Genomic DNA, 144,179 nt, shown 5'->3' with positions numbered 1-144,179 from the left:
ACACTTTTCACAAATCAAAGAAAACCTAAATATGTTTTGTCCATAAAATTTGAAACATTTTGTGTAACCAAACTGAAATCATTTTAAATTGAAGGCTTCAAGCATAACCTCACTTCACTCTCTCTCATGTTTTATCATAATGTTCCCAAAATGACCAGTAGAGGGCACCAGAATATTTAGCTCTTATTTATCACCTCAAGCCTGGGTGCATGTTGGGTCACAGATTTCATCATAGCACAAAAATATAACATGACTAAAGAATGATAAAGTCAGTATTATAGTACAAAACTGAACCGAGACAGAGTGTTGTGTCATGACTTTAAATATCTGACTGATGTGTAGTACTAGTCGGTGCTGCTGTTAATTTACTGCATAGTACTGTGTTCTATTCGTCTGTCATTCAATGTTATATGAGATACTTAAATGGTTTCCTGTGGAAATAAGCTTAGTCTTTCTAGGATCTCCCTTTAGTAGACCTTGTACCAGTGAACTGTACCGTCATGAAACTGTACCTTTTCCTATGCAAACTCCTAATAAAGTCTTCAATCAATCAATGTTAGCCTACTGCTGGGGGGAAATCTCGCTCTTAGGGGCCTTTTCCACCGGCAAAGAACCGGTTCTAGAACCAGTGCCGGTTCAACTTTCTTGGAACCTTGGTTCGTTCTTGTGAACCGGCTTGCGTTTCCACCAGATTGAACAATGATTGAACCAGAGGAACCAAAGATTTTGTAGTTCCCCTTCGGGAACCAACTCCGGTTCTCGGTGGAAAAGCTCACCTATGGTTCATACCATAGGCGCTATTAGGCGGGAGAAAGAACCAGAACCGGTTCTTTGCTGGTGGAAAAAGGCCCCTTAGAGCCTTCAGTTGCCTCATTGCTTGGTGGGTAAAATTGTTGAATGTTGGACTGAGTGCAGTGGAAGCTTTTTTTCCTATAATATCCACAATAATATTCAACGGCAGGGAGTGGCATTATCAGGTGTTTGGTAATTTTGTCTGCCAGTTTTGGAGATTGAGCATTCCATAAGTCTGCTGAGCTGGAAGGAAGACAAGTGGCCACATTCCAACAGTGGAATGTACCCTGGGGCTGGGAGGAGTCCAATCTCTAACTTACCCAGGAAGTTTATCGGCAGGTGTATTAGCTCATATGTGCCTAAAACTATGAACTAATCATCTGAATGTTTTTGGCCCTCTGGTTCTAGACAAACAGTCTCTTTTAATCAAAACTGCTTGGCCGGAGTCAGTAAAACCATAGCTCAAAGCAGGGTTGTACTTTCTACCTTCTCCAAGACAATAACGTACTCCTGGCAGGTGGCCTGCTTGGAGAACAATCCCCCACATAAGTGCACATAAGATGTTGTAAAGACACTGTTGAATTATTTAACATAGTTTAGGAGTGAATGGATCTCTAAATAAGCCTGCCCGCAGCCCCTAATGTACTGCTGTTGAAATAAGGCTTATTATTGAGCCGTCATATAGTGACCTTTGACTTTTCTCTATAATGTTTAATTGTGTTTCTGTTTATGTACATTGTGGCTTGTATATGCAATGAATGTAGGCTATAGTTGTAGATTTGTGTGGCTTTCTTGGAAAGGCTGTAGCTCTACCAATAGAGAATAAAAACAAGAAAAACATAATATAGGTGAATGAACAGTTGTGCTTAAATGGAGAAAGACAAATGCCTCCTGCTGACATTTAGACAACATTTGCACATTTTACAATGCACAGTGACTTGAAGCCTCAGCGAGCAACTATACCATCCTGTTTTGTAGCGGCTCTGTGGGTCCACGGTAGTTTTTAGATCGAGATTCAGATATCTTGTAAGAAAACTCTGGAAGTTTCAGTTCCCAGTGAGTGGACACAGTGAGTCTGTGTTCTTTTCATGGCGGGGGTGGGGGGTGAATAAAGGAAGGCCCTTTCTCTCTGATGACTCCAGGTGCCTAGCAACCTGTCTGCCCTTCACATTCCCCAGTATCGGTCACGTGACCGGTGTTGGGGGGGGGGGGGGTCGTTTGACTGAGCCAGCAGAGCGTGATGAGGCTGACCCACTGAATTTCTATCTTTTTTATTTTTTTCACAAACAACATTTTGGTATTTGACAGTGGTGGTTAATTAAGCTTCATCATGGCCTTGGCCTTAAAATGCATGTTTAAGAGGCTGTTTTATGCTAAGAACTTTTATTTAAACAATTTTAAAAACTTGTCCTTAAGTCTTAATAATTTATGAAACATATGCATGTTTACTGTCCTGAAATTAACCATATGCATCCCCTAATCCAGGCATGTCATAATCATACTAGCAGAACATTCAGTGAAACTAGGCAAGGATTTGTCAAAAGCGGCAGATCTACAAGCTGAGGCCTATAATGCATTGCAGTGTGACACACTGTGAGCTTGTGCAGTAGTTGCAGTATACTATTTACATTATTTTACAGACAACAATTTAGGGATTAAGTAGTTAATATGTTACATTTTAACCCCTGGACATTACAACTAAAATAAAGTTCAAACCATTTAGTCTAGCAAACAAAAAAGCTTTAAAGGAGCTATAGTCAACTTTTTCATTGTAGGGCCGACACTTTGTTTACATCCTAGTCTATAAACTAGAACGTAAACAAAGTGTCGGTCTGACAATGACCAAAATGATTATTTTATCATTATTTTACGCTTTTTGTGGTCATTTTTGAATAGAAACACATATATGAAGCTTACTTTTTTATAAAATACTTTCGAAACATTATTTTTATTTTAGCATCAGTTTTTCAAGAAAAAGTTGACTATAGCTCCTTTAATTTCATTGTTTACAATGTAGGCTATATATGGTTCAGGCAATATTGTTAGTTGTTATCACAGCTTCAGCTTGTTCACAAAACATGATTCACACGTTAACCTCAACTGAATGGTTGACTCCTCAACATGTCAGGCTGTTGATAGACTATGCACTGGAAATGACCACAAGCCTAAGCTTGTGGTTTATGAGGCATATGAAGCCTTCTCCGGTCTGAATCTGAACTCCTTGTGATGTATGCAAGTAGTAATTAATGATTCACTCAGAAACCAAACCTACTCATACTTGGTATGCAAACACTAGTGAGACAGAAAATACAGAGAATTTCCACACGAATAAAATACGAGTTACAGAAGTGCTACTTATCCAACACTTCTCAAACTTCACAATCTCAAACTTTTTTCTTCTATATTTTGATGTGTTCCATGCGAAGCACCTTCCACTCACTGTTCCCCAAATGTGCCGTACAAATAACGTTAGACTTGACCTGACTGCTACACTGATGACCATGCTTGTTGACTGCTCAGACTCTGTGGAAATGACTAGTCTTTCTGACTTCACAGGCTGAGCACAAAGCCCTTAAATGTGTCATGGTCTGTACATGTTGTTGTTTAATAATCATCAAGGGTCCAGTTTATGTTAGGTATGTTATGTATGTTTATGAGAGCGTGCACTTGCAAACCAGCCACAGGACAAAACGAAGCACAGTATAAAAACTAATAGAGTCTGCACACCGTTAGACTTACCACTATACATTGTACAAATATAGTACATAGTACAACCTACCGGTATATAGGGATGCTGATGAAGATCCTTAGGTGATCAATGTTGATCTTGCAATAAATGTACTGGGAGTGGAAACAAATCTAACAGTGTCAGTGTGGCCTCTATAATTCTTTATACAATTGAACATGTTATGATAGGCTCCAGTATTCCAAGCAAAACACCATTAGTTTATAAAAGTATTATAGTTAATTCAAGACAGTTCATAAAGGTGTGATGAGATGGTAAACATGGTTTGCCTGGTGGCTCAGTAGTGCACTGACTATGCTCCTTATGAGCCGCGAGGACCCCAGTTCAACCCCAACTCCTGTCATGCTTTGTACAACACACTCTCTCTGCTATAGATTTCCAATCTCTATGCACTCTTAATAATAGGAAAGAAATATATTAAAGAAGAATACAGAAAATAAATAGTAAACACTTTATTCTCTTATTCAAATTAAACAAAAAGGCAACCATCAAAAGTCTTTGTGATTTTCATTGATTTTCATTACAGCTTTTGGAAAGTTTTGGAAAGTACAGTACAGGCTGCTGCAAACATTTAAATCATTCTGACTTGAACTATGTTTCAACTCATGGAGGAGGCTTTATGAACTGTCAAGACTTTTACGTGGTTACTGTTTTATCGCCACCATAAATCTTAAGATAGTGTTGTTTTTATACCAAATGAAGAATACTCTGAGTCCATCCCAAGCTCCATATATAAACAAATAAAAGGACAATTGTATATTTAACAGTAGAAAGGGTTATAGAGCATTGCAAATAGCTGGTTTGGAATGCCAGACAACTACAATGTACCCTTATAGACCATTATTATATCAAGTACAGTCAATACATATGTACAGTTACTTTCTTGTGATGTCATGATTCTTCATACTAGGACAGCTTCTTTTTCAGCAGTGATGCGTAACATCATACTCTGACGTCATAGTATTCTGACGTCATACTCTGATGTCATAGTACTGACATCACAGACTGGCCTGGACACGGAACACCATGTATGGGCATAAAGATCTGCCCAACTGGCACTCCAACATGGAACACCATATATGGGCATAACGACGGGCACTCCAACATTACTTCTGACACTCCTACATTAAATCCCTCAGATACTGTGCCCCCCCCCCCCCACCCCCCTCCTGGGCACAAGACTAATTTGAAGTAATTTACATACAGTAATAACCTTTTAAGGAACTGATATTGTTTTCTAAACATGGACTAGTACAGTGTTTCTCAATCTTTTTTGGCTAGAGTACCCCCTTTCGCAGATTTTTTAATCCAAGTACCCCCTTTACCCGACAACAACATTTTCCCAACTGCAATTAAAACCATAACTAGCGGTATATAACGGTATAACCCCCCTTTTCAAGAATCTAACATCACAAAAAGGGAGTGAGAGTTTCAACACTGTGGCCATAACATCTTAGTCGGGAGTTAGACATGACAAAAAAAAACACAACAAGCAACCAGGTCTATAAAAATAAGCCAAAAATAAGCAACTACGGCTTGTGAAATATGAAAGAATTGTGGTGTTTCTCTGGAGGAGAGTTTTGCAAAATACAAAAATTTTCTGAATAGGGAAGAACAGAGAAACATAGCCCACAAGTGCAGATTCAAGTGCAGATAAACAGCTACTTTCATAACTTTTGTCTCGTCAATGGTTAAGAATCCAGACACAATTGCAGATAAACAATTTCTTTCACAATTTTTGTCTCACAAACATTCAGCTATCAGACACATTAACATTTACACCCTTCCTGTCAATTTGTCTGCAGTTTTGTAATGCTAAGCCTCTCTTCTAACTTGAATCTCACACCTGCCTTAAATACAATTTGTACTTTGCCTAATTTGACACTGACTACTGACAAACTACTATTAGTCCCATTTAAGCTAACTGTTCTGTCATGCTGATCTCACTCTGCTCATTGATACTTTTAGTATAACATGTGAGTACTTTTTCCACCACTGATTTCACACGTGTTACCGTGTTCACTTTCAACATCACTGCAAATGAAACGGCAGCTTTTAATCTATGCATAAGGATAACAACTTTTAACAGCGAAGCACCCGCGAAATTCTAGTAAATTACATTCAAACAACATTCAAACACATACCAGTTGCCTGGTAGCCTAATATGTAATTTGGGTTGGCAACTATCAGGCTCACAACAAGTTTCTCCAAGTGTCATCATTAAACATAACAGTAAAAGTTTTTTCTCCTTCTAATTCAATTGTAGTTAATTATTTAACTATGAATAATAGTATCATGGTTTATACTTCTATTTTTCTTTTTGGGGGCCATTATCTTGAGTACCCCTTGCAGTACCTCCGCGTACCCCTAGGGGTACACGTACCCCCATTTGAGAAACACTGGACTAGTATGTCTATATCTGAAGTTGTCCATCATATGCTGCCCTACCTTTAAACAAAGTACCAATTCTGTGTCTTTCTCAAAGACATTTCAACGAGACATGCTTCTGGTGCACCTGGGAACGCCACCGAGTCCGTCTCCGTATAACAAGGGCCTTAAGTTCTGACCCAAACTGAAAGGTACTGTAAACAACAACCAGGCTCAAGAGAATGGATAGAGGGATTTTGACATTCATTACAATCTGTGAGCAAGTTTTCAAGTTTCATAACATATACATAAATATATAGGCTACATTATATTTACTGGATAGACTATTTAAATACATGCGGCCAACTGACTACTGCTACTGAATCCAAAAATAAATGGCTGCTTTGAAAAAATGAGAAAGCTGTCACAAACTAAGTGATAAAAGGCACACACATCCTATCCTGTTGGCCGAGGTACTAGATCAAAAATTCATAATAATAATAATATCCGCACACCCATCGTGTTTTCTTTTATTGGTAACGTGGTTACATACAATATACAAAAGCATATTATTTTGTCCAGCATTTATACAACAGACATTAGGAATATACAAAGGGACTTACAGTAGGCTGTATTAGCCATCATACAGTTAGCTAAAGAGGCGCCTCTTGTCTACTCTAAGGAAAGTACAAAAAATTAAAAAGGGACAAGAGATACCCCAGGCCTATGGCAAGGAGAGACTCCACAACAATTCAGAGAGCAGAGGTGGGTCTCATCACACACTGAATGTATGCCGTCTGTGTCTGCACTATTCTCAGTAAGGTCTGATGAAGAGCCTCCCGGCTTGAAATGTTACTGATAAATAAATACAACACGATGGGAGCATTAAAATGTAATGTAAAATACTACTACGGGTAATAATAATAATAATAATAATATAAATAATTCCTAATGCACTTTTATTGTCATAAAATGCCTACTGGCCTTTTTAGTGTCGGGAGCACGGCTCATAAGTATCTGGATGGAAATCTAATCTGTAGTTACTACAGTATAAGAGAAATGCCTAATCATGACCACATGTTACGCAGTTTGACAGCCTTTATTAGAAGTGATACCGATATGGGGAGGAAGAGACAACAGTTGGCTGGTAAGGCGATATAGTCCAAAGGGACCTCTCCCATATTTACTATAAGATGCTCATCAATATTTCAAGTTGCTGCCTTTGTTAAGGTGTGACTGGATGCGTCTCAGGCACAAGACTGTGAGGCCTATGCCCTATGACTAAGTTTTACTTCATTGTACGACCGACCGTGTTGCTAGCCAAAAATAACACATTTTCAACTGACATTTTCAGGGAGCGACACGGTTGTACAAACAGGCCTAAGTTAGGTTTTGGTCACACTCAGTGACAAGACAAGCCATTAGATATGGTTGACCTCTTATTATTCTCTCTAGATTTAAGTTGTATTTAATTCTTAAATACATTTTCTATCTCACAAATCCTGTAACTTCCCTCAAAGTAACCGGCTTAATATCCTGTCCCCTGTTTCTCTGCTGACATATCACCTCTGCCTGAGAAGTGATCCTGTGTGGCTAATAGTTTAGAGCATGTGTGGTTAAGTTGCCAGTTGACGGTAACATAGTACCCAGGATTGCATATCTGGCTGGCTTCTCTTACAAAGACACGGTTCCTGGTCTCCTTATTTTTGTCACCTTTCAAAGTGTTGCTGGCAAAAGGATGCTGGGTAAAGTCTGACTGGATCAATAAGGTGACAAAGGAAAGACAAAACAGTGTTTTTTTAACCAACAGAAGAAGTGAGGCGAACAAAAGGGTTCTAAAAAACAACCATCTTTATTTCTCTTTATTAAAAAATAATAATAATAAAAAGCAAAATGCAATTAGTTCATCAGTATATACACAGTATTGTCCCATTATGTTTGGACACAGGTGCTTCTGTACTGTCTCAGTGCATACAAGGAAGGGCTCTACCTGCCCCCCCTCCAACTAGACTATTGATATCAAGTTGACTAAACCAGGTAATTATCCATCTGGACTGTTGACAGGTGGTTATTCATATCTCGATTATAATATTTATACAATGTGGATACAGAAAAAGGCTCAAAAGTATATCTTCATTTATGTTCTCACGATCTGAGATGTCAGATATTTGTTCATATGTTGCCATGATTCCTAAAGTTTGCTGATCAGGTGACATAAATGGTAGAGATGGCAGTTTCTGTAAATTAATACATGGTAAACATTATAAAAAAGTAAACTGAAGCAAATCTGTTTTTGTTGTATATAATTGTTTGAATATAGTCTTGTCAATATTAGTTATTAAAAAGGCACAACATAAAAAAGGAAAACCATAATAAATGACCTTTGCATGCTGTTACTCTGTGAAAAGCATAGAAGGTGCTACAAAGATACTTAACAGGAAAGACAAAATCATACATCCTTCATTTTGGAGTCTCTTTGGGCAAAGCTTCACTGAGCCCTTTCTTCGACACACGGTGCTTTCTGGTGTAGAGAGCAGTATTGGGATTCAAAATAGTCTTCATTTTGTACACTTTGCTCATACATAGTCTTTACGCTCAAATCCCGGACCCCCTGCAGAGCGTGGAACAGAGTATGCCATCCGTGAGGGATTGTACCTCTTTTCCCGTGGTGGACAGGAGCAACAGAGGATCCCACCTCCCAGAATCAGGAGGCCAGCTGCGCCCCAGCCGATGTACAGGGCGGCCCCCAGCTCCCTCCTCTGAGCATCCGTCAGTAGAGGGTTGTAGAAATCCCTGATGATGGTGTTGGCTGACCAGGAGACGGGAATGAGCTGCATGACCCCAGAAATGATGAAGAACACCCCAGAGATGATCATCACCTTTGATTTGGAAGCCTCGTCCTCGATGCAGTTGGTGCACTTAGCCCCGGCGATGGCGATCAGCACTGCCAGGATGGCCAATAGGATGGAGATGACAGTGAGGGCCCGAGCTGCCTGGAGGTCCTGGGAGAGGGCCAGCATGGAGTCATAGACCTTACACTGCATCTGACCCGTACTTTGGACCACGCATGTCATCCACAGGCCCTCCCAGATGATCTGGGCCGTCACGATGTTGCTGCCAATGAAAGCTGTGACCCGCCACATGGGTAGAGCACAGCCCACGATGGCAATGATCCATCCCAGGATACACAGGGAGAGCCCTATCAACTCCAACCCGATGGACATGCTTTGTGATGCTTCTGTTTCTCCTGCTGCTGTTGAATGTCGGTCACACCCGAGAGAGGATCAGAGAGAAGGCCTGTGGGGAATGACACGACTGGAGAGGAGAGCCAGCTAGCAATTAAGTTAATTTTGGCCTGTGCATCTGTGAGCGAGTGATGATCTGGTATACCTCCGCTCCACAAGTAACCTTTATAAGGCAGATCAGGTGGAGGGGAGGAGTCCTTGGAGGAGCTGACATCACCAAGGGGAGGAAGGACCTGGGTACTCTCAGCTCTCTACTATCAGCTTACATGACTGCCCTCATAATGGTACCCGCTACAAAAGAGGCCTTTTACAGTTGAACAGACATGCAAGTGTGGTTGTAAAGAATGCACAAAATACAATGGCAAATACAGTAACTATAATGTACATTCTGTATTTGACTAGAGTAGAGTAGAGTAGAGTGTAATTCATAAACAATATTCAATTAAATGAAAGCAAATGATGGCATCATGTCTGATACATGATATTATTATGCGTGATGTATGAGATTGTACATTAATATTTTAATATTTTGTTTCATTTTGTAGAAATAAAACTTGAATTGTAAATATTTTCCTTGAATATGAATTGAATATTAATAAAACCCCCAGAAAGACATAAAGAGAAGGCTGAAACCTCTTTTTATCAGCTTGTCCACAACCTTCTCTTGATCAGGTTAAGCTTATTTTATGCTTCACGGCAGCATTGCTTGCCAAAAACAACTGTTTTCCGCAAGCAACACCATAGTACTACAGAGTATAGATTAAGCTTGGGTCCAATCCAATTCTAGAGAGCAATTTAGGAGAAGAAAAAATGAAAAGCAGTAATGAGCTCTCTTCCTCTCTTTGTTTGATGCACTCTAACGGTTCTGTCTGTCTGTCTGTCTGTCTGTCTGTCTGTCTGTCTGTCTGTCTGTCTGTCTGTCTGTCTGTCTGTCTGTCTGTCTGTCTGTCTGTCTGTCTGGAATGCCCTTGAGATTCCTCTGCGTAGGATGATCTCCCTAGATATGCCCCAGAAATTGGGATAATAGATCCCTCGCCCCCCTTAACATTCCGTGAGCCAGTGTTGACAAGCCACCCTGGCCTCCACCTCTAGAATGAACCAGTTTATTGTTTCGGAATGAGGGGAGTCTACTGGGATGGTTAAACATTAGGGAGCTGACAAAGTAACGGCTCTAGTTATTGTTTAGCCGATAATATATGTGTGGCGGCAAACATGCCTGTACTGATAAGCCACTGCAAAAAAGTTAACTTATCATATTCAATGCTCATGGTGTTTTCATTACTTTATAAACTATAAAGGCAACAATCAAACAAGGTATCCAATTACTTATGTAACTACCACTGAATTACATTGAATTAAATTGATCTATTTAGTAAAAATATTGCCATGATTCAATTATAATTCATTTAATTCAAATACTAATTCACAATCGTGTAAATAAAATTTCAGGGTCATTGTGCATTAATAAAGACAAATAAAAAATAAAAAAGCAACACAATACTTTATTGTAAGAGTTACAAACACTAAACTAAACAACTGGTTCTATTTCCTGACAAAATGTTTGTATGTCTATTTAGGCAAAATACATCACCAAATCTCAGCCAGTCAGCTATAGTAAAAAAGAGTTATACTTAAAATAAATCAACTGTTTGGAAATGATTATCAAACAGTTCAAACAGTCACAACAGTTATTTTGATTAGTTTCAGTGCTTCAAACATCCTCAACATAACACACTGAATATTGGAAGTCCACTTCGATGTGGTCCCTGTCCAACAGGAAATAATGAAGACATTTTGCTTGGAGGTCTGTCTTGTAGATCAGAAAGTGTTTTCCTCATCTCAACATAATCATAGTCAAACATGGATCGTAAAATGTTTCTCTTTGAGCTGTCCTTAATCCCTCTGTGGGAAACACTTGAGAGGACAGCAGGTGTGGAGTCAGACATAGTCCCTCTTATCATAGCCACTGGGAACAACAGACCTGGCTTGGGAGTACACCATCCTTGAAGGGGGGCCATATCTTTTTTCAGGTTGCGGGGGGCAGCTGTAGCAGAGTATGCACCCTCCTATGAGCAGAAAGGCAGCTGCTGCCCAGCCCAGGTACAGAGCTGCTCCAATCTCCCTCTTCTGAGCCTCTGGAGTGAGTGGGCTGTAGAACTCCATGATGATGCTGTGGGCCGACCACGACACCGGGATCAGCTGGGTCAAAGAGGCCAGGATGAAAGCCACCCCTGCGGCTATCATCACCCGCGCCTTGGATGCCTCTTCCTCCACACAGTTGGTGCACTTAGCCCCCATCACAGCCACCATTACCCCGACAATGCCTACCACGATTGAGATGACGGTGAGGGCCCGGGCTGCCTGGAGGTCAGCGCTCAGAGCCAGCATGGAGTCATAGACTTTGCACTGCATCTGGCCTGTACTCTGGACCACGCAGCTCATCCAGATGCCCTCCCAGATGGTCTGGGCTGTGACAATGTTCACCCCAATAAAAGCGGACACTCTCCACATGGGCAAGGCGCAGGACACGATGCCGGAAATCCATCCGAAGACAGCCAGAATGACCCCAAGTATCTCCAGTCCAGCAGCGGGCATTTTTAAGCTTGTTTCTGTACGGGTGCACGGGGGTCCTATACTCGCACAAACGTGAATTCACTGTGCTGTGGAATTCCCACAGCCGGGGATATGTTCACAGCAGCAGAAGGTGGAGTCACCTGGGGATTGGTCAGGGAGTTTCAAATCCAAATAAAACCCCAGCCTGTCAAACGACCGTAGCTTAATCATTCAACCACCATGGGCCCCAGTAGCACTCCCAACTGTTTGGGTTAGGTAGTATAATTATGTTGAGCCGGTTTTAGTCCACATGCTTAGTTTGGATACATCAATCCATTTTAGACCTGCTGTATTCTGAATGTCCTGTCACAATGACACAATAGGGACTGAATTTGTCCTATCACAATGACACAATAAGTACTGAATGAAACAATAGGGACTGTGGTTGAAAATGAGCCAAGATGGTAGAACTGGCACTATTACAGAAATGTTTGTTAAAGTGTAACTTGAAACTGTGTAAATAAAAGGAAAATGAGATGTCCAAATATAATTCTGGTAGAGAAAGATGCCTGCAACAAAGCAGAAAGCCCGCAACACTCCAATTTAGAAAAAGTATTTTCGGTGCACGGCTCAAAAGAACATGAATCAATGAAGAAGTTGCCAGCACTCAAAGAATCTCCTTTTAAAATGTTTTATTTACCTCACTGGACAATGAAAAACGGACGTGTTTCGACCTTGTAGGTCTTCGTCAGCGTTATCAAATATAATTCTGGAAATATGATATTCAGATTTACCTTTTTTACCCTAACCCTAACTAAATCTGAGGTTTTAACTATATACCCTAGCATTCCTATTCTGGATATCTAAATAGATTATCTGTAAGCTTGTCGTGCATAGCGACGTGTTGAGAGCTTGTAGACCCTGTTATGTTTAATGGCTATATTGATACTGTGTATCGATTCGCGTGATTTCGGACAAAATCTGTAGTGTACTGTCCAAAAATGTATTTTGCACAAATCGGCCTCCTGGTGGCGCTATAACAGGCCCATGTGGAATATTTGGTGTAGAGGTTCTGCTCTAGCACCCAGACCCAGTAAGTGCACAGTTTTGCTGGTGCCAGAGATTAGCTGTTCACAGACGGACTGACGGATGGACGGGATGCAAAACATAGTCTCAGAAAACAACAACCGAAAACTCCCTCAATTCAAGAATTGGGAGTTTGTGTCTAAGTTAGCCTCCATCTGTTTGACTAAATGCTCAGCCTTACTGATAACCCTGGGAAGGGACTGACTTGGACCACATGCTTTTAACTATACAATACAAACACTACTGCTAGCCACTTTTCAAATAAAACTCTGTGCATACATGTCAGTTCATGAAATATCTGTGCTGAGATGTTTGCTAACTTCTTATTTCTTCTTGTAGGTCAGAACCTGTTACAAATTGGGTTTTTCATACGGCTGACTTTGTGTGTCTGTCATGATGAAGTGACATACTGTTAAGATGTGTGCGTGTCACTTCCAGGAAGAAAAGTAAATATAACTTCTGTCTGTCACTTCTTTCTCATGACTCAAAAGACTGAAAAAGCCCCCAAAACAAACATGATCTATCATTGTATTGAGAGAGCCAGGGTTCCTGTAATGATTCCATTGATCAAACACACAGAGCAAAGAAAATAGATAAAAGGAGAGAGAGAGTGGGTCACAAATGTCTGGGATTGACACAGTGAGAGGGAGTTGTCTTATCAGTGTCCTTGCTCTGAAGGTGACGCTGCATCAGGGTTTCTCCCTCATTTCAACCCTTTAGCACATGCCACAGGAGAATCTTAAAACCATAAAATGTATGCTTTGTGTCACCAAATAAAGTCTATTATACTTTGTCACTGTGCAACAAAGTATAATAGGCTTTATTTTGCATTCAATGCATCATCCCAACAAAGATAACCATGACGTGTGATAAAATATTACCTCTGCTTGAGAGAAAGATTGGTAATATGTTAGTCCATGTAAGTCCTTACTAATAGTTTTGCTAGCACTAACAGTGTTTGGAAAGCCCTTTTTCTGAATGGAGCCTCATGTTACTGAATTAAGATGAACCCATCGACCTTCGCCTCTGACTGTATATTAACCAGCCTACATACATACTGTACATACACGCCCAGATTTCAACATTTTCAATATTCTTTATTTGATATAGACATAACTTGGGATGGGCAAGAATGTGTATTATGTAATATGTAAATCCATCCAGTCAGTGTGGGTGCTCTAATACATAGTGCTTTGTTTTCAATGCTCAATGGACTGTTGTTCGGACAGATAACGTAAGACTCCCTGGACAGGTGGGTTCAACAACAAAACACCTGGGGCAGAAAGGGTCAGGACCTTTATTGACTACCCTTTATTTTGCACAAAAGGAAAATAATAAGTTCTGTTATGTTCTGTTCTGTTCATGTATTCTTTATTGGAAAGGTAAATGTAGGTCCAAAGAAAGTGTCCCTAGGTGTAGAGGCCTATCATGTTCAACACTTCTCAAGCTCCTAAAATCTGGACCGGAGGAATTGCTGTTGCGGTCATGCTCAAACATTCAAAGTATTTTATTTTATTTTATTTTAAAATTATTATATTATTATATTATTATATCAATTTATATTGTTCCTTTTTCACTGAACTCTTCCTTTTTTAGCCACTTCCTTTTCCAATGATATTTTATGATTTCAACCTATTCCCAAAACTGAGAAGAACTTTAACACCACTGAATGTCTGGGCAAGAATGTCAACATAGTAGCAAAAGCGACTGATCAATGGTGCCTTTGTGAAAGTAGCTAGAAGACTCTGTTATTAGTATCAGTATGAATTACTTCCCCTCAGAGTAGCATCATTCTTTATCGCCGACTCAGTTTCATTCAGCTGGAGAGGATACAATAGAACAGAAGGTATTCCTGTGAAACAAGCTGACCATTACTGCCCGCTTATTTGAAATAAAACCCCTAATTGTGTGGGTTGTGTAATTCTTACAGTACAGTAGCCTCGGTAACCAGGCTTTTTGTTTCAAAATAATGTTACATCAACTTATACTTCCTACATGGACCGATTTGTCCACAACTGAGTCAGCAATGGCATTTCCCATCACAATAACGTCACTGTCCGGCAGAAATCTCGTATCTCCAAGTTTGAAATTAGCAAAACTTGCATAAATTAAAGCCCTTCCTCATCACATAAGACTTTTGCACAAAACTAGTGAAAATAGCAGATCTACTTTCGGCTATTTTCACTAGTTAAATTTTTTTCTTTTTTAATTATTATTGTTATTATTTTTAATGATGAATAAAAATGGGTTTGGACAGGTTTTTCACCCGACAACAGCGATAAGCAGTTGCTGATTCACCAGTTAAAGTCTAAACTCATCTGACCCCTTAACAATTTTAGTCTAGTAATTGCTTTGTTTCAATAAAGTAAATGTACATACTCTACATTAAATATAGCGTAGTAACTATCTTTCATAAATCAATCAAGGAGACTGCGGAAAGGTTTTATTTGGTATCTTGTAGGATTTGCTTCAATCACAAATAATTTTAATACAAAAACTCAGTTCTCTTCAAAATGTCATACAATAAAGGAAAATATCGAAGTAAAACTATTCTGATTTCAATCAAATACAGACATGTCTTCTCTAAAATTAGACCCATTAGTACTGCTTCACACGGTCACACCACTGAAGACAAAAGACACCACAAACCGAAAAATACATCTCCAAACCCATGGTGCTGTTGTAACCTCCACATCATTCATTATTCAACCACTGACCAATCAGAAGAAAAGTTTGATAACACTGATTACCGCATCACTTCCACATCTGAACCCATCATGTGTCACATGGTCACACATAGTCTCTCCTGGTGTATCCATTGACCGACATGGTTTTGACGGCTGAATAGTCCACCCTGGGAGGCACGGAGCTGCTCCTGCTCGCCACCGCAGCTGTTCTGGGGGGGCAGGAGCAACAGAGCAGTGCTCCTCCTAGGATGAGCAGGCAGGAAGCAGCCCAGCCAAAGTACAGTGAATTACCAAACTCCCTTTTCCCCGTCTCCTCCAGCAGTGGGTCGTAGAAGTCCAGGACGATGGCGTTGGCCGTCCAGGACACAGCTATCAGCAACAGTAACCCTGCGACCACAAAGGTCACCCCAGCGGCAAGCACAATCCGTGGCTTACTGCTCACGTCTGGGCTGCAGTTGGTGCACTTGGCACCGGCCACCGAAAGGCCGATGCCCACCACACACAGCACCATGGAGACAATGACCAAAGCACGGGCTGCCTGCAGGTCGATGGGCAATCCCAGCATTGAGTCGTGCACCTTGCAGTGCATCTGGCCTGTGCTCTGCACCGAGCAGTCCATCCACAAGCCCTCCCAGATCACCTGGGAAATGACAATGTTCTGGCCGATGTAGGCGGCCACTCGCCACATGGGCAGGCCGCAGGCAACCATCACCCCTAGCCACCCGGCCACGGCGAGGATCATCCCCAGGATCTCCAAGCCCGCTGAGTACATGGCTGGAGCCCAGTCGGAGCTGGAGCAGGATGAAGCTGAAGATGGTGCTGGAGCTGGGGCTGGACAAGACTGTCTGCCCCGGCACTGTGAGATAGAAGCCCTCTGTGTGCTGGCTCAACCCTCTTAAGATGAAGGCGATATCGGATCTCGCTGGCTCCAAGTCCTGGATAAGGCTTTTAGTGAGAGAGAAAGAGAGAGGGAGAAACAGATTCTAGCTTCTTTATACTGCTAAGAAGACTGAAGGTGGAGTCAGCTTAAGGTGGCATCATGTTTACTTTCAAAAACTGTACTTGCCTTTAGAGACATGTCAATGTTTTAACAGCACTCTGAACGACAGCAGCTAGTGTCAAGCGACACTCACAGGAAATACGTCTTCCTTTGTTAACATTTTCACATTTAGCTTTTTTGTTCATATATTTAAGCAAAGCCCTGTAAAAAACTTGGAAGACCAGAAATGTTTGTGGTCAGAGACAGATGTGTCCAATCCAAACCACATGCACACACAGATTGACACTTCGATACGAGAATGTTGAGCGTTAAAACAACCCCTTAAAATCTGTTTTGAGTACAAGCCTGACATAAGCATACCAGCACACCTTTAAAACCTTTACTATTTGAGAGAGAAAAAACATATCTGTACATGTAATGTTAACCTTGGTGGAAAAATGCTGAATCACCTTCTGAATGAGATCTCCAGGTAAGTTAAAGGCGAACAATGACAGGCCTTGTTTTCTGTGTTAGTCAGGTACATAATCCCTCCTGGGAGGAAAAATCCCAATGAGCCAAAGCAGGCTCTGAGGATGCTGGTTGTCTTATCCTTTAAAAATAAAGAATATATTCAATTAAACTAATTGAAGAATTACATTATACTGCTAGACTGGCAATGCATGCACCAACAGGTGTAGTAATAACTATTGTTTTAAATTCTGTTAAATTCAATTTGACTTAATTTGACTCCTGGTAACAGAGAGTGATGCTGTATAATAAGCAGAGTATATGTCTCATTGTCTCAATACAAAACATTGAATCAGGTTCAATTGCTTTGCATGGGATCAACCTCTGTTCTGACAAGCATTCCCTTTGGGATTTCGCACAAAATCTGGACAGCAGAATGCAAATAAGTCAACAACCTTGCATAGAGAATAGTAATATTCTGTTGTTGGCTGACAACTTGTACTCACACACACATCATGAATAAACTGGCTGACTAGCCAACTATCACATACTATATAATCGCAATGGGAGGTAAATTCCAATAGAAAGGAGGTTTTCCTTTTTACATAGAGTTTTGTATTGTGTTATTTTTAGACAGGAAGCACAGAGAGTGATAGAGAGTAGGAGTAACATGCAGCAATTGGTTCGGTAGTAGGGTTGGAATCGAACCGGGGACTCACTGCCAGGCATTTGAGCCTACAGTATGTGGTACGCACCCTAGCCACTCGGCTATCAGGTTTCCCAGACAACAGCCTTTTTGGCAGTGATGTTAAGATTGGTTAGCGAGTTATCTGTGTCATTAAAGGTCATCATTCATTAACAAGGTTCATTTGGGGTCAGTGGTTAGGGTAAAGATCAATGCTATCTCTACCGCCCTCTGGCAGGGAAATCAACATCCATTCCAGATACAAAAAAAGAGCTTGTAAAAGAATGAGGACATTTTAATGAAATAAATAAAATAATTAGAAATTAAAAGTGTACCCTACTGGCAAAATATGGTATTGTAGGTATTAGTATTACATTACCAGTATATCTACTATGAAGATAGGAAATTGGATGCAGAATTTGATACAGAGGGTGCACTTCCAAAGAAATCTGTGATTGTCGGGTCAGCATGTTAATGAATGAATGAATGAATTCTCCTGCTGTGTATCTCATTCTCCAGGTATCCCTGATTGATTAACTGATAGCTCCTGTGACAGTTGTCAAGGACCTCTGACATATAGTACATCTTTCTCTTTGTCAGTATCTTATTTGTGTTTGTTTGATAGATTTGGCTTGTATACAAGAACATACATGTGAGTGACCATTTCAAATATATAAACGCTCAAACACTCAAAATAACTCACATTATTGGCAACTTATGATGAACTGCGTAAAGATGGCATGGTTTTGACATCCAAACATCAGTAGAGGCTCACAATCTCTGTTGCACTATGTAGTGGAAGAAATATGTAACAAAAAAAGGCAAATGTGTTCACTTCCGGCAGAAAGCGTGAAAATTTGCACCTAGGGGTATTTTTGTGCGCTGAATTCAAAAATTGACGGTCCCAAGCACTTTTCCCATGGGATCTGGTGGCTCTCATTCACTTACCATACTAGGGAAAAAAGACCCCCCAAAAAATCTTCTTCAAGTAGCATGTGAGGGGTCAAACTAGGTGTTTTTCGGGATTCTGAATCCATTGCAAGCATTTGTTTTGCACAGAAAACATTCCTTTCCGAGAAATGGACACAACAAAACTTTGAAAAGTGATGACTCATCACTAAACCATAGTTTGTGGGGTCCATTTCTTCCCCAAGGAATGTTTTTTGTGCAAAACAAATGCTTGGAATGGATTCAGAATCATGAAAACCCCCTAGATAGACCCCTCACATGCTACTTAAAGAAGATTTTTGGGGGGTCTTTTTTTCCTAACCCTAACCCTATGTTAAGTGAATGAGAGAAAAGTGAATTTGAGAAAAGTGCTTGGGACCGTCAATTTTTGAATTCAGCGCACAAAAATACCCCTAGGTGCAAATTTTCACGCTTTCTGCCGGAAGTGAACACCTTTTTCACATATTTCTCCCACTAATGCTGGGCAGTGGGCACAGAACACCACCATAGCCTATTCTGATCTAGCTTTGCACACTTTTACATCCAGAGGGAGCCATTGCTGCATGCTGAGTTTTTGGTTTGCTTTGTGCATAGTCTTGTACTGTGTAAACTAATACAGTATGTGTGTCTCGCTGTTTGTCTGTCTGTCTCTGTCTGTCTGTCTGCCTGCCTGTCTGTCTGTCTGTGATTGATTGATTGATTGATTGATTGATTGATTGAAGACTTTATTAGAAGTGGCGTAGCAGGAGAACACATTGACCCTTTTTTTTTGCCAAATCTGGGTTGGATGTGATCTCTGGAGCTCTCTCTGGTGTTGACTGTCTGTCTGTCTGTCTGTCTGTCTGTCTGTCTGTCTGTCTGTCTGTCTGTCTGTCTGTCTGCCTGCCTGCCTGCCTGCCTGCCTGCCTGCTTGAAGTTGCATTCATATGGTCATTGTCAGTTTAGTTCATTTCAACTTTAAACAATCTCTGGAGACCATAAGTAGCCTGACATGACCCTTTCAACAATTTGGCTGTTGGTATTTCTAGAAGCCCAGAGATAAGTGCAGACAAATGTAAATCAATTGTTAATCATAGGCATATTACATTTTGACCGTTATTCAATGGAATTTATCCACCCCCAGTGGGCTGTAACCTCGTACCAGTCGAGGACAGCTAAGGGTGTGTTTCCCCAATGCTCTCATTTCTTCTCTTCCATGTCTTGAACACACACACCACAGAGCATCTCTGAGCTAATGTTTTGAATCAAAACAACTGAGGTCATTGGTTCAGAGTTAGACAGCCTTTGTGTTAGATTTCAAGTGAAGACTATTGAACAATGCCTCCTTGTGGTAGAAGATGGAAAAGCATGTGGATCTGACCTACATATGTTTAGCATTATACAGTCAAAATCAATATATTTACTGTATGATGAAAATACCATATAACCAAATATATCTGGCAATAACAGTCACAACAGCCTTGGATCAAGACAATCATAGATGTATTTTATTCTGACATTTGCTATGTAATAAAATACATCTTATATAGTCTTGATACAAGGCTAATTTAGTGTATGTTTTCTTCTGAAATGTGTTACTCCTGTTACAGGTAGGAACACAGGAGGATATCATGCAGAGACACAGAGGGTGAAGTTCTTTGGGGACATAAAATAAATGTTGGATCATTTGTAGATATAGGCTACTTTATTATAGCAACTGTATAACCTTTTATTGTCCAATACCCCGTTTCACTTTCTCATACCTTTCCCCAACAGACAAATCAGCATTTAAAGCATAGTCTAGCTGTCAGTGACAAGCAGCAGGTGCAGGTATTTAATGGAGCCTTAACCTGTAAAGGTGCCTGTTGCCACTTGAACAGCACTTCCTATGCACTTGCCATGGGAGTGGAAACCAGACAGACCGGTTTACTTGAGATGAAACAGGTACCTTGGCTGCCTCTCAGCTCGTTCAGTCCAGGGCATGGAGGACAGTTGCCAGTAATAAGTAACAAGTGGAGACTTGCCTCGTGGGAACAGCGAGAGAGAAAGAGAGAGAGAGAGAGAGGGGGGAGGGGGAACATTCACTCAACATTTCTGTTTATCTTATGCACCTTCTGTTAAATGTATGTAATTCTATATCCCTTTATTTTTTAATTAATTCAAGTTTAACCCCTAATGTACCTGTACACAGATACAGTATAGGGCACAGTCGCACAGACCTCCTCAGGGACTTGGGAAAATGAAAAAGAATGGATTATATACAGTAGTACCAATTTTTCAAAAATAGACACAACCAGGCTTGTAAAAAAACTTGAAGCCAGAAACAAATTCCCATAATACACTGAGACCTATAATTCACACAAATGTGTAATTGAAATTACCTTCAGGCAAACAAAGTTTTTTTTTCCCTGTTTCATCATCCAACCTCTCATAAACATGGCAGTTTATGTCCTTAACTCAACAGCAGCTACAGTACAATTGTATGGCCTACATAATATTTATGTACTATACAGTATTTAACTAACAATTGTTCTCATATGTCCATTATTTCTTTGAATCATTCTTTAATCTGCTGTGTGCAATAATTTTTTTACTATCACTAAACAGATTAATTTACTTTATTTTGTAAAACTTTCTGTCAATTGATCAATTGATGATGATTTCAATGATTTCACCCTATATTACTCTACAGCAACTTGCAGCAGTGCCATTAATTTAGCCATTTCTGAGAACGATAATGCCATTTCATCACAACTAGTTTCATCACAACTCCTCTGTTAGAAAGTCGTAGGTAGATGAAACCACCTCCCTCCATCACTCCTCTGAACTTCGGAAAATGCTTGTTTTTCTGTTGTATCATGTGATGATGTGTCACGCGAGAGCCTGCGTGAGTCAACCGTCAATGCCACAAGTGCACTTACTGGCTTACATTCTTAGACTGCCCACTGAAACTGTGACAGCGTCCCTTCACAATGACTGCAGGGCTGGTAATAATGACATCACACACAACAAATACAGACTCTTGTATTCCATCTCTACTGCCACCCACACAGTGCGACACACACACACACACACACACACACACACACACACACACGCACACACACACACGCACACACACGCACACACACACACACACACACACACACACACACACACACACACACACACGCTCTTATCTGAATTCCCCTTTTATACAGGTTCATGTGATTGAAGTGTTAAATACACTTCCACTCTCTTTTTGCAATTTCAGCATAGTGAGCCAGCCAGTTTAACTGGGGCCTGGAGCCAGGAGGCGTTTTTTTTGCCTGCTGACACTTGTCACTTCACCAGTTCACCTCCCTCAAGCCTTTTCCTCATCTGCCACTAAGCCATGTCATGCATGTTGGTGGCACATTCTCACAAGTATTTTCTGGTCAACAACAATTGTCTCCAGCTGCAGACAGCTTGAAATCAGTGCTGCACCTTGCGGCCATAGACTAAAGCTGATTCAGTTACAGTGACAGTAGTGGCTTATGAGAATTTACTTTCTATTGTAAATCTTTGGATCGATTTTCAGCCTCAGGGACCACAACAGCTTGACTGTTTGAAACGAGTCCTCCCATGTGCTCTAATTATTTTAGAGAATATAGCTTTTGGACATCGGCAAGGTTCCCTATGTAATGGACATAAGGACAATTCCTCCTCTGCTAATTCTTATGGCTCAAAACAGATGCTCAAAAGGGTGATATCAAGGCTTTTGATATTATTGATGTTGTTCATTTCAGGCAATGTACCAGTAACATGACATATTCTGAAAGTTTATTAAACACATAAAGAATACAGTATTAGACACATGACGTGACCAGAAGATATGAGACAAGGAAAATAACAGAATGAATAGGAGTTGAACAACGCATCTCGTATCATTGTGCACAGACGTCAGTTTATCTGATAAAGTACAGTAGTTGATGGTCATGGTATCGGAGAAATCTTGCTATTTCTACGTCGGGTATCAGTATGTGCTTACACAGATGAGAGTGATTCAACACATGTACAGTATGCACTGGGTCAATCAGAAAATGACAGTCCCATAATCATAATCATAACACTGTCATTCATTCATTTTCATCCAAACACTAGGAGACAAGTCAAAAACCCTTTGACACATCACAACCAGCTGAAATAGTGTACAGTATATTATCATCATCAAGGTTGCCTTAATGTTAGCTGATGATGAACGGTTGCCTGCTGTTATTATATTATTATGTTGTAATTGTGAAACCATCTAAAATTATAATGCCATGCTACAGTATATAATATGTCATTTGATTATGCTCCTAAAACTGGTGACTGAGAATAGGCACTAAGCATAGGCTAATCCCAGAAGGAAGCCAATATGCTCTGAAACCATCTCTCCTCGAAGCCTTAATTGTGGAAATTCCTCCTTTGCTACCTGTTTGTGGAACCCAATCTCCAGCACTGGGCTGTGTGGCTTTAATGATCTTACCTTGGGAAAAATAGAGGCATTATAGTCCTAACGGCAATTTTGGCTCACACACAGTGCCTCCATTCATTTACCTGCAACTATCTGATTCTCTTTCTACCTCTCTTTAGCCCCACTCTCCATCCCCTGTTTTTTTTGCGACAGTCCAACAACTGAAATCACTTAGGTTTTTGTTTGTCGTTACCACCATGTCTTATTGATGTTGTTACGTTGTCGCAGACCCCAGCCTATAGAGCCAGCAAGACCCCTGGAAAGCAAGCGCACATATTCCCTGGCAAACTTCAAGAGAAGGCTCCAGCCCTCCAACCCTAAAGGGCAGGCATCACATCCCTGCAAGGTCAGCTCAGATTTTCTTTTCTATAAAATTTAAAGAGACTCACATGATGTAGGTAAGAGAAATATTGAATTGTACTGTATTTAATATGATAAAAAAAACATTGTATTATTTTATAATAATGATAACTTGAAAAAACACAAACCTGATATGTTTGGATGGAATTTAGGAAATGTACTCCTCTTGTGTACTCATGTGCACACAACATTTCACAAAAAGGACTAGGACTTACTTTTGACATCAACAGTTAAAAGTATTAAAAAATTAGCAGTAGCCTATAACAAAAGACATGTTTATTGTAATCTTGCTCACCTCTGACTATTTACTGATATTATAGAATTCAGTTTCAAAACGTGATCATACTCGTACCATATCGTGCTTGTATTCATTAATTGTGGATAGTACATCGTTTGGCTCATTTGTGCAATTTGTGTATTCCATTTTTTTCACAACTACAAACATCAGGCAGCAACATTTCATTTATCATTTCAACAGCCAAAAAAATAGTAATTAACCTGACCTTAAAAATACTTTGTCAATCTATGCTTAAACCACGTCGTAAGATCATTATTTGGTTTGTCCAAACCAAAAATTATAGGATTTTGAAAATAAATCTCAAGTGGCCAGATTCATTCTATTCTACCATCTGTTCTCCCATGATCCTTCATATCCTCCTAGGTTGACAGCCCATTATGGAGGTCTAATTACCATTGTACAAAGCTGTTACTAAGTAACGCAGGAAAGATTATAGTGTAAAAACAGTGTTGTGGTGTAATGGTTTGACCATGAAGCCCATGTCTGAGCTGAGCTCTCTTTTACTGTTTGTCCCAGGAAAGAAAACACTAAAGAGAATAGATTGCCCACAAAGAAAAAAGAACAGGAAAAATATATAGCTTAGGTGCAATACTGTAATTTAGAGGGTGTTGCCCCTATGGTCTTTTTTAAAAGTTAAACCTTTGAATACCTATGACTCAATGTGGTCCCTTCACCTGGAGCAATTTTGAGAGGAGCTGGAGACTGACATGATGCTACATGCCCGTTAGGGGTGGAGTGGGGTGACTGGCACGTCAGACACATGTGTGACAGTGCACCTGTGTGTTATGCATGCGTCAAGCCCCTCCTGAGTAAAGAATATAAAAGGCCCACTCCAATCTGACCCAAACATTTACGCTTCGGGATCTCTCAAGTGATTTGGAGACATACCAGCTTTCACATATTTTGGAACTCCTTTGGACGACACTACAAGAACCTTTTTTACTGAAGACATGGTGGCTGCTGGGCTTCAGATTGTGGGCGCTGCCCTGGGCATTATCGGCTGGGTTGGGGTCATCGTTGCCACTGTCCTGCCCCAGTGGAAGGTGACAGCTTTCATTGGGCAGAGTATCGTAACTGCCCAGAGCACATGGGAGGGCATCTGGATGACTTGTGTGACGCAGAGTACCGGACAGATGCAGTGCAAGGTCTATGACTCCATGCTGGCCCTCTCCCAGGACATGCAATCCGCCCGTGCCCTCATGGTTATCTCCCTCCTGACTGGCGTCGTGGCCATCCTATTGTCCATTGCCGGGGGTAAGTGCACGAACTGCGTGGAAAACGAGAGAACCAAATCCATTATCTGTGTGGCAGCTGGTGTGATGTTCATCATATCTGGTGTTCTGTGCCTCATCCCTGTGTGCTGGACCGCCAACACCATCATCAGTAACTTCTACAACACAATGATCTCCCAGAAGAGAGAGCTGGGTGCATCCCTTTTTATTGGCTGGGGGGCCTCTGGCCTCCTCATCGTGGCCGGTGCCCTCCTTTGCGCCAACTGCCCTAAACAGGACAGCTACGCTGCCAAGTACACGGCTCCCAGGACCGAAGGATCAAAGGACTATGTCTGAAAAAGATTTGTGTCAAAGGGAAAAGACTGAAAAAGACTGAGATGGACTTGTGCAGTGTGTTGGGTCAAATACCAGATGGCCCACCTTTATTCATTCAAAGTGTCACATACAATGTGATATCTGCAACATAGAAATATTAATATCACAATTTGACTATGTTGGCCCTCAGACAGATGGCTCGTCGTCAGTTGAATAGACGGTGCAACCCCACTGGGATTTAAAGACACCACACCCAAACCAGGGTGAAAATTAACCGCGTCTGAATGACTTTGTTACAGATAGAGTTACAAATAGCCTATGTATTCAAACAGGAAATTACTTTTCTTGTCAGCTTCAAAACATTTCAACTAAGCTCTTGTGTTTAAAGATATCATTTCATTGTAAAATATGTGTGTTGTGTGTAAACGCAAAAAATGTAAATACACTTTTTTACTTTAACTTGCTTCATGTGTTTTGTTATATCACACCCCAATGGATTGCTCATTACAACAAACTGATGAATACTGAGAACCTGGGGCTTTTCCATACATTTCAAGGATTTGAGCTGATGATTGTACATTTAACAAAAATAAAACATGCATAGTAACAAACTTGTATTTATTACTGAGCTGTCCAATAGTCACCCCAAGAATAACACATTACTCAAATTTTAGCCACCACAAAGCACAGTATTAATCAACCTTAAATATCTACATCTACTTATATATCTACTTATTTCAAAGAAGACAGTAAAATATTAAGTGCACTTTAATTAAGCTGTCTAGTATTGCTCTTAGTTTATGTGTACACAAAATGAATTAGGGAAGTATAAAGCAGTTTCTGTAAGTAGATTGACAGTTAAATGTTATTAAACTGTTAAACGTTAAGTCATTGAAAAGGTTCCTTTCTCTGTCATTACCTGTCTTTTACTGCCCCTTACAGTAAATTAAATAATGCCTCTAATAAACTCTACATTGTTACCACGACAATATTGTAAATTGTTTTGCAGTCTTTACTTTATTTAGTGTACTGTAGACTAGAGAGACAAGAAACCAAGGGCAGAGTTGGAGGGGAAAACAGGATCAGATTCAGAGCATTTGGTTTGTGCACTAACTGGTTGTGGTGGATTCCCAACTACCAGGCTACTATATAACGCTGACAACAGCTGCAATACCGCAGGGTGACCAAGTAGTGCTGTTGAGCAGCCTTGAACAATGCACACACACGCACGCACGCACGCACGCACGCACGCACGCACGCACGCACGCACGCACGCACGCACGCACGCACGCACGCACACACACACACACACACACACACACACACACACACACACACACACACACACACACATTTTAATGTAATACTAATTAGATTGAACTTTCACTAATAATTATGTTTGATGTACATTTAAATGTATTGACTCCAACACCTACTTTTTTTACTTTGTCTTAGATTGCACCAATTAAACAAAAATGATAAGACACTCAAAAATTAAACACAAATCCAATCAAAATACATTTTTTTCCAGTCTCCTGTTCAAGATTAATATATTCAACTTAAATGTAAATGAAATAATCAAGTCTAATGTTAGTTTGTTTGTCCTTACTCTATTAACTTGTCTCCTTTGCATGTCATATCTATTTGTATTATATGTTGTTTTAACTGACTTTGGGAATGCTCCAGATTCTGGTCAAGCTCTGTTACATGTGCCAAGGCAGAAATTCCACAAAGCATTTATAAAGGGTGAGAACTACACCACCCAGTGATCTGAGATAATGTGTACCGATGTTGGACAAAATCTGTAGGAATAATGTCAAGAAATGTGTTTTGCTAAAATTGTCCTCCTAAAGTGTTTCCTTCATTAATGAAGGAAACAAACACATATAATAAAAACAGATTTATTTCTGTTGTCTCTGACCTTGGGGCTGTTTTCTGGTATAGGTCAGCAGTACTGGAGGTCACGGAGCCTCTGTTTGTGTGTAAACAATCCCAGCTGAGGCTTGCTTATGGTATCACCTACCCTCATGTCTGAGTCCCCTCCTCTCACAGCTCAAATCTATAAAAGCTGGACACTATTCTGGACGTTATTCAGCCTACTTTTTTCTGGGACCTCTTTGTTTTTATGGGAGTGTGTGAGGAAAGAAGGCAGACAAGATGGTTTCTCAGGGGATTCAGATAACTGGCCTATCAATGGCTTTAATCGGCTGGTTAATGGTCATCGTGGTGTGCGCCATGCCCATGTGGAAGGTCACAGCTTTTGTCGGTGCCAACATTGTGACTGCCCAGACCATCTGGGAGGGCATGTGGATGAATTGCGTGGTCCAGAGTACAGGCCAGATGCAGTGTAAAGTCTACGACTCCATGCTGGCCCTGCCTCAGGATCTCCAAGCGGCTCGTGCCATGATCATCATTTCTATCTTAACCGGTATCTTTGCTGTTGTACTGTCGATTGCTGGAGGGAAATGCACTAACTGCATCGAGGACAAGCACTCCAAGGCCAAGGCATGCATTGCGGCTGGAGTTATGTTCATCATCTCTGGACTTCTCTGTCTTATCCCGGTTTCCTGGTCCGCCCACACCACCATCAGGAATTTCTACAACCCAATGATGATTGAAGCCCAGAGGCGAGAGCTAGGAGCAGCCCTTTACATTGGCTGGGGAGCTTCCTCTCTGCTACTGATGGGGGGGTCGTTACTGTGCTGGAACTGTCCCCCAAAAGAACAACACCACCACCACTACGGGCCCAAATACGGGACCAGTGCCACATCCCGGGAATATGTCTAGATCTGTGGTTCACAAACTTTTTAGCTTGAGACCCAAAAGGGAAATTAGACGTTTTTCAAAACAGCAGCTCTACAAGCTCACAACGTGGCGCGAAGATTTTCGCGGCTATTTTCACTACTTCTTAAACATCTGTTTTCTAATCTATGAAATGTCTTAGATTTTCTTTTATTGAGCAAATTATTTGGAAAATTCTTTCTTTTTTAAATAATGAAAAATGTTTGGGAATGTTTTTTGAAAATGTTTTGAAATAATAATAATACAAAACTATAGGAAACCAAAAGTTAAGGGACCCATAAAAATGTGTCTGTGACCCACAAATGGGTCCCGATCCAGTGTTTGGTAAACAGTGGTCTATATGAAGATGCTAAAAACAACACGTTTTTTTCTGATTATCAATGGAGAAAGAATTTCAATAATGATGTTGTAGTTTGCTTTGAAAGGTATTTATTATGTGATAGACAGTGTGATAGACTGCAACATTATGATACCTTTATTTTTTATCTAGCTCTGCCACTTTGACATGAAGCCACTGAAATTAAATTGACACAAGCTTGTGTCTTCTATTTTTGTTGTCACAGAATTTCAGGAGGTCTTTATTTGTTGCATTGGAAGATATACTGTCCAGTATAAACAAAAAACAAAACAATGGATCTATAGATTTATTTTATTCAATATTTTGTTTTTATTGAAGGTACCTGTACATTTATTGTTATGACATCATCAAAATCACCACTGGATGTAAGCAATTGCTTATCGTTTTGGAAAACTGAAAAAGACTCCCAAAAGTGCTCAATTTACATGGGGTTTTTGAATCACCTCATAAGAATCCATTATTCCTTTCTAAATATGTGTAACTCTAATGCAAAAATAACAATAATGTGTATGTTGGAAATTCTTGTATTATATTACTGTAAATAAACAATCTCCTTGATGATCGCTGTTCATGTACTCCCGTGAATTTAAGCAACTACAATGCAAGATAGAAACTGTAGCAGACTCTTGGTTTTACTGTCATGTAGTGATAGTGTTTCAAAGTTACCTTTTGGTTTGGGTAAAACATATCAATTGTTAGCTTAAAAGTTATAAAAGAACATCACAAAGTTAGTAAGAAAATGATTATGCAGTTATAAAATGTACACGCACATGGCCTAGTTTGACCACTTTTCCCCACAGTCACCAAACTTTGTGAGAGACGGCGGACTAGCTACAGTAGCTCGCAGTCATGCATGTACATAGAATTGTGTAGAATTTAATCCATGTGGGATTGGTGGAGACAACTATTCAGGTTTTGTTTGGGGTCGTTTTGGGTTACAAATTATATCATTCATTTAGCCTGCTATTTATCAGGAGAATGTTCTCAACCCTTTTAATTTCATTTAATTTGATAAACGAAATTAGGCCACAGACCCCTATCTTATCTTTGATAATATACTTTATTTCTGGGACTGGGAACTAAGAACATTTTTATTGTTAGTCTATCATTTGGTCCAGACTTCCTTTTCTGTCTATGTTCTGTACAGTAAATTTAACAGTGAAACATTGATCAAAATACCCATAGACCCGATATAAATTAAGGGGTCATAGCAGCACAACAGTAGGCATGAAACACAGATTCTGAGTAAGAGTAAGAGTACTGAGATACAAAATAAGTAATTAGGATGTAGTAAGGAATTATTGTATGTTCTCTAGTTGTATTTACTTGTACATATAAAAATGGTGAAGATTAACTATCAATAATTTAGCTGAGGATCCCCAAGACCAACCCCCATGGAACCCTGATGGTCCCCAGACCCAACTTTGAGAAGAGGAGACCTATTGTCTTCCATGACTTCCATTTAGAATAAAGGAAGTCATGTGTCACTATATATTCTTGTGGTTCTTTGCTCCCTTTATGGAGACACCAACCAATGGTTTTACTGCTTCCAATGCAAGCCCGGTATTTATGTATTTTTTTGTTTGTGAAGTAAAAGGAAGACTAAATGTACTGCAATGTGCAATTATTTCATTTTCTGAATTAGGCTATATCTACACAAAGCAAGCTTTATGTGAATGAAAGCACAGTAAAACACATTTAGCATGTATCAGTGCTGGTTTTGGGTCCTTTTGATCTGCTGATTGGTACATACCCATGCAACTAAACAATCAGTCTGATAAACTGTGCATATGAAATAATCCTTTCATATACAAAAGGTCTACACTACAATTGAAAATCGTTGCCACTCCTCCACCTGTATATATATCTACATGGTGATAGGCTAGAGGAATCTAGTTTGTCTGGAAAAACTCACTAGATGACACTCCTCCTACTGCAGCATTCCTCCTCCAACAAACAACTGTCCAAAGAGTCATTTTGGTAGAACAGAGCGTAGGAGAACCAGACCTGTGAGCCCAAAGATCTCTCTCTCTCCCACGGCAGACACAGCCTCTTCACCATGGGGCGGATCGGCAAGGAAGTAGCAGGCCAGGTCATAAGCTTCATAGGCTTCGTAGGAGTGTGTGTGTCCTGTGGCATCCCCATGTGGAGGGTGACCTCTTACATCGGAGCCAACATTGTCACCGGCCAGATCGTGTGGGACGGCCTGTGGATGAACTGTATAATGCAGAGCACAGGTCAGATGCAGTGCAAGATGAACGAGTCGGTGATGAGGCTGACGAGGGACCTCCAGGCCGCCCGGGCCCTGGTAATCTGCTCCGTTATCTTTGGCTTTATCGGCTTCGTAGTCACCTTCATCGGTGCCAAGTGCATGGGCTGTCTGAAGACTGATGCATCCAGGGCCAAGGTGATGATTGTGGGCGGCTGCCTCATACTTTTCTCTGCCGTCCTGATTCTCATCCCTGTCTGCTGGTCATCAGCGACCACCATCACTGACTTCATGAACCCCATTACCATCGAGACACAGAGGAGAGAAATCGGAGCTTCCATCTACATTGGCTGGGCCTCTGCTGCATTTCTCATTATCGGTGGGGTCATTCTGACCACATCATGCCCACCCAATAGGCCCATGTATGGATACCCAGGATACGGACCAGCACCCATGTACCCATATGCTGGCCCGGCGGTTAACCCAGCTACGTATGGTCCAGCCACGTATGCTCCAGTGTATGGCCCCCCTCCCGGTAGACCATACTCAGGTACAGGATCCTATGGGCCCAGCAAACCATATGCAGCTCCAACCACATACTCAGCCAGACAATACTCTTAAATAAACTTAAATGGACAGAAAAGAGACTCTCCCTGTGAAAAGACTGTGATTTCTGTCCTCATGTTTTCACAAGATGTTTTGTGATGTTTTGCCACTGCAAAAATAATATTTTTTGTCAACCCCTGTCACTTGTCCTTTGAGAGGATTATTATTTTGCCCTATCAACATGTACACTATTATGCCACGTTTTGTAAAAAGAGATGATTTATTTTACTGTGTTCACTGAAAAATGATTTCAATAAATATGTTTAAGTGAGATTTACAGGTTTTATGAAGTACTTTATTTCATTTTGATTCACACACACCTGTGCATATGTGTGTGCATTATATTTTCATTATTTGTTATTAAAGTAGTTTCTTAAAAACATATACCAATGGAATAATACCTAAATGTATCTTTTATCCGTAGTTGAATACTTAAGTATGACTATGTTTTCTCAGGGTAAAGGGAATGGGATAGTAATTAGGGCCCTAAGTCTATAGTATCTAAACTTTTAGAAGCAACTGGCCTTGTAATATTATAAAATACAATATATATATATATATATATATATATATATATATATATATATATATATATATATATATATATATATATATACACAATTTACCTAATGCTCTAACAAATGCCAATTGATCACAATGATGAATCCCAATCCCAATCAGAGGTGTAATTTCAGAAAGAAACGGGGGTGGTAAAAAATAAGTTACCCCCATAGCCCCATTTCTAAAATAGCAAAAAATAGTGGATCTACAAGCTCTCAAAGCATTGCCAATTGATGCGTTGAGAGCTTGTAGATCAACTATTTTGTATTTGTTTGGGGGGCAAAAAGAGAAAATGTTCGCATATCCACAAGTTTCCCAGTGAGCTTACTGGGGAAAAAGGGATGTGTTAATGTGTGCTCCACTTCCTCCACACAGCTGATTCAAATCACTTACCAAAGCACCAAGTAATGTAGAGATTCAGGTGTGATAGGCTCACAGCAGCAACAGCAACCAGTCAGAATGAAACAGCTAAGAGGAACAGGAAGTGTTGCCCACCTTTCGCACAGACATAAAAAGGTACTAGACACCTCTTCCGGCTCTCTGGTACCCGTCTCGCATTGATAGGCATTTTTGATTGACAGGCTTGGAATTCTTCTGTGTGCGTAACAGACACGGAAGGTCGGTAGGAAAATCAGAGCCAGGTTTGAATGGAAAAGTCCCGGAAAAGACGCGTTGTGATTGGCCAGTAGTTTTTTTGAGTGGCAGCTGGTGGCAGCCTGCCCTCGACACTTCCGCTTTTCTGCCTATCAAGTTGGACGGGTTGCTCCAATCAACTGCAGCTGTGGGGTATCTAGCTTTTTATATCTGTGACCTTTCGCGCAAGGGCTCATGGGACAGGAAACTTGTGGATAATGACATTTCCAAAATAGGGATGCCACGTTGAAAGTGGTTAATAAATTAACGGTTGCATTAAACAATAAAAGGCTTATGTAAATTATAATACGTGTGACATGTAGATGGAAAGGCATCGATTGTGATGAAGTCTGATTAATCTGCAAAAATAATTCAGAGTTGGGGACAATATGCATAAAATAACTTAATTGGAGGTTAAATGTGAACACTAAGGGGTGGCAATTGCCATCCTCTGATACCCCAAATGATGCCTGATGTAAATGTTATTATATTCCATATGGATAAACAGTTTTCCCCGACCATAATAAAGTACTCGCACACAAGAAATGAGTCCACACCAGCGTAATTCCATTTTTTGTTAGTTGTATTGAAAATATAGTTCAGAGTTCAAATTGTAGCAAGTACAGTACACCCATCGTTGGTTCTCTGCCTAATAGACAGTTGACATGGCTATAGTTACTTTAACAGTATGATGTAATAGGTGACCGTGGTCACCTCATCGGCTGACCTGACCTTTATCAGTGGTCAGAACACAACAGAATTGTTGATTAAAGATGGTTTGCCAGTTACATACTGTATCAGGCCCTTGTACAGTGTCAAGGCTGTAGGAACAACAAAGTTAAAACAACAGGGTTTGTTTTGGAACACAGGGTGGCAAACAGCACAATCAAAGAGTTAAGATATTTGACTGTTATACACAAATTGGTACACACTATATTAATATTATATTAAATAATATTAACCCATCAATGCCCCTGATCACAATAATGAATTTCAGCAAAATGCTCCCATTGATCAGAGTGAAGCACCCTTAGATTTATATCATTAGACACACAATTGACAAATAGTGCAAGGCCAAATGGTGACATCAATGAATGAAATCAGGAACAATTTCTTCATCCATTTTGACTTCCGGCAATGACTTAACAATCCAGGTGTCCCTATTCTGGGCATGTAATAATAGGTGTACGCATAGAAGGCAGATCTACAAGCTCAAAATGCTTCACATTCTGACACATTGTGAGCTTGTTCATCGGCCATTTTCACTATTTGACATACAGCAAAGTTCATAGGGTTTAGATTTTTAAGGCCTGTGATATGTTCATGTAAAATTAAAACCGTTTACCTATACAATAAAGGGGGAAAAATTGTTTCTAAATTCATTTCATTCATGTATCTGTATATGTATATATTTCCTTTGTAATGATACAAGCAAATAATATATTAAACAAGAAATGTGTGTGTGTGTGTGCGCGTGTGTGTGTGTGTGTGTGTGTGTGTGTGTGTGTGTGGGTGTGTGTGTGTGTGTGTGTGTGTATTGTGTATATGTATAACTATCTACATTTTCTATCGTAAACAAATTGACCCTTTTAACTGTGATTATAATACAATATAAATTTGGATTTAAAGGGACTTAACACTAACTTTTTACTCCTGACAATTACTTTTAGATCAGTGCCATCGTTGATAGCCTTTTTTGTTTTTACCCTGAAACCAGTATGAAGACTGGCTCTTCAAGTAATCTGTCCTGCCAATGGTTGGTGAGTTGTGACCAAGAGCATTATTTGAATAGCATTTAGCGCCTCCTCCTTTTGTTTATGGCGCACTGCTTAAGGTTGATGCTCATCTCACCGAAACTACATCCTATTACGCATACTGACTATGTGAAGAATCTGGCTGGGCAGGAAAATTACCCCCCACATACGTTTCAGGTCAGGCAGGAATGACGTTGACTCCACCTTTCTGAAGGCGTCCTTATAACTGAAGACGAAGTGACCCAGTCATTATCCTGCTTTATTGCCGAGCTGAACTGACCTACACTCTGAACAGAAAACCTTGACTTACTTTTTAACTTCCGACTCATCAAGATCAAGAGAAGACTTCACCATGGTGTCAATGGGACGACAGATGCTGGGCTTTGCCCTGGCTATCATCGGCTTCCTGGGGACCATCATCGTGTGTGCCCTGCCCATGTGGAAGGTAACAGCCTTCATCGGAGCCAACATTGTGACAGCACAGACTATCTGGGAAGGCTTGTGGATGAACTGTGTGATGCAAAGTACAGGTCAGATGCAGTGCAAGATCTATGACTCTCTGCTGGCCTTGCCGGCAGACCTGCAGGCTGCCAGAGCTCTGACAGTCATTGCCATCATCGCGGCATGTTTCGGGGTCCTGCTGGGACTTGCCGGGGGCAAATGCACCAACTTCGTGGAGGAGGAGACTGCTAAAGCCAGAGTGGCCATCGCTTCTGGGATTGTCTTCATCATTGCTGGTGTCATGACCCTCATCCCTGTCTGCTGGTCTGCAAACACCATCATCAGAGACTTCTACAACCCTATCATGACCAATGCTCAGCGGAGGGAGCTGGGAGCGGCCTTGTACATCGGCTGGGGCACCGCTGGCCTCCTCATCTTGGGAGGGGCCCTTCTCTGCAGTTCCTGCCCACCTAAAGACGACAGCAACTATCCAGTCAAGTACTCCCAGGCTAGGTCCACAGCCACCAGCCGAGCCTACGTCTGAGACGACTGCTTACCCGGAGAAGACTGAAAATGATTTATTGTCACTGTGAGAGCGTCACAAGTTGGTAAAATGATGCATCCCATCTTTAACGTTCCTGAAAATGTTTTCGAAAATGACACACGATTGAAGAACACTCATCCAAATGTCATTTCCTGAGTAATTCAGAATGCTTTGGTGGGGACAAGAGGACATTTGCCTAGAGCACGGCGCAATTTATGTGTAATTTATGAAGTCCTTGCATGTCTTGAGGTGGCGAATGGACTAACTTTTTACGTTGAGCTTATCTTAAAGCTTATTTTTCTGTATAAAATACATCTAAGCTATGCAATGGAGAATGAAGAAATGTAATGGAAGTGAATATGTGTACAGTATATGATTGATATCTCTGTATGGAGTATTTGATAACAAACCATGTTTAATTACTACTTTTGTTTACCAATGACATTGATTTTTAATAAAACATTCAAACACATACTAATTGGGTTTTCGTTGTGGTCTCTCTATTTAAGTAATAATACCAAACAATATAAATCTGTTAGTGTTTGAGCTATGGTTTTGGTAAGCTTCTTCTTCATGTTTTATGACACTCAACCTAGTCAAGAACAGTGAATCTATGGAACGCCCGCTAAAACAATACCCCACATTCTGTCAGACAGGAACTAGATCAGTTGTAAAAAAAATGTTGTTGGGCGTGTTAGGAATGCCCCTTTGAGGGTATTAGAGTGCAAAATGTTTGGACCATGTAAGTTAAAATGTCCTCACATCACATGTCAAACATCAATAGCTAAAACGTTATTATATGACTGCCATGATGTTATAAAGATGAAATACGAATTTAGGGCATAATATTCTGACTTTTGTTTTACTTCTAGCATGCAGGCGTGATAAAAACTGGTTGAACCTGTTTCCAACATTGTAGCTGTTCCTTGCTAATGAATTAAAGTAGCTTTACTGTGCAAACTTTGGTTTGGGCACTTAGGCAATCACTGGTACTTGATAAGATAAAGATGGGCACAGCATTTCTATCCTTCCCCATGCAGTAAGATCAGTGACTTCTAATTATAAACATTGCATTAGAAAAACAGCAGAATAATGTGTTTCATCAATATAAACATGTGAAAGTGTATCACTCTTAGGCCTACTTGCCCTCTGTCAGTACAAAAAGAATGTCCCTGAACCTGTTGTGAGAGCTTTTTTCAAATGCTGATAAATGTTTGTGCCATGGGCATTGTCATAGGTTTGTGTTGTGGGCAGGGTTAGGCACAAATAGCATTTCAAAAATAAATAGCAAATCATGTTTTACATTTTTTATTGTCAAAATCTATATAGGCCTTGAATTATTTCACATTAATTATTTGGTAGCTAGATCATACATATATTCTAAGTTGTTTAATTCATTAATTCTAATTAACTTAAACTTAAAACTTTTTTTTTGTGTGTTAAAAATAAATAGTCTTGAGCAGGCCTGGCATTTCATCATTTCGTCACTTGGCCTTTGGTGTTGTACATTTCTTTAGGGCACAAAGGCCAAATGCCAGGGCAGGAAGGTCATTAAACTAGTAAGACGCCTCAGGGGCGACATGTGACCTCACCCTAAAGGAAGAGGTCACGCCAGTTCTTGGCCATCTGGCCATTGATGTATATCGGACCAGTTACCCATATATAGAGACCCGTGCACGATAGTCAACAATGTTAAGTCAAAACATGCCCATATATGGGCATTACCAAATATGGGCATTCCCAGATATGTCCTTAATATTGATGACATTAGGACATGGATCTCCATATATGGGCATAAAACGTATGTTAATTAGTAAAGCTATGCAGGGCCATGGCAAGTTAGGGCCTGGGTTTGATGCCTAGTTTGCCTGTGTCCATTTATGCCCATATATCTGTATTTGTCTATCTGCTTACATTTTATGCCCATATATGGAGATCTCTGTATGTGTCTGTCTGTGTCCTTTTATGCATATGGATATCTCTGTATGTGTGCCGCTGAGGTCTCACATCTTTGGGACCTGGGCGACCTCACGAGACCGAACTATCCTCAAGGACCTCACAAGGCCGAACTATCTCAAATTGTGATGTAGTATCTGACCTGAGGCCCCTTACTAAGTAGCATACATTTACACCATACCTCCCCCGAAAACGTCAATATTGAACTCCATATGTATATGGGTAGTCAATGTTTTGTCAAAACATGCCCATATATGTAGCGGGAGGCTCTCTCCATTCCGACATGTCGCCACTCCGAAATTGACTTCTTATTGTCGGAGTGGAGACACTCCCATGGGGGTTCGGTTTAGGGTTAGGGTTAGAGATAGGGTTAGGTGGTTGCACACTGCTGCGTTTATCGGGCCGAATATCGGGGTGAATTTCGGAGCGCGTGAATAAAAAAATCAACCTCACGTTATGTCAGTCACGTTTGCACACTGACGCCCGTTTCGCGCACCACTCGGTCCCTTGCTCTCTCTATCTCTCTCTCTCTCCTTGCCCTGAAAAACGCATTTCGCAACGAAAAACGCAGCAGTGTGCAACCAGCTTTAGTGTCAGAATGGAGACATGTCGGAAAGGAGACATGCGGAGTGGAGAGATGCACCCATATGTAGCCTGACACTCAGCCTGAATTCACATTTCGTTTCACTCCAATCGCCAAAACAAAAATTTAAAGGGGTGTGGCTAGCGATTCAGGGTCTGGAACTAGGCTACCATATGGGCATTACTGTACCAAATATGGGCATTCCCAGATATGTCCTTTATATTGATGACATTGGGACAGGGATCCCCATATATGGGCATAAAACGTATGTTAATTAGTAAAGCCAAGCAGGGCCTTGGCAAGTTAGGGCTTGGGTTTGATGCCTGGGGATCTCCATATATGGGCATATATACCCTAACAGGGCATCATCTGGGAATGCCCATACTGTATATGGACATTTTATTTATTTTATCCTTTATTAATATATATCCATACATATATGGACTTCATAACGTTTTCAGGGAAGGTAGGGTGTAAATCAGAGTAAAGCAGGCCTGGGATTGATGACATCAGAAATCTCCATATGGGCATAAAAGGGATTCCATATACATACAAAATATGTTCCCATACATGGAGATCCCTATCTGAACCAGCCACACAGATATGGGCCATGCCTTTGCCATCTGACCAGTGATATATATCGATGACATCAGAGCATGATGTCAGAGCGACAAACCCATAGAACCATACACAAACATAGAACCATAGACTGTAAAAATGTGTACTGACTGACACAGTATGGATATCCAGGGTTTGATCTTTGATGAGGTGATGTCATGTGACATCACTTCCTGTACTGACTGAAGGACTGACTGAAGGACTGATGTCACGTGACATCACTTCCTGTACTGACACAAGACGGAGACAAGCTACGACATTTCTCATGGTATACTGCGACCTTCGGTCGCAATAAAACAAGATTTTAGTCCATCGAAAGAATTTGTTGAATTTAAGGGAGAGGGATGATAACCTAATCTGTCTACATATTGACAAGAGAGAGACTGAGGAGAAAGTGGTACAGTCAGGATTAAGGCCACTTGGTTTGAGGGGCACAAGGCCAAACTGAAGGGCAAGGCCAGCTATTGCCATCATGGCCTCCATGAAATTCCTGCCCTGGTCTTGAGTGTTCATCATTTTGTGTCAGTGATAGTTAATGTGTGGGTCAACAAACTCCCAGTCAACAAACTAATCTATTTGCCTTCTTATTTGAGCACTGTGCACTGTTGCTGTTTTTGTTCCTTTATTATAGGGGGAAATGTAGTTGCCGGAGGCGGCACAGCAGTTTAAGGTTACAGTTACAGGGAAGTAAATATTTTCATGCACATGCATCATTTTTCTTTGTTGGTTCGAGGAACAACAAAGCCTCTTGTAACACGATTCCCATCTTGGTGAAATTAAATACTTTTAGTATTATTTTTTACCTGGGAGGAATGACGTTGACTCCACCCTGCTGAAGGCGTCCTTATAACGGAAGACGAAGTGACCCAGCCATAATCCTGCTTTATAGCCGAGCTGAACTGACCTAGAGTACACTCAGTCTGACAGAAAACCTTGACTTAATTTTTTAACTTCTGACTGATATAGACATCAAGAGAACACTTCACCATGGTGTCAACGGGACGACAGATGCCGGGCTTTGCCCTGGCTATCATCGGCTTCCTGGGGACCATCATCGTGTGTGCCCTGCCCATGTGGAGGGTAGCAGTCTTCAGCGGAGCTAACATTGTGACAGCACAGACTCTCTGGGAGGGCATTTGGATGAACTGTGTGATACAAAGTACAGGTCAGATGCAGTGCAAGATCTATGACTTTCGGTTGGCCTTGCCGCAAGACCTGCAGGCTGCCAGAGCTCTGACAGTCATTGCCATCATCACGGCAAGTTTCGGGGTCCTGCTGGGAGTTGCCGGGGGCAAATGCACCAACTTTGTGGAGGAGGAGACTGCTAAAGCCAGAGTAGCCATCGCTGCTGGGATTGTCTTCATCATTGCTGGTGTCATGACCCTCATCCCTGTCTGCTGGTCTGCAAACACCATCATCCAAGACTGGTACAACCCTTTCATGACCATGCCGAGGGAGCTGGGACCGGCCTTGTACATCGGCTGGGGCACTGCTGGCCTCCTCATCTTGGGAGGGGCCCTTCTCTGCAGTTCCTGCCCACCTAAAGATGGCAGCAAACATTCCTATCTGATTGTAAACATTTGAATCAGAAAAAAACAGTTGATTAATGTGTTTCATCAATATAAATCCAAAAGTAAAAGTGTATCACTCTTGGGCCTACTTGCCCTCTGTCAGTACAAAAAGAATGTCCCTGAACCTGTTGTGAGAGCTTTTTTCAAATGCTGATTTCTTTCTTTGCCTTGGGCATTGTCATAGGTTTGTGTTGTGGGCAGGGGTAGGCACAAATACATCAGCATTTCATAAACAAATTGCAAATATCAATTTCAAATAACAAATTGCAAATATCAATTTCAAATTATTTGATTGTGAATAACCATATAACATTATTTCATATTAGTTATTTGGTAGCTAGATCATACATATAATTTGTTTATGTTTTTGTAATTGTATGTTTTCTATGGACCATGAGTTTGAAATAAAGACATTCATATTCATTCATTCTAACTGACAACATAAAACTGTGAGCACTTTTTGTGTTAAAAATAAATAGTCTTTTTGTGTCAGTGATAGTTGAAGTGTGGGTCAACAAACTCCCAGTCAACAAACTAATCTCTTCACCCTCTTATTTGAGCACTGTGCACCGTTGCTGTTTTTGTTGATAGGCCTCACAAACTGTGACCAGGGTCACGCATACACAACATCACAGTTTCGAGCTGGTGCATTTTCATGCACATGCATCCTTTTTCCTTGTTGGTTGCAGGAACAACAAAGGCTCTTGTAACATGATTCCCATCTTGGTGAATAAACGAAACCCCCACCTATATTGTTCTCACAAAGAATCCTGCATGGCTGGTATTCTTTGGCTGGGCTTCTAAAGTGTCTTTAATAGCTAGCATTGCACACCTCCCTTTTTTCTTCTGCTTCGAATGCACATCAACACCCGATCGACTCCTAATGTTCCCTCAAAGTGTTGTGTGAGATAGAGCCGCTGGACGTACACTACAGTATGGGCTCCATGGGCATGCAGATGCTGGGCAGCGCTCTGGCCCTGTTTGGCTGGATTGGGGTGATCATCGTCTGCGGTGCACCCATGTGGCGGGTCACAGCTTTTATTGGCAACAACATAGTGACGTCCCAAACTATCTGGGAGGGCATCTGGATGAGCTGCGTGGTCCAGAGTACAGGACAGATGCAGTGCAAAGTCTATGACTCCATGCTGGCTCTGGGCTCTGACCTTCAGGCAGCCCGGGCACTGGTCGTGGTGTCCATTGTCACAGGCATTGCTGGCCTGCTGATGGCCTTCGCCGGCGGAAAATGCACCAACTTCATTCCGGAGGGGACGGCCAAGGCAAAAGCAACGGTGGCAGCAGGTGTGGTGTTAATCATCAGTGGGATTCTGTGCCTTATCCCTGTGTCTTGGACCGCCAGCCTCATCATCAGGGACTTCTACAACCCTATAATGACCGACGCCCAGAGAAGGGAGCTTGGGGCTGCTCTGTATGTCGGCTGGGGTGCTGCGATATTGCTGATCATGGGAGGAGGGCTGCTGTGCGCCAATTGTCCCCCCAAAGAAGACAGTGCCTCTTCTGCGAATTACCTGCTGGCCAAGTCATCAGGAGTACGGAGCAAACAGGATTCAGTACGTTCCTCTACCCCGTCGAAGACTTATATTTGAGACTTTCAAAGGGACAAAAGGGAAGTCTGTTTGCACTTCAGCTTCTAATTTCCACCATGGGGGATGACACTTTGAATCAGTATATTTGTTTAAAGAATGTGACAAATCTTTGTAATAAAAAAAATCTGTATAAAGATGACTTAAATAATATAACCTCAGTTTTTTACACAACTAAATTAGAAATGATCTTTGAAATCAGCGTTGTAGTTTGCATATCTTCAGACTTTGACTTGAATTTTATCACAATAAATGGCATTTAGTTTTCTGTTGTATTGTTATGCTTGTTGGCTAATCATTCAAAAATATTCACATGGCGATCTTTAACACTATCATTGTGAAAACCTGTTTATCAAGGCATTATCACTAATAGTCAACCAGCTCTGGTATCTCATTGCTGGAGGTTATTGCATAAACACTGTGTAGCTGTTTTGTAAATCACTGAAATCTGAAATGATCTTATGAAATATTTCTGCCCAGTATTTCGTTGTGCATTCCATGTTTCTTTTATTCTGCCAGAGTCTCAAATTGAAGATTTTAGTACGAATAAAAGTAGTTGTGATTTGTAGTTGTTTGTGTTAATTCTTGTCCCCACCAACCTGTTAATAGAAGAATGGTGTTGTGTCTTCTCATACTATCTGATCTGGCATCAGGGAAGCAACAGAGAGCAGGGGAGTGTCACGTTTCACAGTTCTCACAGGAAATATAAAGAATTAAATATAAATAAAAATGATTACCATGCAGTAACTGTTTCAAAGTTGAGGGTTTATTGTTCAACTCATATATTGGTCCTATTGACTACTGGAATTGTTAACTTTCTTATTTAGCTTGAGTGTTGAGCACAACACAGGTTTCTCATTGAACATTTTGGATGACACAGCATTAACACACCAGAGCTGGAAAAGGTTACTGGGTTTATTTTTGACAGACTGAAAAGCAAAAGCTATCTCTCTAAACAACAAGATGAAACAACACCAAAGGACTGGGATATAACTATCTGACTGCCTGCTGTAACCTTGTAGTACTGTATTAGGTATAGGTCAGCAACTAATGATTATATTTGTAATAATTATAACTTTAATTATTATTTAGTTAAGAACCATATTTCTTATAGCAATGAATCAAAGCAAAACATGTTTTATGTTTAACACTAAATAAATTAGTCTGACTCTCATTAAAGGTAGTGTGAGTGATATTTTTGCGTTAAACCAAAGGTTTTTCTTTTAAAGGTTATAGCTCTACATTGCATTAATGTTTGTTCAGTAACAAACACTCTATACTAGCAACCAGCTGTTTAATAAATAGAAAATATGTATTCAATATTCAATGGGACACAAAATACAGAACCCATTCATCAGCTTCAATGTTATGGTGTTCCAATTTCAATTTCGACATGTCATTTCCAATTTCATGTGTTTATCCAATGAATTCTCTCTCCTGATTATAAATAAATAGCTAAAATAGACGATCTACAAGCCCGCAACTGACATGCATCATATGGCTGCATCCAAAGCTTGTAGATCTGCTTTCAGTTTTTCAAATTTATAATTTTATTAAAATGTATTAAAATCATTATTTTACCTTTGCAAAAACAGACTTTTCATATGTGGTTCCATTAGTCTGTCTATGTTGAAATACTGCTCCCTAGTGGTGATTTTCCTTCATGCACAACTCCTGAAACTTGGTTAGTTTGGGAATTATGACAATACAAAAGTATGACAAGCATCTTCAGTATCCTCTGACGTTGATGTCTATCTTCTACAAGCATTTACAGGAAAAGCTTGTACATTTCCAGAAATGTGTTTGTAAATGAACCAGCAGTATTATTATTTAGAAGCATAATACAATTAAAAGTCAAATATGATCTGGTCCTGGGTTGTTATGTATTTGATGTAATGGACAGTCTGTTAATATGGAGATAATTTGTTTCCAATTTTAATACATTTCTGGATGTAAATGTATTTGTATCTGAATAAATAAGATTCAGATCAATTGGTATTATGGCTTAATTGTATAAATATATTATATTATACTGGGCCGGCACAAGCTAAGCAAAACACCATGTCCATCCAACAATAGGATCAGAATCTGTTAATTGGCTAGGTATGTTCACAAAAGAAATTTACTTGCTTTTACACAATTGTGTGCACCTTCATACTGTGCATACAATACCAATCATTTTGAGTATTGTTTCTCCTTTGGGACAAGGCCCATCGATTTAGAACACATTTCATGCAACATGGTTGTGTTGTTTACTGAAACTATAATTGCCATTGCGTCGTTGGTGCCAGCTGCAGGGACCACTAATTCAATGATCCCAGTCTGATTCCTGTCTGCTATGTGTGTTTCCCCACAGTGTGAGGAAGAGAGTGGGTGCAGCACCCCATGGCCCTCCAGGAGCTGGGCATCAGCCTGTCCATGCTGGGCCTCGCTGGCACCATCCTGATCTGTGCTCTGCCCATGTGGAAGGTAACGGCCTTCATCGGGACGCACCTGGTGGTCATGCAGGTGTTCTGGGAAGGGCTGTGGATGACCTGCGTCAACGAGTACACAGGTCAAATGCAGTGCAAGATCTACGACGCCCTGCTGGATCTGTCGCCGGACCTCCAGGCGGCCCGTGGCCTCACCTGCATCAGCATGGTGCTGGGCTGCCTGGGCTTCCTCATCTTCCTCCTGGGAGCGCGCTGCACCAACTGCCTGAGCCACCCGCGGATCAAGGCCAGGGTGGTGGTGGGCGCCGGCGCCATCTTCAGCCTGGCCGGCCTCACCACCATCATGGCCGTGTCCTGGACCGCCAGCTCCATCATCAGAGACTTTCACAACCCTCGTGTCCCGGAGGTGCTGAAAAAGGAGATCGGCGCTGCCATCTACATCGGCTGGGTGGCGTCAGGGCTGTTGTTCTGTGGAGGGGCCATGTTGTGCACCAGCTGCCCTCCACAAAGGGCCAGGTACCATTCCAGTGGTTACACGCAGGCCAGGACACCTACTACTCACAGTGGCTATGCTGTCAAGAACTATGTGTGACGGGAGGGCAGCAGGAGAGTGTGGAAGGTAAATGTCATATCAGATTATGAACATTAGGAGAATGAAACCCTTGGCTGAGACTGTATTTTGTTTTCTGTACAGGTAAAAATGTACAGAAGGGTAAAAACAAAAACGAAAATAGCTGGCTGATCATCACACTGTCATAAGAAACATAGCAACGGCTAATTAGAATTATACTGGGCGTTTTAGATTTAGGTGTGGCAATGTGTCAGTATCGACAGTAATCAACAAATCAGCCAGCCATTTTTACCATTCTGTACAGGAAAAACATAAAAATCAGCATAGGGTTTCATTCTCCTTTAAAGACAGATCAAATTTACAGTATCACTTCATGTGGTATTTAAATTATATGAATATTATAAAATCTCCTTGAACAAGATTAATATGATGCTTGACACAAGCAGGGGGAAAAAATCGAATCAAAATTTATCTGTAGTTATCTGATAATTCTGATTGTTGAATGTGAACATGTTTTTTTTATTATCCTGTAATAAACTAAATTGTATTTTTAATACCAAACTGTATATCAGAATTGCTAGATTACTATTCCTCACGTTTATAAGACAATGCTTTATTGAAACCCCACGTTGTTGTTTTTTTTATCTGGTAATTTGATCTGAAGAATTATAAATAAACGTTTTGTATGGACACGAGCTAGGCCGTTCGTTCACTAATTTACAATTCTGAAAGACGTGTATTGTTTTGATTATAAACAGATAATCACTCTAGTATTATGAGAACAGAACACACATCGATATCCTTTAAAGGAAAATGTGTGGCCCTTCACAATTGTTTCCTCATGAACATGGCATGACAGAGAAGCCAAAACACAGTGGCATCTTTGTTGTGGTGCATGTGGCTCAGCTGAAACTGAGAGAAGGGGAATGTTATGAAACCATGGCAGAATAAACAGAGGGATTTCCCTCCTCCTCTCCCCCTGAGGGAGCAGGGCAGCTCCACGCCTTCTTCTTTCCATGATTACCAGAAAACCGGTATCACCACCAACAGACAGCTAACAGTCACACACACACACACACACACACACACACACACACACACACACACACACACACACACACACACACACACACACACACACACACACACACACACACACACACACACACACACACACACACACACACACACACACACACACACACACACACACACACAAAAACAACACCCCACCCCTTTCAACTGTGCCGGCAGCTGTTTCTGGTTAGGGCAGTCAGGCCTGCTAGTGAAGAGGAGGAGCAGGCTGGCCAGAGTAATGGAGCGCCGTCTGGAGCTCGCTGCTTTGGGGCTAGGCATTGCAGGATGGCTATCTGCCATCCTCACACGCTGCCTCTCCCTCTGGACGGTGAGTGGCACAGTGGACAACACCACAGCCACACTGCCAGCCTACTGGGATGGGGTGTGGCTGGAATGGGACCATTGGGACCTAGCCCATGATGGCAGCCTGCACTGCTCCTTCTATCAGACTCTCTTGTCCCTGTCAGGAAACTTCCGTATTTGGAGAGCCATTGTGGAGGCTTCTGTCGGAGCTGGGACATTTGCGGCGGTGATAGGTGCATCCGGGGCGGTGTGGTTCCCTAAGCGGGGCCAAATCAAGGTGGTGTCTGGGGCTGTCTTTGTTTTGTCTGGGATACTGCTGCTCATTCCCACCGCCTGGACATGTCACCACACGAGTCAGCCTCTTGAGGCCGCTGTACATCTGCGGAGAGACTGGGGACCTGCCCTGTACATGGGATGGATCTCCTTTGCTTTGATGGTAGCTGGAGGGTGCTTTCTTATGACCAGATGCCCCACTTTGGAGTCAGAAGAGGAGAGTCCTTCTATTTTTGCCCGATGGGGGAGACATCCTGAGGCAGACCGAGAAGCTCAGGACCCTCTGAGCACAATCAACAGTACTGCACTCACGCACAGCCAGTATGGACGCAGGTCACAGCCTATTTGAGGCTGTATGGTTGCTCACATATTTTGCAATATTTAACTGGATGTGAGAGAAATGACTTTTAATGGGTATTGTTGGATTCAGGGGTTGTGGTGATGATGCACTGGTGAATTTAAACAAAGCACTAACAAGTAGATTCAGTTGTATATCACTTGGAACTTATTTTTATTAGCTGGGATTTGGCTAGGAAGTAGGAACTCTAACAACCTGACATTAACAGTTTCTCATATTATGTTTGAAGGTTTTCATTTGTGTAATTTATCTGACAGTAATTCTGAGACTTAAGTACAGTTCAGACGAATGCAAAAAGGCACTTCAATGGGATATGTAGCTGCATATGAACATCAGTTATAACAAGCCATGTGGCTGTACCGTTTACATGAGATGATGTGATGCTATTTTGTTTGTTCATTAGGGATTTTAAATACAAGACTGTTCATTAGGGATTTTAAATACAAGATGTGTCTTGTGTATCAGTAGGGTTTGTACTCAGTTTTAAAACAAATGCTTTTTGAATAAATATAAAATAAAAGCGATATTTGATAAAAAAGAAGAAACTATTTCCTGGATCACCCTCTACCCCATGTGGTGTTCTAACCAGACCTTACTCAACTGATTTTGGGCTTACTGTTTTGGACTGAGCATGGCAAGGGATAACACTCACTGTGCTACCGTACTAGGTCACACATATTGATACTTTCAGCAGCTTGTGTTGTCCTGGAGGATCATGCCCTTTAAATGAGTGGACGACCTGAATCTATTCCTGTTATGGACTGGCATGGTATATGTACAGTACCCATTACCGTATTTGTTGCGACCGGACCGCCAGGTCGCAGTTAAAATCAAAACCTCCACCGGCTGTCTGTCTGTCTGTCAGTCAGTCACGCCACACTATTCCCCTAATCATATCTCCACCACCGTTGCCCCTATCCATGCCAAACTTTGCACACACTCTCCTTGGCTGCCAAACCACAATCTCCACCCCTCATTTCTCACTTCTAGCGCCACCATGAGGCAGATTCTTGCAAAACACATTTTTGGACACTGCTCCTACAGATGTTTCCCTAAAATCACACAAAGCGGCACACAGTAGGCCTATTTCTAGAGTCCTGTCATCAACATGGATCTGTCCAATTTGGCGCCACCATCAGGCCGATTTTTTTAAACACATTTTTGGACACTGCTCGTACAGAATTTGCCCTAAAATCACGAAAGCGGTGTATATACAGTACATGTGACCTGACGGTCGCTTATTTCCCAATTAGGGAGTCTTACTGGAATATACTGTATGTTTCAGTGCAACTCAGCCCAAATACTTTTTGAACTTTTATTTACATACTTTGTTTATTACAATATGCTTATGACTTTATAGAATAATTACAATCAACAACAAAAATAAAATAAAGCAATGTATGAATCACTGCAACAGCAAAATTCTCAAAGAAAGGAGAAGGAAAAAAGGCAGGATGCAGGCACAAATGCACACCACCCCATCAGAATTTGAACTCTCACCCGTGTAGTGGGTTTTAGTGTAGACACAGTCAGGGGTTGGGGCAAAGGAAATGGGGATTGTTTGGTGGTTCTAGGTTGGGGCAAATCATAGAGGTATAATAGGAACTAGAGTGCAGTCTTCCCTGCCCCAGCTATTCGTTTCAAAGAAAGTTGCTCAGTGGCTTTTGAAGCACTTGGAAGAATGCTCCACTTCCACATTTTTTAACTGTGTAATTAAATCGGAGCAGCGAGCAAGCGCACTAGCGTACGCATTAGCAATAGCATGCGCAGGCGCAGTAGCGTTTTATCTGCTATCCTAGGTTTGACCACCAGGGCGATGGCCACTTCAAATGGTTCTGGGGGCTTGGGGCAAGTGGATTGAAAGAGTAATGACACTATGATCTTGCCGTGATGCGATCACATGGTCATGAAGCAAGCATGCTTCATAAAACACTGAATTCTCCTTCTAGTTAGTGTGTGAGCATATCAACACAAATACCAAATAAATTGTAAGTAGGTTTTTGCAATACATATATGAATATGTGTGCTAAAATGTATGAATGTCTCAATGACTCTGGGTTGGGGGAGGAGGCTACTCCAGTTTCTCATCTCCCTCCTCCACGTCCTTCAGACTGAGCACCTCCACAGAGCCTCTGCCTTTGGTCTCACATCGGATCAGCTCATCGATCTCCCTGTAGCAGCCGGGGTCCACTAGACACACCTGGGTGTGTGGTAAGATGGATGAAGAGAGGAAATAAGTTGGATAGGCCTCAATGGAAGAGGGTCAAATACTGTGTGTTGTGTTACTATCTCCCAACATACACAACCATGAAGCCAAGTTTCAAAACGTGTTTGATTGCATCCAATTATATTAAAATTGCCTTGTGGGTGGACGATGGACAATGGGCTTCACATACGTAACGTGCCCATACGGTGTATGGGGCTTTACAAATGTAACATGCTACTGTATGCTACTGTACTGTAACATCATACTGTATATGAGACCACTGTAAACAGCGTTAAGTGGCCTGAAAATCTGTTATAAAAACACCTGAAAATACCCTATTTTAAACGTTGTCATATGACAGTGTTGTGCAAAAATATCCAAAATGGCCAATCATCAAGCCTACCATCTGAAAACACATTGCAATGCGTTGAGAGCTTGTACATGTGCTAATAATCCTCAGTGTTAATTTAACACAGAGGATTTTACTGTTGTAAACAGTTTTACGTATTATTATTAATATTGTTATCATTAACATTAAGTGATCTTGAGGAAAGCTGAAATGTCAATGCGTTTTTAATAACTTCAATGTTGTGAACTTGCAAGATTCCATAATGTCTAAATTGTTCAATGAATGTATTGCTAATAGTAAACACAAACCGATGTGTGCGGCCGGGAATATTTCTTTTTCTTTTTAATCTATTAACTGATTAACTGATAGATCATACAGTATGATATGAATGTGTACCCTACCATTTCCAGCTGCTCGTCAAAGTCCTCGCTCTCCACCACCTTGATCAGTGGCTTCAGCTTCTCTTTGACCCTCTTGCCCTCCTTGGCTGGCAGAGTGAGCCGCAGCCGCATGCGAGCCCTCTGGATCTGCATCGACTCCTTCAACTGCCTGATCACCTCCAGAGCCTGGGGTCCACACAGAAAACACATGTTCATTCATTGAAACTTGTGGGTTGGGACATAAAAGAATAATAATAAAAATAAAAAGACAAAAGAGAAATCAAGTGACAACAATTGTGAAGGTAGCTCCACAAGCTCACAACGCTTCGCCTGTAGATCTGCTATTTTCACAATATTTATCTATGGGAAGTTCGGGAACTGAGTTAAACTAAATGTAATGACTCAACTCTTACAATTCCAAGTGCTTGTCAGGGTGGGGGGTCCCCGTTCAAATATGATTATTTTGGGGGGGTCTCCAGTTCAAATATGATTATTCTGGGGGGTCGCTAGCTGAAAAAGTTGAGAACCATTGGTTTATGACACTGAAGTCCTGATGTTTTCCATCAAAATGGGCCAGAAGATTATAAATAGTAACTGTGTAACTCCGCATTGGCACAGGGCTGTAGAGAATGTTGTCTGCAGTAAGTATTGACTTTGTGGGTGTTGGAATCAGGTCGGTGAATTTAGTTGCAAGATTCCATTGTGTAAATTGTTCAATAAACTGTATTGCTAATAGTAAACACTAAGCGTAACAAAGTATTTCCTCACCTGCTGCTTGGAGCTCTTGTTGGCTTTGACAGAATAGTGGATGTCCTTCATTGCACGCTCGATGAGGTTAACTGTGTACGGCCTCTTGGTCTCTGGGTTGACACACTTCTCTGCCACAATCGTTGCGATGTCCCGATAGCTCGTCTCCAACTGACTCTGCCTCTCCTTGTCTGACACTTGCAGCTCTCCTTTAGCTAAGATCTGATAAAAAATGACAAACCAAGCAGACAAACTATAGTGTGAGTAAAGTGCTTTTACATTGTTTTTCAAGCTAAACATATAGTCTTGGTGATGTTTAGCAGCCAGCAATTCTTAGATGCTATTTTTAATATCTGTCATCTACTGGAGCGATCCTTCACGCCAGCCGATACGATCGTTGTTCCCGGTGATATTAACGGAGGATGACCGTGGACTTAACTTGCGCTGATCCCTACCACACCGAGGGTACGAGGCAAAGCTGGGCACGTCGTTCAGGCTTCACACACACTCCTGTCTTTTTTCTGTTTCTCCTCCCACGACTCCATTCAACTGTTTCCTTCCGTGAAGGTAGGGACTGTGCCACCGTGGCACGGCCAACCAGAGCCACCTTACTGGCAGACAGACTGCGGGGGTGTGTACTGGCCATGAACGTTAACTGCCAATGAGTACAATGTGGATTATTTTGGCGGATCGCCACACTACACAGTTAAATGGTAAATAAAGCTGTAATGTTTAGAGATGTGCCGATTGATCGGTGCCTGATCACGATCGGCCGATAATGCCTCTATCGGCTTTGATCAGTATCGGCTTTGCCGATCTACAAGCTAGATCAGCTATTTTCACAATATTTTGTCTATGGGACTGAATGTAACCTAAGCTTCAACTCCTACAGTTGGATACTAAAGGACCTCAGACTGCAATCTCCTAATGTTTATACTTGTTTATACAATGTCAATGTTTTGTAAGAAGAATCATTAAATATATAAATGCTGCTTCAGTAACACAATAAACAGAAGAATTTATGGATTTTACGCTGTGATTGGGAATATTGGTATCGGCAGATACTGACTCCAGTTTATCGGTATCTGCCTCCAAAATCGGAGCATCTCTAGTAATGTTGGTGAGTTTAAATGTGTTCAACACTTCAGATCAGACATTTCTGTTAGGATGAATGGACTGTCAAGAGTTGGTATAGCAAATCTAGATGACAGATAGCAAAAATAGTATCTTAGTGATGCGGCTAGGTTACGTTACAGTACCTGTTTACAGATTTCTGTCAGGTCATCCGTTTCAAAGGCTTTGGATAAGTCATCTTTCTTAGCCACTTGACCCTTGGACACATTCACGAACACAGAGCTTGTCTGCAAAACCTCATCAATGTCCTTTTCCCTGTGATAAAAGATGTGCCAATATGATACAGTATTACATGGTGCAATGGCAGAAAATGACTACCAGACTACGTCATTAAGCAGTAAAATAAACTATAATAGTACACACAGCAGTCATATAATAGCTCCCAGCGAAGTGGCCCAGTAAATAACTTGACTGCATACATGTTCAGTTATCTTGCTATATCTAATGATATTAGCATGTTATGGCTTAAATGTTACTCACGCGCCAGCTCTCCAGCTCATCACTTTGTTTTTGTAGCAGGCGATTTCAAATCGTTTCCCTCCCTTCTTCATCCTCACCACCGCCACATTTGTTAACCGTATTTGGTTTGTGGGTGTAAATATAGACATGTTTAAGTTTGTAACGCTGTATAGTAGAGTGTACTTGAAAATAAAAGAGAATTCTGTTGATGTCAGACCAGAGTTGTGTGCGTGTGTTTGTCAGACAGCAAGCAAGCAGGCAGCGTTGGTGGGGCTTTCTATGAGTGTCCGGGTAGAAACAGGGAGGTATGAAACGGGGGTACCGTCTTTTTGTTTAATTTCATCTGATGGTGGGGGAATATTCAGATGAACACACCTTTCGGCAAACAAAACAAATAGTACAAAATATGTATTTTAGAAATTTTAAATATAATAATAATCACAAAGGCGTATTATTAGGTAAGTGCGACACCGACAAGTCATGGAAGCAGTCAAAGCAAGCAATTGAACTACAATTCCCTACATGCCTATTGTACACTCGGGTACAGTAGGTGGCGCTATACATCTAGATACGTTAATCATTAACCCACGGATAAATTCAGAGAAGAACAAATAAGGTTCAAGTCAGGTTACACTAGTCGTATTGCGTTGCAATTTATAGTAGAAACAAGGGCTTATAATGTTGAAAGGATTGTTCTTGTTCCCTTTGTTAGGATGTGTTTGCAGCTTGGACACCCAAGGTGAGTCCATGTTAAAGCTAACTTATCGAAATCTCACAGGCTCACAGCACTGCTGCAGCGAAGGTGCGATCAGGATGTGATGCAGATGCATACAATACAATCATGTGCAATCGAGTTTGAACGCTGTTGTTGTTGGCCCCTGTGCAATTACACAAGCTATAGAAAAGCTTAAAAGGTATAAAACTAGCAAACCAAACATGTGTCTTACGAAAAATAAAATTATGCTTTTCCCATCAGCCTCAAAGGATGTCAACATTCCGGAGGAGACTTACTTCATGTCAGTGTGGCATAACAGGCTGTACTTGTATTCAGCCGCGGCTGTCGCCTTTGGAATATGGTTCTCTTTGAAGATGGTTCTGAAAAAGGTAAAAGGCATGCTGGCTTGGTTTAGAAAAGTAGGTTTATTGGGCCTATTGTGAATTGCACACTGACACTTTGATGTCAGATATGCAGATCTCTATCTATCTATCTATCTATCTATCTATCTATCTATCTATCTATCTATCTATCTATCTATCTATCTATCTATCTATCTATCTATCTATCTATCGATATAAAACACATCTGTTCCCTCCACAGCATAGGCCTATCATCTGCCTTTATTTCACCCTGTCCTCTGCCTCCTCTTCTTTCATACCAACTAACTTCATGTCCTCTTTCACTACATCCATAAATCTGCCTGGCAGTAACTTCCAACCTCAGCATCCTTCTACCAATAGGCCTATACTTACTATCACTCCTTTGTACATGTCAAAACCATCTCAGTCTGGCCTCTCTGGCTTTATCTCCAAAATATCGAACATGGGCTGCACCTCTGATGTATTCGTGTTCCTATCAGTCTATGGTTCCTATCCATCCTTGTTACTCCCACCCAGAGAGAACCTAACTAAGGCTCAACATCAGCTTTGCTTCCTGTCTTTTCCTCAGTGCGACTATCTCTACCATACAACATGCTGGCGGTCTGTGGTCTCACTCTCACCACTGTCTTGTATATTTCCTTTCATTTCTTGCTGATGCTTTTCTATCATACTAGCTCCTTTCCGCTCCCTCCACTATAGCGGAGGGAGAGGTTCTGAAAGGAGCTACTATCACACCTGACACTTTTCTCCACCGTTATCGTTTATCTCTTCTCTCTGTAGCCTCACTGTTCCACTTGGGTTCCTCTCTCATTCACACACATGTATTCTGTCTTGCTGCAGCTAACCTTCATTCATTTATATTTCAAAATTGACAATGTATGCATCTTTTCTTTTTAAAAGTGCTTCTCCAATCAAGTTGGACCATGGTTTTATGAAGCTGTGAAGAAGAATGTTCATTCTGAGAAGGAGAATGTGGCTCACGTTTCAGGGGTTAAAATCTTCTATGGCTCACAAACTGGAACAGCAAAGGTATGGATATTGTTCTCTGGAAACATATGCTTTGATGTATTCCAGATACACAGCCATAACACTCAAGGCATATTTGTGTAGGGATTCATCTCTCTGGTAATCATTTGTAGAGCTCATGTGTACTAACCCAATAATTAATTGCTGTGACTTAGAGTCACCACCATCATCATCTAATATCCTATAGTCTACATTTGAAGGTTCTGGAAAAATGTCACACCCACAAAGATGTACTAATGTGTATGTGTTCAATGGGATAAATCCTATGAGTTTTACTGACGCAACAGCCATTCTATACTGTATATATCCTGCAATGAGGGAAGCTCTCATCCACTTTTCTGTTTATTGCTTGTGACACAGCTCCTGAGTTTGTACTGACAACAGGATATTACTGTTATGTGGTTTGCATATGGTTGAGAGAAATATGACTAAACAGCATGTTTACGGGCCGTTTTCAAAACACTAACCCTGATTCTTCTAACCTTGATTTGTCACAGGGCTTTGCAAAAGAGCTGTCAGAAGATGTAAGGGCTCTGGACATACCAGCTGAGGTGATTGACATGAAAGACTACGATCCAGATGACAGGCTGTCTGATGAGGTAGGTCACAGTTGGACATGGTGACTTTACCAGCCAAGTACTCTACACAGTATGTACAGTATGTACAGTATGGACCTGTCACCTGACTCACTGATTAATTAATATATAATATTTTTTGTGTCTGAGAATCTATTAGTATTTCTGGGTGCCATGATGGTTCAGTGGTTAACAAACGCTGTTGCCTCATTACAAGAAGGTTTTTAGCCTCCTCCTGGCCAGCCGGGGCACCTGATGAAGAGGAAAAGAACTGGTTGGAATAACGTGTTCCTTCCACGCGCTACGTCCAACCAGGGAAGCTCCCCCCTGTCAGGTGAAAAGATGCGGCCTGCTCACTCCTCATGCACTGAAGGAAGCTCAGTTTGGGGCACTCTACAGGCGTGGCAGAGGGAGAGCAGAGTCCAGGATTACAGCTTAGGCAATTGGCAATGGGTGAAAAAATTGGTTACAAAAATCGTGGGATAAAGATATTTAGATATAATTATAGATAAAAAGGTTTGGGGTTTGAACTCAACTGGGGTCTGAGTGGAGTTTGCATGTTCTCGGCTGTGTGTAGACCAAAGATGTTTTTAAATGAAACATGTATCTCCACATCTATACATTTTCTTTTGGTTAGCACACTTTGATTAGTTTACAACGATCATCATTAAAAATTGTGTTTTTGCATCTGTCAAACATCTGTGGACATTCCTTTACAGTATGTTACATAACATTTCGACGCCGGTGATTCAATTCCTCAAAAGGGATTTATGTTAAATAAATCTAACTCAAGGGAATAAAGATTGATTATTCACATCATTACTTTCTGCGGCTAATAGGAGAAAGGACTGTCCAGACAGTCCTTTCGGTTTTTGGAGATGAAAATATTATCTCCAAACTAAATGGGTGCCTGCTGGCCTTCAGTTACTGCTCAGTGAACCGAGTTGTCTACTGGCCTGAAAAACTATGAAAATGTTAAACAACACAAATCTTCTCCTATGGGGCCCTTTATTGTTACATTTGTTACCATCATGGACTATTTGAGTGATGGGGTTTGTTTACACTGTACTACTAATGTGGCTTGCTGGAGTTTGACGAATGTTTGCCTATTGCCACCAATTATCGCACAAATATGACATGCCGGGTGAGGTTCATGTGGTTAAATATGTGCTCTTTAAAGCCACTTGTTTTCATTTGTTTGTTATTACAATGTTTTTACAATGTTTCTTTGGGCATTCATTACAAGTGTCCATTTTGATCACATCTCTGCAGTGCACCAACAAGACAGTGTGTGTGTTTCTACTGGCCACCTACACTGATGGGCAGCCAACAGAGAATGCTCAGTGGTTCTGTAAGTGGCTGGAGGAGGCTTCCACTGACTTCAGATATGGGAACACCTACCTGAAAGGCCTAAGATATGCACTGTTTGGCCTTGGCAACTCTGTGTACGTCGGGCACTATAATACGGTGAGCTGTTTATTTTTGAATAGGAAAAAAAAAAAAAAAAAAAAAATCTATATTATATATTCTTGGTCTGTCTTTCAGTTGCTCTAAATCAATTATTTTTGAGTGATGTAGTGATAGATCTTTCTCTCGAAAAGAGACATAGCATCTTTCAGTTCCAGAACTGAAGGATTAACTGCACTTTGCCACCTCCATTTATAAAACAGTAATGATGATTGATTTCCATTCATAAACTAATAATGGCTATTATCAATATCAGAATAAAGCATCTTATAATACTATATATATCGGATATACAGTATTATAAACAATCATGAACAGTCTGAAACACTGTTAAGTCTAAACCCATGTCCTTATCCTCTGCAGGTGAGTAAGAATGTGGACAAGTGGCTGTGGATGCTGAGTGGCACACGCATCCTGACTAGAGGTGAGGGCGATTGTAACGTTGTGAAGAGCCGCAATGGCAGCATCCAGGCGGATTTCCTGGGATGGAAGGCCAAGTTTCTGAGCCGCCTCCAGGCTCTGGCTAAAGGTGACAAGAAGAGCTGCAGTGGAAACTGTAAGACCAATGGTGGCTCCTGTAAGAACAAGAAGCACAACCAGGAGCCAGCAGAGGAGGAGCAGGCAGATTCACAACCTGACAGTGTTGAGGTAATGGAGGAAAAGAAACCCTATTGCAGGGGTTCCCAAACTTTTTTGTCTCAGGGCACCCCATAAATATTTTTTTAATCCGAGGCACCCCTACATTATAATTTTCACTCCCAGCACCTTATATTTATAGCATACCGTCGCTGTCGGGTGGAAACCTTGTATGTCCAAAACCGTTCATTTTGTATTAATCATCTATAAAATGTACTAAACTAGTGAAAACAGCCGATCTACAAGCACACAACGCCTCGCATCGCGAGGCGTTGTGTGCTTGTAGATCGGCTGTTTTCACTAGTTTTGTGCGACAGTCTTGTATGATGAAGCAGGGCTTTGCTTTACCAAAAGACGTACACATTTGAAACTTGGAGATACAAGGTTTCTGCCCGACAGTGACGATATGTTAGTGATCATGTTGAAAGGAACACGTTGAGATAATAGCCATTTTGGTTAGAACTGCCTGAAAATAAATTTGTACTTCAAGTTTAAAATGATACTAAATATTTTTTTCAAGTGTCCAAATAAATTCAAAATATTATCAAATTATCTTGCGGCACCCCTGGACTGCCGTCGCGGCACCCCAGGTGTACCTTTAGTTCCATTAGGCAAGTCATTCTGGGGGAGCACCCGTAGCTGATCAGATAATATACCATATAATCACAGTCCCCAGTTGGATTTGTGAGACCTGTGTAAAATGTCCTCCCATCTCTGTCCTTGGCTTTCTGTTTCTCTACACTGTCCTGTTTATGTGAAGCCGAAGAAAAACATATTTTTAATGGAAAAAATAGAAGGTTTGTTAATTCAAGTGATCTTTAGAAAGATCCATCAATTACAATAGAATTGTTATCGTGTCTTGACAATAAAAGTGTGGCTTCCAAACTTTAGTCCAGGATGTTAATTGCGGGGGTGTGGGGGCTCTAATTGTTGTCGCCAATTAGGATGTTTCACTTCGTTAGATGTAGTAGTATAGTATAGTACTATAAAGTGCTGTAATGGATACGGATTTTGTTAAAATAAGTGTTAAATGCTCTATATTCCAATAGCACTCATATAGTATATAGAATGTTTGTTCAGTAACATCTCTCCAGCTCTTTAGTAAAACAATATTTTTCAAACAATGATTAATATAAGAATAGAGCTTTTTAACAAAAAACACTTCTAATCTCTAATTATCAAAGCTAATCTTATGAGTTGGGGTGGTGAAGTTTTGACAAAGGCAAGGACTTGACTGTTACTTATTTTCACAGTACACATAACCTACTTATCCAAATAATTTATGCTATAATCACACATGACATCACAGAACTGCTGAATTGCCAAGATTCTGAGACAAAACTGGAAGTGCAAGTTGTCAGCAGGGGTGTTCTTGTGTAACTCTGTGTAACTTGAGTAGTAGAGAAAACTTTTGTGTGATTTATCTACCTACTGTTCACACATTTAATCTGACTTCAGCACATGTGGACATAAAATCTTTCAGTGGGGCTCATGCTGTGATAAAATCCTAGAAATGCAATTAATATGCATATGCTTTCCCAATGAAAGATAATGACATGAAATATAATGGGTTCCATATGGACTCCCGTAAACAATCATAAACCTCTTTTTCAGAGGATGTGTCTCTGTGAAACTTGAAAGGCCTGGCACCATTCCATAGGAAGCTTGGGAAGTGTCACATATTTTCAACCTTTTATTTTCTCTCTCTTTTCATCCCACCCTCTTCACCGAGTGTTGTTCACTTTTCAATTCTCTTTCGTTTAAATTACCTCTCCCTATCTATCCCTTTCCCCGCAGGAGGAACAGCTGGAGTCCAGCAGTGATGAGGAGTCTTCTGCCGTGGATGAGAATAGATCTGTAGTTGACGTAGAGGACCTGGGCAACATAATCAACGGCCTCAAGAAAGCCAAGGTTTGTGCGCAGATATTATGCTTATCCATCAACCACATGGACGCTAGTGTCCCTGCTCAGCGGGCAGACATTCAACAAGCTCACCATTTGCTTATAGAAGCGTGTAGGTCTTCCTCTCAATACCAAGTATAGTGCCCAGGGAGACCTGGTCAAATAAGTGGTTAACATTAACCCCATTGTGGTGTTAAGCCTCTAGTGCCTCCTCTAGCCTAGCACGATTGGTTTCATTAGAGGGAGAGAAGTGGCAGCCGGGTTGATACCAGACAGCAGACTCCAGTAGGTGACAAGTGGATTATTGACAGCATAAGAGCCAGCTGTGGACGCCCACTTCACACACTTGTGAGGAATGTGTGACTAAAAAGGATAAAAAAGGAGAGGTGAAAAGGTACAGGATGTGTTGCCCCTTGCTATATCATTCTGTATAGAAGGGAGAGAGAGGAAATCCATGAGAGAGGTCAAAGTAAGTAATGTAGCTGCTCTAGTGTTCAAATTGTCTGTCTGACTTGGCAGCAGCATCAATGTATTTTGCAGTACCTCTGGGACATTCGCCATACACTGTGCAAACACCCTTTTGTGTGCAAAAACATCTAGAGAGAGACACTTCTATTTGTCCCTAAAGTTTTTTTGTTGTCTCATGAATGCATAATGTTTCAAGGCAAAGTTTATGTTTGCAATCTGGGATGGATTTCAGGAGTAGAACCTCAAAAAGGCAAGGAAAGTAAATATTGTTCCAGGGCTGTCTTGTCTCCTGCATGTTTAATGTGATGGCAGACATTGGATCTCACATGCTGTGAGATCCAGGCAGTTTTGACAGGCCCTTTTGCAAGCCCTTCTATGAAGGTATAAAGTTCTGAGATGTTAAAGTTAACAGTTTGAAAGTCAGATGATGTTGAGGTGAGTATTTTTTAACCATGTCTTCAATAATGGTTGGGATTAACTCTCAACTTTTATCTGTTTAATTTCCTTTTCATGAAGACATGGATTTACCATAGCTATTTCTGCTCCCATGCATATTTGTGTCAATCCATGACAATATTGGTCTGCCCAAAACTATCAAATGAGCATTTTTTTTAAGGTGATCATGTTTTGTGTTTCTTGTAACACAGGTACACTCGATTCTTACCAGTGCTTACTCTGTTTGATTCTGCAAGTTCTGTTCCGCATCTCATCAACACAGATAACTGAGATAACCTTTGCACCTGTGGGAAACAATGTCCTTTACAAAGCATTTGAGAAGAAGCAGAATGTGATTGACGCTGCGAAGGCAATTCTGTAAGGTCAAAGGAAGTAATTGAGGGAGTGTCCGGTGGCTTAGGGGTTAAGTTCCTGCCCACCACTATGGGGAAACAAATACCTCCAGCTTGGCTGGGCGCTCCAACAAACACAGTTTGGCTGTGTTTGTGGGTGGGCAGCTGGCAAGGGAGGCCGTTCTGCACTAGTGACTCAACTGGGAGGGACAGCGTGCTCCTCCACACTGGAACTATATACTCCTGGTGAACTTTCTCACCAAAAAAAGGCTTGTGATTCCATGTGTGTCGGAGGAGACCTGTGGTTGACTTCATCCTCGGACCAACCAATTCTCAGTGACAGGGACTAATAAACACATGGGGAGAAAAGAATTGTCTCAAAAAAGTTGTTTAAAAAATAAATGTTACTTTCACTAGTGAACCACAATACACATGACAATCATCACATTTAACTATACTCTGAGAGTGTATAATTTATATTAGTTTACTATGTTATACATTTACTTTTACAAAAGACAAGTATTGAGTCAAGTTCCAAATTAAATATGAAGAAAAAATTAACTCTTACTTTGACAGATATACTCTACTTTGACAGATTGGAATATATCGTAGAGAAATATTACATTATTACTTATTTTCATGTCTTCATAGTGATCATTCTAACTCCTGTGAGCTCTGATTATAGCTCATAAGTTGGTGTTAATGGTATCAAGTTGGTTCTCTTCTACTTGTACAGTATTTAGTGGCTGAGATGCCTTACTTCAGCTCTGTGAGCATTACTGTGTTTGACCACTAGGTGATGTCAGAGACTCTTATTTCAGTCGGATATATTGAACTCAAATTACTTAGTACTGTAGGAAATAACTTGCTGTTGGAGAGCCTTTAAAAATGCTGTGACATGTGAGATCTCCACATGAAACCATAACTTGTTTTCTCTGGAATTACCAAGTGATATGATGCAAACTTATTTAAATGAATCTTCTGGGTAATAAGTATGTTTCCACAGCATGATAGAAACAAAGGAAACAATTCCAAGTGATAAGCAGATTTCATTGACAGACAGTACTCAAGTTATTTTGTCAGCAGGTGAAAACAGTGAAAAAACCACCCAATAGTGTCAAACAAATTAATACATACTTAACTTACTGTACATACAGTACATAGACTACTACATACAGTACATAAAATAAACAATTATTTTCAAGCATTTGGGTTGCTGGGGAAAAGAATAAGTGGACTTATTACTTAATTTATGTCAGCTATGCTTTCAGCCTCCACTGAAAGAGTATAATTAGATGTCCATTGACCTTTAAAAAAGTACATTATATATGTTTTGCCTATTGTGCAAATCTTCTTCAGAAACCTGCTGTGATCAGCTGGCCAGTAGGAAACTGCAATCAAAAGGTAGATTACAAACCCCAAGTTGGCCACCTGATATTGATCTTTTGGCTGGGTTATTGTGCCAGCTGTCAATATACACTTATTTTCATTACTTCCTCACTTGACTTTACATAAATGTTCACTTTATTGGTATATATAAACTGGGCCCAGAAAGGACTACTCCGCTAGTGACAGGCAACTGCATAAGTAGTCCATTTGTAAAGCCATTGTTGTTATTTGCGCATTGGCCAGCAGGACCTTTGCCAAATAGAAGTGAGTTGAATGGATCTTTACTGGGGCTGCATAGCTTCCTGGGCTGGAGTTTGATGGTTTTAGCTTATTTTCCTGATGGAGGAATGGAGGTCAACATTGGCATTTGAGAGGGACCAAGAAGTAAAAGAAGATGAGCCTTTTGTAAAATGCATTTTATATTTTTTAGCTTGCAGGGATGACGACCAATTCAGATTTATGTCAACTTTTCTTCAGGCAAATACAGTATATATGGTTTAAAACAGTGTATGCACTGACCATGAAGCCAGGAACCAGAATAACGGCTCACACACTATTCCTCTTTGTTCTTTGTTGGTGACCATGCATTTGTCCAAACATCTCAGTATGCCATGGAAATATTAATTATTTCTAAAATAAGCAGTGGCTAACGTTTTCTGACACTTGGTGTAGATTAAAACATAACAAAACGGCATCTCAGTTTTGCCTTTCCTTTCATCTGAATATAAAATGGGCAAACACGGGCTGTGCTACATCAACAAAATCTATCTGCTTGTTGTCAACTCGGCAGTACCATCAAATAAACACAGTGGTATAGCTAATAGTATTAATGATAGCCCTAATGGAGGAGATAATACAGCTGTAGTGCCTCAAGTAGAGTAGAGTAGAGTAGTGTTGTGTGTGCTGAACAACAGTGTCATTATGTTGTGCGGACGGACTCAAAATGTTGCTTTGTGCGGTTGTTGACCTGCAGCCATCCTTCAACCAGCCCTCTTTACTGATGTACACAGGCCTGTTGTTTTCATTTGGTTACATCCAGGGTTTAATTCTCTGGGTAGAATCTATCCATTCCTCTGCTTTTGATATCCCCCCTCTTGTAATATATTTTTTTGCCAGTGGGGATATGTTATATACTGAATACATGCATTTCCTCCGCGTCATCAGCGCCCACACCCTAGGTGGGGTCGGCGATAGGGCCTTTCTGTGTGGAGTTTGCATGTTCTCCCCGTGTCTCCTAGGGTTGATACCTTCACAAAAACATGCAGTAATCCTGGTCTCAATAAGGCCTCCCCCTGGCCAGCCGGGGCGCTTGATGGAGGGGAAAGGAACTGGTTGGAATAACGTGTTCCTTCCACGCGCTACGTCCATCCCGGGGAAATCCCCCCTGTCAGGTGAAAAGAAACAACTTGGACTACTCATGGATTGAAGGAAGCATGAGGTTAGTCCGTTGTCTCCCCAGGCGTGGCAGAGGGAGAGCAGAGCCCAGGATTACATAGGCAATTGGCACTGGGTGAAAATGGGTTGCAAAATCGTGGGATAAAAATTAAGGTAAAAAAAAAAGAATACATGCATTTCCTTTTGGGAGATTTGTAGACTGAATCAGAATCGGAAAGACTATTTTCACACCTTAAAAATACTTAACAGTAAAAGTAGGGGTGAAATTAATTTGTTGTAGAGGTTCTGGATGGAACAAAGCTCATATTTATGTTTGATATCACAATTTTATCCATTTGAAAGAGTGTACAAATATAACCAAATGGACCCTAAAGGCCAGTCCAGTCTCCGAATCCAAACTTTTCTTCTGAGATTTCCAACTTTCCGACGTGCAGATTTCCGAACTCTAATTCGGTGTAATGCGTTTCAGAAGTCGCAAGTGACATCATTTTGTAGTCAAACCGGACCTTTCCGACGAAAAGTTCGGTTTCGGAGAGACTATGGACAGGCTATACTAGACTATTACAAGTCTAGTTCATTTGGTTGTGTTTGTACACTCTGAGTTAGAGGTGCAATATACAACATTCGGCCACTAGATGTCGCACTTATAACACCTCTATTGCATACTGTGTGACTGTGTATGGTATTTATTTCCCTGACTCAAGTCTTTAAGGCAGCAATCATGTAGCAACATTGGCTGCTTCCAAGATTTCTTAGTCAGAAATGTAAACCGCACGTGGTACATTAAGACATTAAGGCTAAACGGATAACACAAAGTCCTGTTCAATGCTAAAAACAACAACAATTAAATGGTTAATCTCAATTATTTGTATGATCAGCATGTAAAATGTCATTGTCGTGACCGCCCAACTCAGGAATAGGGGAGGTGGGGCAGTGCAGCAGGCCAGTGATCAGGGAGACAGTCAAAGGATGGACATTGGACACAGAAAGCTACTAGGATGGTCACACACACATACACCACAGGGACAGATTGTTGCACTGTTGGCTACATGTTCTGTATGCTGTCAGAAATCTGCCCATCATGATGCAGTGTGTTACATTGGGCATCTGTGCTGGGCAAGTTTCAAGTGTCAGTCCCTTTGTTAGTTGATTTGGGCTTTGAATTTATATAATTCACCAAACTTCTTCTCTAGAGAGAACTGGCGAATGTTTGCAGCAGATTTTTAATGCTACTGTAAATCATATGCATTTATACATGCAGATTAACCTTCACCTACTCTGATTAATGTAAACAGACTATGACCTATGACCAGTGGTGTGCTGTGGATTTTTGAGCTAGTGGATCGGTCACGCACTTGAGCGATCGCAGTTTGAAATAACCTCTTTAAATATGTAGGCGTATTTATTAACCATAATATATCAAACTGTATTCCTACTTGCAAAATGGGAAAACTTTAGGGTTGTCATAGCCCTGAAACAGTCAGAAAGGGCTAGGGTTGTCATAATTATGCATTTTCCGATGCCTGAAAACTTTCCGTTCACGAATCCATCAGCCAGGTTGGTTATTGCTGTTAATTCAAGCTGTGACACTCAGGGTTGATCAGCAGGTTTTGTTTGCGAGGTGTGAGAACAGCCAATGGTTCATGTGCCGGCGTGCGTGGCGTGCAGCTTCAAAGCTAGTGGTACGGCGCTTCACATAGCTCCACTGGCACCTCACCCCTGCCTATGACATCCACCTTTACGCCCCGCACAGCAAAGCACCAAACCATCTATTTGCTGGGACGGGATGCAGTTGGCACCTGCCTAATACTGTTTCAGAATGGAACCAGAGAAGATTCTGACACAGTATGATGGCTTATACTTAATCATGCTGTCCCCTTTCAACAAAGGAGCTGCTCATCTGAGGGACGACTGTGGCTGTCAGGGCCAGGGGTGCGGAATTCATTTCATAAGTGCAGTTGACGCTGGGTGATGTCGGACACATTCAGCCGCTCTAGCAGCTACCCCAGGTGCACGGGGCCGATAGAGCCATTAGATAGCTACCACGGTTCAGACTCAGCCAGGCGAAAGGCAAAAAGTACACCGGTGTCTGGTTGATAAGCAGCTAGAGACAGATGGGCTTTGAAGCCAAACACCTGAGGTCATGCTCAGATGCACCGGACATGCATTTGTGGACAGAGTGCTGTATACAGGGCCTGAATTGAACTGAATTGTTGCCTGGTCCATTTGTTCTGCATTATAAAGCAACAAAATCAGGGTCAAATGCTGGATTTACAGCTTGCCAAGGATGATTGTTGCTTCCCTCTGCATTGGACCGTTTGTGGTTTCAGCACTGTTGGTGAGTGTAGAGCCTCCATTCATTGCCAAGGAATTGTCCATCTTCCAGCTTTTATATAGGACTCATAATAAATTGGATGACATACCCAAGTTTAATAACTTTGGGCACAATGTAAAAAGTCTAAAGCCATTAAGGGGAAATGTCTATGTGACCGAAGATATGAATTGACGTTGACGTGTATTGAAGATGGTCCTTAAAGCATTCAATTTGAAAATGCAATTACAGTATATTCAATCTCGCTAGCCATCGTCAAGGAAAAGGTTGATCCTGGAGCTCAATCAGTTCGGCTGTTCTTGAGAGACTACAGTATATTTGACATGTAAGTGAAACTGAAATTCTATTGAACATGCTACAAGTTATTTAAATAGGCACCTGGGCGTTTAAACCTTGACCACACCAACATCTCTTGTTCTGCATCTACATCTGTATCTTCCCAAGATATGACCTATTATTATGTTACTCTGACCTTAATTGCGACCTTGAACTTTGACCTTCTTAACCCAAAAGTTAGTAATGGCAGCTTCCTGATCCATCAAGTTCCATGAAAATCGGCACATATGCTCTTGAGTTGTACACACACATGCACGCGTGTTGTCGCGACTCAAGTCGGCCTGATTACATTACTCTTCCATGGGTAATAAAGGTAGACAGACAGGGTAATAAGTTCTAGATTGGCACTTTAAAATCTCTACTCTTTGCTAACCTCATTTGAAACACCAATTGACTTTAGAATCAATTAAAGTATAAAATGTTATCTCAAGCATGAAAGTTGGTCATTTTGTATTGACAAACATTTGTCACTGTCCTCCAGCTAAACCAGAAACAACAGAAGGGAGGATGCCCTGCATATAAATGATCTCATACAATGCAATGTGCCATAGGATCAAAGTGGAAAAGTAGAACTTCGATATTCAGCAGATATGGACAGTTTTCATTTTATGTAACTCCCAACCTACTTGTTGTAACAGTGGTCAGACAGGTGCAAACAATTTAATGTGATTTCAGCGTCATTCATAGCACACTCCACAGTTTATTTTCATAGACAATATCTGCTGATGACAAAATATCAGTTTGGTGGTAGAGAGCACTGCTGCAGTTGGAACATGACCTTTAGATCGCTGTAGACAGAGGTGGCAGTGCATTAATTGGCCATTAGCTGGCTAATCGCTAATCTCCAAGGCTGGTCGTTCATCATACCTCTGTGAAAGCTGTTTATTCATACTCAAGGAAACTTTCTGGCAGCAATTCATCAATCTTCTGTGTTGTCAGTGAAAAGCATATCTCTTGTAAGCATGGGTTTACATGGAATAGCTATTTCCATCTGGTGGTGTAGCAGTAGCAGATTGACCTGGAGGGAGTTCTTAATCTCAGAAAACAAACAGGGAGAGAGATATAATTGTTGCACAGTTGTAATATGCAACAGAAATGTAAAAATAAATCAGGCTGTCAACCTTTTCTTGAGTCCTAACTTGACTATCAATATTATGCCGTTTCATTTTCACTATGTCAGATTGCTGTTAATTTAAAACAGTTTTCTTATATCTACCTAGTAACTGCTATTTGTTAAACTATAGACCAGGCAGGGTAATATCATTCAAATGCATTATTTATGACATACAGTACAAAGGTTCTTCGGCCTGAGAGAGAATTATTAAATCTTTGATCTTCACAGACATCAGCCACTGATTATGGGAGTTCTTTGAAAGCATACAGTCACTCACTGCTGCTTTGGTGTGTGTGGTTTTGAAAAAAAAGTGAATCGAGCATATTTTATGTGACGGTAGGTCGCAGTTTACTGAAATGAAACCCGGCAGATCCTGTCCGTACGTCAGTGAGTCAGTGGGTAACGCCTCAATGTCTATAGCTGACCTGTTGTGACATAGTGACATCACATTGTTGACTCGACAGCCTGTTCTGGCAATCATATGGAGATCCCTGATGTCATCAATAATAAGCTCATATTTGGCAATGCCCATATATGGATGCTCCATATGGCCAAGACAGAATTAATTTGCAAATCAAGACTGTTGACTATCATCACCTGGATATCCATATACGAAGATCACAACACTAACCTCATAAAACCCTGGATATCATATCCATATATGGAGACGACTGGATCATCACTTAGATCTCCATATATGGATCTGACCTCTACAGTACATCTGATTCCCTGATGATGCCCTGTTAGGCCAACCACACTAATAGAATCCCTTTCATGCCCATCAATATTAAGCCCATATCTGGGAATGCCCATACAATAGAATCCCTTTATGCCTATCAATATTAAGCCCATATCTGGGAATGCCCATATATGGACATATTGTGTCAGTCTAACCAGTGTGGTTAATGCGACACACCTAGATCTCCTGGTGAATACCTCTACATCTGACCTCACGGACTCATTATATGGATATAGCTGACCTGTTCTGACATCACAGTGATGACTCGACCTGCTCAGCAGAAGGGTATACATGCCAAAGCAGCCATGTGCACGCACCCATGTGCGTCTTATGGTAGAATATTATTTCCTTATTTCACAACAAAGTTAGTTTCATTCACTAATGTCTTGATTTTGTAACTCACTTTTCTGTTGTTTTCATGTCACCCAACTTGATTTGTATTTGGCCTCGGACACCCATTTGAAAAGATTTTGTAGGACCCCTACATAATAGAAGATGTTTTAAATGGTAGCAGATCTACAAGCTCACAATGTGTGCCACACGGTGCTATTTGTTGTGAGTTTGTAGATCAGCTATTTTCGAATAGCTGAAAAAAGAGCATAAATGTTTAAAGTTTTCCTCATTTTGCTGGGGACCCACTGGGACTCCCTTAAGGACCCCTGGGGGTCCCCAGACCCCATTTTGAGAACCTCTGTCCTAAGGTAATGGAACATTGAGTTCTTACCTCACATTAATTGAATCCGTAGTGGCACTTCAGAATGAGGAGCAGGTGATTAATGGATTAAGTTGCAGGGCAATAGCCTAAAACAAGTCTCCATTTATCAGCATTGTTCTGGTGGGGACATTGAAATATAATATTGTCACACAGTGACTCAAAGCTAGAGCCCAATTGATTTTTTGTTTTTTACATTTTTTCGTCAAATCCTGATTTCGATCATAGACCACCAATGTAATGTGTGATATTTTGTAAAAAATCAATCAATCAATTTGATTTTATTCAAGTTTCTAACTTTTTTAGAAATACATAATAAACACATAAGCTGAACATTATTTTACTTAACAACCAAATTAATCAAAACATTTAAAAACCCAGATATACACTTTTAACCTGTATTCCGGGTTGAAAGTGGTTAAAAATGTGGCCACATCGGCTGTATAGTTGATGATACTGATCGTCAAAAAAGTTACTTCGACCAATATTGGTGTGGCTCTATTCGAAGCCAACTTCTATGAGTTGCATTTTCAAAGTCAAGGACCTTGCCATTGATATCGATGACATCACAGAACTATTGCATTCAGAAACCACAAATAGTGGTCAAATAGGCAAATAAAAAGGCAAATAAAAACAATTGCTATTCAGAAACCTCAGTGTGTTCAATTAGGACAATAAAAGCAAGTCTGAAGTGTAAAATTACATCATTTTATAAACTGCACCTGATGTTTTTGTCTGCTACAGAATAAAATTGAGAGGCAAGGAGAAGAGCATATGGTGAAGTTATCCAAGTTGAATGGGGTGAAGAAGGGCAAAGAAGAGACAGAGAGAAGAGAGATGATTACCCCTTCCCTGAGGGAAGCATTGACCAAGCAAGGTGAGTAACAGCTGAGGCTTAATTGGGCTTACAAATATCATGTTTTATCAGAGGAGAGGAATGTCTGCATCCAGTACCTAGAAAAGTCCACTCCTTGGACAACGGATCTCCACCAGGCTGAGTTGCCTTAGCCTAGCTCAGCTAGACAATCCACCCATGTTAAAACAAGGAGGGCAGTTAGCTGCATTAGTGTCTGGCGAAGCCAGGCTAGAGTTGCCTATCCAGGGCTGTGTCAGTCGTGGGTTGCAGACTTTAGGACATGAGGAACCTGCAGGGGAAATGATGTAAAAACTATTCATACTTGGTTGCAAAAAGTGTGTTTAGAAGAAAACGCGAAATGATGGAAAATATTGTCAGGCGGAAACGGGCGTAGTCTATCCACAACTTTCCAACGTCCCATCGTGCATTGCGCAAAAGGTGTGCGGCAGCTTCCGGCGCAGCGGCCGAGTGTGATCTACAAGCTCACAACGGTTGCATCTGCGACGCGACGTGAGCTTGTATGTCAGCTGTTCTCCGGAAGTGTCCCACAGATAATGCTACAGTAAATTCTCGTGGAAACAGGTGGATACAGGGAGTCGAGCCATGATTCAAGAAATCAGGTGGAAAACGTTATCTTAATTAATTTAAAATTAGGTGCAATGGTGTAGCTTACATTTACAATTTGATTTGTTATTTCTACATCAGTGTCTGCTAATGTTACATTTCAAATGGTTTATTCATGGAAAGGTTGTCGCTACCAACATATAGTGTTGTTGTTTTGTGTCTTTCATCACAACTTTCATGTCTATTACTGTAAGTAATCCCAATCATAAATGGTATGCTTGCTAAGCAATCTTCTGAAACTGTGTAGTTATAGAGACACATGAGAAAAGAAACTAAGGCAACATGCACATCCATTTGCATATGCACAACTCGTTCAGCCCGCATTAAGTCGTATTTTGCCCAGTCCGGCCCTTGACCTAAAATGAGTTTGATACCCCTGCCCTAACTGGAGCTGATGACCATGGTTTCCCATCCCATTGGTGTGTGAACGTGTGTAACATGATGAATGTAATATGCATTGTAAATGCTTTCTACCATTTACATTGAATGTGTCTTGCTGAAAAGTATTGATTGGCATGGGGGTTTATTTTCCCCAGCTCTATTTACCTAAAGTCTATAAGGGATTTTCTGTAATCCATCAAACCTCTTTGTTCGCTGTGCTCGAAATCTCGAATGCTAATTACTTAAGCATCCCATGTGAGAAAAACAAAAAAACATGTGTCCACCTTTATAGTTGCGCTTTATAGTTGCCTTATCTTTCTCAGTTACCGCTTTGTTTTCACACACATTTGTTTTTAAATTAAATCTCATCCTGCACTGCAGCCTTCCCCCCATTCTAAGAGAAATGTGTTCCCTGTAGCTGAGATGGGCTCCTAACCTGCATGTAGAGAAGCATGGAGCTGTGGAGTCTAACGACGCTTAATGATGCAGCGCAGTCCAATTACCCCCCTCTGCCTCCTCTGCTACTCACAGTCCAGTCCCAGGAGCCTTTCTCCCCTCTGCCTTTCTCCCACGGTTGCAAACCCTTGATGAAATCACTCCTGGTGGGCGTCAGTATACAGTATAGACGTGCTGCTTTAATTAGACACATTGGCACTGGTATTACATTCACTTCAATTGCTACCTTTGTTTAAAAAATAATAATACAAAAATAATAAGAAAGAATCATCAAATCTAGATATTTCTGATTCCAGTTTACAGTAGGCTTTCTAATTGACCACTCAAGGTGACCACTCACTGTTAGTTCTAGCCTGATATCGGAGCTTCCTATTATTTTCCCAAGTTGAACAATGTATCAGGGGAAAAAAGTCCAGAACCATTCATCTCACCAGTTTCAATTCTCAAAACTGCATTTTGAGCTGGGGAGCACTTTGGAATTGGATATCATGTCCATGGCACTCGCACACAGTGTGTCTGCACTGTTAGAATCTATTGCAGGGGTCTTCAACAGGGTGTCCGGGACCTATAGGGGGTCCTCAGAGTTACTACAGGGGGTCCTTTTGCCAAAAATTGCAGATGCGTTGTGAGCTTGTAGATCGGCTATTTTTGGCAAAGAGCTTTGGTGTAGAGGGGGAAAACAGTAGACTAAGTACAGAGTGAAAGGTCAAGTTTATTAAGTATTGACGGTTCAAATGGTTAAATATCTGAAAACAAATTGACAGGAATCCAAAATACACTGATGATCGTGCTGTCAAATGATGAAACTATGGAATCTATGAAAAGGTTGTGGGGGTCCCTGCTTCATCTCTTTCTCAACTAAGGGGTCTTTGGCCTGAAAACGTTGAAGACCCCTGGCTGATCAACCGTATCAACCGTTTAGGTGCTCATTGCTCTTACGTCCTGTCATCTGCACTATTAGCACAAATACTGTAGCATAGCTGAAACAACATAAACATGAACTTCTCAGAGGTGTGGTAACATTCAACGTTGGGTCGGGATGTCAGACATAATCAGGGCCATCAGAAGTCCGTCTCTCCTCTCCAAAAGTTGAACTGTGTCCAGCTTGAAGCGCCCAGGGTGCTGCAGCAAAAAACTCTTGGTGTTGGGAGTGCTGAAGCACGAAGTTCGGGCACTGGGAAGAGGAGTGTGCCAGTGTGTCTTTAACTTAGAACTGTATGGCAGAAAATAATTAAGCTAGACATGCACTGCCAGCTCAAAAAAAACGCTTTCAATGGACTTAGCAAAGAAATTAATTAATTATTGGTTAAAGATATGTTACTTTATTCCGTTTTAGTTTTCAGAGACAGTGCACAATATTAAAAAGTTTGCCAGCTTAGCCAATATGGCTAATTTTCTTAATTTACTTAATCAAGAGTAAATTACCTAATACACATGGTGAATAAATTAATAGGTTCAACAACAAAATTAAGTTCTAAATCAAATTGACTAAGGCCAATTGAAAATCCTTCTGCTTCCATAGACTTTCGATGCAGTCTTGAACCACATACCATATGCTTTGCTAATCTTTCAAATTGGATTAAAATGGATGTCGTAGACTATTAAATGAATTCATTTTTCTATCACATGAAAGTGCCTTTGGGGCTACGCGCAATTCGTGCAAAACATCCTTATCTCTAGCCTTACAGGATGTGTAATATCAGTCCTTAGGTTAATACAACTCAACAGCACTGAACTGCAGAAGTTTAACCTAAGTTTGCTCCGTCTGTACACTTTGCCTCCTTTGCTGTCACAGAAAGACAAGTGGTTATCAAAGATCCTGCAATGCTTTGGGCTTTGGAGCCTGTGATATGCTCTGTGTAGGATGGATGACTCAGGACAATGATTTGAAAAGAATGCCATGCTGTGTGATTTATGATAACAGCAGTTTATCACAAATAACTCTGTTAACAAATATATTATCTCGGCCAGGCAAGCTGAGATATTTCATTCAGCCTTGCTTGTCTCGTTTGTCTGTGTGTCTGTCTGCAGCTAGGCTGTGAGATCAGGACCTCAATTCCCGAATATCTTTTTTAATTGGGAAGCAACAATATCATTTTGTTGAATTAATAATCACAGAGCAATCATCCCTCCAAGGTGTGGTATACCTGTCCTACTATGGACTAGCCACGGGTGCCTGCCTGTCCATCTGGCTCATGGGATCAAACCACTAACTAGCCAATTACAATGCTCCTTTCCCTAGGGACAGGAGCATAGAGACAGATGGGCGCCTACAAATTCACACCCACAATTGAGACAGCGACACCACTTTGGGTATGGTGAATAATATACTGTCAATTGGGGGCGTGAATTTGTAGGCGGCCGTGTGTCTCTATTGTACTGTCGGAGCACTCCACCCTATGGGTATATCTCATAGGGTGAAGCTCTACCCTATGGGATATACTGGTACTAGTTAATTGCAGGCATTCAGTTCACTGTCACAAGCCAATGCTCCAAACTGAAATGCCAACTCGTCAAAGTTGCACTGTACGTAGATGATCATCTTTGCATCTAAAAATATATATTTTTCTGCAAATCAAGAAGTGCTTGAAAGTAGTGTTCTTATTGGTGAACATATTATATTGCTCTACATTTAGAGACAAGCCTACTGTAGACAGCCCAGAGCCCACTGCCTTGTGTTGTCTTCTCACAGAGGTCTTGCAAAGCGTGTGGCATTGAAAAAAATACGAATTGACTGCTGATACAAACATAATTGACACAAGGAATTAACAGTCACTTTTTGAATGAATCCCCACGGTTGCATAACAATCTATGAATAGGGAATTATGACCAAAACTTTCACCGACCAGCTGTCAACCGACTTTATGATTTTCTGTGTTGCCAGTAAAAAGTCTTTGAGTACCAGGAACTATTAAAAGTGAAAGCGTAAAGGAGAAAATGTTGTTTTCTGCCTCTTGTCAGTCTTCATTACTTATTTATCCTGTTTGGGTAATAAACCTTGAGCAGACACTTGAAAAATAGTCCTATCAGTGAATTGCCTAAAGTAGATGCATACAGTATCTCTTTTTGCAGGTTTCTCAGCCAAACAACTGTAAAAATCATTATCATGTAAGCATCCTTCCATCAGATCACACTTAAGCCATATCTTATGTAGAGCTGGCAAACCAGCACAACTAAAGTTACTTTGTATGTTGAATTGTCACCACCAGCGACTTGCTAGTTAAGGAGCTGCCATGTCAAACATGGAAAAAACAGCTGCCAAACATGATGTTTTATTTTTTTATTATTATATATAATTCACAGAGGACAAGACATTGTAAGAGTCAGTGTGTAAAGGAACTAAAACTGTAAAAAAATAACCTTCAACATGGAGGCATGCCAACAGTAACATTGTGTAAGCAATAACTTGAGTGTACCTGGGCCAGCTATCTCCACACACTGTAATCTCAGCTGGATTATAGCATTTTGTTTGCCTGAAGAATTGCTCGTTGACAGTAATGTAAATTATTAACTGTTGATAAAATGCTATTTTGTCATCATAAAGCACACCAGGCATTTGTCGTTGCCCATGTATTATCCAACCTCGGACATGCACATTAAAGGACAACTCCAGACTAAATGACACATACTGTCCCAAATGACTTGCCATGGAGTCTATTTTGCAGAATCTCCCCTGTCGTCCATGAGTTTCCCCAGCAGACCCCAGCAGCCCTGATAGCAATGAGCCAAGCCCATAAGCACATCGCTTTTACGTTATTTGTTGCGGTCAAAAGTGTATCTGCGCTGTCTGTGTATTTACACATTGGTTATCTTATCATGTAAACGTGTGATTGGTATTGTTCAGCAACAGATTGTGAAGTTTTTTTAATGACTTTTTCTCTTTATCTGTGCAGGATACAAACTAATTGGAAGTCACTCAGGAGTGAAACTTTGCCGCTGGACCAAGGTAGGGTATCAAATGCCTTGCAGCATACTGTTATAGACTTTTGTGACAAATGAAATCCACAAAGCCAACAAAGTGTGTTGTTTCTTCATGCTAGTCTATGCTACGAGGCAGAGGAGGCTGCTACAAGCACACTTTCTATGGCATCGAGTCTCACCGCTGCATGGAGACGACTCCCAGCCTGGCCTGCGCTAACAAGTGTGTCTTCTGCTGGAGGTAGGTGGCTGAAGAATGGACAAGAGATTGGGGTTGGGATCCGGAACCGGAGGAACCGGATCCGACATTGAGGAACCGGAATCATTTCCATCACGTTTGGAACTGTTTCCGGAACCGTTTTTTATCACACCATCAGAGCTAGTTTGTGGACTTCTTCACGTCTGCTATATGCAATTACTGTTCATTACCAGTGGTTCTAAAATGTTTTAATTTCAAGGACCACCATAACTCTCAGAGTTACTGACATACAGACACATTTGGAACCCCCCCTATAGAATCGTTAAAGGGAACCGCTAAGGAATCGGACCGTTAAGAGTGAATCGGTAAGGAACCAGAATGATTAAAATCTCAACCCTAGACGAGATTGATTTTTGTGCCTCAGCTGATGCGTCCAGTCAAGTACTGGACGCATCAGCTCACAATTAAGTTATTTGCCAACACCGATGGCTGATTGATTGACCTGTACAACCCAGATCCAGACCCAAAAATGTTTCCTCTGCACATGGTCTAATAAACCAGGATGTAGTATATTGTTCTCTTTCCCTAATTAATGTACCTACAGCTGCAGTATAACGGTATAAATCCCTAACCGAACTCCTTCATTTCATGTTTGCTAATTAAAATCACTCTGTCATTGAGTAATGCTTTCTTTCTCAACCATGTTGGTGATTAAGGGATGGAAGGCTAATGCCCTGCATAATGGGGAGGAGGAAAAGGTGGAGGCTAATTCATTTTGACAAAGGCGAGACAGGGCGAGGGAACATGCCACCCTCCTCCAAATTCCCCCTGCCACTAAGGATATGCCATTCTCTTTTGGGTTATCCATCTGAGAAGCCATGGAAAAGTGGTGTTGTCACCCATGGGCCTCTAGCCGTAAGTGTGGCACTACATTGGATTGGCAATGGCAGTTTCTGTGTCTGTATGTGATAAACTGAGTAAACTAATTTATGGAAAGTCAATCAGACACACAGCCAAAATGCATTACTGTAGCTTAAATGGCATTGGCCATCACTGGTTGATTTTAGATTGATTTTATATTTTTTGGCTTGTCTGGCTTAATTGGTCATAATAAAAGCGTTCACAGTCAGGCTTATGTCAGGCCACAGAATGTATGAACCTGCCCATAGTGTTTTATGTGCCACACCCTGCTTTAACTCCTATTCAACCAGTATGAAGTTGCTGGGAACATCTGAGTAGAGGAAGAAATGTGTAGTTAACCTGTAGCTAACCTTTTTATATCTAACACATTTAGTTTCTTGGGGTGGATCCCCGAATGGCCGTCATGGTTTATTTTCAGCTTTGGATTTCCCTTCATAACATCTCAATTTGATATTAACACCAAGTTATCTTATTCTCACATATACTGTATGTAATTAATTAAATACCAACTGTAACTAATTAACTTTAATCAGGAACACATACTGAGCACTGCTCTGACTCATTGCTTTAAAGGGATATTTCACTTTCAAAACATTTTGGGTCAATTTATCGTCTACTCAGGCTTTTGTGAACACCCCAGAGTTTTCAAGTTTCTTGATTCAGTATTTAGATATTTGATATAAATGTTATCAGACACGCCCCCTTCCTATTCAAACCCATTGTAACTTCAAACTCCATTAAAACACCGCCCTTGGTTCTGTTGACTCATACTGTCCTGATACGTGAGGGGGCTGTGTTTTTTCAATTACTTTTTTCAATTATTTAACATTTACAATTATTAACATGGTTAAAATGGAGTTTGAAGTTACAGTTGTTTTGTATAGGGAGGGGGCGTGTCTGATAACATGAATAGCAAATATCTTAATACTGAATCGAGCGACTTAAAAACTGTCTGGAGCTAGTGAGCTAGTTAGTGAGCTAGTGAGCTAGTTTTTTGAAAGTGAAATATCCCTCTTAATGGATATAGACCAACACTGAAGAGTCATTATTGAGCAGCGAGACAGCAGCAGTGTCGGTGCATCCCTAGTCTCTCAAGACAGAGTTTCAATTTGCAATGAAAATCTGTCAGCAGCAGTGCACGGTGGTTGAATTGTAGAGCTCCTAAGGGGCAGGCCCTTGAGGAGGAAGCAGTTTAAAATTAGCATAAAGGCCATATGGCCAACTCTGATTTCCTGCCACCAGGGGTGTCGCACCAAATTCTGGGCCCTGGGTACAAGGATTCACTGAGGGCCCCCCATGAATGTTCTTCATAGGGGGAGGGGGTTTAACCCATTTAGACTGGGAACGTATTATTACGCATTATTTTGTGCTTTAACTACTGAAAAATAGCAGATATTTGAAAAATCTTGATAGTTTGTGCAAGTCTTTGAATATTTCAAATCCTTCTAAGGTTTTTTGAAAAACGTATGTTTCCCATTTAAAAAAACAAAACAAACATATATTCAAAGATTTGCAGATTTTGCACACATTTCCACGCAGTGCGGCACTCTGTGCCACGCTGTGAGCTTGTATATCTGCTATTATTCAATATCTAAAGTATGAAATAATCAAGGTCCCTCCACCTTGGGCCCTGCCCTAGTAACTCAGTCACACTTCCTCCCCCCCTGTGACGCCCCTGCCTGTCACCAGACACCACACTAACCCAGTGGGCACGGAGTGGCGCTGGAAGATGGACCCTGCTGAGACCATCCTGCAGGAGGCCATGGAAAAACACCAGAACATGATCCACCAGTTCAGAGGTCAGTGGTACTACAGCTAATGGATCTCACTCTCTCTGTCTTTATGTCTCTTTTTTTCTCTCTCCATCATACGTATATCTATATATCTGTCCCATCTCATTTCTGATGAAGCATAGACATGTGCAATACTGCTGATGATTTGCCTTTGTCGGCTCATCACACTCTTCTCACATTGTGTCATGAATGATTTAGCCTGTCGCTTGCATGCATGCACGCACACACACACACACAACCTCTTGACTTCAACCTCTTTATCTTGAGTGTTCATTCTTATTCACAACGAATGATGGAATGTTATCGATTAAATTGCCAATTGCAATTGTCGTCCGTGAATGAGTGATTTGGACTTCTGTTTACATTTTAAGCTTGTCACACTGTTTCTCTGAAAGGGTTTGAAAACTGTTGTGAAAATCTAGTGAGAACAGAATTCTAAGAATTATTATTTCTAATATAATATTCGATTTTTAATTTAATTTATTTCATATGTAAAACAACTTTTTGTTATGTACTATACGTACAGTATACCTGTTGATACTGTAGTATGTTTACTTTGGACCTAATTGTCATAAATACATTTACAGCATACCCCCATTAGCATGCAACAGGGGGGTCCACACATAAAATAAAAACATGACATCTAGGGAGTGAACATACAAGGTTGTACACTGATCAGTCGAGTTATAGGTAAAAACACAAATCGGCCTGTTATAGCGCCACCATGAGGCTGATTAGATTTTTTTAAGTGGCATTTATTCAAAACGGACCAATCCTGCAAACTTTGGAAGACAGTTTTAGCCAATCAGGATGGAATATAGAAAATCGGACAGATTCATGTCGATCACATGACTATAGAGATACTATCTACCGATTTTTGGACAAAATCTGTAGGAGTACTGGGCAAAAGTTAGTCTTTTCAAAAATGGGCTTCCTGGTGGCGCTAGAACAGTGAACTTAGGACAATAACGCCAGCACTCACTTCAGAATGAATTCTTCTTGTTTTATTGAAGGTTTTCCCCCAGCAGCCTCAAACAAGTGGACGTTTCGGCCAAACAGGCCTTCCTCAGCATGTAACTGAGTTACGAGGAAGGCCTGTTGGGCCGAAAGTCCATTGTTTGAGGCTGCTGGGGCAAAACCTTCAATAAAACAAGAAGAAGAGTGCTGGCGTTCTTGTCCTAAGTTCATTGTTTGAGGCTGCTGGGGCAAAACCTTCAATAAAACAAGAAGAATTCATTCTGAAGTGAGTGCTGGCGTTCTTGTCCTAAGTTCATTGTTTCCCGAGCTGTGCACCCTAGACAAATATAATTTTGAACTACTTTTTTGACGAGTGCTCCTTTTTTCTCTTCCTGAAGGCGCTAGAACAGGTCAATTTGAACGAACGGGCGGACGCACGGACACACACACGCGCACTCACAGGCGGAAGGACGGACAGACGGACGGACGGACGGACGGACGGGCAAAAACGTAGTCTCTCCCCATGCCTTTTGGCTGGTGGAGCCAATAATAATCCTTTCCTTTCGTACCAAAAGAAATGGCAATAATATAGCCTAATAATAATTAGCTATGACTATGGTGACTGGATTCCTAACAACACTGGTGAATGCTGTCATATATCCAAGGTGAAAGTGATGTTTTTTTTTTTTGTTTTTTTTTTCAAATCTCAAACCATTGTCTGAAAGTGTGTACTGCTACAACGCAGGACTGGTTTCTGGAGATATGAGGTGCCGTGCAAAAGGCTACAACAGGTAATAGATGACAACGCAGCGTTATAAGGACAAATTGAAATCTCAGTTCCAACAGAGTGGCTTATGATGTGTGTGGCAGGGATTAAGGGAAATCACAGACTATAACGACAAGCACCAGTCGATCGAGAGTGCTAATGCTGCACTGGTGAACAATCTTAACACCACCCCAGTCTGCCTGTCTTGAACAACTACTGCATCTGCCCGGTAGTGCTGACCTAAATGGTCATGAAGTGCTTTGAAGGACTAGTGAAAATCCTCTCCCTCGCACCTTGGACTAATTGCAGTTTCTCTGCCAAAACCAGGTTCCGCTCGAAATTTTATATAGCTTCCGTCTTCCCATAGATGGTGTGGTAACAATCTTGTTGTTATGTACATTAACTCATGGGATGCCCACGAGGTGTCTACACGCCAATCTCTTTGATGTCGCTGGAGGCCCACAATGTTTTGACGTGTTTACTGTATGTACAGTATTAACTTTAAATCTCACCGTTAGGTTGGGGCTACGCATGGATGTAGCCCATTAGCCGCTAGTCGCTTCAAGTCGACGCTGAGTGCATCGCGCGTTTTTCTCCATATACTCCAATGCATTTCCGCATCTTTAACGCCCTCTCTGATGTTTGTTTTATGGCTAAAACTGTGGCGGGGTGTGGCAAAATGTCCACATTTTGATCGGCAATGAACAGTTATGATCAACACTGGTCCATACAGAAAGTTACACAACAACATCCTGTCTGCGCTCATGTGACCAAGTGACGTCATGACGCATGCATTGACGCAGCAGGGCCGGATTCAATACAATGGTGGTGGGCCTGGGCAGCGAGAGGGGATAAATGGGGCTCAATCCAGGGGCACCCGATGTGTTAATTGTTATTATTAGCACAGGTTGTGGAGCATGCCAACATTTTGTGCCACCTCTACCTGTAGAGAGTGACAACAATTAAACCCTCTTGAATCTGAATCTTACATAATGGTCAATAATATAAACTATACTATACGACTTAAATATTTTTTTACTTATTTAGTAACATCTAATATGAAATACACGCTCAAGCTGCTGCATTCTTCTACACTTGAAACTGCATGTATTGTGTTGATAAAGATGCTACCAAGGTAATTCTGGAGTGTGACATCACATTGGTTCTGCAGCCCATTGAGACTGAGGGATACTTTTAGTTTTATCACTGTCAGCCTTGCCACGCAGGTGCACACGCTTCCGCACACACACACACACACACACACACACACACACACACACACACACACACACACACACACACACACACACCCCTAATCATTGTTTGCTACCAGTTTTCTTTGCAAGCAGAACAGATTTTTTAGACAACTTGTTTTGACAGGTTCTGGCGCAATTTGCCAAACGGTCTTCTCATTGTGACAGATTATATAAAATGTGTTTTGAGCAATTTGTTATTTCCCTTCAATTCAGGATTAAGACTTCAGTTGTCTTGAGTGGATAACTTGAGTTCTTAAAATAGTATTCTGAATGAATGACCACATCAACACACAATTGCAACACCCTGCAATTTCCTGTCTCCCTTCTATCCTATCTAAACAAAGCATAAGAATAAAGAAAAGGAAAGAAAACAATTATACCTACGGTATACCTACACCTTGAATTATTTCTTCCACCTCCAACAATTAAAAAAAAAGAAAAAAAAAAAAAAAAACGCCCTTCTGGCGTGTGAACAATTTCTTGCCTGGAAACCAGACGAAACTGCCACTGCAAAGAGAAGAACAAAAAAAATGTATTTGGTCAGCACACAGGCACGCACGCACAGATTCAGTGCGTCTGTCTGTCTGTCACCGAAGACACAGACATTCCTAGATGTTCAGTTCTGGACAACCACAGGCCAGAACAAATTTCCCATTTGGGACAACAGATGCCCGGGACAGTTACACACACACACACACACACACACACACACACACACACACACACACACACACACACACACACACACACACACACACACACACACACACACACACACACACACACACACACAACACACACACAGAGATTCCAACTTATATATAGATTATTTTTAATATTATTAATGCTGCTACAATCTCTGTGGAAATAGTACAAAAGAATGAACAATCATGAACACCTTAACACATACCCTGCCATTTAACAATACCTTAGTACTCTCATATGCCACTGTCTCCATAGACTTCCATGTAATTCATAGTGCACGGATCATGCACACCCATGCCTAGATAATGCACCACGTGTGTCCACATTGCTCACATCTTTCAAACAAAAAAATCCGAATGGAAATCCGTTCAGGCATTCATGAGATAGCAGCCATTATGTTTTCCTAAAATGTAAACAAAGATGGCTGCCATGTTTGAAAGATGGGGTTGCTATGGGGGTTAAACATGCAATTTCGCGATTGCTATCATGCCTACTACATTCTTTTGGGGTCGATTTTTTTTATTATTATTTTTTTTCTAAAACTGGAAATTCTCTGGATTATCAGGCCTGGCAGGGAGGGACATTAGCATATTCTCTAGACTATCGGGCCTAGCAGGGAATGAGTTAATATTATTAATGCTGCTACAATCTCTGTGGAAATAGTACAAAAGAATGAACAATCGTGAACACCTTAAAGTAACCTTGATCCAACGTCCATATCAACTTCAAGGCATATTTCCGATATAATGGACAGAATTTGATTTGAACGTTATAAAGTATGTGTGTGTCGTAACATAGAGAATGCTTTTTGTTTGTTTTTGTATACTTTGAACCCTAGTATCCCTATTCTGGCCATTCTGTGAAAATAGCCAATCTATAAGCTCACAAAGTGTCGCAACATGAGACGTTGTGAGCGACGCGTCTTGAGCCAGTAGAAGACATTTGGTTAAGCCCGTATCAGAGTGTACGGTGGAGAGCTATCCACCGCAAATTTGAGGTGGAAAGCTTTCCACCTCAAGTCAGAAAATAAGTGCAGGCCATCATAGTCACGGCCCACAGTGAAGTCCTTCACCCTGTCTAGACCGGTTCAGCTCGACCAATCAGTGAACAGGGTGTAGAGCCTGTCTGTCTGATAGTAAAAACAGAGAGATGTGTTGGGACTCACGGTGGAAAGCTCTCCACCGTGAGGAATGGTGTAACGTAGTTTCATGACTCAAAAAGACTCGAAAAGACTACACCGCGGTGTAAAGCCTTCCACCGCGGACCCGACTATGATACGGGCTTAAAGGGTAAAAGGAGTGGACCAGTAGACCCCTGGGTGACCCTGGTGAAACGAAGTATATATACACCGTAGGATTTAAATGTTTAAGTGCCAGTGTCTTTTTGCAGGTGGGATCCAGAGGACGTGTTAATGGTTATGTAAGGCCTGACGTCAGTCTCCATCCCACGTGTTCACGTTGCTACAGGACACTGTTAATAGTGTTCCACGACCTTGCTGTTCATAGACTTGAGTTTGATAAGCTTTCCACTTTTGAGAAAGAAAGGGGGCCTCTGGAGGACCGTGAGGCTGCTACACAGTAAAATCCTCAGCGTCGCTTTAACTCTAATCAGACGGGCACATACTGTAAGGATCAATTTGGTTACATTTTCAGTTTTAAATGGATACATTATCACAGATGATTTTACTGTGTAGCAATTCAGGTGGGAGTGCTACATTTCACATAGGTAATTTCAAGACGATATACCTTTTAACGAGGTTTCTGACACTTCTAACGTATCGTAGATTGCTAGAAGTGGCTGGTTCTTATGAGGTTTTAATATGAGGGGTTTCTCCAATCTCCAGATTGTTGAAGGTTCCTTTTAACCACAACCTAGTGTCTGGTGCTAGTCACAGTTCTGTCTATAGAGGCATTGCTCTGAAATGTTAATTATGAATCTAACCACCTTTAACTATTTGACAATGCTATGAAGGACATGAAATCAATATTCAGTGCATGTACAGTACTTGAAATAGGAATGTTGTCTGTTAAAGCTACAGTGATAACTCATTAAATTCCCATGATTGTCCATGATTTTTATGCTGTAGGCTTTTGAGCTTTACAAATTGTTATATCATTCCTATTTAAACATACAGCTTTCAAAGAGCTTTATTTATTCAGCACCAGGCAGAACGTTTGTACTGGATAACCTTGATTTAGGCACTTGTACCCTAAAAAAATTATGTTGGGGGCTCAAACTTATCAGTTTCAAATGTATTGCACTCCATGCTATGGACAGTACAACTGCTTTCTAAACAAATTTCAACTGAGCAAAGATTAATGATAAAGACAAACATCAGCATCGTCTCTGAATATGTTAAGTTCTCTTTCCTGTTCAGTTTGGTTCATTAAAGGAGCTATAGTCAACTTTTTCTTGAAAAACGGATGCTAAAATAAAAATGTTTCGAAAATATTTTATAAAAAAAACAAGCTTCATATATGTGTTTCTATTCAAAAATGACCACAAAAAGCGTAAAATAATGATAAAATAATCATTTTGGCCATTGTCAGACCGACACTTTGTTTACATTCTAGTCTATAGACTAGGATGTAAACAAAGTGTCGGCCCTAATATGAAAAAGTTGGCTATAGCTCCTTTAACTGAATAACTTCATTCAAACCAGCAATGCAGTGGTCTCAGTGCAATTTATAGCTTGACTACATGTATTTTTGGACTCCATCCTCTGTTTTTGTAATAGACATCTTTCGCCCACGCCTCCTGGAGCAGGCTGAAGGCTGCGGAATGTGTGATGGGTTACACACTCAGCTGGTAGGATTTGTGTTGATGAGCACATTTTAACAGCAGCCAGCAGGCCTTGCCAAGTAGATCTACTGTAATCAGTGCAGTGGGTGCTAGAGAGACCTAGACCACCCACTGCAAAAGCAGAGCAAGATGCAGGGAAGGAGAGAGGGAGTGGGCCAGCCTCCCAAAACAAAGAGGTTTTATTTTAGGAGTTAAGGAAGTGTTAGCTCTCTATCCTCTGTTCGCTTCTCATCTACCCTCTGTTCTCCCATTCTCTAATGCAAACTTTCGTTTCTATTATTTCGTTTTTTATAAATTCTGTGCACTTGTGCTTCCACATATAAACATGGCTGTTCTGATCTTTCGCATGATGAGGTGACTATTTGAAACTTGGCCGATGCCTGTTGAGAACAATGCCCGTAGGGAACGTATTCCCCTCCTCTCATTCAATACCCGTTGTACCTGTTTCACCCGTTGAAAGATGGCGTCAAATTGATGTCATCGGGGATCTCTATTATATGGGCATAAAGGGACACAGCAAGACAGACAGGCGAAGAGATCTCATTTACTGTATGTACATTGTCCCCATATATGGGCATATTGGTTTTCACTTCTTGACAACTGCCGATCCGGCCGACTTCACACTGGGCACAACACTCCCTCGGGACCTACACACACCGCATTTGGTCAGTCCTCAACTCCTCAAGATACATGAAGGAGAGATATGCATGCACACACACGCGTGCAAAAAATAAAATCGCAATTTATTTTCAGATCACCCCTTGTACCCGACTGTCTGCCTGTGATCTCACAGACTTCACACTGGCACCATATAATTCCCTTGAGTCCATGGTGACACGCACACTGAGTTTGATGTTCATTGGTCGGCCAGTTCTCAAGATACGCAAAGGACACTTTCACTCACTGACTGACTGACTGACTGACTGACTGACTGACTGACTGACAGACCGACTAACTTTTGCTGCACACAATACTACTACTACTATAAGTGTCACATTGTCAATTTATAGAATCTGTGTCAAATTTACCTGTATTTGACCTCTGACCTTTCTGTCTCCAGGTGTTCCTGGAGTGCTCCCAGAACGCTATGAGGAAGGCATGGCTGTCAAACACTGTGCCCTGTCCCTGGTGGGGGAGCCAATCATGTATCCTGAAATCAATGCCTTCCTCCGCCTGCTTCACACCCATCGCATCTCCAGCTTCCTCGTCACCAATGCACAGTTCCCCGAGGAAATCAGGTAGGGGCACAACATGCAGTTAAATGCTGTGTGTATATCAGGGTTTTTTTTTGCCCCTTTTTCATTTTCATCTTAGTATTTTTCATTGACGGATTGGAAACACTTTCAGGGAGTGTCTATTATTTTTATTTTTTAACGTTTTGGCAGCAGGCAAAACCTTCTGTTCTCATTGGTCCAGCGGTTTGCGAGTTTAGTCCCGAACACAGACACACAGGCTGAAAAAATTGCTTACTATTGTGATTTTCATTGCACTCTATCTTCAAATCCAGGTCTGAGCTGTACAGAGCCTTACAAGCTCACAAATAACTTTGCAAATCGTCACACAGTGGCTGACTGCCTGTCACCAATTTCTCCTTCTGCTGACTGCAATTCAGAACAGGCATAGGTCCTTGAAGTACAGTAGATCATCTTGTCCACCTAAGAAATATTATATGAAAAATACATAAAAGCCATTCTAACCTGGTAGAGCTTTGTGTGCACTGATGAACCTTCACAGACACAGAAGCACACATGCTCTTTTATTTTGTGCTGCACAATAAGAAGAGAGTGTTCGGTGTCCTTGTGGGAAGGGAAGTAATGTTGTATTTTGTGCACCACATTATTCAAACTACTTAGGAAGACAAAAATAGCTAAATACCAAAACAAAATATCTGATTGATGCACACATCTGTGTCACCCAGTTCACTTACAGTATTATTTGCAATGCTTTTGTATTGACTTTATGTATGTAATCACACCACATGATTATATCTATATAAATATGTTCACCTCCTGTGTAGACATACCCAAGAGGTCTCCCCAGGATACTGACCTCAACTCAAACAAAGTCAAGTACTATAGGCGTGTGAGTAGTGTCAATATTTTACCAAATGAACACTGAGTCAGTTATAACTGTGTAACAATACTTACCAGCATGGCCACATTATGAGTCAATCCAGGCTATGTCACAACTTGGGTGTATGAATTTATGCCATTCCCAAGGAAAAGTTCTTTGGAGCACATGTTTTGGTTCACTGCATATGTGAAATCTTTCCCAACAAATGCACCTTACATTTAAAATGAACAAAGCTCAGATTTTATGGAAAGAGTTGTTAAATAAAGGAATTCTGATACGGACACAGAAGAGAACATACTCCAACATCATGTTTATTATGTCCTCAACTTGAATCAAAATTTGAGTTTGGGTGCAAAATCGGCCAAGTTGAGACATTTATTGTCTGTAGTAGTTGGCTCACCTCATATGCCAAGTTGCTGGATGGCATATGGCACAGGAGGACACAAGCCTTCATTTATCCTAACTGCTTTCATGGTTGGAAGGTGGGGTCTGATGAGGTGATGGACTTGAGGATTAGTTTGTTTTGGCTGGCTTCTTTTGTTCTTTAAGTTATTTTTGTGCTTTTATTGTGTGTGTGTGTGTGTGTGTGTGTGTGTGTGTGTGTGTGTGTGTGTGTGTGTGTGTGTGTGTGTGTGTGTGTGTGTGTGTGTGTGTGTGTGTGTGTGTGTGTGTGTGTGTGTGTGTGTGTGTGTGTGTGTGTGCGTGCGTGCGTGCGTGCGGAAGGTGGGGTCTGATGAGGTGATGGAAGACTTGAGGATTAGTTTGTCTTGCTTCTTTTGTTCTCTAAGTTATTTTTGTGCTTTTATTGTTAGACATACAACATAAATACACACTCTCATGAAAAGAATGGAAGTATGGTTATAGCAGATTGACAGCAGCTCCACTGCTGAATGGCCCAGTGTCCCTGTGTGCTCTTCTCAATCCCCAGGTTTTTCACAGTCAAGCCCTGATGAGTTGATTGAGCATGGTCTGCTCAGTCGCTCACTCCCTGTAGCTCACCAAGGGGGAAGGGGAAGGGCGGTATCTGGGGGGAGAGAGCGAGGATAGACAAGTAAACACACACTACTACAGCTGTGAAAGTGAAATCGAACGCTCAGATTAGTCACATTAAAACACACACCTACTGTATAACTACACAATAAAATTAGTGAGTGTGTACACATTTTTACCAAATTAACACTGAGGATATTATAACTGTCTAACAATGCTTACCAGCATGGCCACATTATGAGTCAATCCAGGCTAAGTCACTACTTGGGTGTATGAATCTATGCCATTGCCAAGGAAAGGTTCTTGGGAGCACGTTTTGGTTCACTGCATATGTACAATCTTTCCCAACAAATGCATGATTTTTTTCATCGCTTTAGAGCAAGGCAGGTGGGCTAACGGCAAGGATTTGGGGCTTGTGAAACATGAGGTGTACCCAAGCGAGTGAGCCACTAGGCGGGTCACATGTTGGTAAGCGCACCGTTCGGGTTGGCAAGCTGTCGGTAAGCGCACCGTTCGAGTTGGCAAGCTGTGGTGGATGGAATATTATCTCAGTAAACTGTCTCTGAACCTGTCTGTATATGGCCATATTATTGTGAACAGACAGAGACAACAACAGCCATATACTGCATGCGAATAGTAATTTGTTACTCTGTTTTGAAATGATCATTTCGTTGGTAAATACATTTCATCATTGTCAAGGTCATTTAACATTATAACTGAACTCATCAAGACAAGCACTGCACATGTCCTTTACATGAGCCATAATGAGCAGGCTTCTATTCACACCCTGAGGAAGAAATACATGGGTCGAAACCTGTTGACGTCCTTAGAATGACGTTTTGGAAAGTTTTTATTTTGCTACATTAAAGACTTATCCTACTTGTCTGAAGTGAGCTTAGAGTTAGCCTAAGGACTTCCTCATCATCTAGGCTTAAGAGGCAAAAAACTAAAAGAGGCTTTGTCAAATCGCAATTATGTTTTTACTTAATTTAGACTTAACTCACTCCCTGCTAAACGTCCTCAGAACGTCTTTTCCCCTGGGGATGTCGGTGCCAGACGTCTTCTGGACGTCTTTTACTGTACATACTGTACACAAAAGATCTCAGCCTTATCCAGCCTCTCACAACATATGATACACTTCCTCAAAGTCTGACAGTGTTTTTTACAACATTAAACAAAAGTGCACAGCCTCACATGAAATTAAACATCATTAAATTGTCCAAAAAGAAAAACCTCTTCTCAGAAACCTGAAACCAATTATACAATGAGAGCGAGACGGGTAACCAGAAAGCCGTGGCTTGTGTGTGGGCGTGCTAGTGTGTGTGTGTGTGTGTGTGTGTGTGTGTGTGTGTGTGTGTGTGTGTGTGTGTGTGCCAGCCAATCAGCTGGGTGGTCCGCTGTCTGTTTCAGTACAACATTCAAAACCTCTCTCTACCCTTCTCAGACAAAAAAAAAGTAACAACAACACACAGACAGATCGCTGTATAAATGGTTGTAAAACATTGCCGATATGTTCACACAACTAACACAGCACGTCGAAGTGAAAAACTATCGTGATGTCCCCACACACACACACACACACACACACACACACACACTATAGCAATCCAGCAAGCAGATACCAGTCCGCTTTCTGTTTCAGACAGTACAACATCATTTCAATTCAGTGCCAAAAGTAACAACAACAACAACAACACAGACAGATCGCTGTATAAATGGTTGTAAAACATAGCCTTACCTGATAGTTTATAATCCATAAACCCTGAAACATGACGGTCGCTCAAACAGACCGTTAGCGATCGGTTTCTCCTCTTTTTTTTCTCCCTGCAGGCATGCTTGGCCATGGCCAGAGCAGTATAATCAGAGAGTGGTGTCACCGCGGGGTCAGAAACAGCGCTGGTCACGTGGTTCATTGTCACTTTACACCTCATAGACTTCAATGCATTTTGTAAACTTCCGGTTCGCCGTTTGTCACTATACGCCAATAGATGTGTGCGTAGAAGACCTGGCCCCATGAAGTGAACGGGAGTGACGCAACTCTAGGGCTCTGGCCATGGCGTGAACGAGTTTGATTCAGCTCACTTGAACAATCCTCCTAAACCTTCCATCTTCAATGCACAATCGGGTGCCGATTATGTTCACACAACTGATCGACGCGTCGCCGACCCTGCTGTCCAGGCGGCTCCAGAAGCGCAGCGCCCAAGAAGAAGCCAGCGCCCTGTGGCACCCGCGGCTGCTGCAGTGGAGAGTGGAGACCGATGGCAGCGACTCCAGGTCTTAGACGCAGCCTGAGAGTCACTGCGTTCAGGGATCTGGCTGAAAGTTCCTACGACTCGGAAGAGACGGACCACGGCGACATGGAGCCGTAGGGATGCTGCCAACACCAGTGGTACGAAGCATTTTATTTGTATTTGTATCGTGTTTGAGTCTCTCTCTCTCTCTGTACTGTATGTGATCGGGCAGCTGCATACCCCTGCCATACCCACTCTGATCTGCGCGCAATGAGCCCAAACACGTTGGCAAACAACGCCAGGCCTTTCCCAACGGATCTGTGCTCCTCGTTGTGTTGCCTAGTTGAGGTTGCGTGTGCGCGCGCGCTCGTTGCTCTAGAATAAAATACAAATGTTCATTTTGTGTAAATCATGACTTTGGTAAATCAGAAGGGGGGAACAGCATTTGTATCGTGTTTCAGTCTCTCTCTCTCTCTCTGTACTGTATGTGATCGCTGTGTTCTGCATACGGAGTGAGTGCATCTCTCCCAGTGGCGTCAGTTCAGAACAAGCTAAAGTATGGCAACATGACTGGTGTCTTGCACGCGCGCGTGCAGGGCACGCGTGCAAGACACCAGTCATGTTGCCATACCTTAGCAACAGGCACGATGAAAAGTAGAGCCTACATTTTTATTATTTACCTCTGTAGCCAAGGTATGGCAGCTGCATACCCCTGCCATACCCACTCTGATCTGCGCGCAATGAGCCCAAACATTGTGGCATTTGTATAGTTACATGGCTTTTGGAACGAATGGCAGCATTGTTTTTCCTCATGTATTGATTGATTGAAGACTTTATTAGAAGTTTGCATAGGAAAAGGTACAGTTTCATGACGGTACAGTTCACTGGTACAAGGTCTACTAAAAGGTTATCCATGAAAAGACTAAGCTTATTTCCACTGGAAACCATTGAAGTATCTCATATAACATTGAATGACAGACAAATAGAACACAGTACTATGCAGTAGATATGTAAAGAAAAACAAAAAAGAAAACAGTAAGTCTGAACAAACAGTATATACAATGTATGCCCACATGTATTGTGGATCTTTCTCTAGAGAGAGATTGAGCGAGAGCGCCACTGTGTGGGTGTGCACGCATGTTGCAGTTTAGTTTTGTACTAAATCTGTGTGCTTTGTTTCTTTGTGATCAATCTAGACACTTGAGTGTGAGGAGCCAGGTCCATCTGCAGGTGACAGCGAATCATTGGTTGGCTTTAGTCAAGGTACGGTTATTTTTGTTACAGATGGCCTACATTTATTGTATCTGTGTTCAATGCTTTTATCCATCTAAAAATCCAAACATCCACATAGCAACTGTAAAAGTCTTCATTCATTCTAAGTGTCAAAATGCATACATTGAGACATGATGGGGATGGAAACAATGTAGGCCTACTGATTTTGTGCACAATATTACCTTGCAAAAACTATAACTAGCCTATTTTTTATATTGTGTTTTTCAGCTTCTGAGCCAGTGGATTCACTGCCCAGCTCTTCTGTTCCTGACATTTTTATTTTATTTCATTTGAAACCCTCAGCGAACGTGAGAACTGAACTTTTTATTCTTTGTCATTTACTTGAAGCACTACTGAAAGGGTGGGAAATGTTCCTTTTGTCATTGCCATTTACTTGAACCACTACTGAAAAGGCGTGGAATGTTCATATTTTGTAGTTAACTTGAAAACCACTACAGAGGGGGGGGGTTGAAATGTTCCTTTATTCATTGTCATTTACTTGAACCACTACTGAGAGAATGAGAACACTTGTTTTTGTAATTTCAAAAAGCACTATTGAGAACTGTGAATGCACTTGAAGTCTGTAAAATCACTTTATTTTTTATTCATTGTTATTTTTCCCTTTTGTTTGAAAACACTGTAAATATCTTCTGCATCACTGAAGCCAAAAATAAAAGGCAGAAAGGAGTTCTGATCGAGAGTCTACTTTACTAAAACATGTATTCAGTTTGTTCCTAGAGGTGTTTTGGGTGATACATGGCCAATTTTCTAAACAACAGAACATGTTTGAAACATCTGGATGGGAGCACTGGAAAGAAGGCGACTTCATCTTTCCAGAGAGGTATAGTTTATATAGTATTCATAGCTCCTTCATATTTATTCAATTTTCCCCCCAAAAAAAAACTCTTCTCAGAAGCCGTTTTTTCGCCATACCATACCCTATACTTTTCCACCTTACGAGATCAGCAAACATGTTTGAAACGTATGGTTTAGAGCGTTGGAAAGAGCACGAATTTGCCTTTCCAGCAAGGTATAGTTTATAATAGCAATCATATTTTATTCATAAGTTATTCCATTTTCAAAACTAAAACATGCTTTTACTCAAAATGTCTTCTCAGCAGCCTGTGAAGACCCCATACCATGCCCTTACTTTTCCACTTTCTGAGATAAGCGAACATGTTTGAAACGTATGGTTTGGACCACTGGAAAGCACACGAATAGGCCTTTCCAATAGGCCTTTGTTTTGTTATTTTATGCCTCAACATCAATGCGCAATTGTCCCTCCAAGATGAGTGAAATCGTCAGAAATCCTTGGCAGTTCTATTGCACAGGCAAGTTGAACTTGGCAGAGAATGAGTTAATATATATATATATATTTGAACTATTTTCCTCTATCCTGGATTAAAATGTCCTGTATAATTTATAATTAGTTCCATTATTAATCGTATCTATAAATGCGACTATTTTTTATACAAATGAAAGGCCAAGGAGTCACTATGTATTCTAGAACATACCAGATCAACACTTGACTTCTAGCCCAGCAGGAAAACAATGCGTTTCACGTTCCAAGCTTTGATATCCACCTGGCTTTCAGATCCATCATGCTGTGTTGCTTAATTTATACTCACTCATTTATTGCTCACTGAAAATAGCCAATCTACACTGTCACGATGCAGGCTTTTGACCTATAATCTGAGCATATGCTTCGCACCTCATGGTGGGTCATGTCTGCCTGCTGTGTCACAATATCTTTGGCTGCCTCAGCTGTCATAATATGCTGACTGTCCCTGGGCCATCAGAACAGGCAAAGGCAAGGACATCTAGTCAGAGACGAGCTGTCAGAATTTATTGAGTCTGACGCCCCAGACATTACTTTGATTGGAAACTCTCAAGTCCTCACTTGTGATAAGAAGGTCTGTGTGTGCGTGCGTGTGCATGCGCAGACACACACCCAGGGCTATTCACTAGATGTACCTAAATTCTCGCCGGTTTTCAGTCAGATTGTAAAAAGTACCCTTTATTGCCACTTTCTCACTGCACAAAGTTATTGCTTGTCTTTTTTTAGTCTCTCCTGAATCTTTTATACGCATCCTAACAATATACCCCAAATGCTGAGCACAGATAGTAGTTTTTGGTTTTAAAACTAGCTTGTAAATAGCTGTGTGTTCTTACTTGATTCAATGTTTGAACTTGTATTTCATGTTGGAATGGCAGCATCTATAGCAGGGCATTCTCTTTTTGTTGTAGCTGGCATATACAGTTTCAGTGCACTGTCACATATATGTCACTTTTTGAGCGGTGGTCACACCACTCCTATACGGAGCTGTGTGTATGCGTGTCTCTATGTATGTATGTATGCGTGTCTGTATGTAGCCTACAATACATGTAGCCTGCAAATACCTCTACTGACCACACTCACACACACACACACACACACACACACACACACACACACACACACACACACACACACACACACACACACACACACGCGCATGCACACGCACGCATGCACGCGCAAGTTCCACCGCTCAGTCCACATGGGTGGGATTTTTAGAGCTCTCTCTCTCTCTCTCTTGATTTTCTAAAGGCATTCTGTGCGTTGCTGCAGTCTTTAACTATTTTTGAGCGGTGGTCGACCGCTCCATAGCGTGGCCGTGTGTGTATCCGTGTATGTATGTGTGTATGTATGTGTGTATGTAGCCTGAGTACCCTGGGTGACCAGAGAGGGTGCAGTTGAGTCTAGCCTGAGCATCAATCTGCAACACACACACACACACACACACACACACACACACACACACACACACACACACACACACACACACACACACACACACACACACACAAAGGGGGGAGGGGGGTCAGCAGGTCACCCTCACACACACACACACACACACACACACACACACACACACACACCCACACTGTTGAGCAACCTTGCAATGCATGTATTTTACCCATATACCTCAACCCCTGCTCCACTCACCCAGCAGTGCACAGCCTCCACCGCTCAGTTCACACGGGTGTGATTTTTGTTGAACATGTCATTGTTATATAACCTCGCTCGCTATTGGTGTCGTTAAGGTCGCTGTGTGTCTGTCTATCTGTGGAATTGCAGCACTATCTTAAGTCACTCTCCCCTTTCAGGCCGGGAACACATTTTAGGGTAGTACAGTACATGTGCAGTATGTACTGTAGCAACATATTTGTTTTTGAAATGTTTGAATAACATTTGACTTTTTTCAGAAAACCTAGGTCAGGCCTAAATGGGTTAAGGTGCAACAATGTTGTGAAGTAGGAGGTACATCGTAAAAACTGCTGACGTTGTGTTACCTATCTAATGAATTACTCTTTTGACGTTGTATCTAAACATTTCCACAAGTAATGCTTGCTCCTCCCATGGGTTCCATCACTTAGTTCTTGTAGTCACCTTCATACAGCAAAATGTTTTCCTGTGTGTCTACATGTATTTACCTTGCCTCTGTCTGACAGTATCACTAGTTATGCTGTGTCTTAACTGAATAATGATTCAGTTCAACCAAAGTCCTTATTTTCTTCAGGACCTTGGTGCCAGTCACCCAGCTGTACGTGAGTGTGGATGCCAGCACCAAGGACAGCCTGAAGAAGATTGACCGGCCACTTTTCCGGGACTTCTGGCCACGCTTCCTGGGCAGCCTGAAGGCCCTGGGGGAGAAGGTTAGTCCTCCTCACATTCACTCCTGTTGGAAAACTGGAGCTAACAGATCACACTGTCCAAGTCCAGTGTGATCTGTTACAATTGGGTTGGTTGCGCTAATTACTCATTAAGATTGTTATGGTTGGAATCAAGCACAGGTTAAAATGTTGTATGCTGTACTATTATCAAGAATATGTCACTGGATAGTGAGTCATTTTAGTTGTGTTTGTGTTGTTTTATGATCCTTGGATTTAGTTATGCCTTTTCATAATGCTTGAAAATGAAAAACATTGTTCCCGAGGATGCCTTCCTGCATTTTTGGTTTATTTTTGTAAGTTGCAAGCCTCTCTGTCAAACGGGCAAATAGAAACTGGACTTGACTTGTGATACCACACCCAAGGCCACATACCTCCCATCACATTAATATCAATGTTGAAACACGTCACACTCCAAATAACATACCAGTCGTGTTTTGCACAGTGTGGAATGTCTTGATGTCTTTTGTAATCCATTCTTGCAAAACGCTACAGTATTTGTTGTAGCTGAAATCAATACAAGCATTTGGGTAGCATCAGAAGCATTTCTGATACTGATATTGGCATCGAAACAATTTTAAGCTCTGCTGCCAGACTACTGTAATTGACCAGTAAGACTCCCTAATCGGGAGATAAGCGACCGTAGGTGGCTTATCTCCACAAATAGGGCAAAAATTTGTTTTTCCAAAATCTTCCTGATCCATGTTGATGACATGAGTGTAGACATGCTGTGTAGTGATATTCGTGATTTTAGGGCAAAAACTGTAGGAGCAGTGTCCAAAAATGTGTTTTAAAAATCGGCCTGAAGGTGGCGCTAGAATAGGGCCATGTGAGAAATGAGGGGTGGGGTCTCCGCCTTGCCTTGGCGGACGAATAGGTACCGGCCCCGGCTCTCCCGGACGCTCCTAGCCCGAGTTACAGCATTTTATGTGCGTTGCAGTGGCAGGGGGTCCTCCACTGGGGGCGCCACCACTTTTGCATCCGTTCTGGAGCACCAGGAGTCGGTGGTCCCCGGGAATTCCCCGTGAGCAGCCCCGTTGGGGTGGTCATTTGGTCATTTTTGCACATTTGGTCATTTTTTACATCTGGGGGTCCCCCAGGGACCTGGGGGTCCCTAGGGCTCTGGGGGTCCTTGGAGGTTGTAGTTTGGCAGGCAAGGAGTGTGTGTGTAAAATCTTGCATGGATCGGGTCAACGGGTGCGGAGATATAAGCAGGGAAAAAGTGTGACGTGTGACGTGTGAGCACATTTGGTCATTTTTTACATCTGGGGGTCCCCCAGGGACCTGGGGGTCCCTGGGGCTCCGGGGGTCCTTGGAGGTTGTAGTTTGGCAGTCAAGGAGTGTGTGTGCAAAATTTGGCATGGATGGGGGCAACGGTTGTGGAGATATGAGCAGGGCAAAAGTGTGACGGACTCACTGACTGACGCACAGACAGCCCGTGGAGGTTTTGGTAGTAAATGCGACCTACGGTCGCAATGATATTTTAAATTGGGCTGAAGTCATTGTTCTGTATTTGCCTCTGTATGTGTATTTATCAGCATCACTGTAAACAAGAGCTGTTATGATTGTGTTCACAGAGCAGTTGCCAGTGTGTCCTCCCAAAGGGGAGTCAGTCATTATAGGCTTTGATTACTTACAGTAAATGCAAATCAAGCCAATCTGTCTTTATAATGTAGTAGTCATTTGCTGGCCACGGCAACCACAAATTAATGTGAATAAGGATGTTTGCGGTGCAATTGAGGAATACCCTTTGGTGCAATTTCTGTCACATCAATTGGTCATACTCTTGCTGGCATGTTGTTCGTCTTGCTCTTTCATCTGTACGTCCGTGTGTCTATCCGTCCGTCCGTCTGTGAACAGCTAATTTCCAGCACCGCTGACCCATCGACGTGAAACTGCACAGACACTCCCAGATGGCCGAAAGTTATAGCACAATTTTTTGCAAAACACATTTTTTGATATTACTACAGATTTAGTCAAAAGAAATCACACAAATCAGTACAATCTCTACAGTCATGTGATCAAGACGGATCTGTCCGATTATTCATATTCCATTCTGATTGCCAAGGAGTGGTCCATTTTTAACAAAATGCCTCAAATGGTGAACGCAGCGTTTGATTGCCTTGAAAGTTTGCACGCACATTCCTACTAGGCCGAGGAACAAATGTCACTTTACATTTTTCAAATCAGCCTCATAGTGCTGAGATTCATGTTTTTACCTGACAGATTCTTTCTGCTAGAAAGTTTCTTTTCGTAAGCTGCAAGCCTTTCATCACATTAATATCAATGTTGAAACTCTAAATAAGTGACGTGTTTCAACTTTCAAACTTTGCACACACACTCTCTAGATGCCAAGGAAAAACCTCTGCCCTGCATTTTTCACATAAGCCTTTTATCTACACCAGGAGGCCACTTTTTAATATATAATATTATTAAGTTGTTGTTTTTATTAATTGTGCAGCAGTAGAATGAATTCTAAAAGTATTTTCAAGTAAGCAAGACTTAGGGCCCTATCTTATGTCCAGCGCAAAAAGGTGCAACGTGCAAGTTTCATTGCTAGTTGCGACCATAGGTCGCAATTTACTATCAGAACCGTCACATCTTGATCGTATCTGGGGTAACGCTTGTCTTTTTTGTTGATTGACTCTCACGCTCTGACATCACTGTGATGTCAGGGGAACCAAATCCCCTTTATTGTCATATATGGAGATCCCTGTGATGCTAGGGGAACAAATCCCTTTTATGCCCATATATGGAGATATGAAGATCCCTGGGATGCCAGCGGAACCAAATCCCTTTTATGCCCATATGGAGAATGGAGATCCCTGATGTCCACAACACTGTGACTCTGTCCCTTTTATGCCCATACAGTATATGGAGATCTACTGTACCTGGTCCGATATACATCACTGGCCAGATTAGGGCGAGGTCGCTTTTTTCGCCCTTAGGTGTCTTACTGGTTAACAACTAACGCAGTTATAATTTTTATGCCCAGCACCCAAGTTTTGTTAAATAGCTCGCAGCCATACAGTATATACAACAATAATAACATAATAAACATATATACGTACGTTCGGTAGTGTCTGTAGGACACAAACATAAAAATGTCCGTCCGTCCGTCCGTCCGTCCGTCCGTCCGTCCGTCCGTCCGTCATACAACTTGAAGTTGCGGAAAGCGTATATCAGAATGCGTTGCTGATGGTGTGCATCATTCATTTACCTCCTTGCTTATTCCTTATCTGTAAGATCCCCATATAAGGGCGTAACAAACCCATTAAGATCTGAGGCTGATTCTACGAAGGCCTTCTAAATCTGTAGTTCTCAAACTTTCAAGAAGAAAAATAGCAGATGCACTGTGAGCTTATACTTCTACTATTTCTGAATAGCCAATGCAAAAAAATCTAAAATGATACGGCTGCTTTCCCGGTTTTAGTGGGTTAACAACAATCATCTTCCACTGGATATTCAAGGTGGATAGATGACCTGGCTGTTTTCTTGCATAGTTTTATTTCAAACATTAAACATTTTGACATTTCCCTTCAGACCAAGTAATCTATTCAGTTAGTGGATCTAATTCTGTGACCTGTGTCCTCAATTCATCCTACTTTATTGCAGCCATTCACCTCTAAGGTATTATATATCCCGTTTGTTGGCAGAAGGAATAAGCACTAACCCTGCCTGCTTCTGCCCAACAGGCAGCGTGTGTAAATCGATTCTCTACGTTATCCTATTTCCTCGAAAGCTAAGCCAGAAAGGGAGAGGAAACGGCACTCAGGCACATCGGGCTTAACAACCTTGAAAAAGAAGTGGGCTGTAAAATCTTTCAGAGAAAGCTTATTTCATTGCCATATGTAATGAGCTTGTTACCTCCTGTTTAATACTCTGGTAAACAATGGACAAATTCATTACCACTCAGCAAGAGTTGTTTGTGATTGAGCATCTAAAGGTAAATCACAGCTAATGGATTGTGGTTCTCTTATTGCCTTTATTTCACCCTGTCCAAGACTCGTCAATACTAGAAAAAAAGCGCCCTTCAGGCATTTGGCCCCTTCCTACATAAAATTAGGCTGTAAAATAGTTTTAACCGCTTTATTTGGTGAATTATCAAAAAATTGACATGTTAAATGATTGTATATAATAAAACATTGAAAGTTTGTGTTGAATAATTACAAAAAGAACATTACTGTTGCTATATTAGTTGGAGTAAAATTACTCCAGTTAAAGTCATTGGAGAATAGGAACAACTGTAGTGAGGACTATGATATGGTTATAAAATAATATTTGTCTTTGAAAATCGAACTTACTGAACGTCACATGGAAGCCTTGCGGACCGTATTTTCAGTAAATCTTTTGTGGATAAAAGACCGGAACCTGCTTGGTTTGGGTGGAGGCCATTGTACCCCTTAATCCTCTGCCGGTGGACTCCACCTCCATATCGACTGATCGACTTAGACCTCTCTGCTCCCATTTGGACCACATTCTCCTTGTCTCTGTCTCTCTCCTCTGCGTGGTCTACATGCCAGCATTCTGAGGGATTGATGGTTGATGCATTGTCGAATGTGAAGTAGAGGCAGCTTGATACGCTTCACCTCCCTGCCTCCACCGTTCAATTTATTATCCCCCTCTCAACAGGGCTAAATGCACCAAAATCCACATGCATGCTTCTAAATGTATATATTCTAATAGAAGTGTGAGATGACTCAACTAGAAATATTGTTTTATCTCCGATCTTTCTAGTTGAGACTACCCAGGGCTGTATAACTAGTGGGTTGCAACCACCAGGACCAACATATTGTACAACATAGGCCTACAGGTCTGCATGTCTGGCACCTGTATACCTGTGATTCCAAGTTGCTTGATTCATGATACAGTACAGTACAGTATATGAGAGGCTCACGTTTGACTTTTATTCTTGGTAACACTGGTGCTCACAACTAAAAACGTTAGTAGCACCAGCAAATATTTTGGAGCAAAATATAAGGTGCACTGACAATAGACCCCTTTTCTGTTGGTAAACATTAGGCCATTTTTTTTTTCCTGTGGGCACAGCCGTTGTAAGTGGAGGCAAAACATCCAAAACGCTAAACACAATAAGACAATCAGTACATCCATGCAATGACGGCTTATCACTTTACAGTATTTGGCCTGTTATTACCATGCTGTATGTAATCCATAAGAAAACCAGGGACAAGGTCTTCTTGAACATACACCTTAGTGCATGACACACATCATGCACTAATGAGAGAGAATCTGTTCTTTTCTTCCTACTGTAGGTCTATTTCTGATGAATTGGCATGGCAAACATTTTGACACACATCCATACAGATTATCTAACCTTTCATTAGTGCTATTTTGATTATTTTTATTATTATGTTATAGGCACAAAAACGCCTATACAGTTGTTGGACTATATGTAATTTGTGTATGGATGTCTCAGTCTTGTGCCAAAGGATGATGAGCCTGCAAATCTGGAAATCCGAAAGCCGCCCAAAAAAAAAGGCAGAGGAGAGTGAGAGCAAGGCACCCAGTGGCGACTGTTGTGAAAATCGCAAAAAATCAACCCTGGTCTGAAAATAAATATGAAACGGCCGGCAGTGTGCAAACGTGATTGACATAACGTGTGATTGGATTTTTTATTTACGTGCTCCGAAATTCGCTCCAATATTCGACCAAAAAACGCAGCAGTGTGCAAAGACCTTAAGTCCAACTACATACAGGTAGCTAGCCTTCCTAACTAGCTTGTTCATATGTTAATGTCCCTTCTCTCCTTGTGTGGATGTCAACAGCACCAGACCTCTGCAGTTAAGAGGACACTGGCTACTACAGACAGATTGATTGCACTGTCAAATAGAGTTTGCAGTCTGTGGTTGATGTTGTCATATTATGTCATATTTATGTGATTTCATCATTAGATTTATCATAGTTTGTTATGTCAGACAGTTCTAATGAATAGTTACCGATTTAGCAGCTGCTCTCTATCTCTCTCGTGTGTGTGTGTGTGTGTGTGTGTGTGTGTGTGTGTGTGTGTGTGTGTGTGTGTGTGTGCCTCTCTCTCGTCTCTCCCTCACTTAGAGAGAGATGGGAGAGTTGAGGTCATTTGAAACTTAGACAACCTAAAGAAGGACAAACATGACTTTGATAGATTATCCTTGAAGTACAGGCTCAGCACTCAGTGAAGCTTGCCACGGCACTGTGTTTGAATTGTAAATTGCATCCCGGCTCATATGTTTTGTCATAATAATGTTATAGCTAGTTTCCTACCTAGCCTCTCTTTTGCCAAAGAGTGCAAATACATTGCACATTAACATATTGCATTACGTCAATGTTATGTATTTGTTCGGAATCTAATAAAATTCTAAATGTGTCTTAATCACACTAACCTGACATGTTGTCCCTATTTTTGGCATGTCATTATGGCACAACACTTCACATTGTGACATATTAACTTGTTTATAATAGGGCTTATGTATCTTCATACACAACATTTTAAGACTCCAAATTCTGTTTTAAATGTCTGGATTCTAACAGGATACAGTATTAGCTGTACAGTAATCTACAACTGATTTCTCTTCTCCGTTTTCCATTTTCTTCACACCTTCCCTGCCCCATTGCTGCGTCCCTCCTACTCCTAACTTTGTTTTCTCATCTGTCCTTGCTTGGCCTGTCCATTCCGACTTTTTACCCGTCTGTCTCCCTTTGCCTCTACTTTGCACCTGTACCTATCCCTCCTTGCAGAGGCAGAGGACCGTGTACAGACTGACTCTGGTGAAGGCCTGGAACGTGGACGAGATGCTGGCATACTCTGAGCTTATCGCCATCGGCCAGCCTGACTTCATAGAAGTCAAGGTAGGTCTGATCAGCAATGAACGCTGAGGATTTTGCAGTATGGTCTCCTGTGATTTTTTTTCTCCACCAAATGGAAATATAATTATTTATATTTAAGTCTGTTATGTCGTGTGTAGTGCCTTTTTACGCAACAATGCACACTGTTTAGGGAGCTTTTTTTCATAACGAAAGAATTGCCACATACTGCACTATATTCTTTTCACCGCTTATTACCATTATTCTCTCCGCTCTCACATATTCTGTGTGAATCCTCATACTTTCTATTGGTGCCAAGCTGTGATGTCTGACTAAAGTAAAACAACGTATTTCCCAAGCACATCTCATTTGCTCCTTGCCAATTTGCTTGCCAAGAGCAAATGAGCCAGGAGAACTGGCACTGATTTTAAGCAATTATGGAATTTAGGACAACTCACCTCATGAAATCTCCATCCACAGATAAATCATGCACATATCCTGAACAGTGCTTTACCAAGTAACGGTAGGTTCCGTACGGAACCATTGTTTACTTAGAGATGGAAGGATGACCTCCCACTTGGGTAATGTCGCCCCCTGGCGATCATTCAGAGAAACTACTTCAGCTCCCGTACTAACGTAGGTAGGAAGGGCCTGTCACTCAAACCAGAGTGACCCGCCTCCAGGCTATAAAAGCCCCCGGAGGCGGAAGTAACATCCTCTTAATACCACTCTCTGCCACATTCAGTGAAACAGAGGGGCATTACGTGGGAGGTCATCCTTCCATCTCTAAGTAAACAATGGTTCCCTACGGAACCTACCGTTTACTGTCAAGATTCCAGGATGACCTCCCACTTGGGATTCTTAAACTCCCCTCTAAGCCACAACCTACTCTCATACCCCCACAAACCCCTCATACAGGTGAGCACAGCCCAAACGGGCGTGACCCCTCACCCAGAAGGTCCCAGGCCCACCGGACCTGGGTGTGAAGGAATGAGAAAATAGAGAGAGACCCTGACAGACCGAAGTCCGCCTCATTCAACTAAATGAAAGGACAAGTCCGCCTTATAAGTAAGACACACTAAATAAGGAAAACACAGGGTCCCCCCCACAATACCCCAGGTGGCTACATGCCCACCTGTGGGAGGGGAAGATCCGACTCCTCTATGACGTAGAGGAGGCAGCAGCACCCAGAACCGAATGCGCTAGCGAAGAGGATTCGATATCCAGGTGATAGTAGGCTGCAAAGGTAGAAGGCGAAGACCAATTCGCCGAAACACAAATCTCCTGCACGGAGACTCCCTTTGCCAGTGCCCACGAAGTAGCCACACCCCTAGTACTATGGGCTTTAAGCGCCACCGGCACTTCCACGCCAGCACTAGAGTAAGCCAGCCTAATAGCATCCACAATCCACCTCGAAAGAGTGGGTCTAGACACCGGCTTTCTGACAAGAACATTGCCCATTCCCACGAAGAGCTGAGAAGAAGCTCTAGAACCAGCAGTCCTGTCACAGTAGGCCTTCAGTGCCCTGACAGGGCACAGGCAATTCAGCCGCTCATCCTCCACCGAGACAAACGGAGGAGGATGAAAAGCCAGAAGAACTACAGGCTCCCTAGGAACCACCATGTTCTTAGGAACAAACTGAAGATGAGGCTTGAGCAACACCTTGAGGTCATTGTTCATAAACTGCATGCACTCCGAAGACACCGAGAGAGCTTGCAGGTCACCAACTCTTTTAGCCGTAGCCAAAGCCAGCAAAAGAGCCGTCTTGAAACTCAAAAATTTCAAAGGCATCCCTACAAGCGGCTCAAAGGGAGCCTGACATAGGCCCCCCAGAACCACCTGCAGATCCCAAACTGGGAACAAAGACCTAGTCACCGGCCTCAAACGTTCAACTCCTTGCATGAACTTGACGACCTCCGGGACTTTAGAAGGTGCCTTGCCCGCCACCCCCAGGTGACAGGCATTAATAGCCGTCAGATACCCCCTAAGGGTAGAAAACGCAAGACCACTTTTCAAGCGGTCCTGCATAAATTCCAAAATTTTCTGGGCTGACGCCACATGAGCCACCACCGGCGGAACACGCGACTCACACCAGTCCTCAAAGGCATTCCACCTTCCATCATAAGACGCCCTCGTCGAAGGCGCCTTAGCACTCTGAATGGTATCAACCACTTCAGAAGAAAAACCGGCCGCCAGCAGGTTTAACCTTTCACGTGCCAAACCCACAGGTCTAGGACCTGCGGGTCTTGGTGGAATATCTCCCCTCTGGCCTGCCTCAACAGATCCCTGCGCTGAGGCAGCTGCCAACCCGGTTCGCAAAGGAGAGGGGCGATCGCCGATCTCCACGTGCCCTTGTAGGGAGCCACCAGGAGCATCTCCAGACCGAACCTCCTGACTCTCTCCAGAGTGGGACGGATCATATCGAAGGGGGGAAACGCGTACAGTAGACCTCTCGGCCACGTGTGCGCTAAGGCGTCCAACCCCAAGGGAGGACTGCCCTTCACCGCGAAGAACAACGGACACTTCGTATTCTCCGCTGACGCAAACAGGTCCGCCACTGGCTGACTGAACTTGCGAAAAATCTGGCTCGCCACCCTGGGGTGGAGAGACCAATCCTCGTAGCGAGGCCCTCCCCTGGACAGGAGATCTGCTCCGCTGTTGAGGAGACCCGGGACGTGTAAGGCCCTGATTGACTTGAGGCGCGACAAGCACCAAACCGTCAATTCTCGAGCCAGACGATCCAGTGGCAACGACGACAGGCCTCCTTGTTTGTTGACATAAAACATGGCCGTCGTATTGTCGGTCCTGACCAGAACATGACAATGCAAAATCCAAGGCTCGAAATGCTTGAGCGCCAGGAGTATAGCCATCAACTCCAAATAGTTGATGTGACGACTCCTCATCTCCAGAGGCCAAAGCCCCTGCGCTGTGCGCCCCTCGTAAGTGGCTCCCCACCCACTGAGACTGGCGTCTGTCGTGATCGACTTGTGGGAAACCACCTCGCCAATCGAGACTCCGCTGGTGAGGAACCCCTCCACCCGCCAAGGAGACAGGGCGATCGCGCAGGAAGGGGAAACCGTAACCTTCTTGTACTTCAAGGAGGGCGGGATCCATCGTTGAAAAGGTCTCATATGAAACCTGCCCAACCGCAACAGATGTACTGCGGAAGCCATCATTCCCGTCAGTACCATGCAACTCCTGTAAGTGACCTCCTGGCCTACTTGAAAGGAGTTGAGGCATTTCCGAAACCTGTCCACCCTCTCCTCTGAGAGACGAGCCGACATGACGGACGAGTCCAGAAGGACCCCAATGAAGGTAAGACGGCGTGCTGGAGTCAGCATGCTCTTGTCGTGGTTGACTATGAAACCTAATGCCTTTAGGTGAGCCAAAACCACTTGTGTGTGACGCGCCACTTTGTGGGCGGAGCTCGCTGAAATCATCCAATCGTCGATGTACGTAGCCAACCTGACGCCCTGCTGTCTCAGCGGCGCGATGGCTGCGTCGGTCACTTTCACGAAAACCCTCGGGCTCAGTGACAGACCAAAAGGGAGTACTGTATATTCGTACAGGCGACCCTCGAAGGCGAACCGTAGAAATTTCCTGTGTGGGGATAAATCAGAACGTGCTGATAAGCATCCTTCAAGTCCACTGAACAGTGGAAATCCCCTTGCCTGACCGACCGTAACATGGTGGGTACAGTTAGCATCCTGAAAACGTATTTCTTCAGGTAAACGTTTAGCGCCTTCAAGTCCAGGATGGGACGTAGCCCCCCCCCCTTTCTTGTGCACCAGGAAATAACGGCTCCAAAATCCCAGGCGGGATTGAGTCCTGTCCAGCTCCACTATAGCACCCTTGCTTAGCAACGAGCTGATCTCCTCTCTCAAAAGATCTGCCTTTAAACCACGCGCCCTGGTATGAATAACCCTGCTTGAAAGCGGAGGTACATTCGCGAACTGTAACCTGTAACCCTTGGTTATCGTTCGAAATACCCAATGGCTCGGTTTGCATAACTTCCACTGGCTCGCGCAGCGTGCTAGCGTGTTTTGAGAGAGAGAAACCCCACCACTGTGCTTCCGTGACGGCGGAGCTTTTTGGCGGCCGGACCGGAAGCGGGAGACCTGCGTATCCGTATCCGGAACACCCGGAAGCGGAGCGCATGGGTTCAATAGGCCGCAAGGCGGAAACACCTTCTGGTTGTACCGCTTGACTAGCGGAGCTTTTTGGCGGCTGGACCGGAAGCGGGGAGCGAGCGAATCCGTATCCGGTGAAACCGGAAGCGTTCGGCTTTCGCTCGATAGAGAGACAGGAAGAGCAAAACGATTCGACTGATAAGCAGATTCGCCCACAACTAAAGCATTCTCCCCTGACAGGGGAGGAACTTTTACGTTTAATTCCTGCTCTAAAGCCTTTATGCTTGTCCCTTGACACGGGCTCATAGTAGGCCGACAGAATTTCTGACTCATTGTTGAATTCATAGCATCGCTCACGCGAGGGAAAGTCCACTCGCGCGCATGAGGAACCATATAATTGTTTGACATTAACATTACTGGTTGATGATAAAGCCTGTGATTGATTAGATAGTCCTGACGGGACATCAACATTTCTACAGGAGACATGCATAATGGGGTCGTCTGTGCAAGTACGAGAGAGTTGGACAGAGGCAGACTTTGCTCTTTCAACATATTTATTCCCGATACAGGAGGCATAAACATTGGCATTTTCATTTCCCCGACGCGGGGTACAGAAAACAAACGCTCTCGCTTGGGGGGAAGGGGACCGAGAGACACCTCGGACCCCCGCCCCGACACAAACTCCCTCTTCAAAGTGTCATTTCCGCTGTCCCCTGCCGCGGCCCCCGCGGAAAGAAGACGGCTGCCTATTATCCCTGGACGTGCGGCGCTGCTGAGCACGTTCGGGAACTACAACCTTGCTGCGGGGCTTGTCAGGCGCCCTGGCTGCAGATGCTCCCCTGGAGGAAGAAGAGTGCTTTTTATAAGAAGCAGAGCGGCCCCTCTCTCTGGTGCGGGAGGAGCGGGACACCCTCCTAGCTTGCTGCGGTTCCTCCTGAGGCACTGTAGTGGACTCGACGATGTCCTTAGCCGCCTTGAAGAAGGTAACTCTACCCTGCAGCAGCTCCAAGCCCCCACCCATGAGGGTGGTGGGACTGTTCTCCATGTTAATGAGAGACTTGTACATCTCCCCGCGAGGACCTAGAGGCTTCTCGCCCACGTCCCTCTTAGGCTCGAGGTCGACATAGTCGAGCCAGCGGGCTCTCTCAGACTGGAGGTTGTAGTCCATGGACCTGCCCATCCACTTAACCGCATGCCAATTGACCTTCAGCATGATGTCAAATAAAGTGTTCAGTTCAGCTGTGTGCTCCCCCGTGGGCAGACCTTTGACCAGGTCCTTGGTGGAAGCGAGCAAGAGCTGGATTAGATTCAGGTCCTTAGCAGCCAGAGCAGCGGACCGGTAGGCGTTACGAGCCCTGTCCGACTGCATCTTGTCCTCCAGAACAGTGAACCCCGGCGGGTTGGTGCCGACGGGGCCGACAAACGGCCCGCACTTAGCCGTGCCCACATCCTTATACTGGGGTCTGACGGAGCCTAGAAAGGATTGCGCTAACAGGTGGTCCAGGTTGGGGCAGGTGGACATGCCTGCCTCCGCACCTCCGACCACCTCCAAAACAGAGAAGGACAGCTTTCTGGGGTCTTTATGAGTCTTCCATGAGGAATGAAGAGCCTTGGTGAATCCCTTCACCAGCGGCAGCCTGGAGAGGACATACGGGGCGGGAACCGAAGGCTCCTGCCCGGGCATTTCGTCATCATCCTCGGCCTCATCAGAGGGGAGAGGAGGTGGCAACTCCTCTCCAACTCTGGCAAGAGCTCTCATGTAGACTGTCAGGTGATCCAGCAAATCTATTGCAGAATCGACGTCCTCAGCTCCCGCTTCATCCGCTTGACTGGCGGGTGGAGGGGCAGCGGCGCCAGAGGAGGACTGGGAGGACCCTGCGGCGTCCAGTTGACTTGCTGGAGCCGTAGGGTTTTTTACCGTGACTGTGAGTCGAGAACCATCGTCCTCGACTATATCCTCCTCCTCCTCGTCCGTGTACCCAGAGTATTCCGAGCACGAACCCTCGCTCTGACAAGAGCTCAGGTCCGACTCGCGCCTGAAGGTCTGGACTGTTTTGTTGATGCTCACGTTGAGGGGAACGTCCCCGACGGTCACATCCGATCGCTTCTTTTTGGGCACCGCGCCCGAAGGGGTAAAGGCTACTGGAGGGATGTTAGCCTTCTTGGTCGCCTTCTTAGCGGCGACTTCGCCAGACCCGCCAGCTCCAGTGACAGTGGAGCTAGCTGCGGTCGGCTGCGCGGCAGGCGGTGTTCCAAGTAGCATGGCGCCATCTTGACCTGGAGTGGCGCGCTGTTTGCCAACCGGAGCTCCGGAAGGCAGCGCCGCACCTTGACCAACGGTGCGGGCCGCCTGGGGAAGGAAAGACTGGGCTGTGGGGTTCAGAGCAGCAGACCCACCTGGTGGAGCACAGGCTCCGAGGCCTGCCCTAGCCAGGTAGAGGCGGTGTACCAGGACATCGTGGTCGAAGGCCGTGCAGATGTCGCAGAAGGGTCCTGCTCTCCCCTGAGGACATAGTGCAGAGAAGGCGTGTGCAACGCCCATGCAGCTAGCACAGAGAGGATGAAAATCCTGTCCGTCGATGAGTCCTGGACAGCCTGGGTAGTCACATTGCCTCGGCAGAAGGGCCAGAGGATCCATGGCGAAGCAGTGTAGCTAACGTTAACAGAGCTAACAAGCTAACAAGCTAACGGCTAAAGCTAGGCCACGCTTGATTCAGACAAAGGCCTGAACAAGCGGTAAGCAGTGTAGCTAACGTTAACACAAAGCTGACGAGCTAAAGAGCTAACGGCTAATGCTAGTTCACGCTTGAATCAGGCAGAGGCCTGAACAAGCGGTAAACTACTTTGTTAAGCAGTAGAAACCCGTCGGTTTAAGACGGGACAAGAATAATTATTCTTAGGTACGGGTTTAAATCTACACTCGCCGGTGGGCGACTTCCTATGCCACCGCTTTAGGCTAAAGAGCGAAGAAATAAATTATAAGGCTGAGTTTCAACTTATCTGAATGTGATATCGCAGAGAGTGAAAAGAGGATGTTACTTCCGCCTCCGGGGGCTTTTATAGCCTGGAGGCGGGTCACTCTGGTTTGAGTGACAGGCCCTTCCTACCTACGTTAGTACGGGAGCTGAAGTAGTTTCTCTGAATGATCGCCAGGGGGCGACATTACCCAAGTGGGAGGTCATCCTGGAATCTTGACAGTAAACAGTTATATAATGATCCTGAATGAGCCTGATTGTAGCTTTAATGGAAATGTAATGGGGAGAAATGGTTTTGAATAGGCTAGACAGCCACTGTGGTAGCGAAATATTTCAAAACATCAGTATTTTTCTGGTTTTTCTTATGTCTGCACGGCTAAACTTTGTACTGGATGAATCAACATCAACCTTTTCATGCAAATTGCCAGCAGGCCAAGGAAGATTTCCTTTTAAGTATCAAAGATCTAAAATGCATTATTTAAGCAAGGTACCAATAAATTAGGATTTGTAAGATAGATAGAGGTGTTTTTAGTTTTAGGAAATGAACAAATTAGTAAAGCAATCAAAGAATTAGTACATCCAAAAATCATCCCATTTGGTTTGTTGTGAAGCTTACTGAATTATTCATCTTTTCTTTGCTAATACCTAGTCTTTTTAACAAAGTATGGCTTAGATTGAGTGTGCACTACTGAAGCAGATGTGGACTCCCTTAGATAAAGAAAAAGTTGATGGACACCGATAGCTTCTTAAGAGTTACCCTGTGTCAAATACCAACACAACTATACTGTTAAAATGATAATGTGCTGCTAATTTTATGTGAGCAGTATTGGTCGACTTGAACAGGATACATCACTTGAATGGTTGGTAGGGCTAGGCAATATATCAATATTATATCGATATTGTGATATGAGACCAGTTGTCTCTGGGGTTTTGTATCGTAATATCATGATATTGCATGTACAGTGTTGTCCTTTCCTGCTTTTAAAGGCTATATTATTTTCCTGACTATTCTAGCTGTTTTATTATGTGCATTATCCACTTTGTTATTATATTGTTATTACTGATGATTATTTATCAAAAATCTTAATTTTTGTAAATAATGCACTGTCATCCCCACAATATAGACACGATATTGATATTAAGGTATTTGGTCAAAAGATAAATGTCCATAATATTGTCCAGCCCTAATGGTAGGGGAGATATTTTACATTGACTGCACGGGAATTAACTGCATGAACCCTAGCATCCCTACACACAGGAAAATAGGCGAATATTAATAGGCAAAAATCGTATCGTAATATCGACAGCTCACAACGTGCCACGTTGCTATACCTTGTGAGCTTGTACATCGGCTATTTTCCCGCAAAGAGATTTGGTGTAGAGGGGAAAACGGAGCAGGCCAAGTTTAGACCGATGGGGGACCCTGATTAACAAAGTATAGGGTTTGGAATAGGAGGTGGCCCCTGGTAGCCCTGCTGTCTGCAGTCATAATGACAAACTTGGTCCCACAGCCATTGGTAGAGGTTTGGGTTCTGTTGTTACCTTGCCATGATGTATAGTAACGCCAAAGGCACGCGAGATATCAAAAATAGTTGCTCCATTGATTAGAAAATGTATCATTCAAAATATGCTCCTCATTGACTTAGATTGCAACCGTAAACCCCTCTCAAAGTCTCTCATTTAGCACATAAGCAATTGCAAACAACGTTTTTTTGCAATATAAAACACAGTATTTTTTTTTTTTTTTTTTTTTTTTACATTTTGTAATGGATCTCTGATCCAACATTCTGCCATCCCCCCATTTTGGGCAAGACTGTTTGGTCAAGACTAACATCCACAGGGAAGCCACGCTTTTATTAGAACCAGTCTTTTTTTCCCCCCATCTATATAACCATATTTAACCAACCTTTTTGTCCAGTGAAGTTATCCCCAGTTCCCCACAACAAGCTACCCAAATAATTAGGTCAACAGAATTAATTGTCTCCACCTCAGACAACAAGAAATGAGAGAGACAACCTTTTGAAGTCAAGTTGAAATTTGGTTGTAGTCTATTTTCATTCAGCTCCTGGGGCGCTAGCTAATTGGTTTGAACAGGTACCCTTCCTCCATCTGCCCGGCCTGTCCCTGATACGCACCCAGGCGAACCCCCAACCCCCTGCCTATCTGTCCCTCTCCCCGCTTCCACTGGTCCTCCTTCTCTCACATGCTCTTCTCTCTGTCCTCTAGCTCTCTCTCATCTCTCACAATGGCAAACGTAGTGATGAGATATTTGACCAAAAGGCATCAATGTCAGTGGTCATGAGGCTCTTATACCCACATGAAACACTCAACTCACCGCAACCACTGACATTACCATTAGCTACCACACTACCACCCACCACCAGTCTCTCACTCCTTACCACACCACCACATACATACCACCATGTACATAACACCACTGTCCTTAACTCAAAACCACTGTCCACCACCCACTACCTCTCTTTAACAGTGTCCACCTCTTGTTCACCATTCACCATTCACCAATATAGTCAACCACTCACCACCATTCACCACCATTCATCATCGCTCTTCACTGCCCTCTCGTCAAAACACAGGAGAGCATCTAATCAGTGTACTGCCTGGCAACATCTGTTGCCCACATCGATCTATCACTGGGTGGTAGTGACCCCTACCGTGTGACAGGAATGGAAGAAAGAAAAGCAGCTTGCATTGAACTAAATAAAACTACCCAAAGGTCAACAGCTTTGTGAATGATACAACGCAACTGGGGAAAAGGTTAGCTACAATCTTGTTGCCAGACCTTGATGTGAGAAAGGAAGGATGTGCTGAGAGTTGCAGCACACCCTACCTTTTATTGTCTCCACCAGTCCGAAAGGCATGGCCGACACTATGTTTTGCACCCTGTCCGTCCGTCCGTGTGTCGTCTGTGTCCTTCTGTCTGTGGACAGCTAATCTCTGGCACCGTTGGCACGATGGCACGAAACTGTGCATGCACACTCTCTGGGTGCCAGTGCAGAACCTCTGCCCCAAATGTTTCACATGGGCCTGTTACAGTGCCACCAGGAGGCTGATTTGTGCAAAACACTTTTTTTTGAACAGTACTCCTACAGATTTTGTCATCACGCGAAATGGTACACCGTATCTCTATATACGAAACAGATAAACGAAACAGGTCTTTCAGATTTTTCATATTCCATTCTGATTGACTACGATTGGCTTATTGGCTAATTTTGCACACATATTCCCACTAGGTTGAGGAAGAAATGCCACTTGAAATTTCTTCAAACAGGACGATTTCCGTTTTTACCTACAGTATACGTAACTCGATCTGTGTAAAACTTTGTGAGCGCACTCCCTAGAAGCCAAGGAAAAACCTTTGCACTGCAGTTTTCACATCTGCCTTTTATAGCGCCACCAGAAGGCCTACTTATGTAAAACACATTTTTTGATATTATTCCTTCTGAAAAATTAAGCAATCTAGTGAGGTCACTATTTATTCATTTATCGATTTTCCACTAATGAGCTGCCATCGTTAGCTGCCCGGTCATAATGACACATTCCAATTCTTAACTATAGAGGCCGGGTATGCGCGTGACATCATCATCGTAAGTTATGCGGGAACGCCTACTGAGTGGCAAAAAAATACTTGCTTGCCTTGACAGCCCATACATCCAAAAAGTAAAGTCCTATCTTATTGCTTTAAACGATGTTAAACGACATTGAACTCACTTTGCCACTCGATTTGTCATTCACTTTATGCATGCGCATACCCTCTAATCTTTTATTCAGATACAAGAGATAAGGGGATGCGTGATTTGATCCAGAGGAAATCTTTTCAACCTCTAGACTAGGGGTCTTCAACAGGGGGTCTGGGACCCCTAGGGGGTCCCCAGAGTTACTAATGGTGGTCCTCCAAATCTTTGTGTGATTGAAACTTTTTTCTCCTTTTTTTATATTAACCACTTGAACCCTAGCATCCATATTCAGAGAACTTTAGCCAAAAATATCAGATCTACAAGATCACAACGCCATAGTGAAATAGTGAAAGTTCAAGTTTATTAAGTATTGACCGTATTTAAGTGGTTAAATATCTGAAAACACAAATTGACATGAATCCAAAATACACTGATGATTGTGCTGTCAAACATATATGGAATCTATTAAATGTTGTGGGGGTCCCTGCTTCATCTCTCTCTCAACTAAGGGGTCCTTGGCCTGAAAATGTTGAAGACCCCTGCTCTACACCTTCAGTGATCATGTAGGCAATCATGCATTAGCCCCTGTCTGTCTAAACATGCTACTAGCCCCTGTCTGTCTAAACATGCTACTAGCCCCTGTCTGTCTAAACATGCTACTAGGCCAATCAGCATAATTTCTTGTGCATGCTGACAGCAGGCCAAGGAACTCAATTCTTGAATATTTATGAAATCGGTCAATGAAAACTACTATGTTTTTTAATAAATAAATGCAGAGCATTTGTCCCTCCAGGCTAAAAGTATACACATCCCATGAGACACTTGTGTTGCAATTTGCCAATATACTGTATGTCAATGTGGCTCAAAGTGCTTTTTGACATTCCATACCGTTTACTGTAATTGGTTTTCAAAATGAGTCGGAGGGGAATATATTTTGCAAACAAAATGCCATATATCATAAATGACCAATCAACCTATAATTTGAATCGCATGTTGAGTGGCCTCTATAGAGCACACCTTCACTTCTGACCATAGGGGGTCCCACAAATCTGAAATATTGAACGATGATATGTCAAATGTTATTTTCACACTGACAGCTACAACCTGCGACTTTCGCAGCTCATAGCAATTTCTGGAAATAGTCTAGTTTATATTACTTCCATACTGTAGACTGACTGATGATCAGCGGGTTGACATGCTTTGACCACCTGCTCTATCTACTACATAATTTTAATGTCAGTTTGGACATACTGTACATGGGGGCCGCTGTCAGTTACATTTCTGCACTGATTTGTCTTCTCAGTCTGGCCCTGTACAAACATAATGACTCAAGGCATTAACGATCAATATCCTAATTGTCATACAAGCCCACAACATCAAAACAATATCATCACATGCACAACACAGACATACTGATGGAGGGAAGTTGGGAGGAGCCCTAGAGAATATCACTCCACTGAATGCCCCTTTCTAGTTATTATAATTCTCTCTTTTACAGCCCCTCGCTACCTCTCTTTTACATACTGTTGTTTTTGCATTAATATTACCTGTTCTACAATCTTTTACAACTAATAAAATAATAATCTACTTTGCTTTATGCAAGTCTTGGGTTTATGAGCTGCTTTCAAAGAAAATAAAAACACTTCCCTCTCTAAGCCTTCCCCTTAGACCACCATGGCCTCATATAAAAGGCCTCTGACAGGAGTGTATATCGATCCCTTGCTACATAGCAATTAACTATATCGCAACGAATGCTATAGTAGCAAGGGAGAGTAAGGGAGCATTAGATTGGACAGGTAATCTGAGATATCCCTCAAAGGTGGTCATGCAGACACAGACATATATATATAATGTACATGTGCACACAGCCATATGGTGTTGTGGCAACTATACTTGTACAGATTGTAGAACGGACATGTTTATCCATCCATCCATCTTCAACTGCTTATCCAGAATCACGGTGGTAACAGTTCTAGCTGAGATTTGCAGCCTTCCCTTTCCCAAGCAACATTAGCAACTTCCTCCTGGGGATCCCGAGGCGTTCCCAGACCAGTGTGGAGATGTAATCCCACCCATCTGGTCCTTTGGTCTGCCACGTGGTCTCTACCCAGTGCAGCAAAGACCTTCTTATGGAGACACTCTGGAGACATCACCCGAACCACCTAAGCTGGCTTCTTTCTAAGTCAAGGAGCAGCATTTCTACTCTGAGTCTCTCACAGATGACTAAACTTCTCACCCTATATGCCACCTGTCTGAGAAAACTAATTTTGCCCGCTTGTATCCGCAATCTTATTCTTTCGGTCATGACCCACACGTCATGACCTTAGGTGAGAGTAGGAACGAAGATTTCTCAGTATATCAAGGCCTTTGCCTTCTATATAAAAATAGCTCAATTGACATTCCCTCCTGTGTACTTGCATGGACAAATATGCTGATCCTTGACTTGCCTTTGGTGCACTGGAAATCCGACAGAACCTGAGGGAATTCAGATTAAAGGGCAGTGCGTGTATGCTCAACACACAACTGTCAATGAATTGCACACCGGCTCATTTATAGCTGCAGTGCAACATTGTAGATAATGAAACCCAATTTAATCCTGGCATCACACAGATGTCCGACAGCATTATTGTTATAAATGCCTCCTTTTTTGGCAGCGCCACAAAAACACTTACCTAAATCAAGCTTTGAGATGGAACTTAAACAAAGTTAACTTTGATTTTCTCCAACAAACTAAACAACAATGCAAGCATCACTGTTCAGACTAATGTGTGTCCTCTCTAAACTCAATAATGTAACCCTCTCATTCACATGGGGTGACCTCCACTTGAGTCAATCTCTCTCCCCTTTCATTCTGATCTGTGTTGTCCTTCACTAGGCTGCTGAAGCCCTTGGGCTGCTTAACTTTTGTCAGTTATTGACTTTTACACATCATAAGCGCTGCAATTAACGAGTGTGTTAGAGGAGTGTACGGCAGTTCTCAAAGTAGTCCTCATCAATGATTCATGGCCGTCAGGAGAGGCTTGAGGCTTAACGCAGCTGTGTGTGTTTTGTGTGTAGTCCACAATTACAGAACATGAGTGGTCATCTCAACGGCGAGAGAGTTACCGCCAATGTATTATGCTCAAAGCATAAATATAGAATTATTTAATTATTTGATCAATTTGGGCTATGGAGACATGTTACATTATATTGATTGATAAACGCTTTATATTCTGCTATTGATATTTTTGACAAGGTACGACAAAAGCACTCATCGATTCTACAATTAACGACAACATGACTGTTGCACCATGTTTATATAGCCTGAGAAAATCTGCAAAATGTCTCACTACCACAGCGTGGTGGAAAAATTGGCAAAGTCAAGCTTTAAGATGCTCTCTCCACCAGAAACACAATGTACCACTGCTATGCTGGCCTAAGATGAGATCCTGACAGATCTTTCATCTTGTGCCTCTCCTTCAGTCCTCGATAAAGAAAACCTATGCACAAAGAGAAATTGTCTGCTGACTCTCCTTAAAAATTCAAGTGTTTCTTATCCCTCTGAGCATGTTTGTATTACTGTTTGTTTATCAGTCTCCCTGCAAATGTGTATACTGTATGCCACTGTCTGCAACAGAGGCTTCACTATCAACACGAGTTATTATTCCTATGATCAACCAGACGTTATGTGGTGCAACTGCCCACGCAGTTTATTGTCACAGGTCCCTTTGTTTTTCAGTGATCCTGTTATCTGATTTATATTATCACCAATCCTGCAGCCCTTCGCCCAGGTGGGAAATAGATTCTAGAGAGAGAGAGAGACTGTAGAAAGATCAGACAAGGGCATAAATGCACCATAATAAAATGTATCATGACATTATTTGGTCAGCCACACAAACCGGCTGTCATATACAGTACACAGTGAGGAGAGCCTGGAGGATAGGTATTGATTATAGATCAGTCAAGGCATATTTGTGAACCGCAATGGATCTCTCTGTCTCTCCCCCACACCCCCCTCTCTCGCAAGCGTGTCTTTTACAACGATACATTTTATCCATCCTCTACTATCTCTCTCTCCTCCTACTCCTCCCACCCTTCCTGATGATTTATACTGAGGCTTGGGATAGTTGATCTTTATTCAGCGAGCCTCCAGGCAAGGCTGATAACACCAAGGCTCCCCATCAATTCTGCCCCATCCCCCTGCGCTGGCCCCAGCCACATCCCCAGTCCAGCTCACTGCCCCGTATCGTTATCTACAATGATCATATCTGCTCTGCTCCTCCGTCCTGTGACCGAACATGCGTTTATGTAGTAATAACAGTTATAAGGCATTTTAAATGAGTCACCTTGATAATTAGTTAGGAACGTTCTTTATTGGATACCGGTTTTGTCTAAAGCGTTGCCTCCAATTCCCATGGTAATCAAGCCTCTTGTGCAACAGTTGAACTGACTGACACCAACGAACGACATGGACAGAAATACGATTCAAAATGTAACTATGGATGGCATTTGGGAGTTCTAATTTATAATCTTATATTATGTGGAATAAGAACCTGATGTTGAACGATTGAAGCCTCTTCTGTCCCCAAGGGATGTCTCTCTTTTAAAGGGATAGCTCACACCCAAAATGACTTTTTTCCCCCTATTGATTACTAACCCAATGTAGGCTTGAATTCATGGATATTTCTTTTAATTTTTTGTCGCATTCCTAAGCCAATAATTTGAGGATACTGTGTAACAGGGAACAAAGCAGGCTCTTTGTGTCTCCATAGAGAACCACAGCTACTCATCAAATTGTCAAAAACAAAAAAATATCCATGAACTATCCCTTTAAGGACTCAGTAGAGGGGGGGCACCACTATCAATTCTTTAAAATGGCTTTTGTGTACTAAATACTTTATCAATAAGCTGTGAATTGGGAGACAAACAATTGAATGTGACTCGCATTTATTTTCTCATTCAATCTAAATATGCCCTGATCGTCGTACAACAATCAAATGAATATTAATGGTGAATAATGATAATAGAAAATAAGATGATGGGCAACATCACAGACAATGGATACAGCTTTTCTCTCTTGATGCTTCATCGTTTTAAAGTATGAAAACAAAAATTGTTGTGGAGAATGAGAGTGCGCTTATCAATTAAACCTGATAGTTTTTACATTAATTTGTTGCCACTCACCTGAAGAAAACTTTTAGGCAAGGCAAGTTTATTGGTATACTGTATTACAATATGGGCTTTGGACACAGGCGCGATTTTCAACATTTGTGTTTTTTCCGTTGGCTGCATGATTAAAACGCATTGGATTTGGTGTGCAATGCTGTGCGGAATCCGGATCCAAAAAGGAGTCATAAAAAGAGTGATGAGTTTTTACAGCATGCGAACAAGACGCACAAATTGAACTGGGTTCGATCGGGAAAAAAACTGCTGCAGCCACCTGCCGCATGGCAAATTCGGAGCCGGTGTGCATGAGGTCATAGAGAATCATTGTTTTCTTTCTTTTTTTTAAGTAATCGTCAGTTTTTTCCGTGCGAAAAAAAAACACCTCTGTGTGCAAAGCCTTTTAATATCAAGGCATTTCAAAGTGATGATTTACACAAAACATTAAGCAATTAATATATGCTATGTACAGTTACAACTGTCCCAACAACTACTAAAAGGGACAAAATATTCTAATCTACATCATCATCATGATCCTATGGCACATTCCCTCTGCTTGGTAGTTGGTTTCACACAGGCCGTTATTGTCGTTCCTGCAGGAGTGTGCTACTGTACCTTCAGGCAAATGTGTCTGATGGCTATATGACGCTGGCTGGCAGCTTGCTTTCAGCAATCGACCCACAAACCTTCCACACCCGTATCCTGTGACCACCTGAGTTGAATACACAGTCTTAGCCAGTCAGCAACTTGAAAAGGATCCAAGTGGATTTAAGCTGTGTGTCCACCAAAGCATTTTTTCCCCCCAAAACACCCAAACATGTTTAAATTCTTGTTGTCCAAGATAACACCAAATGGGAATGGTCAGCACAGAATAGACACTCTTTATGCAGCTGGCATTTCCAGCATAGCATAAATATGCTTAAACATACTGTATCGTCACAGTCGGGCAGAAACCTTGTATCTCCAAGTTTTAAATGTGTATGTTTTTTCGTAAGGTAAAGACCTGCTTCACCATAAAAGACTGCCGCACAACTAGTGAAAATAGCTGATCTACAAGCACACAACACCTCGCATCACGAGGCGTTGTGTTGTTTTAATTCATTTTTCAAAATGATAAATACAAAACAAACGTTTTTCACCTGACAAAAACGACATGCTACGCTGAGGAAAAACTACGGTGGTGGAAAGTGATCACAGTGGGCATCTCTGTCACACATACTGTACACACTCGCACACATACACACACTTCCTCTGCATGGTGGCTGGGTTAGGATCAGACAATGTTCTTGGCCAAAATATCAGAGGATCTTGATAACAGTTGCCACATTGGCATCTTTACAACAACACTAATGCTCTCAGCCCCTTGTACTGTATGTACTGTATGAGAGGGAGCTTGTGAGAATTGTTGAAGTGTTTGTGGGAGTGTTTGAGTGTGAGAGTACAGTCGTGTGGCCCGGTCCTACACGGTAAAACACCAAGTGTTAAATGAACACTCAGGAGTGTACTGTACATTACTGGATGGGTTGTTATCATATTCAGTGTTATGCCAGAAATTGTAATTACTCCTCCAGTCTGCGCTTCTCTCTAGTAGGCACAGACCTTGGAAGTTATTAAGAGCCAATGCCCACGTTAATACTCACAGTGTCATCTGCTCTTCGCTGCGATCCCTACAGCCCAATAGCGTTCCTGTGCCACGGGGAGCTGTTGTTTCTCTCTCATTAGCCCTCCTTTAGATTGATGTCACGGGCAAGGCCAGATGGTTTTTCACCCCAGACAGCATTTCTCTCATCCACTGAGTGGAGATAATGTGCAAAAATGGGAGATTGCGGGTGAATTAGCCATGCCTGAAATGAACTTCGATGGGTTTATGCAGGTGGCGATTCAGATGCTTCAGACTGTGAATATTTAGACAATTGAAGGGTTTCTTTTAAATATCATACAGCGACACATTTAACCCTCTAAGGCCCGCATTAAGAAATACTTGAAATAAAAAATTGAAAAAAATCAGATGGTGTTGTAGGAGTCCTATTAAGAGGAAAATGTAATGTTTTTTTCAAAAAAATGTTTTTGTAAGATTTTATAGCCATAAATCAAAAATCATAAATCATGCTCTAATTTACATATGGGGGATATTTTTCACAATAATAACATATGTACATGTTCTAGACATTCTAATGATCACCAAAAAAAATAGTACAGGCAACTCTTTTTGTGAGGTATAGCTTCCATGAAAAAGTGAGATGTTGTTCGTCAAAACTCTGGAATTTCAGCGGGTGTGGCGGGTGTGAATGTCAGCCCCTGTGGGGGGTATTTATATGCAAATATTGTTGCCAATGGCATTGTAATACTAAACAATAGAATCCAATGGTGGTGTTTAGGTGGTAGGGGGAGCTAAAATAAAATGATTTAAACCTTTTTTTGGATAAAATACAAACGTTGTAATATTACAACCGTGGGCCTTAGAGGGTTAATATGATTTTTATCGCCCTCACTTTTATGTCGATTCTTTTGTCTGAGAAACAGTTATTAAAATATCAATGAACTGTGAAGACAGTGTACCAACTGAATCCCTGCTGTACATTTCTATCTATTTGATTTGAGAAACAAAAAGCAGCTCTTGTATTTCTCATACACCATAATCTACAACGGTGGTTCTTGAATTATTTTCTGGATTAGGGCCCACTTCAAAATCGCAAAAGCATTCTGACCACTTAACACGGCAGCCGATAGATGGATGGGCCGCGTGCCTTTTCAGCATGTTTATTTTAATTTGTTTTTCAGCTTGGTTCAATGTAACCAACGTAGTATATTTTAATTTGCTTGCTATTCATCTGTATCACAATAAAACAAATTTCAACGTTTTAAAGAAGAAAACACATTATTGTTTTATGTTAAATGTTATATTATCAATCCACTTAACTGACAATTCGGTGTCCTAGATTTAACCATAGTTGTTGATTTGTCACAATCTAGTACAGAGGATCTTTTTAAGTAGTGGTTCTCAATTGGTTTCACACTTGCATTGATTGTGAAGTCATGGTAAATACATTAGAAAGGCATCTATGATAACAAATCGAAGAAAAAGGTCCCGCACACTGTAGTGTAAAGAATGCTCTTTATTAAATCAACATTTCGGTCGTTAGACCTTGATTACGAGTCACGACAAACATGGTCAATACATTAAAACAAGACAGGCTATAATAACGGCATGGCTTCATGTCGATGTCAGACTTCATGTGGCCATGTGTACGGTATGACTTGGGCAAGTTCGGTCAAACACACACGCACACACTTTCAACCACTTTAAATGGCAAGACCGCTTTTGTAGAGGTTCAGGTTTTATAGTTGCCTTGCCACAATGTAACTCCAAAGGTGGGCAAGAAATCAAAATATTTCTCCATTGACTAGAAATTGACTATTTGAATGCTCCTCATTGTAGCTCCAGGAGAATCTGGAGGAGCTCTTTTAGCCTGTAAACGAACTCAAACAAAGCTGGGTCAGACAGTAAACATCACCAGTACTGTTTTTTTTCTATTGATTTAGCTATTTATTAGGAAGAAAACACGGACTGTATCTGCAGATCCGGATCTAAGACATGGAAATGGGGTCAAATATGAAAAAGTTGTGTGAACCCTGTTCTAGGTGCAGATTGTTCCTAGGTATTAATGGTTGTTTTTGTTTGACTTTTCTAATTGTTCCACGATTGACTCATCAAGATCGACCACCTATACAGTAAGGGTTCAATTCAATTTGTTTTGATTCTCCAAGCCCTATTCAGTCAACACGGACTGTGTTTTGACAAGATGCTGAGTTTGATAGATGCCCAGTCTTAACAAACAATGTTGTGCTCCCATGCCGCCCTTTAAATTTGAGTCCATGATCAGATTGTGTGGTGTGCTGGCTAGGTGTTTGATATCGCCTGGGGATTGTAAATTGAGCCCACATTTATTGGAACACACAAAAGCACTTTGTACTGCATTGGAATATGAATGGTTTTCATGTGTGCGCTGAATAGGTTCCTCAATTCTGCGGAACTCTTTGAAAATAAGGATTTAACTTCCTACAGAGGAAGATGCAAGGTTTTCATATTATAACATGTTTTTTTTGTTTTTTTTTGTACTCTCAAAGTTAAGGGGAGACCTTCAAATGTCAACGTTTGAGAACCACTGCAATAAACTGACACGGAAGGACTTCTTGCCTCCTGTCTAAATGTATTTTACCAGTACCTACCATGAAGGATTCATACTAACAGTGGGGGTGTTTCTCTGTCCACCCAGGGAGTGACGTACTGCGGGGAGAGCTCTGCCAGCAGTCTGACCATGGCCAACGTTCCCTGGCACCAGGAAGTGGTGACGTTTGTCCAGCAGCTGGCTGACATGCTGCCTCAGTATGAGATCGCCTGTGAACATGAGCACTCCAACTGCCTGCTCATCGCGCACACGAAGGTAAAACACATACTCCCATAGACCATCCATAGCCCATAGCACTTACCGTAGCACTTGCCGCCCTCAATGACCATACTGTACATGTAATTTAGATAGCATTTTCTATATGTTTCTATATATGTTTTCTGTAAATTGTAAATAGAGTGCTGCTCAAATTAACGAGCATCTATTTTTAAGTAAAATAGATTGAATTAAATACATTTGTAATTTTTGCTTAAAGAATAGGTGCTCATTTATTTATTAATTATCACATACCTAGCCTTGCCATGCGTGCATGGAGTTGGGGTAAAAGCTACACTTCCTGTTACTGTATGTTGAAGCCCATTAATGCATCACTTTATACATTATTCATCACTTTGTGTGTTTTTATTAATTTACTCACTCTGAACTGTATCTTTTCTATAGCCTGCTGTAAAATCTCCATCAAACTATGGGACTTTTACTTGATCATGTTTTCCTCAGCCACTGTTGTATTGATCAAGCTTCAGTGTGATCCTTGTTGATTCATTGTATTCTGTCCCCTGGGGAGTCACTGCATCAATACCTCTCCCCAATCTACCATTCCCCCATTATTGATTTGCTTGAAGTTTAACTTCACATGAGATATCAGCTTGCATATTTAAAATATATAGCAATGATAGCAATCCCCAATTAATTGATAAGCCGGCAGGCTAAGCCTGGGAGAAAAAATGACACGCACATTAAAAGGACGTCCAAGCGAATGCTCAAGTGTAAAATGTTTTATTTCTCCAGTGACACCAAATATTACAATTACAAGTGTCAAATAAATATGTGCAAAAAAGTTATTTAACAGTAAACAAAAATACTAAATGCAAAATATACCTCTCCCAGCTCACCCTACCCCCATGGTCAAACCAGCCTTAAGGTGAGCAGGTTAGGACTGTCATTTGTAACCCACTGGAGGCCATCCACACAGACACTCCCACCAATGAAGTGCCAATCATCCATCAAGCCTATCAATAATCCAATCCAATCTATTGCACAAATACAACATAATGGTGTGTGTGTGTGTGTGTGTGTGTGTGTGTGTGTGTGTGTGTGTGTGTGTGTGTGTGTGTGTGTGTGTGTGTGTGTGTGTGTGTGTGTGTGTGTGTGTGTGTGTGTGTGTGTGTGTGTGTGTGTAAAGGCTGGGCAATATATTGAAATTATATCGATATCGAGGTATCAACATGCAAGGTATACATATCGATGAAGACGGCTTGAAATTAGGTATTGGTGTATGTGTCAAATTAATTAACAGTGCAACAGCATGCACGTAGCACATGCAAAAAAACAGTCCATCTGTAACCAGGTGTGGTTATTTCAATAAAACCATTGTCGGAAAATGGAATTAAGGCGTTTAATTTATTTATTCTATGTGTGCTGTGTGCATGCATGGATATGCTATTCATTATCTGGTATTCATTATCTGGGTTAGGCAGGCAGTGGACCTAAATATTATCGAATATCGAAGGTTTTCCTACTATCGCTCAGCCTTAAAAAAAAAAAGAAAAAAAATTATATATATATATATATATATATATATATATATATATATATATATATAAGGCCCATAGAAGGTGCAAGTCTTAGTCAGCATGCATATAAACTATTCCTAGTTCCCTGGAGTGATGCAGTCCCTTCTTATGGAAGTTTTTCAACTTTTTCTATAGTTTATAATATATAACCCTATACTGTATACAGTAAGTGTGTGTGCAGTAAGATGTGGTTTACAGTCACTCTTTACAAAACAAATGTAATACCACACACTTCTCTCTAGCAGAAGAGAACAACTGACATAAGTAATGTCATTGTGACTGCGATACTGATGACAAGTCGGCCTTTGACAAGAGGAGAATAACTGGATCAAGGCCCAGTAAACATACTTTACGATTCCAGGGTCAGAGCTTTCGCTTCTTTTGCCTAATTGAATTCCCCCCAGTGTGGTTATCTGTGCTTTCTCTCGTTGTGTGTGATGAGGTAATTAACCGATCATTAAGTCTGTGTTCCCCTTGGAATTCACGCTGCCTAATAGCAGAGAGAGGGAAAAGGAGGGAAAGATCTGCTGAAAGGATTTGAATGATTAATTCATACTCCGTCATGTGAAGCTGTCGCAAGCTGTGAATAGCCGTTCTACAAGCTCACAGCACATCAAGTTGTGACACATGGTGTTGTGACACGTGACGTGTTGTGAGCTTGTACAGTAGATCATATATTTTCACTATAATAGTGTTGCATGCGGAAAATATATGATCTACTGTAATTGTACCAATAAGTATAAATCAGGCTTGATTGATTCCTTCTAGAGGTGAGTCATATGGGTCCTTGGTGGCCCCCTTAAAGTTATCTCAATTGTCTATTGCTAGATTACTATATCTTTTTGCCACATAGATTCATTTATTTATTTATTTTACTTTTATTTATTTTATTTTATTTTTCTTTGGCCACCTTTGGAACAGGACATAAAAATATCCCCTTAGCGGGTCCGGCAGCACAAGGGGGACGCCTGGGGCCCATCCCCCTCACTTGGACCACCCATCCCCATCAGTGAAACCTGCAAATACTCGAAAACAAAGGCGAAACACTAATTTGCATAGTGATCGCAACCTTAAGCTCACGGACGGCCCCATTAGCCATTGAGTCCTGCCGCCGGCGCTGCCCCTTAGTACGCTCCGAGTCCCACAACTCAACCTCCGCTCTACTCTCTCATCTGACAGCTACAGTAGAACACCTTTCAGATGCAGCATAATGCCCATCTTAGGGTAAGCAACAGGATTTGTCTCTTAATAGTTACATATCTATCCAGACCAGCCTAATTGTGCAACCTGTTAAAGCAAGGAGATTAATGGTTGCTCTCCCCTGTCTATCCGTTACCATGGTGAAGGTTGGAAATAATGTAATGTGCGAGTATAAATTGGGGTTTATTGTGATGAAGGGAAGTAGGGCACATTTCCTTTTATTGTGGCAAGAGGCTTGCCTACGCTATGAAAGATTATGCTTAAGGGACCATTTTACCCATTTTCAACCTATCTTCATATAATTGGTCCTCCTGACTAATGCTCACAATGGTAGCTTTTCTCTCTGTGTCTCAGAGGAGAGCTGCAGTCAGTTCACATACCTGTCTACCAGGCAGGTATCTGGCTTACAAGCTCACCAGGTCTGGTCATTTCAAAACAGGTTTCTGAACTGTTCACAGCCCACCAATGAGATGCAGAGTGAGGACACAGAAATTCTATAAAGATCATTAGTGCAGACCATTTATATGACCATTCATTACTTGATTCCTCATGTCTCTGGTAGACTGAACAGAATGTGTTGTTTGTTTTATGAAGACCTTTTGACGATTATCAACTTTGTAAACGTTTATTATTATTTGCTGTACAGCACATACTATATACACGTCCCCACCACTGAAAAAGGTGTTAAAGAGCCAGTTGTTCCTTTAATTCTCCATCTGTCACAAGCCAGCGAACAAGGCCAAAGTCAATATTTCACTGGATTGATTTACGCCTCCTTCCTCTTTCGTTGTCTCTCCATCATTGTCTTTCTTCTCACTTAACACAAATGCTTTGATCTATAACCCCGCTAGTTGTGCCACCACTTTAGACACCTTCACTCATTTACATCTCTCCACTATTGCCTTATATGCACATGCATACATCTCTCTCTCTTTCTTTCTTGCATATATCTCTGTCTGTCTCTCTCTCTCATACACTGCATTGCTACAGTACTTGCTTCCCTAAAGCTGGGTCAAGCTACATGTTTGCTAATAGCTGCAGATTAACAGGTGTTTTGGTCAATTTATTCTATTTTCAGGTCACTCTGCACTCTTTCATTCTAGTTACAGTGGTCTCCATATGTTGACATTTTACGTTTGTGATGGTCACAACCTGCTGGGTTGGGAAATCCTGGGTTGATTTACAAAGTTGATAAATACCTTTTTGTAGGACCGCTTAGTGTGATTACAGTTATGATTAATGAAGTAATGAGAAGACATCCTGTGTACAGTATGTCGAACTGGCTTCATAGCATAGATGCACAGAGTTCATTGAGCTAGAGTCGTAGAGTCTCTTACAGCTGTAATGAGTGTTCTATGATATGATGCATGCGATCCAGTCTGCTAGAACACTGCATACTGTAGCTACAGTGTATTTGAATTCAAAACATGTACTGTAGTGTATCATCATCACTGCTTTTATCTTTTAGGTTAGTTATATACAGTGCAGTACAGTATGACCACTTTAAAATATATATAACTGCTATAAACACAGACACACACACACACACACACACACACACACACACACACACACACACACACACACACACACACACACACACACACACACACACACACACACACACACACACACACACACACACACACACAAACAAACAAACAAACACATTTTGAGGTCCTTAAATGTGCTGTTATATGTTTTGTTAAACCAATTGTTAAATAGCTCTATACTCCCGCTCTGTATCCCCATATGAATCATTTATATAGCTGGATTTAGCTAGAAGCGTACTGTATTTACATCCGTCGTCCCAATCAGGAGAGAGTTACTGTACAGGATACAGGATGAACAAGTGAAATTGGAACTGGAAGTGATGACACAAATAAATGAGCAGACATATCTGGGACCTGAACACAAGCTGAGAAAGACAGGGAGACCCATTTTATTGAGCAAACACTCTATAATAATAATTTATATCAGTATATACAAGAATACACTTTTTGTTATTACCAAAACATATCAATTATAGCACCTTTAAAGAAAGAACGATTGTCTGATGCTGAATTTTAGTGTTGTTGACAGACCCTGCCCACTGTGTGCAGGCTCATTGGACCCATATGAACTGAACAAATATAGAACATTTTACAACGCACACTGTTAAAGATCTTTCAATTAAGGGAGAACATCATACTGTACCTAGTAAATGCAAAACTACATATTATCTTAATTATACTATGTCCCTAAATTGGTGATCTCTACCATTCTCACGCTCACACTTGGATGTCCACCCCAGTGCTGTGTTGATGTTTTTGGAAGCAGAGCAGCCTCTCGTGTTTGCCAGAAGTGCAGCGTGCAGCTTCCCAGCAGGAAGCCAGTCCTCAAGGTTTCATTCTCTGTTACATAACAATGTAACAGTGTTTGAGGCAGCTCAGAGAAAAGAGAATTGCACTGCGTTCTAATTGTGTGTGTGTGTGTGTGTGTGTGTGTGTGTGTGTGTGTGTGTGTGTGTGTGTGTGTGTGTGTGTGTGTGTGTGTGTGTGTGTGTGTGTGTGTGTGTGTGTGTGTGTGTGTGTGTGTGTGTGTGTGTGTGTGTGTGTGTGTGTGTGTTTATTAATGGGTTTTTGTTTTGTTCGTGGCAGCCTGTATGATAACTTTGCAGTCTTTAGATCTTCCAGCTGGATGAAGTGGGGTCATGCCTATGTTCCCTCAGCCCTATGTTTCCTCAGCTTATGAACAGGGAACATAGGGTCTATTTTGGCATGAGGAACATACTGTATCGCTGAGGGAACATAAAACTGAGGGAACTTGAGTACAATAGATGTCATGTGAACCTCAACTAATGCTCAAGCTTGCACCACTCCTCCATTGAACTGAAACGACTTTTGGGGTTTACTCTATGAAATGTTACTCTATAAAGTTGGAAAAGAACAATAGTGTGTTGCCCTATAGGTAGTCTTGGAGGATTCGCCTTGATACGTGGGCTGCAGAGGTGTTGCCACTGTGATTTATTTTATTTAGAAATGGGTAACCTCCGGCACCATCTTTGCCTCCAGTTACCCATACTCATATTCTGTGCTGGGCTGACTTCCTGCCCAGAGATATAATGGTTTCTTCCCAGAAGTTCTTCTTGCCCCCCTAGTGGCAAAACAAATAACTTCTGGGAACTCAGATTACCCTATAGGCAACCACACCTATTATTAAAAAAGAAAATAAATATATGTATTATTTATAAGCACATCTCTCTCTTATATACACCTCCTTTCAACCCCACCACCCTTCTCTCTCTCTCTCTCTCTCTCTCTCTCTCTCTCTCTCTCTCTCTCTCTCTCTCTCTCTCTCTCTCTCTCTCTCTCTCTCTCTCTCTCTCTCATCTCTCTTCCTTTTCATCCCCATGCTCTCCTATACTTGTTCAACCCTCCCACCAGCTCTCAGGTGACAGTACCACCCGCTTCTTGACAGTACAGTCCAATAGTAATTAAAACACCAGGATTAAGTGACCAACTCCCCAGCTTCATATTAGTTACTTCATATCTTTGACAATCCAGACTGCAAACTGTACTTAGAAAATGAAGCACAAGTGCTTAACAGAAAAAAATGTAATACACATGATTACAATAAAGCAGAGAAAAATTAAAACATAAAACATTGAAGAACATTAAAAATATTTTAACAGTGCAGACTTCAGTAGCAGCACAGGAATTAAAAAATTCAGCTAAAAGCAAGAGTAAAGAAATAGGTCTTGAGCTGTGCTTTCAAGCTATCCACAGAGGCTTCCTGTCTTAGGTGTAGTAGGAGTTTATAAAAATGGAAAGAGGAGGAAGTTCTTGCTGCTTGCTCACAATCATGATCAAGTGGGGGCAGGCCTTGGTACGCGTAAGGCCCGCCCCCACTCAACCATGATTGTAGGAAGGTCCCACTCTATCCTAATTGGAGGAAAACTTGTCACCCAACAGTTTTTTGAAACTGATTTTTTCTCCTCACAGGAGATAAGGCTGAAGTCCAAATATGGACAACAAACACTCTATAGTAACTAGTACTATCAGAACATAGACCCATTTTGTTATTATTTGAATTAAAAATCACTTACCCTACCTTTAAGGGTTGGGTATTATGGATGTACAGTAGTTGGTAGGAAATCTATCAAACATCCTCAAAAGTACAGTATATTCCAGATTTAGGTTGTACAGTATGTACTGTACAGTACAGTGCACTGGCATCTGGCACATCAGGCAGCCGTAGCTGAGTAGGTAGAGAGGCCGTCTGGCTCACAGTCTATGTTGAAGTGTCCCTTTGCAAGACATTTAATAATAATAATAATACACCAAACTAAACTGAACTAAATTACTAATGTTATTAATAATGAATGTCATGTTTTTAATCCAAAGTGCAGCGTCACATTTTTCAAAGAAACCACAGGCTGCCTTGTTCCATACAGTGTGGTTTCACTTTGTTGCTTAGAGACTGAAATACATTCTTACACGTTCTGTTGCATTTGTTGAGATGCCGGCTGAACAAAGTGCTTCCCTCCTCGTTACTAGATACATTAACTCCCAGTAGGTCCTCAGTACTCTTTTTTTTTTATCCTCTCGGGGTTCATTAGCAGCGGATACTGTACCAATTCCTTGAATGACTCGGAGAGATAAAAAGCATCTAATGGCTGTTTTAAATCTAAATTCCCATACCCTCAGCAGCGCCATGATGTCCAACAGAGCATCTATAATTGGACAAACAAGAGCTATTGCCCTTTATGTATCGCTAAGGTCAACCCACTCCTGTGACCTTCTATAAGCGACGCGATTGGTTAAAAAGCCCCGCTGTGATTGGCTAGAAGTCGCTGTGATTGACAGTTCTCGTTTTTGCAACTACAGTATGCCTTAACCTAACCTTAACCCTAACCACAGTAAACCTATGCCTAATCCTAACTTTAACCCTAACCTCAGTAAAACTATGCCTAAACCTAACCTTAACCCTAATCCTAACCTCAGTAAAACTATGCCTGCCAGGGAGCCAATCAAGACAGAGGTGAGGCGGGTCTATAGTATAACGTTGGTGGCATTCATAATCACACGCCACTGTCTAGTTGTGTTGGTTAGTCTCACCATGCGACCTCTGGTCGCTAGGGAGTGAGACGATAAATGCCATTTTTGTCCAGAGTGCATTTTCTGTGATTGCTTTGAGTTGCTTCGGGATAAAGCAGTATGTAACGTCTTGAATTTCTATCACCCATAGCTTTTCCCTTTGTGAAAATATTCAAGCAAAGCCAGATGTTGTTGTGCTTGTAGACCCTGCACCAATTTGATTGTACATAATGCTCACGCCACAGTTGTATAATGTTCTCTGTTTGTCTTGTCTGCGTTGTGTCCAGTTCAAAGTGGAGGGTGAGTGGTGGACATGGATCGACTACGAACGTTTCCAGGACCTGGTGGAGGCCCATGAGCAGAATGGGGGACAGCAGAGCTTCTCTGCCTTGGACTACACAGCCAAGACGCCCAGCTGGGCAATGTTCGGAGCCCATGAGCAAGGCTTCGATCCTGCTGACACACGCTTCCAGCGCCGCAACAAGTCCAAAAACATCTCTGGATGCTGAGAGAGGGAGTTGCACTTAATGAAATGACTACTTGACTACTTTACAGCTGCAGTGTGAGAGAAAGACATTGGATTTGTATGCACGCCAAGTTTCACACAAACTTTGTTCGCATTTGTGATTTTCTTTTTGGCTATCTGCTCTGTTTCTCAGGGCATTCCACTATGAACTTGAACTTTTTTTTACGCATAGCTGATAGCTCTGCAGCTTTGATTTGTTGGCTCAACCTCTGATTCCTCAGTCATTCCACCCCACTGTTCCTTTAAATGTTCCTCTTCCTATGTTTTGGAACTCACATCTTGAATATTTTCTCTCCTTTCTGATCACTATTATGAATGTCAATGGCTTTGGCTTTTATTGCCCAGAATGGAGGCATTTAGGAAGGATTATGTTGTTTATGTAGTGCCTGGGAGCGACACAAAACACATTTCCTTTCTCTGATACTTTAACAATAAGGATTCTACTCTTGGCAGCTCGGGGCATGCTCAGAATGTTCAAGCAGCTCCAATCTTTTCCCCCACATGTCAACCTATATAGGCTTCCCAGGGAACCTTGAATACCCAACACACTCATTAGAAATCTGGCTATGTGCCAAGCTTACTCATAGGTAAGGTATATATATAGCGTAACAAGGATTCATCAGAATAATACTAGCCAGGAGGTATGAACAGTAGCCATAATTCCAGTTACACTGTCATGGAAAGCAACAACATCGTAGACATTCCCATGTTATTAGTTGAATTTAGTAAGTTGTTATTGACATGCACATTTTCATTAACATCTAGGCACAGAAATGCGTGGCATGCAGTGTTTCATTCAGTCACAATGCAAAATGTTTCTATAATATCAAGGACCGCCAGACTTTGGCCACACTTCTGCAATGGTCATTAAGTTAAAGTCGGTGTTCTCATTAGAGGATCCTACCCTGGATTGTCCAAATTCAATTAACTTTTATTAAAGTGACAAATCAGGGTCCACAAGGGAGTTATCACGATAGTCCACAGCTGTATTGCGTGGAAACCAAGCCCCCAGAACCACAGTAGAGCAGTGAAGCAGCTATAGGTGTAGCCTGGTGATCAAATATAGGATAGCAAAACTTCTGCATTAAAACGCTAATGCAAATGCTTCTATAATCTGAACCGCTAGCTGCTTATTTGGGGTACTTCCAGCAGACTTCCAGGTGCTTCAAACGTTACTGAACAACTTTCATTAAAATTAATAGCTGGGGGCGGGGCAGTCCGTCCTCTAATTTGTATATGTTTTTAACTCTATGGTGGAAACCCTTGATCTGCAGCCAGAAGACTACAATCACATTCTGCAATCCGATCCCATACACAACTACATTTATAAATATAAAAATAGATATCCCATATTTTGCGGATAATTTTATGAAATCCTTATATCAGCTACATTGTACTACTTACAGTATATGCCTACATAATGAGCCTAAAGTGTGAGGCTACTTACTGTATACAGCACATACAATCCTCTTATATTTTCCCTGCTTTCTCGCTTTCTCCCAGGCTTACCTCTTGTGGATGAATCCCTTTCTCTGGTCCTGTACAAATTAAGCCTCAACTCACTTTTTTTGTCTTCCTTTTTTTTTATTATCAATCCAAATGTTACTTGAAACATTCCAGTTTGATTGTTGATTTGTTTTTTGTTTTTCTATTTGCTATTTTATTATTTCCATATTGCTGCAGTGATTCCCTGTGTGGGAAAAGAGCAGAACAGCGGGTATACATGTATATCATTGTAATAAATGTGTGTAACAGGAGAATGTATTTGTCTTTCTTCGACATTTTATATACAGTACAGTTGGGCATGTACTGTACCTACCTGTAAATATGGAAGGACAGACACCATTCTGGCAGACACAGTACATTTCAAGACTGATAAGACTGAGATTGAGGAATTGTTTTATTGTAAGACCTACAGTCCAAGACTTACAATATAGGCCAAACGTAAAGTGACTGAAATATTGCCACCATGAGTCCAATTTGAAAAATGTGGGCTTACTGGCTGTGTGCACTTTTTTAACACTAATTGTTCCAACTGTTTGAAAGATTAACCGTGCATGTACAGTAGGGTATAGATTCACAAATAAATGGTCAATCTCTGCCTTCCGACCTGGGAGATAATGACGATCAATTTAAATAACTATAATTTATAGATGTTTTTAATAGCGTAACACCAATTCTGAATTATAACAAATTCAGAGTTGATGGTATAACATCACTTCTGAATTGATGTTATAAGGTTGCCGAATTTCAAACATAATAATTAAGATTAAATTCATGTTTTGCCAAGCACATGCCTGGTTACTGGGTTGATTCTATTGTGTGGTACTGTAGGTTCTGTTCAACACTTTGAGTCAGGGAAGTGTGTGTATTTATGAATGTATCTGGCAGTGCATGTCTGCATGTATGCCTAATGACTTTATACTTGGTTGCGTTGCTTACTGAAAATCACAGATCTACAACCACACAATGTGTTGTGCTGTGATGTGTTGTGAGCTTCTAGAGCAACTAAGCATCAATCAGCCGTAATGATTATGTGCCTGGGCCCAGAACTGCATGGGTACGAATGTGAGAGTGATAATGGCTTTTGCAGATGGCTTGTAAATGTGTTTGGGGATGTTTTCCAATTCTGTGCATGCGTGCGTGCGTGTGTGTGTGTGTGTACTGTGCACATGACGTGTGCGTATGAGAGAGAAGGAGAGCGAAAGAGAGAGAAGTCTCTGCCTCAACGAAGTGCGATCACAATGCATACTGTGGTCCCAGAAGCAAGAGAGATGGAGAGAGAATTTGAGATGCCAGTTCATTGCGGCTAATGTCCTCTCTCCTCCATCCCAACTCTCATTATACTTGTGTGTGCATGTGTGTGTGGGGTCCGCCGGTCCGGGTGTATGCTTGTGTGTGTGTGTGTGTGTGTGTGTGTGTGTGTGTGTGTGTGTGTGTGTGTGTGTGTGTGTGTGTGTGTGTGTGTGTGTGTGTGTTTGTGTGTGTGTGTGTGTGTCTGCAGTCTGCATACTGTATGCACCGTGTGTGTCCTGTTTAGGGCCAGATGTCCAAGGAGAGTGGGGTGCAGGCAGAGCTCCAGCCCTGAGGCTCCTGTCATCAGGCATGCCTCCATCTGGCCCTCGCTCCCAGCATACCTCCTGGCTAATGTGGGTGGTCTGTAGAACCTGCTCTCCAGGTGGGCCAAGGCTTTGATAGTATCACTGTCAGTGCCCAGTCGTCTGGTGGCTTGCATAATGGACCTCACTTCCTTGCAGGACGGAAGCAAGCCGTGCTTTAATGAGATTTCACATTAACACCGTAATACTCTCCAAACATAGCATTATCTCCCAGCAGGCACTAAACTGGAAGTGTGTGTGTGTGTGTGTGTGTGTGTGTGTGTGTGTGCGTGCGTGCGCGTGTGTGTGTGTGTGTGTGTGTGTGTGTGTGTGTGTGTGTGTGTGCGTGCGTGCGTGCGTGCGTGCGTGCGTGCGTGCGTGCGTGCGTGCGTGCGTGTGTGAATGCCTGTTATTGTTGGTAAGACTACAGTATGTATGTTAGCAGAGTATACTTTATGTGTGAATGTGCTCCCACTAGAAGACATAAACTATGGGCATTCTGTTCGCAAACAGATTTGATGGGAGTACAAGCCAAATTATGAGGTGACTTCTGTGCCAAAATGCTGAAAATGGCAGCAACTATGATCTAATTCATTTTGGATCACAAACCGCTCACAGAATACAACGTTAATCTGTGTCCTCCATGGTAACTTTCATGGCAATTAGATGCCAATCTTAGCCAATCAGGAAAAATGAGATGGATCAGTCTTGAGCACATGACTATAGAGATCATGTTTACTGATTTGTGTGATGTTTGGACAAGATCTGTAATGTCAAAAAATGTGTTTAGCAAAAATAAAAAATCCTGGTGGCGCAATAAATGGCTGATGTGAAAAATGCAGTGCAGAAGTGTTTCCTTGGCCTCTAGGGAGCGTACTGCAATGTTCCACAATGATTGGTCCAATTAAACGTAAAAATGCACCACGCGGCCGATGTGAACAATGTAGGGTGGCATTTCTTCACGTTCGGACCAACGGTACTGGAGATTAGCTGTTCACAGACTGACAGACGGACAGGGGGCACAACATAGTCTCAGCACCGACTTCGGCCTGGCGGAGACAAAAATAAATTGAATTATTAAAATGTAGTAATACTGGATGAGATAGAAATCAAGTACAGGTAGAATAGCAGAACGATGAGACCTCTTAAGACAGGTACAATAAGCGGTGTCCAAAAACTAAATGCAAGAGCAGAGCCAGAGGCATTAAATCTTATATTTAGCAGCAGTGTGAAATGTGCAAAGAAGCAGAAGGCACACATACATAAAAAAAATACTTGTCTATGTACGTGTACAAGTAAATGTTTTATTTTTTAGACCATGTCCTAGTTTGGGGCTCTGATAGCTGCAGGGGGAAAACTTTCTCCTTAAGTGGTTTGATGGGATGAACTGACGAATAATCTTTAATCTATCTTTGGCTCACATGGGGTTAATGAGATGAGTGGTATATTGATGTGGTCCAAATGAAACCATGAGGGATTGCAGCAGAGTACCGGCCTTGAGTATATCATTTGTTCTCAAAGGGATTGATTGATTGAGTATTTTATTAGACAAAAGTGGAGAACATAACAAGTATAGTCAATACATTAAAATAATGAAGTACAGTACAAGTACAGTTAAACACCCTGCCTAAAAGGAACATCCCACATAAGTCTTTTCACAGTCTTTTTTACGTCGGAAGTCCTAGGTATTCAATTCATGGATATAACAAATATTAAAAAAAAACATACAAACATCACAGTTACAAAACAGTATATGTACAGGGTAGGGGAGACAAGGGAGGTGGGGCTAGGGTAAGGGGGCTAAGGGGGGGCTCACTTCTCGCCTGTCTATGGGAGAAGTGATAACTACCTCCGCCTCTGGCCTCCTACCCCTGGGAAGACCCCCAGGGGTCCTTGAGGGTGTTCTAGTGTGTCGCAGCAAAATGAGGAACAGTTTAACCACTTTAACCTTATTTTACACTTTTGCTATTTGAAAAGAGCTGACACACAAGTTCAGAATGTGCCGTGACGTGATGCACTGTGAGCTTATAGAGCTGTAAGCTATTTTTGATAAACTTGTGAAATTCTGAAAAATATGGAATAATTTTGCAATATTTGAACAAACAAGGTGTTCTCTTATGGGGGTCACTGACTCCCTGGCAAAAATCATCTTTCTATGAAAGTGTTTCATAGGAGGTGAACCACTGCAGTAATGTATATCGCTGTTGGCCAGGCCAAGTATAGCATGGGTGAAGATTTCCATGCTGTAGATTTAATGCTGCAACCCATTCCGGTGGATGATTCAATTTTTTTGTATAATTACTGTGAGACGCTGACAGAGCTTAGCCATAACCACAAGCCAGCGACGCAGATGTTTTACCAACAGAGCAACGCACTCTGACCTACTGAGTGACCGGATTCCAGGGAATTGCCTTTTGCTTATCCATGCTTGTCACTTAGCATCTGCCAGAGATGTAGCCATATTACTTGAGTCATCGGATCAGTAGGACCCCTGGGTGTTCAGGGTACAACATCATCCTCTGCCTGTGATCACGGACACATAATGTGTGACAGGCACTCTCGGGGTAATGACCGTGATTAGCTGATGATAATCCCCTCGTTAAACAAAGCCAGTCAATTAACCACAAGTCCAATTACCGCCAAGCAAGCATGTCACCTCGCATATTGATGTGTTATTTTCAGTGGAGGATTTGCATTACATACTGTAGTGACTTCCTCGCTTAACTGATGGTAATTGTGCACAATTGCTATACATTTAAGTAAATTCTATTCCAATAACAAGTGTGGGAATATGAGGCGTGGAGCAATCAACGACTGGCTTTTTTGTTCTCTCCCCCCATCACCCCCCACCAAGGGCTAATCCACTATGTGTACACCATCACAGTGCTCATTTAACTCTGAATTACAAAAGTACCCAACAGGCCTGGAATTTCATCATTTTAGGGGTGTTGTACATTTTTTTGAGGGCACAAAGGCCAAATGCCAGGGCAGGAAGGCCATCGAATAAAACAAGATTTTAGTCCATTGAAAGAATTTGTTGAATTTACGGGTTAGGGATGATAATCTAATCTGCAGTGAAATAGATAAATGATGGTATTTACAATCTGATAAATGCTCAACCCTGCTCCAATCAAAGTCACTGGATTTGTCTAAAGATGGGGACTCTGGGGAGTTAAGATTTCAGAATCTCAGCAAAAAAACACTGGTGTCTACATGATGAAGAGACACCGGTGTCTACTGTCTACATATTGACAAGAAAGAGACAGAGGAGATAGTGGTACAGTCAGCTTGGGCATTAAGGCCACTGTGGCCTCAGGTCATGCCATTGGTTTGAGGGGCACAAGGCCAAACTGAGGGGCGACAGCAGCCATGGCCTTCATGGCCTCCATGAAATTCCTGCCCCAGTACCCAACTTACATCTGTACACCCTCAGTTACAAATGGATAAATTAACACTGAGGATATTACTGTGTAATAGACCTTGGGGGCTTTGGCCACATTTGAATGGGCTCCCCAGGGGTTTAAACTTGGTGTACTATTTTTTTCATCCTGTACACAAAGTTTTGTCATAGAAAACAGCCGATCTACAAGCTCACAACGTGTCGCAACTTGATGCGTAGTGAGCTTGTAGATCGGCTATTTTAGCCAAATGCTGGACTACTATGACATGCTCAGAATAGAGATGCTAGGGTTCATGTGGTTAAGACTAGGGATGGGACGATAAGCAATATTATCGTTTATCGTGATAAAAAACACTCACGATAATCCTATCGTGGAGATTGGGTTAGTTCATAACCCTAACCTTAACCCTTTAATTTATCGTGATATCGTCCTCCGTCATGCACTGGGATCAATTCACCTTTTATTTGCCGAGCTGCATATCCGGTACCACTTAAACCCTCTATAATTGGTAAAAGGTACTTATAATATTCAGACTTCATACAGTCTTTTTTCACTCTCTATCAAATGTCTTTGCCAAAAAATAGCCGATCTACAAGCTCACAATGTGCCAAAAGATGTTCTGCCCCAGGATAATGGTTTACTGTCAATATTCCAGGATGACCTCCCACTTGGGTAATGACGCCCCCTGGCGATCATTCAGAGAAACTACTTCAGCTCCCGTACTAACGTAGGTAGGAAGGGCCTGTCACTCAAACCGGAGTGACCCGCCTCCAGGCTATATAAGCCCCCGGAGGCGGAAGTAACATCCTCTTTTCACTCTCTGCGATATCACATTCAGATAAGTTGAAACTCAGCCTTTGTATTTTATTCTTCGCGCATTAGCCTAAAGCGGTGGCATTGGAGTCGCCCACCGGCGAGTGTAGAATTATACCCGTACTTAAGAATAATTATTCTTGTCCCGTCCTAAACCGACGGTTTTCTTTTCTATAACAAAGAAGTTTACCGCTTGTTCAGGCTTCTGCCCGAACCAAGCGTGGCCTAGCTTTAGCCGTTAGCTTGTTAGCTCGTCAGCTTCCTTTGTTAACGTTAGCTACAATGCTTCGCTATGAACCCTCTTGCTTTCTGCCGAGGGAATGTATGTTTGTTCTGCTGTTAGCTTGTTAAGGCCTCTGCCTGAACCAAGCGTGGCCTAGCATTAGCCGTTAGCTCGTTGCTCGACAGCTTCCTTGTTAACGTTAGCTACTTGTTTCGCTATGGTCCCTCTTGCCTTTCTGCCGAGGGAATGTATGTTTCTGCCTGAACCAAGTTTGGCCTAGCTTTAGCCGTTAGCTCGTTGCTCGACAGCTTCCTTGTTAACGTTAACTACACTGCTTCGCTATGGTACATCGGTTCCACCTGGCTAGGGCAGGCCTCGGAGCCTGCGCTCCACCAGGAGGGCTTAACGCTCTGGATCCTACAGCCCAGGCTGTCTGCCCCAGGCGGCCCGCACCGATAGTCAAGGTGCGGCGCTGCCGTCCGGGGCACCGCTTGTTCAGCAGCGCGCCTTGGTCAAGATGGCGCCAAGCGACGTGGGACACCGCCTGCCGTGCAGCCGACCGCAGCTAGCTCCACTGTCACTGGAGCTGGCGGGTCTGGCGGAGTTACCGCGAGGAAGGTGACTAAGAAGTCTAACAATATCCCTCCGGTGACCATTTCTCCTACGGGCGCGGTGCCTAAAGAGTAGCGTTGTGATGTGACCGTCGGGGACGTCCCCTTCGACGTGAACTTTAACAAAGCAGTCCGATCCTTCAGGCGAGAATCGGACCTGAGCTCCAGTCAGAGCTAGGGTTCGTACTCAGGATACTCTGAGGACGAGAAGGAGGAGGACATGGCGGAGGAGGATGGCTCTCGCCCTGTCTTTACAGTGAAAGGTAAGGCCCCTGCGGCGCCAGCACTTCAACTGCCCCTCCACCCGCCAGTCAGGCGGGTGGAGCGGGTGGAGCGATGGCAGAGGACGTTGGTTTTCTGCAACGGAGATGTTGGATTCACTAAAGCGCTACAATCCTCATGGAAGTTACACAAGCACAATCTTTTCTGGGTTCTGTCAGACCCCAGTATAGAGTGTTGGGCACGACGTTTATTTTCTGTACCCCGCGTCGGGGAAATGAAAATGAGAATGTCGATGTATATGCCTCCTGTGTCCCAGATAGATCTGTTGAAAGAACAAAGTCTGTTTCTGTCCAACTCTATTGCACTAGCACAGATGACTCCATCTTGCATGACTCCTGTAAAAGTGTTGAAAGTCCTGTCAGGACTTTTAATCAATCAGGGGTTTTATCAGCAACCAGTATTGTTAATGTCAAACATTTATATGGTTCCTCTTACACGCGAGGGGAATATCCCTCGCGTGAACAATGCAATGAATTTAACGATGAGTCACTAATTCTGTCGGCCTACTATGAGCCCTCGTCACGGGACAAGCATGAAGGCCATAGCGCAGGTATTAAACGTAAAAGTTCCTCCCCTGTCAGGGGAGAATGCTTTAGTTGCGGACATTGTAGAGGGGGATTGTGTTGGGGCAGGGGTCCGTGGTGTCACCCGGTTCCCTTCCCCCCAAACGAGGACGTTTATTTTCCCCGCGTCGGGGAAATAAAAATGAGAATGTCAATGAATATGCCTCTTGTGTCCCAGATAAATCTGTTGAAAGAACAAAGTCTGTTTCTGTCCAACTCTATTGCGCAGACGACTCCATCTTGCATGCCTCCTGTAAAATTGATGTAGTCCTGTCAGGACTCCTTTGTCAATCACAGGTTTTTTGTCAGCAACCAGTAATGTTATGTCAAACATTTAGATGGTTCCCTTTACACGCGAGGAGAATATCCCTCGCGTGGTTAATGCAATGAATTAACAATGAGTCACAAAATTCTGCCGGCCTACTAATGAGCCCTCGTCAAGGGACAAACATAAAGGCCTTAGGACAGGGGCTAAGATAAATGCATGCCTCCTGTAGTATTGATGAAGTCCTGTCAGGACTCGTTAATCAATCACAGGTTTTTATCAGCAACCAGTAATGTTAATGTCAAACAATTATGTGGTTCCTCATGCGCGCGAGTGGAATATCCCTCGCGTCGACAATATGACTCCTTTATGCATGCCTCCTGTAAGAATGATGGAGTCCCGTCAGGACTCCTTAATCAATCACAGGTTTTTTATCAGCAACCAGTAATGTTAACGTCAAACAATTATGTGGTTCCTCATGCGCGCGAGTGGGCTTTCCCTCGCGTGAGCGATGCTATGAATTTAACTTTGAGTCAGAAATTCTGTCGGCCTACTATGAGCCCGGGTCAAGGGACAAGCATAAAGGCCTTAGAGCAGGTATTAAACGTAAAAGTTCCTCTCCTGTCAGGGGAGAATGCTTTAGTTGTGGGCGAGTCTGTTTATCAGTCGAATCGCTTTGTTCTTCCTGTCTCTCTATCGAGCGAAGTGCGAACGCTTCCGGTGACACCGGATACGGATTCGCTCGCTCCCCGCTTCCGGTCCCGCCGCAAAATAGCTCCGCTAGTCAAGCGGTACAACCAGAAGGTGTTTCCGCCATGCGGCCTATTGAACCCTTGCGCTCCGCATCCGGTCGTTCCGGATACGGATACGCAGGTCTCCCGCTTCCGGTCCAGTCGCCAAATAGCTCCGCCGTCACGGAAGCACAGTGGTGGGGTTTCTCTCTCAAAACACGCTAGCACGCTGCGCGTGCCAGTGGAGGTTGTGCGTAAAAGTTCCTCTCCTGTCAGGGGAGAATGCTTTAGTTGTGGGCGAGTCTGTTTATCAGTCGAATCGCTTTGCTCCTCCTGTTGCTCTATCGAGCGAAAACCGAACGCTTCCGGTTTCACCGGATACGGATTCGCTAGCTCCCCGCTTCCGGTCCGGCCGCAAAAAAGCTCCGCTAGTCAAGCGGTACAATCAGAAGGTGTTCCCGCCTTGCGGCCTATTGAACCCCTGCGCTCCGCATCCGGGTGTTCCGGATACGGATACGCAGGTTCCCCACTTCCGGTCCGGCCGCCAAAAAGCTCCGCCGTCACGGAAGCACAGTGGTGGGGTTTCTCTCGCTCAAAACACGCTAGCACGCTGCGCGCGCCAGTGGAAGTTATGCAACCCGAGCCATTGGGTATTTCGAACGATAACCAGGGGTTACAGGTTACAGTTCGCAGACATACCCCCGCTTTCGAGCAGGGTTATTCATACCAGGGCGCGTGGTTTAAAAGCAAATCTTTTGAGAGAAGAGATCAGCTCCTTGCTAAGCAAGGGTGCTATAGTGGAGCTGGACAGGACCCAATCCCGCATGGGATTTTGGAGCCGTTATTTCCTGGTGCCCAAAAGGGGGGGGGGCTACGTCCCATCCTGGACCTAAAGGCACTAAACGTGTACCTGAAGAAATACGTTTTCAGGATGCTAACTGTACCCACCATGTTACGGTCGGTCAGGCAAGGGGATTTCCACTGTTCAGTGGATCTGAAGGATGCTTATCAGCACGTCCAGATTTATCCCCCACACAGGAAATTCCTACGGTTCGCCTTCGAGGGTCGCCTGTACGAGTATACAGTACTCCCTTTCGGTCTGTCACTGAGCCCGAGGGTTTTCGTGAAAGTGACCGAAGCAGCCATCGCCCCGCTGAGACAGCAGGGCGTCAGGTTGGCGACGTACTTCGACGATTGGATGATTTCAGCGAGCTCCGCCCACGAAGTGGCGCGTCACACACAAGTGGTTTTGGCTCACCTGAAGGCCTTAGGTTTCATAGTCAACCACGGCAAGAGCATGCTGACTCCAGCAAGTCGTCTTACATTCATTGGGGTCCTTCTGGACTCATCCGACATGTCGGCCCGTCTCTCAGAGGAGAGGGTGGACAGGTTTCGGGAATGTCTCGACTCCTTTTCAAGTGGGCCAGGAGGTCACTTACAGGAGTTGCATGGTACTGACGGGAATGATGGCTTCCGCAGTACATCTGTTGCGTTTGGGCAGGTTTCATATGAGACCTTTTCAAAGATGGATGTTATCCCTCGGGATCCCGCCCTCCTTGAAGTACAAGAAGGTTACGGTTTCCCCTTCCTGCGCGATCGCCCTGTCTCCGTGGCTGGTGGAGGGGTTCCTCACCAGCGGAGTCTCGATTGGCGAGGTGGTTTCCCGCAAGTCGATCACGACAGACGCCAGTCTTAGTGGATGGGGAGCCACTTTCGAGGGGCGCACAGCGCAGGGGCTTTGGCCTCTGGAGATGAGGGGTAGTCACATCAACTATTTGGAGTTGATGGCTATACTCCTGGCGCTCAAGCATTTCGAGCCTTGGATTTTGCATTGTCACGTCCTGGTCAGGACAGACAATACGACGGCCATGTTTTATGTCAACAAACAGGGGGGCCTGTCGTCGTTGCCACTGGACCGTCTGGCTCGAGAATTGACGGTTTGGTGCTTGTCGCGCCTCAAGTCGATCAGGGCCTTACACGTCCCAGGTCTCCTCAACAGCGGAGCAGATCTCCTGTCCAGGGGAGGTTCTCGCTACGAGGATTGGTCTCTCCACCCCAGGGTGGCGAGCCAGATTTTTCGCAAGTTCGGTCAGCCAGTGGCGGACCTGTTTGCGTCAGCGGAGAATACGAAGTGTCCGTTGTTCTTCGCGGTGAAGGGCAGTCCTCCCTTGGGGTTGGACGCCTTAGCGCACACGTGGCCGAGAGGTCTACTGTACGCGTTTCCCCCCTTCGACTTAATCCGACCCACTCTGGAGAGAGTCAGGAGGTTCGGTCTGGAGATGCTCCTGGTGGCTCCCTACAAGGGCACGTGGAGATCGGCGATCGCCCCTCTCCTTTGCGAACCGGGTTGGCAGCTGCCTCAGTGCAGGGATCTGTTGAGTCAGGCCAGGGGGGAGATCTTCCACCAAGACCTGCAGGTCCTAGACCTGTGGGTTTGGCACGTGAAAGGTTAAACCTGCTGGCAGCTGGTTTTTCTTCTGAAGTGGTTGCTACCATTCAGAGTGCTAAGGCGCCTTCTACGAGGGCGTCTTATGATGGAAGGTGGAATGCCTTTGAGGACTGGTGTGAGTCGCGTGTTCCACCGGTGGTGGCCCATGTGGCGTCAGCCCAGGAAATTCTGGAATTTATGCAGGACCGCTTGAGAAGTGGTCTTGCATTTTCTACCCTTAGGGGGTATTAATGCCTGTCACCTGGGGGTGGCGGGCAAGGCACCTTCTAAAGTCCCGGAGGTCATCAAGTTCATGCAAGGAGTTGAACGTTTGAGGCCGGTGACTAGGTCTTTGTTCCCAGTTTGGGATCTGCAGGTGGTTCTAGGGGGCCTATGTCGGGCTCCCTTTGAGCCGCTTGTAGGGATGCCTTTGAAACTTTTGAGTTTCAAGACGGCTCTTTTGCTGGCTTTGGCCACGGCTAAAAGAGTTGGTGACCTGCAAGCTCTCTCGGTGTCTGCGGAGTGCATGCAGTTTATGAACAATGATCTCAAGGTGTTGCTCAAGCCTCATCTTAAGTTTGTTCCTAAGAACATGGTGGTTCCTAAGGAGCCTGTTGTTCTTCTGGCTTTTCATCCTCCTCCGTTTGTCTCGGTGGAGGATGAACGGCTGAATTGCCTTTGTCCTGTCAGGGCATTGAAGGCCTACTGTGACAGGACTGCTGGTTCTAGAGCTTCTTCTCAGCTCTTCGTGGAAATGGGCAATGTTCTTGTCAGAAAGCCGGTGTCTAGACCCACTCTTTCGAGGTGGATTGTGGATGCTATTAGGCTGGCTTACTCTAGTGCGGGTGTGGAAGTGCCGGCGGCACTTAAAGCCCATAGCACTAGAGGTGTGGCTACTTCGTGGGCACTGGCAAAGGGAGTCTCCGTTCAGGAGATTTGTGTTTCGGCGAATTGGTCTTCGCCTTCTACCTTTGCAGCCTACTATCACCTGGATATCGAATCCTCTTCGCTAGCGCATTCGGTTCTGGGTGCAGTTGCCTCCTCTACGTCATAGAGGAGTTGGATCTTCCCCTCCCACAGGTGGGCATGTAGCCACCTGGGGTATTTTGGGGGGGACCCTGTGTTTTCCTTATATAGTGTGTCTTACTTATAAGGCGGACTTGTCCTTTTCATTTAGTTGAATGAGGCGGACTTCGGTCTATCAGGGTCTCTCCTTATTTTCTCATGCCTTCACACCCAGGTCCGGTGGGCCTGGGACCTTCTGGGTGATGGGTCACGCCCGTTTGGGCTGTGCTCACCCGTATGAGGGGTGTGTGGGGGTATGAGAGTAGGTTGTGGCTTAGAGGGGAGTTTAAGAATCCCAAGTGGGAGGTCATCCTGGAATATTGACAGTAAACGGTAGGTTCCGTACGGAACCATTGTTTACTTAGATATGGAAGGATGACCTCCCACGTAATGCCCCTCTGTTTCACTGAATGTGGCAGAGAGTGGTATTAAAAGGATGTTACTTCCGCCTCCGGGGGCTTATATAGCCTGGAGGCGGGTCACTCCGGTTTGAGTGACAGGCCCTTCCTACCTACGTTAGTACGGGAGCTGAAGTAGTTTCTCTGAATGATCGCCAGGGGGCGTCATTACCCAAGTGGGAGGTCATCCTTCCATATCTAAGTAAACAATGGTTCCGTACGGAACCTACCGATTTTGATGATCGCGATAATATCGTAAATCACAATAATCGTGATATGACATTTTCATATCGTCCCATCCCTGTTAAGACACACCAATGAAGGATACTGTCGGTGCCTGTTGATACAGGCGAGGCAGTGGCTCAGGAGGAATAGTGGCCGCTTGGGAATCAGAAGGTTCCCGGTACAATCCCTGGCTTTCTCTGGGTTAGTGTCTGAACCCTAACTGCTCCTGATGAACAGGTTGGTGCCTTGCATGGATTCCTCTGCTGTCTGTGTGTGAATGGGTGAAAGGCACTACTGTATATAAATGAACCATTATGTAAGACTCACTCAAAGTAACACCACTGCATTGCAGTACTCATATCTATGAAATGATATTTTGGGATATGTAAATTCAGTGTAAATTCAATAAAGTGTTTGACCAAATACTGGACCTCACTTAACATGTTGCATCAGCATTAGACATTCACCTTCAAAGCAGGTGGCGAGAGCTTTGATTATAAATAGCTGACCCAGTCAGTCAAAAGCTCTTCGTTCTTGCTTTTCAAGCTGAGAAGTCTGCATTAACATCACTATATTTCAGTTCCCTTAACAATTCACTTCCTAAAGAGATGACTCCACTAGTTTTGTCCCATGCAGTCAGATTGCATGGCTGGTGCTGGAACTGGTGCTGGACCTATCAACTGTCAATTTTGGAATTGGAATGGAGTTCAGCTTCTCAAACTTTGTCTTCATTTTGTATTCAGTTCACGCCCGGATTCAAAGATGTTGTGATCGACCTTTAACCGGCCATCCTAAATTAGATTTGGACAGCAACAGCTAGAGAAACGAGGCAAAATGATGGAAAAGACCGTGAGCAGGCATCATGCCTTAATAATAACAATTTATGTGGTGACATATCTGTGAAAGATCCCA

General features: G+C 42.4%; 13 protein-coding genes across 14 annotated transcripts; 9 read left to right on the top strand and 4 right to left on the bottom strand.

Annotated features, from left to right (window-relative positions):
- Nucleotides 1-8,481: 8,481 nt before the first annotated feature.
- Nucleotides 8,482-9,129, bottom strand: LOC308290312 (claudin-3-like; the record flags this gene model as incomplete). Its single annotated transcript, XM_080732104.1, has 1 exon — nt 8,482-9,129. One exon carries the CDS (start codon nt 9,127-9,129, stop codon nt 8,482-8,484), a length of 648 nt encoding a protein of 215 aa, XP_080588230.1.
- A 1,559-nt stretch (nt 9,130-10,688) lies between these two features.
- LOC308290311 (claudin-4-like) lies at nt 10,689-11,790 on the bottom strand. Its single transcript, XM_080732103.1, has one exon. It carries the CDS (start codon nt 11,743-11,745, stop codon nt 11,089-11,091), a length of 657 nt encoding a protein of 218 aa, XP_080588229.1. The 5' UTR covers nt 11,746-11,790; the 3' UTR covers nt 10,689-11,088.
- A 3,789-nt stretch (nt 11,791-15,579) lies between these two features.
- On the bottom strand, nt 15,580-16,248 carry LOC308290310 (claudin-4; the record flags this gene model as incomplete). The annotated part of the gene is made up of 1 exon (XM_080732102.1): nt 15,580-16,248. One exon carries the CDS (start codon nt 16,246-16,248, stop codon nt 15,580-15,582), a length of 669 nt encoding a protein of 222 aa, XP_080588228.1.
- An 8,372-nt stretch (nt 16,249-24,620) lies between these two features.
- LOC308289798 (claudin-like protein ZF-A89) lies at nt 24,621-25,238 on the top strand (the record flags this gene model as incomplete). The annotated part of the gene is made up of 1 exon (XM_080731550.1): nt 24,621-25,238. The coding sequence occupies one exon, from the start codon at nt 24,621-24,623 to the stop codon at nt 25,236-25,238; it is 618 nt and encodes a 205-aa protein (XP_080587676.1).
- A 2,136-nt stretch (nt 25,239-27,374) lies between these two features.
- Nucleotides 27,375-28,004, top strand: LOC308289985 (claudin-4-like; the record flags this gene model as incomplete). Its single annotated transcript, XM_080731764.1, has 1 exon — nt 27,375-28,004. The coding sequence occupies one exon, from the start codon at nt 27,375-27,377 to the stop codon at nt 28,002-28,004; it is 630 nt and encodes a 209-aa protein (XP_080587890.1).
- Nucleotides 28,005-30,436: 2,432 nt separating this feature from the next.
- Nucleotides 30,437-31,207, top strand: LOC308289984 (claudin-4-like; the record flags this gene model as incomplete). Its single annotated transcript, XM_080731763.1, has 1 exon — nt 30,437-31,207. One exon carries the CDS (start codon nt 30,437-30,439, stop codon nt 31,205-31,207), a length of 771 nt encoding a protein of 256 aa, XP_080587889.1.
- Nucleotides 31,208-34,486: 3,279 nt separating this feature from the next.
- On the top strand, nt 34,487-35,125 carry LOC308289799 (claudin-4-like; the record flags this gene model as incomplete). The annotated part of the gene is made up of 1 exon (XM_080731551.1): nt 34,487-35,125. The coding sequence occupies exon 1, from the start codon at nt 34,493-34,495 to the stop codon at nt 35,123-35,125; it is 633 nt and encodes a 210-aa protein (XP_080587677.1). The 5' UTR covers nt 34,487-34,492.
- Nucleotides 35,126-39,269: 4,144 nt separating this feature from the next.
- LOC308289983 (claudin-4-like) lies at nt 39,270-39,866 on the top strand (the record flags this gene model as incomplete). The annotated part of the gene is made up of 1 exon (XM_080731762.1): nt 39,270-39,866. The coding sequence occupies one exon, from the start codon at nt 39,270-39,272 to the stop codon at nt 39,864-39,866; it is 597 nt and encodes a 198-aa protein (XP_080587888.1).
- Nucleotides 39,867-40,788: 922 nt separating this feature from the next.
- Nucleotides 40,789-41,457, top strand: LOC308289797 (claudin-4-like; the record flags this gene model as incomplete). The annotated part of the gene is made up of 1 exon (XM_080731549.1): nt 40,789-41,457. The coding sequence occupies one exon, from the start codon at nt 40,789-40,791 to the stop codon at nt 41,455-41,457; it is 669 nt and encodes a 222-aa protein (XP_080587675.1).
- A 2,382-nt stretch (nt 41,458-43,839) lies between these two features.
- On the top strand, nt 43,840-44,478 carry LOC308289761 (claudin-4-like; the record flags this gene model as incomplete). The annotated part of the gene is made up of 1 exon (XM_080731512.1): nt 43,840-44,478. One exon carries the CDS (start codon nt 43,840-43,842, stop codon nt 44,476-44,478), a length of 639 nt encoding a protein of 212 aa, XP_080587638.1.
- Nucleotides 44,479-45,772: 1,294 nt separating this feature from the next.
- LOC308289771 (claudin-4-like) lies at nt 45,773-46,459 on the top strand (the record flags this gene model as incomplete). The annotated part of the gene is made up of 1 exon (XM_080731521.1): nt 45,773-46,459. One exon carries the CDS (start codon nt 45,773-45,775, stop codon nt 46,457-46,459), a length of 687 nt encoding a protein of 228 aa, XP_080587647.1.
- Nucleotides 46,460-47,786: 1,327 nt separating this feature from the next.
- Nucleotides 47,787-52,007, bottom strand: LOC308289786 (ribosome maturation protein SBDS). Its single transcript, XM_080731539.1, has 5 exons — nt 51,765-52,007; nt 51,410-51,539; nt 50,172-50,372; nt 49,425-49,589; nt 47,787-48,668 (listed from the first exon to the last, which is right to left on the bottom strand). Exons 1-5 carry the CDS (start codon nt 51,890-51,892, stop codon nt 48,540-48,542), a joined length of 753 nt encoding a protein of 250 aa, XP_080587665.1. The 5' UTR covers nt 51,893-52,007; the 3' UTR covers nt 47,787-48,539.
- A 348-nt stretch (nt 52,008-52,355) lies between these two features.
- Nucleotides 52,356-130,884, top strand: tyw1 (tRNA-yW synthesizing protein 1 homolog). 2 transcript variants are annotated; one of them, XM_080731305.1, is made up of 16 exons: nt 52,356-52,482; nt 52,720-52,847; nt 53,742-53,870; nt 54,365-54,466; nt 55,715-55,909; nt 56,273-56,557; nt 58,343-58,456; nt 68,465-68,597; nt 73,931-73,983; nt 74,078-74,196; nt 76,765-76,874; nt 84,415-84,592; nt 93,484-93,619; nt 100,370-100,480; nt 120,655-120,822; nt 128,926-130,884. In XM_080731305.1, exons 1-16 carry the CDS (start codon nt 52,422-52,424, stop codon nt 129,145-129,147), a joined length of 2,244 nt encoding a protein of 747 aa, XP_080587431.1. In that variant the 5' UTR covers nt 52,356-52,421; the 3' UTR covers nt 129,148-130,884. The 2 variants fall into 2 exon arrangements, with proteins under 2 accessions (XP_080587431.1, XP_080587432.1); XM_080731306.1 differs by lacking the exons at nt 52,356-52,482; nt 52,720-52,847; nt 53,742-53,870; ... (2 more) ...; nt 56,273-56,557; nt 58,343-58,456 and adding an exon at nt 62,450-62,530.
- Nucleotides 130,885-144,179: the final 13,295 nt, after the last annotated feature.

This window comes from Nannobrachium achirus (genome assembly GCF_963921795.1).
Source record: "Nannobrachium achirus genome assembly, chromosome: 8".
Classification (NCBI taxonomy): domain Eukaryota; kingdom Metazoa; phylum Chordata; class Actinopteri; order Myctophiformes; family Myctophidae; genus Nannobrachium; species Nannobrachium achirus.
This window is presented reverse-complemented; position numbering and strand designations above follow the sequence as displayed.

Excerpts from the sequence above, each read along its gene's own strand:
- tyw1 (XM_080731305.1), top strand. The coding sequence starts at position 52,422 with ATGTTGAAAGGATTGTTCTTGTTCCCTTTGTTAGGATGTGTTTGCAGC. Across the intron at positions 74,197-76,764 it reads AAGTGTGTCTTCTGCTGGAG|ACACCACACTAACCCAGTGG; the intron begins GTAGGTGGCTGA and ends GCCTGTCACCAG. Across the intron at positions 120,823-128,925 it reads TGCTCATCGCGCACACGAAG|TTCAAAGTGGAGGGTGAGTG; the intron begins GTAAAACACATA and ends CGTTGTGTCCAG.
- LOC308290311 (XM_080732103.1), bottom strand. The coding sequence starts at position 11,745 with ATGCCCGCTGCTGGACTGGAGATACTTGGGGTCATTCTGGCTGTCTTC.
- LOC308289786 (XM_080731539.1), bottom strand. The coding sequence starts at position 51,892 with ATGTCTATATTTACACCCACAAACCAAATACGGTTAACAAATGTGGCG. Across the intron at positions 49,590-50,171 it reads ACAAGAGCTCCAAGCAGCAG|GCTCTGGAGGTGATCAGGCA; the intron begins GTGAGGAAATAC and ends TGTGGACCCCAG. Across the intron at positions 48,669-49,424 it reads TTGACGAGCAGCTGGAAATG|GTGTGTCTAGTGGACCCCGG; the intron begins GTAGGGTACACA and ends CCACACACCCAG.